We start from the raw sequence: 125,730 nt of genomic DNA on the forward strand, positions 1-125,730 counted from the left end.
GTGAAGCAGACTCCTCTTTTATCTTACCATCTTCCTGCCAGTAATTCCTGATCCTAGTATATTCTGAATACACATGGAAAGTCTTCTTTCATGGGTATACTTCTAATCGGAGTTTACTCTTCGTGTCCACTCTGTTTACTGTTTACTTTTTGTTTATCTAGGATTAATCTGGCTCCACTCTTGTAAAGTCGGAGGAAACCCAGAGTAATATCCGAAAGTAAACCCAAGGTATAGTTGGGGTTTACTTTCTGTTATGTTGGATCTGATTGGTTTTGTATGTATCATAAAATGCCGTAAGATGTTGGGATTTTTTAGCTTTTGTAACACTGACGATTTTTTTTAGAAACTATATCAAACTATGTATATGGAGTGTGAAAATAAGTTGTTGCAGCGCGTTGCCGCCGACCATTAATATTAACGTACTGATACTAAGACTTAACTTAATGTAAAAATTGGTTATGCAAATAAAAATCGTAAACTCTTATCAAAGATTTTGTGTACTAAATTCAAAATGAAAGAAATTGTCACAATCAGATCCTAGTAATTGCTGTAGTGTAAGTTATTTTTATATTTAGTGGATTTATCCCGTACTGAACCCCAGTGTTTTGATAGACTTTCTATTTTTATCCCGTATGGAGCCTCATATTTTTCAGTTTGGCATTGGTCAGCATAATAGACTCAACTTGGGTCATTCTATCCGCATTGTTAGGGCTTTATAAGGTTTGAATTTTGCAGTTCTGGACAGAGCGCACGATTTCCTCACACGGATCTGACCACATGTATTTAGTTTTGTAATTGCCTGGTAACTAAATCTCCAGACGGGGTAAGTTTGATTTTCTTCATTTCATTTTCTTTTCTGTAACTCTTAAAGCTTATAAGTGCTACTTTATTTTACTATAAATAGCGGACAAGAGTTGCCACGTGAATGTTACCTTAGCGTTGTATGTGTATCAGTGCCACGTGTATGCCACATATATCACAATATTTGCATTATAGTCTGATACTGTCATGTTTTGTTTAGATATGTAGTATATAGTGTAGTTTAACTACCTGTGCCGTTCGCTACGGTGTGTAAACATATAACTAAGTATCGAGAGTTCACTCTGTTCAAATGTATTATACGGAGACCGATTAGGGTCATTAATACATTGTACTTATGTAAGCATTATAAATAAAGGTCCCGGGTTAAGTTACGTTCTATGCATTGACGAGGCTCTGTGTATTGGTCTGAGAGGTGATGGTGACTGACGGCCTATGGTGGACGAACGGAATAGTTTTCGTAGTTGATTACCTGGAGCAGGTGAACTGGTGGACACGGTAGACACGGTGGATACAATGGACAATGATTCAGGGTAGCATGGTGATGGGCGGAGACAGGAGGATAAGAGCCTTAGGACCGTCTCGCGTCGTATCTTTCTGACTCTTTATTGTATATTTGTAATTTTTGTATATAAATATTTTATTGTACATTGTACTGTTGTTGTTACTGATCAGAGGCTCGGTCATGGTGACAAAAATACAGAATGTGAAAATCTTTCGTAATGGTTTTAAGTCAAAAATCTAATTACACTGTTTGTAAGCTGTTCAAAGATAAGCCTTAAAAAAAACTCCATACTTTTTCACAATTTAGTTTTGTTTAAACTCAGGATGTTATTCGTGCTGCAAAAAACTATAGGATTTACCTGGAGGTATACATTTCATGTGTCTTGATTGTGATGTTTACCTTTGCAAAATGTGTTATAAACAGGAAGCACAGCCCGCAGAACACTGTCGATCGCACAATATGCGAATAATGGGTTTGTTGTTCTTTTTCTTTGCAAATTTATTAGTTTTACTCTTTGAATCAGAACAGAATAGTTTTACTCCTTCTCTACTTATTTGTCAGTTTAAGCCATGACCTTGTTTTCAGTAGAAAAAAAACATTAAGAAGTTTTATAGTCTATCCCATGTTATAGCTTTCATTACATGTTGATGATTTTAATAAAAATACACTTTCCTGTGAAAGAAAGTAAGTCGATAAAAGGGAAAATATCCATTATCATTAACATATTTTCATTTTTTAATCATAAAAGTTCACAGGAACCTTACGGAAATTCATAATGGGGAATGTTTACATCATTTCACCATTCGGAGCTCACTTGGAATGCCTGGCACAATTTTTCAACGTTATCATCCGGGTTATTCTATAGCTGATGCAATGCAAAATCCCAGTAGACTATTTTCGGTTATTATTGAAGCAGGAAGCGGTAGAAGGGGCACTTCAAAACAGATAATCTGGACATGTTTCATATTAGTGGATGAACGTACTTTAAGCACAAAGGTATTAATGATTATTGAAGTATCAAGCGAAAAGTGGTGGAAGCAAAAACTCGGGACAGAGTGTAAAAGCAGTTGTCAATGATTACAGCTCAAACAAGATCTCTGATTTTGCGAATAAAAAATGATAAAAGGGTTTGAAAATTCAAAACAAAACATGATTCTCTCCCGATTTATCGTCAATAAGCAAGACATAAGATCACTTGCTTTACGTTGTTAAAGTTAGTAACCTACTTGAGAAAAATGAACAAATTTACTCATTTAAGCATTTTAACCATAATAAGTTTATACAAAAAATTAAATAAATCACTTTAATTAGTTTTTTTTTTTGTTTTTGTTTTGTTTTTGTTTTTTTATTGAACTTTCACATATTCACATACCATAGTATTAGTATTGCACATATATATATATATATATATATATATATATATATATATATATATATATATATATATATATATATATATGTTGCAATGTATACATATACATTACATTTGTAGTATTTGTTTGATAGATATAATCAATATTTTAATATAAAGTATAAATGTACATATATGTATTACTTCTCAGAATAGTTACAATATAATTTGAACAAGTTGTGGTATATAAATATATGTGAAAAATGGTTTTCTTTTTAGAAAAAAAAAAGAAAAGGAAAAATTCAAAGATACATAGCAAAAAAAAAAAAAAAAAAATATAAGAAACAGGGACATTAAGGAGAGAATATAGATGGTGATGAATGTTCCAAACGTTGAAATATATCTTTCCAATAAATATCAAACAAATGATAATTACAGTTTTGTGAAAAGAATGATTAAATTTTCCAACCTATGAATATCTCTATTATCAAATTTTCCAAAAAGGATTGAATATTTGTCAAAATTTGTTTGTAAACCAAAGATATCTGTCATCCATTTCTCCAAGTCTATCCAAATTTCCTTCACTAAATAACAGTCAATAAAAACATGTTCTATTGTCTCAGGGGTCTGTTGACAAAAGTAACACAGTGGAGAATTTACTATCCCTACTCTATGTAAATGATAATTGATTGGCAAGATCCGGTATTGAAGCCACGGTAATTTTGAATCCTTTGTGCACTTTAAGGGCAGACTATAAATTTTCCTCCATTGTTTTTGAGTTAATTTGATTTCTGACATCCATTTTTTCTGATTTTGGATAAGTTCGTTTCTTTGATATCAAGAGGTTGTATATGTCACTACAACCCTTCTTAGATCTACAAAATATTTCTACTGTATTTGGGTAACCAATTTTACAATTCTTAGTTAACAGTATATTTAATACTTTCACATAATTTTGTAATGCTTGTGTAAGACAGAGATATTGAACAAAATTTGTTTTAAGTTGAATATCTTTTTCAACTGATTATAACTAAAAATCTGATTGTCATATTCATACATATCCCCTATATATATATATATATATATATATATATATATATATATATATATATATATATATATATATATATATATATATATATATATATATATATAAAACCTATGTTAAATAACTCCTTAAAGAAAACTGATTTATTGTCGATTTTAATATCTGGATTATACCATATGTGTTCATTAAACAGTCTATCACAATTTCCTTTTTGCACATCAATAATTGTTCTCCAACATTGCAAAACATCTTTCCAAAATTTATCGTTTGAATTTTTCATAATCATATTAGTAAAATCAATACCAAATTTCATCAATGTTTGCATATTATGTCCAAAATTAGCTTTAAAAAAGTTTGTCCAACTTGAATTTGAAAATATAAGCCTTCTAATCAAAATTGATTTAAGTGATATCATAAAGTTTTCGAAATCTTTCATTTTTAATCCGGCATTCTCATATCCTTGAAAAAGAGTGCTTCTCTTAATTTTGTCTGGCTTTTCATTCCAAATAAATTTGAAAAGTTTTCTTTCAAAACTTCTAATAAATGTTAATGTTGGGTTTGGTAGTGTTAAAATTAAATGATTAATTTTTGGAACTATAAGTGTTTTAATAACTGTTATTTTGCCTATAGGTGTAAGATTTCTAGAATTCCATCTGGTTAAGAGTTTATCAATCTTTTCCATTACTGATATAAAATATATATCTATCATCTCTTCCAGATTTACTGAAAAACTTATAATTAGTTTTAACCAACAATATTACATTAACTTTTTAAAATAATTTAAAGAAAACAAAATTATACAAATTTAATTTCTAATTTGTTGTAGATGATGATGATGATGATGATGATGATGATGATGATGATGATGATGATGATGATGATGATGAAAAATGACGACAATATAATTTTGATTCGAGATTTTGAAATAAAAAAATGAAATATCATTTCTCATTTTTTGTCGATTTGCAGATATGCCTAATGGTACCTGTAAATGATAAGAGCTAGACACCGATGTGGCAAAGAGTGATGCAGATTTCACCTTGAATTTTTGTAATTTAAATCGGGAGAAATATCCTCGCATTGCACAAATAGTTTTATATAAATGGATTGCTTTTTAAATTTTATTTTATGTTACCTTTTTCTGACTTGCCCTGTGTGTAAATAAAAAAATTCAAAATTGAAGAGTAAATAATACTAGTATGGCATACTTAATCAGTAGCGTAAATCAAACTTAAGTATAGAATTATGCTTCATAACAATATCTTTGTTTCATAGGGTGTACGGGGGCTTAAATGTTTGGTAAACATAGTAAAAAATCATGTTTTAAACTGTCATTTTCAATGAAATATGAAGGATAAAAGTAACAAATTAAAGAGTTTTGTCCATTTTTAATATAAAATATATCTAGAATGCCTACAGTTTCTCCAAAAACAGCATTAAACAAGCCCTTGACATCCTTTTTAAAGGGACATGGTCACGATTTTTGCCAAAACTTATTTTTTCGACTTCAATGTGTATAATGCTTCAGTAAGGCATTTTTAATAGGCAACCCAAATTTGAGTGACATTTGTTGAGTTATGAGCGAGTTACAGAGCTTACAAATGTAAACAAAAGCTTTGTTTACATTTTGAATGTTGAAGTGAAAATACCAGTTTTAGACGTAAAATGAATGTATTAATGATAAGGAACTGTTTATTTATGTTTAAAATTAATAAGAGTTTTGACAAATCATCTTGAAAAAGATTTTTTACTGGTATATTGAACCTATGTAAACAAAAACAGGGCACGAGCCTTGTTTACATGACGAAGAATTGCGAGACCTGTATCTCGCTTAAAACTCATCGACGGCCACCAAAATTTCACTTGATCATTAGAAATGCATTCAAAAAGCATTGTAAATAATAAAAACAGGAGTATAAAATTTGACCAAAATCGTGACCATGCCCCTTTAAAATAGTGTCAAATTGAATATAGGAACAAGGGTTACTTTTCCCGTGGTTAAATATAAAATGTCAAAATATTGTTTTATTTTCTAAATAATTCCTTTAAGGTTCCTCGACACACCAAAATTTTATTTTATGGATCGATAGAGAATCTTTTTTGAAACATGATTCCTCAAAACAGAGATCAATATCGGCTTTCAGTTATTTTATACGAGTTTTTTTGTATTTTTTCAGTGAAATAGGAAAAACTGTTTTGCAGACAAACAGAATATATTAGAGCTTAAAACTTGTTGTCAATAAATGTGTAATATAATTATAAATAAATTCATGCCAAAGATCGTTTGGTCAAGTGTTTAATTTTTTAATTAAAATAATATTTCTGAAAATCAAAATTGTAATTCTTTAATATCTTTTTAATCTATGGATAAAATTTTAAAAATAACATATAGTCACATAATCTTTTTACTAAACAATGATATTTTACAAAGAAATTGAAATGAAAATGCGAAATTTTGGAAAAATTGCTATTTATCAAATTTGAACCGATCCCGATTGAAAAAAAACTGATCCCGATCAGAATTATTTTAAAATTGAAATTTTACAAATAAACTGCAGTTTTTTTCTAAGTAATTGATATGAATTATAAAGTTAGTAAATGACGAAACCATTTTTCAGCTAAACAACCTGAAATTTTTGCAAAATTCTGATTCATTCTAACTTTATGTGATTTCGTTCGGGATCAGTTTAATTACAATCGGGATCGGTTCGATTTTAAAATTTTCCATTTATACTTTAATTTCACCATTTGGTTTCAATTTCTTGTTGAGATATGATTGTACAGCAATTGTTAAATGCGAGTAACAGTTTATCTGCAGTTTGTATCCATAGATTTAAAAAATATCTACAATCCTTTTTTTTTCATTTTCATAAATATTTTTTTACAAAAATATTTCAAAGTTTATCTGGCCGTTTTTGAAATGTATTTAAAGATAATTGTATTGTGCATTAATTGATAACAAATTTTTAGCTCTAATATATCTTGTTCGCAGCTAAAACGATGTTTCCGGTTTCTATAAAAAAAAATACAAAAAAATTCATATAAAATAATCAGAGGCCGAAATAGGTGTCATTTTTTAATAATCATTTCTCAAAGAGAATTCTTCATCGATCCATCAAATAATGCATTGGTGTGTCGAGCCACCTTAAAGCCATAAAATACGGGAAAAGATTCATCAAATCAATTATGACGTCATCATGGTTCTACCACCAAAAAGACTTTTTAAAATCATTTACTAGATCTTGACCTTAAACGATTTTAAATTCCACAGAAAACAGAAGAAAAATTGGAACAAGTTGATTTATTAAAGTTTAAAAATAATGCCTATACAAAACCGAAATGACAACATGTTCTTACATCACTTTGATTTGAATCTACATCATACAGCTTATGAACTTCACAACGTTCCAAAGACGAATCAATTATTTTAAAGCACAAGATATATAATTCAAATTTAAGTAAAGCCTTTTTCTTTTGAATCAAATTAGATTGATAAAAACTTGACTAAACAGAGTCAAATGAGCACTACTGTCTCAATAATAGGCTATCAGTTTAGACAAAAGTAAATTTGAATGTTTTAATAACGCATGCGCTTAGGACGTTTTGTTGGAGGTTGTGGTCGAATCTTTTTGTCCCATCTCTGGAACTTCTTTCTTCTGTTCTTTTTCGATGAGCGCTTCCATAAGAAATAACAGCATATGCAAACAGTTGCGAGAACTGATAGAGCCAGTGCGGCTCCCACTGTTGCAGTAATGATGCCTGCAATAGCACGGTTTGTCAATATACTTAAACATACAATGTAGCTATGTCAAAAAATACCTCGATGCTTAAAAAATAAATCACACAACTTACCAAATGGCCATTTCTTCTCGCTGTTTACTTTAACGTTCTGACCTAAAAAGAAAACTTGTTAAACTTTCAAAACAGAATAAATATTTTCACTAATTTTCATTATATTTTCTTGATCTTTCTTCCCAAGTTCAACATACAGTAAAACTTACTAGTCGTGATTTTAGGTCGAACGGCATTGCCACCTCCATTCCCACCACCACTCCCACCTCCACTACCAGCATGATTACTGTGTCCACCCTGCACTCCACTCCCGCTTTGTCCACTGATTCCTCCAGGTACGATGTTAGCTACATGAGTCACGTTAATCGTGGCAGTAAGTACACTAGGAGACTGAGTAGGTTTTGATGCCGGTCCTTTATTGCCAAATACAGAATCAGTCACAGTAGGAACACCTAATGAACGCGCCGTGTGCGAAAGTGCACCTGCTCCTTGCTGACTGTTTGTTTGTCGTGAAGATTTGTTTGTGCCATATAAGGATTGTGTAACTTTGTGATTTGATACGACAATGTTCCCATTAGGACCACTTGTTTTGGTTTTCGTAGTTGTTCTAGAATTGGTAAAACCAACAGCGTTATATATTGAAGTGCTGAAAGTTGGATTTTGATTTATTGGAAGGGAAGTCTTTGCTCCGCTCTTTCCTCCATAAACCGGCTTATTTACTGTTAAAGTCATATTTTGAATACCAATTTGTAAATTTTGATGACTTGCAGAGTTTCCAGAGTTTGGTTTTGATTGACTTGATGATGCTGTCAAATGTGGCAGGAAAATCTCTGATACAAGTAAATATGTACAATTTAAAGTAAACTAATTTTAACGAATATGCGTTTATGACCGAATTTCATTTTATGTCTAATTTTATAGATACAGGTCTCTCTTTTTTTACTTACGAATATTACATATCTCCCCTGTGAACCCAGGGTTGCACTGACAAACATAGCCTCGCTGTAAATCCACACAGGTACCGCGTATACATGGATGGCTGCTACATTTTATTGCTTAAAATAATAATCAGCCATGTATTGCTAAACAAACTTTGAATGCAAAAAGATGTAACTTTGTTTCGTACAGCGTGCAATTTAACACGAAATATAATATTTTTTGGCGACTCGAGGATTTGGCGGCAAAGGGTTTCATTGAATCTACATATTATAATTGGAATTTGAATCCATATATGTTTGTAATATATTATTAAAAATTAATTAAATTCAAAAATACTGCTTTATTCGGTTCAGTTGGGATAGCAACGTATTACGCTAAATTGTTATTACCGAAAATCCTCATATCTTTTGTTATACAGCACTTATGCAATAAAAAGGGGAACGAATTTTAAAAGAAAAGAATCTAATGTGTTATGCACGTGCAAAATGAGAGCTTTTAATTCTGAAAAATTGGTATAATGTATGAAGTTTACTTACGAGTATCGCACCTTTTTCCTGAATATTTAGACGGACAATCACAGACGAAACCAGCGGCGGTGTCTTTACACACTCCACGAAGGCAAGGCGGAGGGGAGTCACTACACCTTATTACTGCAAACAACCAAGAACATGTATCCATAAACATTAATAAATAATATTTGTAAGGTAAACAATATTATGAATATAACAAATAAGCTGGCAATGCTACTAACGTGTATTGCAGTTGTCTCCCCTGTAGGAAGGGTCACATGTACATACATATCCAAGAGCGGTATCTCTGCATGAACCGTGAACACATGGACGGGAGCTGCAATTTATCACTGAAAAGACAGTTATTATATAGTATCTTAATTACTATGTAAACATTCCTACAGTTTATTAATTACAATGTATTTTTTAATTTTACATCAATTAAAGTGCGCAGATATTTATGTACATATTTTTTTATATATACACATTGTTAGAACTTTAAATTGTGATTTTTCAATTCATTAAATTAACGAGTGAGTTCTAGATATAAACTCATTCACTGGTAAATTGATTTTTAATTTGTAACCTTATTAAACACTAAACAGATATTAAATTGGATGTCTTTAAAATGATGACACTGCACAACTCTTTCGCTAGACTATAAATATTAGCCAAATGATACAAATAAGATTATGCTAGTTAGAAAGCAGTGAATACTCACGTGTATTGCACGTGTGCCCAGTGTATTTAGCGTTACAGGTACAGTAGAACCCAGATCCTCTGTCACTGCATGTTCCGTGCTCACATGGATTATTGCTACATGTTAACACTTGTGTTGAAAAAGAATAAAAAACAATAAATTAATATTTAATTGCTTATCCAATCAAAGTACCGAAGAACTGACGGGAGTTGATTTTATCGATGTTTATTTATTTTAAAATCAATGATATGTTATTTTGCATGACAAGTACAGGTAGTTTCTAATCTGTATTTAAGTTACGCACATTTTTTATCATATGAATTTTCGGACTTTTTCGACACAAGGATGTTGAAAAAAATCATTTTTAGTAATGTTTAAAGATAGAATAATTTCAATCAAACTATATATCAGTGATAGAAATATATCTAGAAAATTTATGGATCCAAGCAATATTGAACTCTCGTCTCGTTCAACCAAACGCTCGGCTATCGCCGTTAATCCCGGGCAAGCAAGAAAGAGTCTCTGCTTGTCGGAGATTTACGAAGACAGTTAAATGAGACTAAATTGAACTCTGTGGTAAGAATACATACAACTACAAAAAATATTGAAATTGTTCGTACCATTTAAAATCTGACTATTTTCAAGGTATTTATAAACATGTTTCCTCGCTTTAGCATACATTATTTCGAATTTATCAATTATTTTCAGGAATTATTCTTGTCAGCGGCGAAGATTTGTGATTTGGTCCAAACACTGTTTTACTTTCGGTTTGTTAGAATAACTGCACAGGAGTGTTGAATAATATCAACTCCCAAAAATTTCTATAGACGATTTGTTAGAAAGCGTATTTCCCTTTGTTTTTGTTATGTTTTGTATTTTTTAATTTAAGGAGATCTTTTATATTCTCTAAACGTCAGTTTTGATGTTGTTTATCATTTTTTACAAATCCGTTTTGCATTTTATTCTCCTATTTTACCTAATTCACACAAGAAATGACAAACCATTAGACTCCATTTCTTAAAGATGGGACATGAAATATGTTTTCTAAATGAGATGTTTTAAAAACTCACTTTTGTCGCATTTTTGTCCTGTATAACCACCGTCACATTGACAGACGAATGAACCGCTTCTGCTGATACATCGGCCATGCCCACAAGGATTAGACCTGCATGGTTCTGGAAAATATTACACTTTTAACTAAAATGTTGATATTTGATATTGTATATACAATAAAATATAATCTTTACTTTAAAAAAAGTCAGAAACAAATTCAACGGACACAAATCTTACAACCTGCTGTTTGGCAGTTTTTCCCTGTGTACCCCGACGAGCACCTGCACACGTATCCCCCAGATTGGTCTATACACGATCCGTGCTGGCACGGGTTGTCCCTGCATGTCGTAGCTGGTTATTGAAACAACAAAACAACTACAGACATTCGTTTCTACATTTATTTATTGGTATTATTAAATTGTCTAAACAGCCAAGGGAAAAGCTGTCAATGTGACAGCAAACTGGGTTAACTTGTCTTTTGTGTAGACAATATCCATACTCCATTTGGCAACCCTGAATTGATAAAAAATAACTTTACAGAGAAATAGGGTACTCTAGGTGCAATATTTTGCCAAAAAATAACGAAGATAAACAGGTGGTATTTTTTCATAAATCATCAAAAATAAAATCCAAGTAATATGCAAATATCTAATATGTGTACAATTAATAGGCAACAGAAGAACGTCTTGTCTTAAGAACTATTGGAGGAGTTATGTGTACAATAGGTGTTCCCTTTTGGGCAGCAATCCCCAATTTTCAACATTTCAATAACCAGATTATTTATTTGGATAACCCTGTTAAAAATTAATGGTTTTATTATGAACATTTACTCAAAAATATTCTTAATTTTTTATTGATAGTATGTTGAATAAATTCAAAGTGAATTCAATTTTCTAACAAGTTTCTCTAATGCTACAGATTATACTTTAAATTTATGGACAAATACATTAAAGGCAGTCAAATGGATGACTATTTAGCTTGGTGACATGTTACCTGTATCACAGTTCTTTCCCGAGTAGCCCGGATGACAGGAACAGGTGTACCCCTGGACGACATCACGACAGGTTCCGTGTTGACAGGGACTGCCACTGCACTGTACAGCTGGAACAAAAACCTCCCTAATTCTTTGTTACATTGACAAGGTCAGAAACTTATGATCAGACAAATACGATTTTAAATTCTGTATATCTCAAATAAATATCTTTAGACTTCACTAGAGACAGAAAATATGAATAAAAATGAAATATTTATTAGATAATGTCTTTAGATATCTATAGGATACATTGTGTTCATATTTTTACCATTAAATATAAAATTATGTTAAAATTCAAAGAGAATAATACTTACATATGTTGCATGTTTCCCCTTTGTATCCAAGGTCACACGTGCAAGAGAATCCGCGAGATGTGTCCTGGCATGTTCCATGATCGCACGGGTGACTACTGCAGTTTATCACTGATATTTATGAGAAAAATACATTATTTGTTTATTGACAACATATCATAATTGCACTCGTTAGTTAAGTCTTTTAAAATTACTTTACATTTTGGTTAATAAAGAAAATTTCATAATTTAAACATAGGTTGCTAAAGAATAGCTGCATATTTTAAGCATGCATAAATTGCCCCACATCATGTTATTATGGTTCAATATAAAGACATAATAGATTTATTCCTTAAATTCTAGTTTATCTTCAACATGCTTCATATAAACAGACGTAAAAAACACTTTAAGCACAATGTATAGATTCCCACGTTTTCCTTGCGCATAGTATCATGACGTAGGCAAAGTATGTTTATACTTTGTAGAAAATTTGTTTATCAAATCTAAAAAAAGTTTTATCTTATATTAAACTGTTTTTTTAAGAATATTTAAAAAAATGTTTGAATATGACTTACGTGTATTGCACGTGTGTCCTGTGTACTTGACGTTGCATTTACACAGAAACCCTGATGATCCCCGGTCAGTACACTGGCCGTTTAGACATGGACGATCTGAACATGTCATTTCTATAAACCAAATTATAGATATATATATATATATATATATATATATATATATATATATATATATATATATATATATATATATATATATATATAGATATATTATATTTTACAAACGTACCATAATAACGGAGAGCAAACTAACATAACAATGAAATGAATCATACTTAAATCAGTTTGTGTCTGTTTAAAGTAAGGTCCAGTGTGTACCTACTAGAATCACAGTTGCTCCCAGTGAATCCCTCGTCACAAAGACAGGTGTACCCGTTCCTTCCATCTGTACACGTGCCGTGTTGACAGGGGTGATTGCTACATGTTACCTCTGAATTAGCATATTGTAATTAAATATACTTAAATGCTCGATGTTTATTCGTTATAATATTAACAACAAAATCTTGTTTATTGATCTTTTAAAGAAGAAGACTTACGGTGGCTTATGAATCTAGTTATATTCGGCTATTATAAAAAGGCTATTAAAATTGATAAAAAGAAGCATTGACTATCATATAGTATAATGATCATTGTTTGCGATGTATGTAACAAAAAGTGCATAATTTACTTACTAGTCTGACAGTATGTCCCTGTATACATTGGCTGACAGGAGCACCTGACGCCATTATGTGTATCCGTACAGGTACCAAGATGGCACGGGTGATCACTACAAGTCACAGCTTAAAACAAATATATAATTTATCAACACGAGTAATATTTTCATGTTAACATTAAGAATATTCTTTTACTAGTTTTAATATATATCAGGATTGACAGTTTGAAACATACTAAAAATTTTACAATCCCTCTTGTATAACTCATTGTGCATTGCAAACTGTACTAACCTATGGCATACATAAGTAGTTCCTACCCGTATATTCCGGTGTACACTACAGGATAAACTGTTGTAACCACAGTCACAATTCTTCCCCATTAAACATGGTCTAAAGCTACAGTATAAAATGTACTTACCACTGTCACAGTTCTTCTTTGTATACCACAGTGTACAACTACAGTTAATTTCCACACATACCTCATTGAATACGTACTCCATATACGTTCACTATATGGCTATATTGGCCCCACCTTAAGGCTTAAGACTGTGTACCAGGGATCATGAATTTCTCAATTTAGGTAGAGGAATTTATGGACATTAGAATTATGCAATTAGATTCTGTCATATAAATATTTTTTCTTAATTTTGAATTTTTTTTTCATATTTGGCCCCGCCTATAAGTCCCCAGAGGCATGTCAAAGCTAAAAATTTCAAAGTGTCAACAGACGAAAGACGACGAACGACGACGGATGAAGACCAATTGCTATAGGTCACCTGAGTGACTCAGGTGACCTATTAAACTGCACTCTCTACTCTCCCCGTATATCCGGGTGTACAACTCCCCGGTGTACTAATACAGTATAAACTGTTACAATCATTGTCACAGTTCCTACATGTAAAGCCCTGTGTAAAACTACAGAATAAACTGTACTCACTTCTGTCATAGTTTTCCCCTATACCCCGGTGTACAACCACAGTATAAACTGCTGTACTCTTCAATTCTGACAGTTCTTCCATTTAAACGCCGGTGTACAATTACAGTATAAACTATATTTACAACTGTTACAGTTTCTTTACTGTATACCCCGCTGTACAACTACTATATAAACTGTACTCACCACTGTCACAGCTTTTCCCCGTATACCCAGGTGTACAAATACAGTTGTATCCTCCTGTGGAATCATGACATGTCCCATGCTTACATGGTGAGTCGCTGCACTTGGCGGCTAAAGCAGATTTATATCATGTTTGTGTTAAATGTTGACGTATTCAAATTAAGGTGGATCGTTAGAATATCATTTCTGAAGCAAGATTGCGTTGTTTAAAGAAGGATATATGCCCTTCATTTTTTATACTTTTTTTTGTATTTTTTACGAAAAGATGGAAAATCTGTTTTAGTTGCAAGTAACACACTGTAGAGTTTATAATTTGATGTGAATAAATGTATAATATAAATATCTAATAAACCATGACCAGTAATGTCAACAAGATGTTTTAAATTTTTTAATAAAAAATTATTTATGTAAATAAAAAACATCTTTTGTTCACATTTTACAAACCTATAGACAAAATCTTTAAAACAAATTAAAAGGCAATCATTTTTTAAAAAGAAATTTAATCAAATTGACAAAATTTAAGAAATATTGCTAATTTTCAAAATTTGGCCGATCCAGATTAGAAACAAACTGATCCCGAGCTAAATTGCAAAAAATTGAAAATCAACATAATTTCTTCATGTGCAGACAAGAAATCAATTAAATTTTTAATTGTTCTCCTAATTTACAATCCATATTACAAACAAACATCCTAGTTTTGAGTGAAATTGTTGTAAATTTTATTTTCTATCATTCAAGTCGGGATCAGTTAAATTTCGATCGGGTGTGTTTCAATTTTGAAAATTTGCCATATATCTCTAAAATTTCGCCAATTTGATTCAATTTCTTTTTTAAAAAAATTGCTTTACATTTTCTTTCTATACAACATGTTACTTTAAAAAAAGTATCCATAGGTCTGAAAAATGTTATAAAAAGAAGTTTTTTATTTTCATAAATATTTTTTTATTTAAAAAAATAATACATCTTATTGACATTAATGGACATGATTTATAAAATATTTATATAATGCACGTATTCACATCAAATTATAAACTCTAAAGTGTGTTACTTGCAACCAAAATAAATTTTCTACTTTTTCGTAAAAAATACAAAACAATTTGTATAAAAAAAATTAGGGGCATATATCATTCTTTGAACAACGCAATCTTGCTTCAGAAATGATATTCTAACGATCCATAAAAAAAATGTTGGTGTAGTATTCTCCTTAATGATTTTTTCGATGTTTATTATATTTTGCAAAACAAAACGGTTTGCTCACCCCTGTCACAGTTTGTTCCCGCGAAGCCCTGAGAGCAGGCACATCTGTAACCTGTTGTTGTGTCTTTACACACTCCATTCCGACAAGGACTGTCACTACATTTAGCGCCTTAACAGAAAATAAATCTGTTTTGAAGAACTATCGAATTGCGAACGTTAGAGGGATATATTTCGGTTTTCTTTTTAAAAAGGACTTCGAAAATTAAGCATTCTATTTTCGTTAATGCACAGTTTAATTCGGAAAAGTAAAGTTCTAGGGACCAATGTTTTTGCCTTTCTATATCCGTTTTCGTGAGGTATTCTTACTAAGATAATAATGACTAGGTATAGTCGGTCCCAGGATATTTATGCAGCACATTTGGACGATTTTGTTTATAAAAATACTTATCCCTGTGAATGAAGTGCAATTCAATTCAATTCTGCATTTGCATATGACCATTTTTCCCTCGGAAATTCGTAGGAACGAAAAAAGACTTCTTACAGAGATTAATAGTGGAAAATGCTGACATCTTTGCAGTCATTCGGCAAAATTCCTGTAGACCTTTTATTTTTAGCCGGGTATTAAAACCCGACAAGCTTGATTGGGCACATCAAAGAAGAAATCTCTTTCAAAACCTTTGAATGAACATCGTTTTAGTCATGATATATTTATAAATATCTAATGATATATGGAACCGTGCTGCATACATATCTTGGGACAGAGTATACGAGACTAAGAAACAATTTGTACTCTTCGAAACATTAACTTTAAAAATCCGTGTTTTCAAAAACCTAAGCTTACATGTATGTGTTATATTGTACATTGAATATCATATATAAAAGTAGTCTCTTAAACATAATAATGTGCAGTTACATGTACCTATAAAAAGTTTACTTCATTTTTTTTCAAAACTGATGTCCACATCGTTATTTGTGACCTATACTGGACTCAAAACCAGCTCGTTTTATTCGTGACTTTGTTTTAAATTTTCCAGAATCTTTACACAGTTTTTTCCATATCTGTGAAGCAGCTATATCGTGTTCGAGCTTTACGAGATTTACTCTGGGTTTTTTTTTTCAAATCATAACAAGATTCTTATCATTGAAAAAAGGAGACATTACTCTTGCATCAAACGACTAATGTTCACTCACCCCTGTCACAGTTTGTCCCTGCATATCCTGGAAAACACGTGCAGGTGTAGCTGGTGCCCGTGTCACGACAGGTTCCCTCCTGACAGGGACCATCACTGCACGTAGCAACTGAAATCATTAACCCCTTTGTCATTAGTTGACATGGTCAAGTTTGAAAGGCTCGTCAAATGATAAACATTCGTATGTGAAGACTTTCAGACCATATATTTATTAAACCATGTTAATATATAACTCCAGAAAAAACAAGACTTATTAAAAGCGTTAAATGTGGAATTTAAAATATTCTATCTGATTTCAGCGATGAATAGACAAATAATTAGAATTCTGGACAAAACGAAAAGTCTTAACACCAGAAGCAAAGTTTGACATAATAAAAAGCACAATTAATTATCGTTTTCTTAGTAAAGACAGTGCTCTTAACAATATAGACAATATTTTTAATGACATTACTTAATAGCTTTATTTATAGTAAACTGCATGCAGACCAAGGAATCTACACTGTTAAAGTACTTTTTCATAAAAGCATGAGCCTGTACAGGTAGCCTACTGAAATATTATCAGTGAAGAACTTATTTAAGAATTATTTTAAGAATAATAGCTAATTTTCGATGCTAAAAAGTCTACAAAACTGTAGGTTCTTTCATAAGTTACGTTAAAAATAAGATATCAAAATATAGGTGAATAAACTATCAAATAAATAGAAAAAAGAAAGGAAATGCCTGCTGAGAGTTAGGAATTCGAGAGTTCAAGCTGACCTCTATCGCAGTTTTTCCCAGCATACCCCGGAGGACAGCTACATTGGTAACCCCCCGCGGTATCCTGGCAGGTGCCCTTCTTACAAGGAGTGTCACTGCATTTGGCGGCTGAAAAACAATGCATTTTGCCGATAATGTCTTTTAACTTGTAAATAACTTTGCATTGGCAAGAAAATACCCCACTAATTCAATACCTAACTTGTAGAATTTCTATCAAGAAGACTCATGAAACATTATCTAAAATGCGATGCCAAATATTTCTTTTCTTAGGTTGCGAACTACTCGTGTGTTTATCACGTGTCATAACTGATATGATGATGTTGAAAAGTCTTTACTATAGTTGTAGTTACATGTACCAGGTGGTTTAAATAATAAGTGTCGTTTAGGAATTATTATTTTCTTATTGCCAATCTCTATATACAGTTCACAGTGCCTGTCTAACATTTATCTGTTTTCTGACTTAACGAAGATTCAATTACTTTTTCCCCAGATATTTTTTTATTAAAACTCGGGCATGAAGTTTAACCACCATATAAATCATTTTAGATTAAAACTGTATTCCTCTTCCACCCTAATTTCCTTGTCGTCGCGAAAGTTATCTATTTTCCCAAAAGAACCTAATGGGAATTCGCATGAAATCCGCACAATTCACCCTTTCATTGTTATTTCTGTATAGCTGCCCTAGATATATCTTGTTCTTTCTAATATGTGATTTCGATGTAAAAATATTAACTCAATAATTAGATTTTTTTTAAAAATTGATACCCTGGTTTGTCCAGGGGTTTTATAAAAATGTACCTCTTTCAATACCAAATCCCTCTTTACCAAAGTTGGCATGTCGCAGTTTACTTGTTAATGTAGATAATATAATATAAAAAATGAACAATATATACTAGTTGGTGCTCTTAAATCATTTCTTTTTTTAAAATGCTTACACGGAGGGTCGCTGCACTTGACGGCTAAAGCAGATTTATTTCATATTTGTGTTAAAAGTTGACGTATTTAAATTAATGGATTTTTTTCAATGTTTATTATATTAAGTGAAATACAACGGTTTGCTCACCCCTGTCACAGTTTGTTCCCGCGAAGCCCTGAGAGCAGGTACATCGGTAACCTGTTGATGTGTTTTGACACACTCCTTTCCGGCAAGGACTGTCACTACATTTGGCGGCTTAACAGAAAATAAGATTGTTTTGAAATAACAAAATATTATTGCAGTGCGAACGCTGGTGGACTACATTTCAATTTTCTTTCTAAATAGGACTTCGAAAATTAAGCATTCTTTTTTTTTTTTTGGTTAATGCACCGTATAATTCGGAAAAGTAGCGATCTAGGGAATCATTGTTTTTACCTTTCTATATCCGTACTCGTAAGGTATTCGTAATAAGATGATAACGACTATTTATAGTGCCAGGAGATTTATGCAGCACATTTAGACGATATCTATACTACTAAATTTAAATAACAGACTCGAATTTTGGGCCTTTAATACCGATAAATTGGTTACTGTCTTTTGTTTTATAATTTTTAAACATCATTGTTATATGAAAGTTACCAATTTGATTTTATTTTTCTCTCATTCATGCTTCGCTAATTAACAATCAACAAAAATCCCTAAATAAAATTCTGAAAATTATCTGGATTTTTTTTGGTTTTTACAATATTGAGCGTGCGCAATATTCACGCTAAACACGAAAGGCTCATCACGGTGTTAAAATCAGAGGAGACAAAAGTTGACATATATTTGATATTTTAATAATTTCTTTCATAAGAAATCATTAATATATATGAAAAGAATATATAGCATATTTTTATAAAAATTCACATATATTTGTATCATCTCTCTGAGTTTATCCATGCAATATTTAATGTGATACTGTGGAAACAAAGACTAAAGGCAAAGAAATGTTTGATTCAATGCAAATTACTCACATCATATTTATAAGGAAGAGTAGATAGAATGTTCTATCGTTAAAATGTTAAATAACCTAAGGACCTGCTTTATGCTTTCCTTGTATTGTCTCATTAGCAATGAAAATACCCGAGATAAGTCTTATTCGGTGCATTTACTGTGAAATATCCCGAAAGCTCCGAATGTCAATATGGTGTGTAAATAAAACGTTGGTGAAAAAGTGCTGAATTCTTCTATTATCTGGATTAACATTTTAGATGGAAGGTATTTACAGTCTCAAAAAATTTGTTATGATAAATTTAACCCATTCTGTGCTACGCCGTTACGCAACATTTTTTCAGCTAAAATTTAAAACACAATAAAAACAAAAATAAAATACCAGAATTATATCCCCATGTATTGTTTTTTTTAAAAGTGTCTCACAATATGAATGTGTCGCTGTATCTTTTTCGTAAATGTCCGATATACAATGTCAACCCGTGCATGCACGGGTAAAAGTCTAGTTTAATAAATATACATAAACCTGAATGAAGTAGAATTTAAATCATTAAAAGGGGGGATTTCCAACATGTCTATTTTGACATATGATCATTTATCTCTCGGGAAAATTCACAGGAACGAAAAAAGAGGTATCTAAAAATATCGAATGGAAGTGTGCTGCATACATATTTTTGGGCAAAGTATAATACACAAAGAAACATTATTTGTTCACCAAAACATTACCTTAAAACCTGTTTTCAAAAACATAAACTTATGTATTACACTGTACATTGGATATTGTATGAAAAAGCAATCACGTAAGTATAATAATGTACCGTTATATGTTACTACAAAAAGTTTGTTTTCTTCATTTTCGTCAAAATTGATGCCCAAATCATAATGGTTTGCCTAAACTGAATTCAAAATTTATTTGCTTTATTCGTAAATTTGTTGTTTTAGTTTTACAAGGATTTGTTTTAAATTTTCCAGAATCTTTATAAGGTTTTTTTTCCATATCTTTGAAGTATTTATATCGTATTCGAGCTTTACGAGATTTTCTCTGGGTTTTTCTTTCAAATCTTAACAAGATTCTTATCATTGAAATAAAGTGACATTACTCTTGCATCAAACGACTGATGTTCACTCACCCCTGTCACAGTTTGTCCCTGCATATCCTGGAGAACACGTGCAGTTGTAGCTGGTGCCATTGTCACGACAGGTTCCCTTCTGACAGGGGTCATCACTGCACGTAGCGACTGAAATCATAAACACCTTTATCATTGGTTGACATGGTCAAGTTTGAAAGGCTCGTAGAATGATGAATATTAGTATGTGAAGACTTTTAAAGTATTTTTTCATAAAAGCATGTACCTGTACAGGTAGTCTACTGAAATATTATCAGTGAAGAACTTATTTAAGAATGACTATAAGAATAATAGCAAATTTTCGTCGCTTAAAAGTCTACAAAACTGTCAGTTCTTTCATTAGTTACGTTAAAAATAAGATATCAAAATAAAGGTAAATAAACTATCACAAAAAAATAAAACAATGAAAGGAAATGCCTGCTGTGAGTTAGGAATTCGAGAGTTCATGCTGACCTCTATCACAGTTTTTCCCAGCATACCCCGGAGGACAGCTACATTGGTAACCCCCCACGGTATCCTGGCAGGTGCCCTTCTTACAGGGAGTGTCACTGCATTTGGCGGCTGTGAAACAACGCATTTTGCCGATAATGTCTTTTAACTTGTAAATAACTTTGCATTGGCAAGAAAATACCCCACCAATTCAATACCTAACTTGTAGAATTTCTATTAGGAAGACTTATGAAACATTATAAAAATGCGCTGCCAAATAGATGCGATTTTCTTTTTAGGTTACGAGCTTCATGTGTGTTTATCACATGTGTCTTCACTGATTTGCTGATGTTGAAAAGTCTAATTGTCAAACTCTTTGTTTTTATGATATATATACATAGTTCATATTGCTTGTTTGACAATTGTGTCTTTTGTGATTTACCAAGGCCAAGTCCAATTAATTTTCCCAAGATATTTTTATTAAAACTCGGGTATGAAGATAAAATTATTTTCAGATTAAAAAATTACTCCTTTAATACCCTTCTTTTCTTTGGATTGTATCGAAAGTTACCCGTTTTTACATAAGAACCTGATTGGAATGCGCATGAAAACCGCAAAATTTACACTTTTATCCATGTTTTTGCATGTTCTGCCCTTTATATATCGTTTTCTTTCTAATATGAGATATAGAATTTTTTTAAAAAGTAACTCAATAATTAGATTCAAGGAAACAACATTGATAACCTGGTTTGTCCAGGAGTTTTATAAAAAATTACCTTTTTAAATACCGAATCCCTCTTAATTAAAGTTGTAATACATGTATAACAAAATGAACAATTTATACTTTTTTGTCCTTTTAATCATTTCTTACATAAAATTTCTACACCACCTCAAATACACGACCGATTCGTTCACAGTAACATGTGAAACTGATGCTGTCAGTAGCCCTATTTTAAAAATTACACGGATTGCCATAAAAGCACAAATTTCAAAGCAAAACCTTACGAAAAACGTTAATTATGAATAAATACACAATGCAAAAAAACTTTTCACCTACGAGTGTATATAAAAAATGACGCAATGTCATGCACACTCGAACTGTTTACGGCCATATAAAACAAATCTCATGCTTGTCAATTATCTGAAGACCGCCCCCTGTGTCATGCATTGCATTTATCTTTGAATTTTTTAAATGTTTGTTGTATTGAAAGATTGTAATTGTATTCATGTGTTTTTTGTATATGCCCTTCTATAGTGTTATCCTTTTTATCTAATACAATGACTGAAAAAAATTTTTTTTTATTAATTTAATGTAAATTCAAATACTTAAACTGTCATTTTAGGGACAGAACAGTACATGCAAGTTTGGAATATATCGACCCTAAGTCTCCTATCATACGACTCAAGATTCATTTCAAAAATGTTTACTTAGAGTAAGCTTTTAGTTTATCAATGGTAATTCCCTTTCGCGGACCAGCAACAAAGTTATCATTTCTTACCTCTCCCGCAATTTTTCCCTGCGAACCCCGGCCGACAATCACACTGATACCCCCCTGATGTGTCTCTGCATGACCCGCTCACACAGGGGTTGTCGCTGCATTTGATAGCTAGGGAGTAACACTACCAGTTTTACACAATGACTAAAGTATATTGACGATTATATCATTTGTATGTTTATTTAGTTGTTTATCTTTTTATTTACATTGCAATGGATTTTTCTGTTGATTTTTATTGTGATTGAAAAAATCAAATTTTTGATTCCTGTGATAAAATAAATAACCTATGTGAAATGCCTTTAGGTTAAGTTTTAATCTTTTTAACTATATCATAGTCTTTTTCGGTTTGCATTCCTATTCAATCAACTTGTAAAGTAATTTTATCAATATATCAAAGCAAAAAAAAAAAAGACACAAAAATATTAGGATAAACAATAACAAATCAAATGAATGGAGTAAGCAGTTAGTACACGGGTATGTTAAGGCAACTCCGAGTTTAATGACCGTCAACATTATGATCAATTTAAAAATTGTTTATTTTTTTTATGAAAACTGAGCTGAGTATTAATACCAAGTGAATGCGTTCACCAAGATATTATTTTTCTACTTCGGAATCGACTCGATCTTTGAAGTTGTCGTGCCATGATATCACTTGACACTTAAAAATAGATCACTTTTTTTCCTTAACAAAAAAAAGTGTAACACTACCCCGAAGTTGATTTATATGTTTGCCACAATAATTCGATCGGCAATAAGTTCACGATCATGTTTTTTAGTATTACTGCTAGAATTCTATTGTTAATCGCATAAAATAAACATCGTCAATAGTCCAATCCACACTTTGAGAAAGTTTCCCTTTAAGGGGTCAACCTAAAGGTCAAAAGGGAAAAACCAAACTTTTTCCTTCTTTATGCTACCATATATTTGGGCGTCCTTTGATAAAATCTCTTTGAATTTAATTTGTATCTTCGATGTGTGGGTTGCCCCACCCTAGGGCAATCAAAATTCAAAACGGAAACAGAATTTTATTGCCAAATGACAAAGTTACAAACCTCTAAACTACAAAGACATCTGTGAGAAATCTATGGGTTTTTCCCCAAAGATAAGGGACATAACTTTTGTAAAGTGTTGATTGGTCTATATTTATCGGAAACCTTCTCAACTTCTTTTTGTTTCATTGAAAATACTACGTATTTTTCATTTACAACAACGAGGCACAGGATTCTAGTAGCACTTTTCAAGTAGTTTAGGTCATATACTGATGATATTTACCAAAGACATCTTTTATAATACCCGGGGTAGTGTTACACTTTTGCCTTTTTTGTACACACTGACAGAGGAAAGGCTGGTCAAGCCATATAAATGTCGATCTTCTTACCTTATAACCCTCGCTGATAAACAAAATATCCATGCCTGGCTTAGCCTGATTATATCCTAACCGACACTTATCTAAATCTTAGGTATCTGTATTAAATAAGTCTTATTTCGGTATTGTTTACACTACATTCTGATGAATTGTCTCCCGACATTGATCTTCTCTGTTGAACATGCTTGTGACGTCATCAATGATAACAACTAGAATATAAACTGTACTTACCACTGTCACTGTACTCACCCTTGTACCGTAGTATACAACTACAGAATATAAACTGTACTCACCCTTGTACCGTAGTATACAACTACAGAATAAAAGGTACTTACCACTGTCACAGTGTTTAACCTTGTACCGTAGTATACAACTACAGAATAAACGGAACTTACCACTGTCACAGTGCTTACCCTTGTACCGTAGTATACAACTACAGAATAAACTGTACTTACCACTGTCATAGTGCTTACCCTTGTACCGTAGTATACAACTACAGAATAAACGGTACTTACCACTGTCATAGTGCTTACCCTTGTACCGTAGTATACAACTACAGAATAAACTGTACTTACCACTGTCACAGTGATTACCCTTGTACCGTAGTAAACAACTACAGAATAAACTGTACTTACTAGTGTCACAGTGATTACCCTTGTACCGTAGTATATAACTACAGAATAAACTGTTCTTACTAGTGTCACAGTGCTTACCCTTGTACCGTAGTATACAACTACAGAATAAACTGTTCTTACTAGTGTCACAGTGCTTACCGTTGTACCGTAGTATACAACTACAGAATAAACTGTTCTTACTAGTGTCACAGTGCTTACCCTTGTACCGTAGTATACAACTACAGAATAAACGGTACTTACCACTGTCACAGTGCTTACCCTTGTACCGTAATTTACAACTACAGAATAAACTGTACTTACTAGTGTCACAGCTTTTACCTGTATACCCCGATGTACAACTACAGAATAAACTGTACTTACCACTGTCACAGTGCTTACCCTTGTTCCGTAGTATACAACTACAGAATAAACTGTTCTTACTAGTGTCACAGTGCTTACCCTTGTACCGTAGTATACAACTACATAATAAACTGTTCTTACTAGTGTCACAGTGTTACCGTTGTACCGTAGTATACAACTACAGAATAAACTGTACTTACCACTGTCACAGTGATTACCCTTGTACCGTAGTATATGTAATGGATAAATAACGAGATAGTGTTGAATAGTTTAGAGAAAGCATTCCCTCCGAGGGCCGAAGGCCCGAGGAGGGGATGTTTTCTGTAAACTATTCAACACTATCGAGTTATTTATCTTACTTAAAAAAATTCCCCCATTGAACCTCAAAGAAGCATTGACCCATTCATATATCCAACTGTGCTGTAATACAAAAGGATCTAGCTCATTTATGATTCAAATAGTACCATACACAATAGCCTAACCAAACACACCCTTTATTCATGGACGAGTGAACAGGTGCGCATTTAAAAGTAAACCATTCTGCTGTACTGAGCAGACTTAAATTTAGATGATGATTTTTTTAACGCAAAGTACATTCAATGTATATAGAGGTCTACACTACTGGGAAAGACGCGGATACCATTTGAATGATATTTTAGACTTGCAAGGAGAAAGGACAAATCAGAAATTTGACGAAAACTAACAGACGATTATTCGTTATAAATTTTGATTGGAGTCTTATGAAGCCGTAGTGCGACAATATTCCTTAAATTTGTTTAAACTAAGGAAAAGGAGTGATATGGTTCAAGGTTCAAAGAGGAAGTCTACAAGTGTTTATGAAAGTGATTTATATGTGATCCCAAATCTATCAAAATAAAGAAAAGGAGATATTTTTGCTGAAATTTCATTCGTGGCTTATCGGATATACATTTATGGATGACAGGATTCTGTGTTTATGTTGGATTTATGTTGGAAATACACGTTTCAACATTTTGTCATTTTTATTTGTTTTATGCACTGTTGGATATTTTGAATATCCAACCGATGGGCGGTTGGATATTAAAAATATCCAACTGCCAATAAGTTGGATATTTATATATCCAACGACTGTTGGTTGAATAGTAAAAATAAACGTTGACTAAATACAATGGGTGACGTCATAGAAGTTTTTTAAAACTACAGAATAAACTGTACTTACTAGTGTCACAGTGATTACCCTTGTACCGTAGTATACAACTACAGAATAAACTGTACTTACTAGTGGCACAGTGATTACCTGTATATCCCTACGTAAAACTAGAATATAAACTGTGCTCAGCAGTATCACAATTCTTTTCGTAAACCCGAGCTGATGTACAACTACAGTATAAAATGGACTAACCACTGCAACAGTTGTTTTACTGTCGCAGTTTTTCTCCATATAACTAGGTTTAAAACTACAGTATGACCTGTACTCACCACTGTCGCAGTTCTTCCCCGTATACCCAGATGTACAACTGCAGTGATATCCTCCTGTGGAATCATGACATATCCCATGCTTACATGGTGAATCACTGCATTTGGCGGCTAAGTCAAAAAATAATATTGAAGACGAAATGATTTTTGCTTGCAAAGACAATTATTTTTTTTTTTCCCAAACCAATTTCATTATTTGTTTAAAAATTGGAATCATGTCAGGTCAGAAATTAAATATCTCTCCTAATTACTTTCATCACAGTTTGTTCCTGCATATCCCAGGCTACAGTGACAGAGGTAGCCAGTTGCTGTGTCCAGACAGGTCCCGTGCATGCATGGTGTATCTTTACAGGAAGCCACTGAAAATTAATACATGTAGGCGATTAATTTCATTTATACAGTGGAAATTGATGACGATGCTATCTGACAATACACTTTAAAGCCTCTACCTCTTTCACAATTACGGCCAGCAAATCCACGAGAACAGCTACACTGGTATCCAGAGGTTGTGTCGCGACAGTTTCCGCCATTCCGACAATTTGTTTGTCCACACGTTACAACTAAAAGACAACATTTTCCTTTAGTCCTTGAAATAACCTATATCGGTTTCCTTTATACTTTGTATGTGGAATAAAGTTTGATTTGATACATGGTTATGTCCTGAGTGAAAGATATATATATATATATATATATATATATATATATATATATATATATATTATGATGCACGCTACTGTATTGATTTTTAAACATGTATCTAGTCATATCAAATTTTCCTCGGTGACTATTCTTGTTTATTTTTCTAAATACCAACATTTTCTTTACATTTGAAGTAATTTGTTTTCAAATATTTTAATAAAATGTAAACTCTGCGTAATAGTTTGTTATTTGTCATTTAATATTAACCATTTATGACAACCAGATTACATATCTTTTGTGTTTAGTCTCCATCGGTTTAAATCGTGTATTGAAAAGCACCGAACACTGTTGGAGGTCATTGTCCATGGCATAAACTCAATATTATTAAATTAAAGCAGACAGGTGTAGTTGGCATCTAGAAATATTTCTTTTGGACGTTTTGAGACATCTTTTACATCTATAAAACTAAATTCGAACACAAAGCCGTTTTGACAAGGTTTCAAAATTTAAAAAAAGACGTTTATCCTTTGGAAAAATGGTTTTGTTAAAAAGAATAAACTGTGATTCTACAAAACCAATTGTTATAGAAGTAGATGTAAATCATATCTAGGTTTTTTTCTAAATAATTCTGCGTTGGCTAGTTAAAGGCGATGTTTCAACGAATGTTTTAATTGTCAGTTTAACTTTTTGTAACTAACTAAACTGAAACATAATTTGGTATAGTAATAATTGTTTTTTAAATTTATAGAATGTAATCCCTTAAAACTTATTATGCTCTTGGTTTTAAATTACATGTGTCAATTAACTTTATCAAATCTATGTATTAAAAAGTCCTTCAATAATGGAAGGCTACATAAAATTTTTAGTTATTTCTTAATGTTACTATTAAAAATGATTTTTTTTTTAAATAATTTAGTAGAAATGAAAAAGGGAAGTTCAAAAACAAATGTATATAAACATAAATTAAAGATTTATCACTAAACTAAATTGAGCTACCTTGATTGCAGTATTGATTAGAAGTACATGTTACGTCTTCTTGGTACTGATCCATTGTGAAATGGCACATATCAACCACACATTTACTGATGTTGTTGAGTTTGATTTCTGGAGGACAACAGATGAGCTTTGTTCGTGTTTTAATCCCTGTACCACACCCATTGGAACAATCTCCCCACGGTAGCCAGGAGGCCCAGTCACAGAACTTGTATTGACCGCCCCTGCAGTTTCCTTTGGGCGGGGCTGCTAATGAACCGTGGGCCGCTATCATAAGTACGATAGTGATTCCAACAATCGAAGCACTTACCCGGATCTTCATTCCGGAACGACTTCAAATAACAAGATTATTTTTTACTAGTACCTGTACCAATTTTTTGGTTTTCGTTCAAATGAACCATTACGATTTTATCGAGTAATTTTTATCTGACACGTGATAACTTGATTCACGGGAAGAGTTTTATTGTGTACAGCATTTGAATATTATCAGTGAATATTATTTGGACATTTTTGTATTTCCATATATTCAACTTAACAATGTATAAATGTAGATATGTTATTGATTTTCAGCCAATAACTGGGTATTCTTCTGATGTCTTCATAAGACAATCAAAATGCTTTAATTGTTCGGAGCACAATTAAAATTAGTTATTTTAACTGAATATAGCCAATTATTTTATATAATTTCGGAATATTTTTAACCAAACAAATTGTTAAAACTACAAAATACTTCAAACACAGAAATAATATGGAATACCTGTAACACCAGGTTTTATTTATGATACGAGTTTTCAGATACATTGATACATTCTTTTCTTCTGTATCTTGTAAAATGCTTTGTTTCGAATTTCAAACGCATGCATCGCATTCTGTTATAGTAGCATATTCACTTTAAATTTCAATTTTCTATCAATTTTTTAAAAGAATGTCCAGATCGTTTAATTTGCATATTTTGTAACATGACCAATATGTACTCTTTAAATCCATTTCAATTTTGTAAAAAACTTACCTGGATTTAGGTTATTTTTTTTAATGATGTGCCTTTAGGGTCTGTTTTCACTTGATTCCATTTGTCGATTCTTAATACATATCTTCTTTATTTAAATCAAGTCAAATATGAAATAAATCCTTTGCTTACATTAAGATATAAAATCGCTCTATATCGATCTGTCGTTTTAATAGATCTCCATTTTATCTTCTTGTGAGTTAACAACAGGCTATGATACAGGAATTTGTTAACATTTGATGTCTCATCGCTTAAAATAGAGACAAATATGGTACATACTAGACATTCAAAGTTTTATTTTTTTTTTATGCAAAATTGACATTTTTCGAGTGGTTTTCAAATACTTTCCTAGGATTTATTAAAAATGGTTGTCAAATATTTTTTTTTTAATATTTCCGGAAAATACTGGGTGTGATCTTTTAATATTTTTTAAATACATTGGTATTCGTACAGCATACCCATGCGCTTTAGTGATATTTCGAAATATATTGCATTTACTATTGGATTGTGTAAATCCTTCTCATATACACCCGGTTGATAAAAAATGATTGAGTAGTTCTATATAACAAGATAGCATATATTATAATTAGTGTGGCAGTTATAATTTACTCTTCTATGTGTATTTCAATGACTATGATAGGAGCGTATAAAGCCTGTCAAATCCACCTCACCCAGAATGTTAAGATAACGAAAGTACATGCCTTATAAAACATCTTGCACTTAAAATTGTACATCACTACATATCAATAAAGAATTGCATTCTCTGAAGTAACATCATTCAATCATTTATACTTACCTTACCTTTTATCTTTGTTTCATCTTTAAGTTTATTTTCTATATAATACAGATTTATCCCATATGGACTCGGTGCCAGCACATGTACCTTACAGGACATATACAGTTTGGTATTTTTCCGTTATTTGTATTAATAATATATTTCACAATTATCCTTAGATATAAAGAAGTAAATAACGAAAAGATATAAAGAAGTCAATAAAGAAAATAGTCTTTTACCAAAGAATGAAGACAAGCAGAAAAAAAATTAAAGAAAGACTTTCACTATTTCAAACCCCCAGTTATCCTACGAGAGTATCTTAAAAGACTCTGCTTGTCACACTGAACTACATAGATTCACAACAAACGTAGAGAGCAACTTTTTGACAAAATTCATCAATAACGTGAGACTCTCTGTAAAAGAAATCCATCATTTTGACTTATCATGAGTCCAGACTCCTTTTGAGTAGATCATAACCATATAAAAATGTATGAAATAAAAAGTATTAATTTAATGAAAAGTGTTTTGAAGATGGAGTCTACACTCATTCCTAACAACAGTTTGCAATTTCGCGTTGTAAATGATCAAGGATTAGTCATTAAACGTCGTGGTGCAATATTTGGAATCCCACACCTTTTTATTAACGTTTACAAAATTATAGCAAGTTACTGAATTACGTCAAGACATTGTTCCAATAAACAATGTTTACATGCCAAAAAGGATGTCTTTACTGAAAATCACTTGTCTTCAATGCTCCATGTAAGGGATATCCAACGACTTATACGCCGGGGATATCCAACGACTTATGCGCCCCTGTCCTTATTTATTACTATGATTTTGTTTTATACAAATTTTGTAATATTTTGACAATAAAAGATATTCTGTGATATTTGCAGTGTAGAAATGTCAGTGACAGATTTAATACAGAGTCATTGTTTGGTCACTGGTAAAGTCGGATCTCCCATTCCTTGGTGTCCGAGAGAGCAAAGCATACCTGTCCTCGAATTCTTGCTATTATCTACATACTATTATTTCGGGTAGGGCGAATGACCATTGAAGGTAACATAATAAAATCATTTAAATATTTCTTAAACCTAAAGCTAGCGTAATATGTGGGTCTGACGATTGTAGCTCCTTCTAATTTGTGTGCATTATACTTTTGTCCTTTAGATTGACAACCTTAAAGCTGAACAAGGCTCGCTCATAAATAACTGTCATTTCCTGAAACATTGGTATACATTCATCAGACCTAAGTGCACACCTGGAATTGGTGGCCGACGTTAATGTTTCTAACGTTGTTTTAGTATTTACTCTTATTGTTTTACGTGCTTTAAAAAATTCGATTTCCGGTTCCTTCAAATGATCAAGGTCATTTTTTATCGTTTTTGGTTCACCTGAACTAAATGTTCAAGTAAACCTTTCTGATCACCTGCTGTCCGTCGTCCGTTTGTCTGTCTGTAAACGTTTTAATTGCTTTACCCATTCTCAAAAATCAACCAATTAAATCTAATCAATTTTGGTACAAAACATGGTTATGGGAAGGAGATTTTGAATTATCATAATAAATGACAAAACCATTTTGAAAAGGGAGATAATTACAGAACTGTGAAAAAAAAGGGTGTATGTCCAGTCTGATTAAAATCGTCCCACTTCCTACACTCGTCAGGGTCTGACAAGTGATAAGAGGTCATTTTCACACGACTTCAACATTTGAATTTAATCTAAAGTCTATATATACCTAATTATTGACCATTTGTCTAGAGAGAATATAACCACCTTTGTTTTAAGTGTATCTCACCTGATAGATGAGCTATTTACCTTTAAAAATTAATATCACATAAGAAAACAATAATTCATATAGAAAAATTACTATCCTACAGGAAATATTGAACATCCAATAGGATTTTCTAATCAGCCCATACGAAATGAATTTCCTACAGGAGAAAAGTATTTCCTCCGGCAATTTGATTCAGACAGCAGTTTCCCTAAAGGAAATTAAGATTTCCAATTGGATTTTAAAATCCAATGATAGTATTATTGAAATCCTATGGAAATTTATATTCTTATGGGAAGTCCAAATATCCTATAAGAAAAACTGTTTTTCTTACGGGAAAAATTATTTTCCTGTAGGAATCCATTTTTTAAAGATAAATATCTCACCTGACAGGTGAGTTATATATATTAATAATAAAGGTGCTTATAACCTCCTTAAGCAATGTTCTATCATATGGCACCTTTAAAATTTTCGATACATGCGGCTTAGACGGGTGCAAAAATGCCACCTTGGCACTTGCATAATTATCCGGCACAGTGTTCAATATTCACACAAAGGCTTTAATATGCAATGAAATTACTACATTGTTAAAACCCTGTCACCAAGATTTAAACTGGGCCCCAAAAGGGGTTCAAACTTCAAGAACATATCGGGAAAACATTTTTAAAAATATTCTCCCAAAGAACTACATTGTTACATTCTAAGAGATAATTATCCAAGCATCCTCATAAACTGTAGATTGCAAATTGTTTAAATCGTGACCCGCATGCCTTTATTGGGCCCCAAGAGGCATTTGTTTATCTCAACATATAAGGACATGTTTAAAAAATCTCATTGTTAAGATACAATACTACAATTTTTTAAGGACTCTCAAGGAAGATTTTAAACTGTTAAAACCGTGACCCCCAGGCCAATACTGGGGCACCACGAAAAGGCTATTTAACATATAGGAACAATAAAGAATCATAGGAATATAAGGAATTACAATGCTACATATTCGAATACGACAAAGAGCACACGGCGGGTGAGACCTGTCAGCAGAGGATGCTCACTCCCTCATGGCACCTGGTCCTACCTCTATCTTTTTAGAGGTCCGTGTTGCTCTGCTTTGAATTTGTATTTCGTTTTATGGATTTTCAAAATGGTTGACAGTTTGTTATTGTCATTTTTCATATAAAATATTATTTGTAAGCATCTTTATATCCTTCTATCAAGGTAATAGTGACCTTGATATACTTTTAACAATTGTTTATAGTTCATTTTCCAACTTTGTCGTCTTTGTTAAGTTGTTGCCTAGGATAACATCAAAGTACTGAAGTACCGACGGGAGTTGATTTAATCGATTATTATTCATCTTACAATCAACGATATGTTAGTTTGCTTGGCAAGTATTTTATAATCTTTTGCGACAAGATTTTCGAGAAAACCTCTTATGAATCATGTTGTGTAATATTTAAAAATATAATTGATTTCATCAAATTATGTATCGGTATTCGAAATATTTCAAAAATTGTATAGATCCAACCAATAATGAACTCTAGTCTCGTTCAATCAGATGCTCGGCTCTCTCCTTTAATCTCCGACAAGCAAGAGATACCAGGTCACGTGATAGCTTGACGTTGTGACCTCTAAATATAGACTGACTCTCTGCTTGTCGGAGATGTATGGAGACAGCCGATGGTTGAACAAGACTATATTGAACTCTGGCGTAAGAATACATACGACTGCAAAAAACTTCTAAATTGTTCGTACTATTTAAAATCTGACTATTTCCAAGGTATTTATAAATAAGTTTCCTTTAAAAAAAAATGCCTGAGCGTACATTACATCGAATTTATCGATTATTTTCAAAAACTAAGTCTTGTCAGCGGTGATGATTTGTGCTTAGGTCCAAACACTGTTTCACTTTCGGTTTGCCAGAGTAACTGCATAGGAGAGTTGATTAAAATCAACTCCCAAAAATTGGTAAGATGATGCATCTTAGATGTAAAAATGTGATTTCCTAAAAAAAATTGGCTTCTTTTCATAAAATGTTGTCATGTATTGTTTTCTTGAGCTATATAATAGAAATTTTAAGTTTTACATTTTTAGAAGAGTTTCATATCTGAAAATTTTTAAAGGAGATACAAGAACTGTTCCTCAGATAAGCAACATGCCCCATATCTTGTGAAAGTTGCTTCTGTACTTAGAATTGTGTGAATCTTGTCTGCAATAATATGCTGTATTGTCAAATAATATTGTTATACTTTGTAAAACATAATCCAGTTTATGGGGGGGGGGGGGGGGGGGGGGTTCCACTGTTACTGTGGAGTTATTTCAATTCGTGCAGGGATATTTTACGTATGATCAAGTTATATTCAATATCGTTCCGTGGAATTTGCATGTATGAACAGCGACAAATAACGGGTTTGATCATTTAGGATTTAAAAGTGGCAAGGCATTCACGAAATCCTTGAAAACGGAGACGAACACGAATTTTTATGTGAATAGTGTTTGTGTTTAAAAAGCTTCCAATTGATACCCTGGGAAATGCCAAAACATGTTTTAGAAATATGGCTAATTGTTTTGGTTTCTACATATTGTTAACTCGAGAAACACTCGATAAGAATAATGTCAACATGTTTACGATTATATTATACATGTGTATTCCATTAATAATCAAAGTACTGAAGTACTGACGGGAGTTGATTTTATCGATTATCATTTATTTCAATTTATCTTGCGTGGCAATAAGTTTCTGGTCTGTATCTAAATTACGCACTTTTTTATAATATGAATAATAAGACTTTTCAGACAAGAATTTAGAGAAACCCCATATGAATCATGTTCTGTAATATTTAAAGATAGATTTCAAACTATGTATTAGTAATCGCAACAATTCTAAAAATTGTATGGATCCAAGCACTATTGATATTGAACTCCAGTCTCGTTCAACCAGACGCTCAGCTGTCTCCGTAAATCTCCGACAAGCAAGAGAGCCTGAGACAGCCGAGCTTTTGATTGAACTAGACTATATTTAACTCTGGCGTAGGAATACATGAATCTTAATTGTTCGTATTATATAAAATCTTACTATTTTTAAAGTGTTTATACATGCAGATAAGTTTCCTTGAAAAACAATGCTTCAGCATACATTACATCGAATTTTTCTATTATATTCAAGAACTAAGACTTGTCAGCGGTGATGATTTGTGCTTAGGTCCAAACACTGTTCCACTTTCGGTTTGCCAGAGTGACTGCATAGGAGAGTTGATTAAAATCAACTCCCAAAAATGTATTTCAAAAAAAGTGTTTAACATTATTTATTCTGTATCTTTAATACTACATTTGCATGTTTATTTATTGAGAATAACATTATTTGGTGTTTTTATTTCATAAATGAACTTGCAATTACTGTAGATTCTTAATTAAACGCAAGGAATTAATATCCGCGAAGAGCGAATTTTAAAATTTCGCTTTAATTTTTCGTACAAATATAAACTAAATGGAACTATGATAAAAATTCGGCGTTCACAATTTAAATTCTTGCAATTTGATAGATAACGATTGAATCGCCCAATTAAGTACTCGCGTAAAAAAAGGAATCTACAGTATTTCAAAACTGCTGTAGTATGTTAGGAATTTTATAATTTGCTGTCATGAGCCACCTCGAAAATACACTGACTGCCATGATGGTGGGTAACGTGTACGGTATTTAAAAAAAAAGTGCTACACTTAAAACATCTAAGATTGTTTACTTAAAAGATGATATGGTGTAAATAAATACATTTAAAAGTGAAAAACACATAATTTGGAATTTTGGACTGCAGAGTTTATGAACCACTTTATTATCTGTAATTATTTATGTCTATTTCACATACGAACAAGTATTTGTCATCACAATTTTTAGCAACGTGGATCTCTTCATACAAGGCATTGAACGAAAGACATCCAGAAATGGTGAAGTCGATATTTGCATATGCTTGCAAGTTCCTCAGCTTCTGAACTGGAATGGATCCATTCCATATATCTATGGTTTTCTTTTCATGGATAAAGAGTCCTTCAACCCAAAGAAATTTCATAGGGGATACATATGGAGCTGTAAAGAATAAATGGTAAAAAATTTCAGTGAACAGACGATAGGATAGACTGTTAAAACTTCAGTGAACAGACGATAGGTTAAACTGTTAAAACTTCAAAGAACAGACAATAGGATAGACTGTTAAAACTTCAGTGAACAGACGATAGGATAGACTGTTAAAACTTCAGTGAACAGACGAAAGGATAGACTGTTAAAACTTAAGTGAACAGAGGATAGGAAAGATTGTTAAAACATTAGTAAAAATACGATAAGATAGACTGTTAAAACTTCAGTGAACAGATAATGGGATAGACTGTTAAAAATTCAGTGAACTGACGATAGGATAGACTGTTAAAACTTCAGTGAACTGACGATAGGATAGACTGTTAAAACTTCAGTGAACAGATAATGGGATAGACTGTTAAAAATTCAGTGAACTGACGATAGGATAGACTGTTAAAACTTGAGTGAACTGACGATAGGATAGACTGTTAAAACTTCAGTGAACAGACGATAGGATAGACTTTAAAACTTCAATGAACAGACGATAGGATATACTGTTAAAACTTCAGTGAACAGACGATAGGATGGACTGTTAAAACTTAATTACACTGTTATAAACGAATAAGTCCTTGGTATAGGTAACGATATAGAAAAAGGTTTTCAGTAGACGATAACACAATAAACACATATGAAATCCACTGAAGAGCCGATCAGGCGAAAGCGCTCTGTTATATATGTTATATATTATCTGATCGGGTTCGGGATCCGAACACGTGTTTAGAATAAAAGTCGCCATCTTACCACCTTGTTGTCAAGTACATAACATGGTGTCAGAAAGAGGACTATAAGCCACGTCCGTCTGTAAGAAACCTGTAAAAGAGCCAGGAAACATCGGTTAGTAAAGTCATCATGTCCTTTTCGTTCGACCAACCCTCCATGGACTGGTCCCACCCTGAAACCTACAGCGAATTTCTGCGGTTCAGACAACACGTGGACTTTGTTTTCAAGGGACCTTTGTGTAAAGCAGACAAAAAGGACAAGGCAGGATGGCTAGGTATTTGGATAGGAAAGCAAGGTCGCGAGATATATAAAACATTCGATTGGGATGACGGTGAGGAAGACGATCCCAAAAAAATATTGGACAAGTTCGATGTGTATGTCAGACCGAGAAAAAACAAGAGAGCCGCGCGATTCAAAGTCATGCAGCGTAAACAGAAAGAAGGTGAATCTTTTGATAACTTTGTAAAAGACTTACGTTTAATCCTTATGGACTGTGAGTATGCAGACACCGATGACATCTTAATTGATGCAATTATTGCAGGAGTAGGACATAAAAAAGTACAAGAACGACTACTTGATCAAGGACAGGGCTTAAATCTTGCCAAAACTCTAGATATAGGGCGCCAGTATGAAATGTCCCAATCACAACTAAAACTAATCCGAGGATCTGACGAAATACCAATTTCCAAACTTGGATCAAAACAGAAAAAGCCTGAAACAAGGAAACATGACAGTAAAATAAAGCAAAAGACTGAACAAGTAAGAAATACTTGCACACGTTGTGGATTCGACGCTAACCACAGCAAATGTCCAGCAGTCGGTACCACTTGTAACTACTGTAACAAGAGGCCCATGGGGCCACATCGCTCACCTGAGCAACAATGGGCGTTCAAAAGATATTGTGCCATATGGTCCCTCGGTAGAATAACAAAAAATAAATATTGTCAAGTATTCGAATTTTACACTTAATTTAGCATACACGTAATCTTTGACATTGCACCTTCATGAGATACTATTTTTTACCAGAATAAGGAAATCCTACGCAAGATATAAAACTAAACATTTGGTAGGTGTACACTGTTAAGTTGTTAACTTCCAATTCCCTATATATATTCGTTCTGCCCCCCCCCCCCCCCCCCCCTTGTAAAGCGATCAAAATATATGAGAGCATATAGGTACATTTTTTTCATCAACTAATTACTAGTTATTGTATTTTTTAAAAAAATATAATAGTTATTGTATTTTATTTAAAAAATACTACATGTATAGATGTGAAAAAGAAAATTGTACTTCAATGTGCTCAATTCCTCAAATTTAAAACATTCAAAAATTTAATTTGTCTTCTCCATTATAATTAAATGACTGTTATTTACCTCGCGTACAAACCAGGATAATTTTCCGCTGTGATATTTTCTTAGGAATAGCGATGATTACTTATCCCCGCAACAGAAATGTGTCAGAACTATGGAAACTGTTTTAAAGATGTCGTTTTTTATTTACTCGTGTTTGAAAAACTATCAAAATTGATGTAAATTTCACATTATTTATTGTATAAAGAGGGGGCTCCAGAGAGTAGGCATATACAGAATATCATTCTTTTATTTTGTTTTTACAAGTATTTAACATACTCTAATTCATATAGAATTTCTAATGTTCAACCAAAATTTCAGCGTCAATCGTAGAATTATAAGCAAGATACAGAGCTCACAGTTTGCCTAAGTTTGAGTCATATTTTGTTCACATGAGTTCATTACATTCAGCTTAAGATTTTTAACTTGGTATTTCCTATTTAGCATTCAAAATGGAAAAAAAAGAATTGTCTAAGATTTTCAGTTTTTTTATTCACTCAAGACCGGTTTACTGGTATTTGAGGTTCAAAATCAGTTTATACAAATGTACATAAACACAGTCAAGGATCACATGTACAGTAGGAGTAATAATGACGAAAAAAGGTTAAGTTTACAATACAATTAGTTGTTAAAGTTGGTTTCTGGAAGAACAGAGTATGAAAATGTTCTTAATAAATATTGACAAACTTTTTACTTTTTTAATCTTTAGTTTTTAAGATATGTGTACAAACATAGAATTGTGAGCAAATCTCTGTATCTTGCTTATAATTCGAAGCTTAACACTCAAATATGGTTAGTAAATAGAAATTGTAAACAATTAAACACAAGGAACATGCACTTTAACAAATAAGGAACACAATTTATTTTTTCGAAATGAATTATATATACATGTATACATGTATATACCTACATATTTCCGTCAGCGATATCAAACTCTATTTAAACTGAATAAACTCGAGAAAATGCCGAGCATCTCAACAAAACCTATTGCATTAATCTACCATTATGCAAAAGATACTGCCGAATTACCGATAGAATAAATTGTATTTCAGTACTTTTTTTATACATCAGATTTTTCTTAATTTGCGCAGGTAAACAGTTAACTGTTTGATTTACCGAAGTCTCTGTTTGATTTGATACGTAAAAATCACGGAATACATGTACAGACGATAGTTCCCAGGTTACAAAGCATAAATAATGAAAACGAAACGAAAATCAGAACAAGCTAACACCAACGTCATGTGTGAAAACTGTCAACGCATTGAAATATTTAGCCTCAATTTACTTCACAAAATCGGCATCAATATATTTTGCATGTTTCAAAAATTTCCCTTCATACGCAAACTGTTGCACAACAAGCAAATTCATCAGTCAGATCGACCCTTTTTCGTATAATGTCATGGCTGCTTTAAACAAAGAACCTCGTTTTCGAAGTATGGAATACGAGTCTTGGTAAAATGAGTATGCAAACACGGGCCGTGGCAAAATAAAAGCCGGGGCAGATCGACAATCGTCAAATCCAAATACGCATTATTTTGCACAATATTTACAGAGAATACAAATGTACTGGTCCATCAAATATCCTGAAATTTTAATGAGATTGGCAGATTAATAACTGCCAATCTTTTGTTTTGCCCAGACCAAGTCTTGCCCACCCATTTTACCGGATGCCGAACGCGCAGCTGAAACACGCCTTTCCTTTATTATTATTTTCGTAATAACTCAGACTTGAAACAGAATTAGCACTTAATTTTTGCAATTTATATTTTCCTTCCCATAAGGATAATTTATGCTAAACTACGTTGAATTTGCCTCGGTAGTTCTTGAGAAGAAGATTTTTAAAAATGCACCCCCCTTTTTCTACAGTTTCATGGTTTTCTCCGCTTTGAATACAGATCGGACTTTTATTTCTGCAATTTATATTCGCCCTCCCATAAGGATGCTTTGTGCCAAATTTGGTTGAAATTGGATAAGCGTTTTTAGAGAAGAAGTTCAAAATGTAAAAAGTTTACAGACGGACGGACGGACGGACAGACGGACGGACAGACGGACGACGGACAAAATGTGATCAGAATAGCTCACTTGAGCTTTCAGCTCAGGTGAGCTAAAAAACCAGACCATTGGAGATCAGTCTGTATGAAGCGTAATCGGGCTAAGATGTACTCATTGGAACCAGAGGACTTATCCAATTCAGATGACTGTGATGAAGATGCCATGATAGATATTCTTTCTACCAGTGATGACAGATCAGACACTCGCAAGTCAGATAAATGGCTCGTTACACTGTATGTTCATGACAGACCTCTAGAATTCCGCATAGACACAGGAGCTAAATGTAACGTAATCATCATGTCACAGTACATAAGAGCAGACTTACACGGCAATGAGCAGAAGTCTCAGAAAATACTGCGTTCATTCACAAACCACAAAATTTGTCCAGAATTCTGCGTTGACTTACCACTCACTAGTCATATTGGTGATACACCTATTACAACTAAATTTGAGGTAGTAAACGTTTCGCAGGAAAACATCATAACTGGCTCTACAGCCGAAAAGCTTAACCTCATTATGCGTGTGGACACTGTTGAATGTGATTCGGTGCAGCTAGGACAGTTTAGTGACTTCCCAGACCTAATCCGTACCACTGGAACTCTTCCAGGAGAACACAAAATTAAAATTGATGAACATGCAAAAGGTGTGATTCACCCAGTGCGCCGTCAGCCAGCATCGTTAAAGCCAAGAATCATCGAAAAGCTGAGAGAAATGGAATCAGATGGCTACATTGTACCCGTTGAAGAACCTACCGAGTGGGTAAGCTCGATGGTTGTGAGCCTTAGGAACAACAAAGTGAGAATTTGTATTGATCCTAAAGATCTTAACGAGGTCATAAAGAGAGAACACCACCCCATGAAGACAGTAGAGGAAGTGTCATCCTCTATTCCTGGTGCAAAAGTATTTTCAGTTCTTGACGCCAAATCTGGTTATATGCAAATGCGAAGTGATGTACTGGCCTGGAATGAACTCCCAGATCGAGCAGCTTGTTAAAGACTGTGAGAAGTGTGCCACGTTCCAGAACTCGCAACCACCAGAATCCTTAAAACTAACACCAGTTCCAGACCTACCGTATGCTGTAGTGGGGTGTGACTTATTCGACTTTGAGTCAAAGAAGTACCTCGTGGTAGTGGACTACTTTTCTAAGTATATTGAGTGTATGGAGCTACAGTCGCAGTCATCATTTTCTACCATTGAAACTTTGAAATGTATATTTGGAACCCATGGAATTCCAAAGGAGATCCGATCCGATAATGGACCACAATTCAGTTCATATGAATTCCGAAATTTCTGCAATGAATTGGACATCAAACATGTTACGTCTAGTCCACACTTTCAAAGCTCAAACGGCGCAGCTGAGCGCGCAGTCCAAACTGTAAAGCGTCTATGGAGAAAGTCAGTAGATAAACAGCTTGCTCTTCTTGATTATAGGACAACACCACTAGAGGAAGTGAATCTATCTCCATCACAACTTCTCATGGGAAGGAGGCCACGCAATACATTACCTGCAGCATCAGAGATTCTGCGACCAAAGAGCCAAAATCTTGGAAGTATTAAGCAGGGTCTACAGTCAGTCAAGGACAAACAGAAAGCCAGTTTCGACAACAAATGGAACAACAAGGAGCTGTTGCCGCTCTATCCAACCGACCCAGTACGAGTCAAGCCACAGCAGGGAGAGAAGGAATGGATTCCTGGAGTGATTGTACGTCATCATGAAGCGCCGCGATCATATATGGTGCAAGTTGGAAATCGACAGCTGCGTCGAAATCGGAAACACCTTAGATCCTCGACACACAAAGCAAATGAAACGATTGATGACCAACCAGATGATGGAAAGCTTCTTGTCGAAAGTACGCCCAAAGAAAGTTCACAAGAACCTACCAGTTTGACTCAAGCTACAACCAACAAAACTGAAAACTCAGACAACACTCAACAGGCCTCTACCAGCATTACTCCGAAGCCAAATACCACTAGATCAGGGAGACGTGTTATTCCACCCAAAAAGTTAGATTTGTGAAGTGAATGTGAAAGGACCATTTAACTAAGTGAATATCATTTCATATGATTATGTTTTATTTTGCATATGGGTTGGCAACCTCACTTTATGCATTCAATTTCTATTTCAGAGATAATTGACTAGTTAAACCTTGTGGACATTACTGCTAGCCAGCTACTTAGTAAAATTAACTGATACTTTCTGTTCAAGTAACATGTTAACGCATTTAAACTACAATTGTTTTCTTTCATTTTATAAGAGAAGAAAGATGTTATATATGTTATATATTATCTGATCGGGTTCGGGATCCGAACACGTGTTTAGAATAAAAGTCGCCATCTTACCACCTTGTTGTCAAGTACATAACACGCTCTGGATTAAATTTGAGGGAAATGGATTATTGTGTTATCGTCTACTGAAAACCTTTATATATATATATATATATATATATATATATATATATATATATATATATATATATATATATATATATATATATATACACACACACAACATGAAACATAATAAGTGGCCATGATAAGCAATCTTCGTGAAACATATCGTTTATCGAGGGAGGAAGACTCTATCATATCAAAGACACTGGTAAGCATGGTTGGTTAATGTTGTGAGCAGGCGAAATAAATCGAATCGGTAAAATTTGGTAGATATACTTCATAACACATATTAAAAACGTTAAAAGTATACATACATGTAATACATTTGTAAGAATAGTGATCAGCTATACAATTGGGTACATGCAGGAAGGCATGGTAAATTAACTTTAAGTTACATATATGTTATCTTTAAAAAACATACAGGAAACCCGATATAGTTACTTACGGAGGACATCTTTCAAATCTCGAACATTTTCTGCAGAATCTAAAAACATCAAATGGCTGTGCGGTGACATAGACTGACAATATGTGGTTGCATCTTTATATGATTTTGCTTTGTTGGTGAACGAATAACATCCGTACGACTTGTTGTTGTAGACGGCATCTTGGTGTTTCAAACATTCTGAAAAAGGGAGAAAATGGAAAGCATGCATTTAAACTCCGACTAGTAGTCATAAAAATATCTTCGTAATTTTACTAATGTATGCTTTTGATCTTCGGTGATACGAATATTCAGATAAAAAACAAGACAGGGACAGTGCTGCAATGTAAAATAAGACCAAATACAAAAAATTAATTTCAAAGTCAATTAGGTCGCTCCATTTATTTCCGGCATTCGTATTAAAAAAAATGTGTATCTTATATAAGTGTATTCATATAGAGTCTCCTTAAAGTCATGTCAAACGCACAAATTAAAGGTACACCGTTCAAATACAGTAGGGGTCGATTTTAAAAGTTATAAATATGGTCTCAAGACAGTAAAACATGTGCCCATGTGGATGATTTTTCGAGATAAAGAACGCTTTCTTATATTCCGATTACAAGCCTCTGTGGTGGCTGGGAATGTTGTTCAATTATTGGTTAAGACGCTGCTGAAGCTGGTTGATGTTTGGGTGGATCAGGTGAAGTCATCTTCCAAGTTCGACCCGGTTTGGATTCCAACAGAGGGTTTTTGCGCCATTTATTCTTCCTGATCTTCTGCTTGATAAAATCGTTCAATGAGAGGAGTAAGTTACAAATTTCATCAATTTGCAACAAGTTATATAAAAATGAGTTCTTCGCTTAACAGAAAACCGACCTATACCATCATGAAACCACAGTCGCTGTTTCTCATGCTTCCTCATCATTAAAAAAAACGTTCAGTTGTAAGACGGTTCAAACGTATTCTACGGACACTGATAGATGAAGCACAACTTTGAATATAAATCTGTATTTATCAAAGAAGCAAAGACAGAATAGAGAGCCTGATACCACTACAGGTGCGCCGTCACGTGAATTGATCAATCTAAAGGTTTCGTAACATTTGAATTGGTGACTTTGTGGCGCCGTTTTATACTGCGTGTATAGATAGGCACGAGAGAAATGACTCTGCAAAAACGGAGACATTAATGTCATTGATGTCATTGACGTTGGATAAAAGGTACCCTTACTGCGTAGCGCCTTTAATATAGGTTTCAGAAAATAATTGTTTAATCAAAATAAGTTTCTAGCAATATTCCTTGTTGGTTTGTTCTTTGTGAACGTCTAGTTGTAAGTTTATCAGTTAGAGAAATAGTCAAATAGTTCATCGGCTATGAGTCTGTAAACTTGGTATTCTAAATGGTCAACACCATAAACAGAGGAACCTACTTGCAGCATTCCCTGGGCCATTGGGACTTCTATTTGACGCCAGTATCGTTATGTGTGGTTCAGTATCGTTGTGTGTGGTTCGATATCGTTTATTCATTCTCGCTGTTTTGATTAGGGTTGGTTGAACCCGAAAAAACCTATGTAGTTACTTCAAATGATAAACAAAAAATAAGGATCCTATTGCAGATAAACGTTTTATGTACAAAGTTATGATTTTTTTTCCACAATCAACCACCCACTAAATATTAAAAAGTGGAGAAGGAGAGCGATCAGTTTTTTTAATAACAGAACAATGTCAACCAAACCAAATCATTATACAACACCCTTAAGCCTACTTAATACATAATGGTACATTAACTTATCTGTGAACAGCAAGTCGTTTGTGTGGTCAAGTTGATACTCACCAATCCGGCTGCACTGATGTGTGTTTGCTAGAGATCGTTGTGTTATTTTCCACAACCCACTTTGACGACACTTTACTGTGGCCATAAGAAGGGACGGGTCATTAGAACAGTAGAAGTTAACCTCCTCACCCACAGCTAGTGTACTGTTAACATCTGCCGTCCACAACCGAGAGACATTGAGAGGGCTACATTCTGTGACAGAGCATGGGAGACCGTATCAAAATTGTTTAAAGTCTTTAGAATTGAATTCATGTGTATATTAGATAAAAATATCTCTTTCTGCAATTACCCGGTTTTGCTTCATACTTAAATATATTATAATGGAATATAATTGTAGGTAAACATTTCCGAACAACAGTCATTGATACGAATACATCTCAAATACTTCGTCTACACAGTCTACTTCATGAATATAAAAGAATTAATTGGATGAATGATGAGTTTGATATAAATAACTTAACGATAAGATGGATTGATATACCTGTCGTGGTGCAGACAGTACTATTATCAAACAGAACTTGGCATCTTTCATATTCTCCACATGTAGTGTCATGACACGGCAGGATATTTACCTACAAAAGGCATCTCTAGTAGACAATAAGGTGCATTAATGATGAGCAGATAAGTTTGTCTTTGTACAAATTGTATTTCTCTATAATAAAGATTGTCTTTTGCTTTTCATACAAAAACACTTGATTGTTTTCTGTATCATATTTTAATTTCTGAACTGTATCAATGCCTTCATCTGTAATCCTATAGAATAGTGTGATACTCAATTGATTAAAACACTTAAAAATTATATGATAATTTGATTATTATACGATTATTTAAAATGTAAATATGATATTTTGTTTTACTCTAAGTACATGTATATAAAATATATTAAATGTATATTGCTTTAAATTTGAATTTTTCAAACTATCATATAGAATCAAAACCCTAGCAATATAAACTGTTCTAACTTGTTCTTCAATGAATAAAGCAGGTGCTTCTTGGTAGCCCTTCCTGCGCTTGTTTGAAGAGATAATACACTCACCATTGAGGACATTGGATACATCTGTGTCTTCTCTATATGTAACTGGCCGTCGGGTGGAATGGTAATACTCCTATGTTCTGCCAGTAAGTAGAGTAATTCACATCGGCCGCCGTCCGACTGGTAGTCTACAGAGTGACAGCTCCTCCTCAGCAGGCATTCTCTAACACAAGTGAAGGGACCCGTGTTCTGGAGCCTGCGCAGGACACCGCTTGAGTAATATCCTCCATGAAAATTGTCAGTAGAAAAGCAGTTGTTAGGATTCGAGTAGTAGAAATGTGGACAGAATACTGACCCCAGCAAAAATGTAACTACAAAATGAAAATAATGATGGAACAATTACATTTCAAATATATCTATTTGGTATGAAACAACAAGAAGAATCTCAGATAATGAACAATGGATATTTAGAGGAAATAAGTGATTTTTGCAGAAAGATGTTCAAACATTTTAGATTATTCGCCTACCTTGGAATACCTGGAGTCTCCGTCCAAGAGATCCCATCTCCTGTGGTTCGCTATTGCTGAATAAGGTTAAAGCTCACAGATCTCATATATACATTGTATCAGCATCCGGAAATATGAACCATATGCTGTTAATATCAGTTGTTTACCATGTATCGTGCTCTAATCCCTTGTATTTAATTACTTTTGATAAATTGACGAACATTTGATAAAGAGATAAGAAAAAATTGTAGAAAAAAAAAGTATTTCATGTAGTCTACAACGGACGGGCCAAAGTTTTCCCATCGTAGCAAATTCTTGGATATAGAAAAGTTTTTTTTAGTCCCTGGTAAAATTTATGTATAAACACGCAGTGAAAATGTGCGAGGGAGGTCCTTGGAACAGCCGCATTGATCTCTTAAAAATAAACATTTGAGGCAATACATATCATTTTGACTGGAACTAACACGTGAAATTGACATGGTTTTAAAACTTTTTACGGTTTGAAGTTGTATTTTCATGATCAGTGCAAGACAAATAGGTATTTCTGATCTGATAATTTACTGATGACGTTCGTGGTATATTGGAGAATAATGTCCGCGGCATCTCTTTGATCTCTGCAATAACTGTAGTAGAATTCTTAACAAATCTTTGCAAAATTTTAAGATTATAATGAATTCAGATATAACGGATTTACGGATATATCGAACTGATTTTGAGTCCCGTAGAGGTGAATAATAACGAAATTTAACACTTTCATAACGAGTTTTTACAGTTTTAAAAGGTTTTACTACCATTTAACATAATAGTTTGAATAAATTTAAGATCATATAATTTTTTCAATTCACAATCCGATTGTTAGAGGTATCAAAGTAATGTTATTTCATTTTAAGCCTCAATTTGCAAAAAAATATAGTCTTGTAAAAGAACACATGTATATAGTGAACTCGTTACAGTTAACAAATAACGGATATAACAGAGTAAATCCACTGTTCCCTAGGACTTCGCTATAACTGAGTTTTACTGTATAAGGTTTGCTTAATCTTAACTACGTTTATTGATAGATTTTTCTGTACTTTTAACCTAAACTTGGTTCTGCGTGTCAAACAGTACACTATTTGATGTACATGCATGGAGATGGATCAATGGTTGAAATATGGGTATTGTTCATGGCGTCTGCCTGCGATACCAAACACTATATTAACAGTATTTGTAAGTGACCCAGTGACTTATCTACAGTCTTTCATTGGGGTATTACAGACAGTTCACACTGCTGGTTTATGTAAATAGCCTTGCTATGAGGTCCTATACTTTATAATCTGCCAAACACCGGCAGCTCTCACGTGGCCAGCGTTTAATTAAATATCCTCCTTTTATTACAGATTTTTTATTCATTATAAATCCTTTTTCAGTGGCTGCCATAATTTTAATTAAACGTTCGTGTTATAAATTTTCACGCATGCGATGTTAACATCTGGATTTACGGGATAACCTCTAGAGATTAGAGAATTATAAAAAAATCAATTTTGAAATTCATTTTAAAGATCTGAATTTTGTAGTCTTTTTTTCTTAAAATATGGCTTCATATTTTACACGACAAAATATAAAGCAAAATGTTAAATGTATGATTGGTTGTAGCGTAGGAGTATGTGACCTTCAACATTCGCTTGATAATTGCGGTACCGTTATTTTTCAATTGTTTCTTTAAAAAAATGAATTGAAGTGGGTCTTATTAGTAAGTAAATTTAGATTTATGTTATTTAGATAATTTTTATTTTTAAAAAAACCCAATCAACTCTAAATGAGTTCCAAGCATTCAAATGTATCAAAATAAATGGTAACCGCTTGTATATATGTTTTGTTAGGAGGTTTGATGAGATGGCTTTGATTTCACACATTCGCATTTGTGACACAATTGCATATACATGTATAAAGAGTGAGTTTGTTTCCCGCACACATTTCATACACTTATACATTGCTTCACACAACACAAACTCTGGTAACGCATTAGATCAGTGGACTTCGACATAAAGATTTGAGGACACCGTTTATGAGGACACCGTTAAATCCTCCGTTTTGTCTTTTTTGTCATGGATTGTTAGAAATGACCACCTTTGTTCGGAACATTCCATTCTAAGTTTGGAAGTCTTATCATTCTTCGTCAATTTGGCCATCATGTAATTGTCGAATATTAAAAAAAATCGAAAAACATTGACTTCAAACATTTACATAATTCCCAATTACGCGATAATTAATCTAGAAGATATATCTGCGTTAAAACGAAGAAATTGAAGACATGATCATCGGTAATTTGGTGTATTGCTGTATTCTGTAGAGTTGCTTTGTTGTTGTCATTGCATGTTAACATATATAATTTCAGAAGTGTTAATTAAAATCAAATTGATAATACAATGAACATTGCTAGCCGTTGCTAACTCAAAATCTGGATTTAAATACAAAATATTAATGCAAAAAACTATGTCTTCAGAATGGTTGCATTGTTACGTGTATACCTTTTAAACTTTAAAAAAAGAAATTTCTGGATTTTTCCTTGATTTTCCGTATCAAATACATGTATCTACAAATGAAATAAAAAAAAAATGAAATACATTACAATTAGAAAGCATGATTGTGAAATAATCCAGTCAGTTGAAGATATTTACATCTAACGGGTAAGACTCTTTCTATTTTTTACAGAAACCTATTGTTAATTCATAGCTCTATAGAAACAGTCAGACTGAAATCTACAAGCCCTGTTTATCGATTGGTCGAAACTTAAAGCGACCTAAAATGAATCACGGACAGCACGAAATAATCATGATGGCGTCAGACTAAAACTCCCAAAGGAGGCGTTTTGGCTGTTTCTTTTTTAACGTACTGATGTACATTAACAGTTATTTGATTAACCTAAGTAACTTTTTACAGTCAATATATTAATCTATTAAAAGAAAGTTGTAAATATAAACAATAAAATGCTTTCTTTGACGATTCATGCGGGTGATGAAGGTAGCGATGATTGCAGGAAAAAATTACTTAATCCGCTAACGCGGGTCATGATTTATTTTGTTGGCAGTGTCGCAACCTTCGTGTCCCGCATGAATCACCAGAAAGCATTTTATTGTTTAAGTTTCTATATATTTTTTGCGTATACAGGTATATTTCTCTATACGACAAAGGGAGTTCTTGTATTCTTTACACCTTACTTTAACAACATAGAGATTGTAGATTTTGATATTGATAAACTTTTTCCATATTAGGTTTTTTTATCATGAAGTTTTAATGAATTACCAGTCAAAATAACAGATGTCCTTTGATAAAGGGTCAGTATTAGGCGCGCTGATATTGCGGTCAAAGTGAGTAATTATCGTGAGGACAGCAGATGTTGCAGAGTAATTTGTCAATCATATTTCTGAAATAAGTCAGTGTTCTGATGTAAAATGCAGTGATATTTTTAAAAGAATTATATTTTTTATTAAAAAAGTTAATACGATAGGTGTTCGAAACAGATTAGTCTTTGCCATATTTATCGGGGTTTTTGTACGTCTTAATTTTTTACATAGTTCCTCTTGTTTAGACAAGAACGTATATGTTTATTCAAAACTCAATTTTTATAAGAGTTATTAATCACGAAACAAATTTTATCAAATATTAATGCTATAGTCCTCTAAGACGTGAGTATAAATACTCCTACAGAGCACAAATCCTAGCTCCATGCATGACGTTACATGAAGTGATAATCGTTGGGAAGGCGAGCGATTTCATCAAGTTTAATTACTTCGTTATGGCAGATTTTACAACGACGGAGAGAACGACTGAGCACTATGTCTCCCACAACACTACCTCTGACTCGAACTCCACTGGAGAACGGATGTGGGAGTCGGCCATACCACCGGCCATGCAGTTTGGATTTGGAGTGATTGGGAATATCATCGCACTGGTTGTTCTGGTCATGTCCTCCAAGACACACAAATGGCGGCCGTTTTACCGTCTGGTGGCGGGTCTGGCGGTGACGGACGGGGGTGGCATTCTGCTGGTCTACCCCACCGTCATGGTTCGATATGCAACCGACTTTACGTACCTGTTTCCAAAAGCCCTCTGTAATTACAGCTCCTTCGTTTATACCTTCACGTTAATATCATCCGCCATGATTGTGTGCGCCATGTCATTAGACAGGTACGTCGCCATACTACATCCGTTTCTCTACGGCTCGGGTAAAAACGGGAGACGGGCCAACGTCACGCTGTGTATCGTGTGGACAGCAGGCGCTGTCATTTCCGGTCTTCAGCTGGTGGGACTGGGGTCAAGCTTTAACTATTATCCCAAATCTTGGTGCTTCATCAACTTCGTGGAAATGAACACGTTAGACAGGGTGAACTCGTATATCTACTCCATCACCGGGATACTGCTTCTACTAGTGACCCTGGGGGTCAACATCACGGTGATCGTCTCTGTCCTCAGGAACATGAAGTCGGGCATCAAGAGCTCCAAACGTCGCCAAAAGAACGACATCTTCATCATCTCCTTTCTCCTTGTCATCGTCCTCATCTTCAGCTCCTGTTGGGCGCCGTTAATGGTGAGAACTAGATCATATCAATACATGTATATTTATAATGCTGGTGGTTGTATTACTTTTATCTTTTGCAATGTCTCAATATTGCAATAGTTTATTTTATAAATGTTGTATAAAACATTACATTCGTGTACGTTTTCCCTAGGTTGTTATATTTGCCCATGCCTTTATACGTTTACGTTTCCCATTGGTTGTTATATTGCCCATGCCTATAAGTGTGTACGTTTTCCCTAGGTTGTGATATTTGCCCATGCCTTCTTACGTGTACGTTCCTAGGTTGTGATATTTGCCCATGCCTTTATATGTGTACGTTTTCCCTAGTTTCTTATATTTGTCCATGCTTTTATACGTGCACGTTTTCCCTAGGTTGTGATATTTGCGCATGCCTTATTAAGTGTGCGCTCCTAGGTTGTGATATTTGCCCATGCCTTTATATGTGTACGTTTTTCCTAGGTTGTGATATTTGCCCATTTCTCTATATGTGTACGTTTCCCCTAGGTTGTTATATTTGCCCATGCCTTTATATGTGTACGTTTTCTCTAGGTTGTGATATTTGTCCATGTCTCAATATGTGTACGTTTTTCCTAGGTTGTGATATTTGCCCATTTCTCTATATGTGTACGTTTCCCCTAGGTTGTTATATTTGCCCATGCCTTTATACGTTTACGCTTCCCATAGGTTGTTATATTTGCCCGTGCCTTTATATGTGTTTGTTTCCCCTAGGTTGTTATATTTGCCCATGCCTTTATACGTGTACGTTTCCGATAGGTGGTTATATTGCCCATGCCTATAAGTGTGTATGTTTTCCCTAGGTTGTGATATTTGCCCATGCCTTTATACGTGTACGTTCCTAGGTTGTGATATTTGCCCATGCCTTTATATGTGTACGTTTTCCCTAGGTTCTTATATTTGCCCATGCTTTTATACGTGCACGTTTTCCCTAGGTTGTGATATTTGCGCATGCCTTAATAAGTATGCGCTCCTAGGTTGTGATATTTGCCCATGCCTTTATGTGTGTACGTTTTCCCTAGGTTGTTATATTGCCCATGCCTTTATGTGTGTTCGTTTTCCCTAGGTTGTGATATTTGCCCATGGCTTTATATGTGTACGTTTTCCCTAGGTTGTTATATTTGCCTATGTCTTTATACGCGTATGTTTCCCCTGGGTTGTTATATTTGCCCATGCCTTTATACGTTTACGTTTCCCATAGGTTGTTATATTTGCCCATGTCTTTATACGTGTATGTTTCCCCTAGGTTGTTATATTTGCCCATGCCTTTATATGTGTACGTTTTCCCTAGGTTGTTATATTTGCCCATGCCTTTATACGTGTATGTTTCCCCTAGGTTGTTATATTTGCCCATGCCTTTATACGTTTACGTTTCCCATAGGTTGTTATATTTGCCTATGTCTTTATACGCGTATGTTTCCCCTGGGTTGTTATATTTGCCCATGCCTTTATACGTTTACGTTTCCCATAGGTTGTTATATTTGCCCATGCCTGTCGTATGGTGACCACAAACGGTTCCCTGGAACTTCTTGTTCTCAGATTGGCAGTGACCAACTCCATTATTGATCCATGGATTTACATTTTACTTCGGAAGGAGACGATAGTAGGACTGCTCAGAGTAAAAACGGCGATATCAGGTCTATGTTTCACTAAAAAGGATCAACCAAGTCCTAAGACGGGAGCTGCAGAGGAAACTCGGTCAAAATACACAGCTAAGGAGTCACGAGATGCATCAACTTCCCCAGAAATTATCGTCAAGTTCACTTGTCCTCACTCTCAAGGTACGCTTATATGTATCAGCAACATTGCGCTCAAGATCGAAGCTGCCACCCTAGCTGCTAGGTTACATAGTATGTCCTAATGAATGCACTAAATTTATTGATGCTTGACGTAGCTTTTATTATTGCTGAGCATCGTCGCAACCCACGGGTTTTGTGTACTTTCTAGTTTGTGGTAAAAGGATGGACACAAAACCCGTGGCTTCCGACGATGAATGCTGAGCTACATTTAGCATATTATTCAAATTCATAGCGGTTACTCAAGCTAAGTGGCGTGATTGTGATATTGAATGCGGCGCCGGCCTAGATAATTTGTACATATTTATTGGGTAACGTTTATATACTGGAAAAATACGCTTGGGTAACGGTGATACCTTCATATGTTATATTTTTCAAAGCTGTCGTTTCAACGTTACAAGATTAGATTTTTTGTGAATACATTTGACTCGGAAAGTAATAACGTAATTTTAATTTATGAATTAATGGAATTTCAATATATCATTAATTTTTCACACAGACTACTTTAGAAAGTCGCAGTATTTGTGTACTGACTTCATTTGCTAAACTGTTAGCTGTAAAGTAACCTTATGCCATCTTAAGCCCCAGTCACAGTTGGGATTACGTGCATTTACGTGCGGTCTGCAGTGGGCGTGTTTTGATGAAAATCTTGTTGGACAGTCGCAAGTGTTTCTTATGAATTTGAATGGACGTACGCTTCCCGTTAACACGCACGGTGGTTGGTTGACATGCATGTTAATCACCACGGTTTCCTTGTGATAGCTGAAAACGTACGGGGCAGTCGCGCCTTACCCAAGGTACACGTTATATAACGGTATGATATTATCTGCTCGACTGAGGTAATAGAATCTGCTTTGAGTTAAACGTACATTGACCGCAAGCCGCTTGTGCTCACCAGCAACATACAAATTGAAGGCACAGTAAACGTACGTCATACTTAAGTCAGGCGTACATTATTTGCTCAAGGTGCATGCAAATCCTAAACAAGATATATATTTAAAAGTTTATGAAAATAAATATCATTATTTTCTCTAATAAGCATAAAACATTTCCGAATTATTGTTTGTATTATGATTTAAGAAATAAACAGTAAGTAAAACAGTTCACCGGGACATGAACTTGATTGGTCACGTAATCAAATCCTGTGAAACCAAAAGGGCTTCTCAGAAGATTTGATCACGTACCAACCAAGTTCATATCCCGGTGAACTTTTTGACATTGCTGTTTATTTTTTATATTTACATTTGAAAATGGCAAATCGTTCAGGTTTGTTAAAATTACAAATATTTTATGTTACAATAATCCAACCGACAACCGACAAGCAGGTACTATGATCACTGTGACGTCATGAACATAATTGAGCCAATGAAAGAAGTCAGTACGATTGACTTGCAAGTGACGCGAATGTAAGTACTGATATTCGCAAGACAAACGTAGGTGCGACAAACGTAAGACGCAAGAAGGACAGGCATCGCACTCTGCCAGTGGCAACCTGTCTCCAAATAAATTCGTTCGTGACACCTATGATTGGCATGTCAAACGATCGTTTGTCTTACGTTACACTTGCAATCACTTCATTTCTCTTATCTCGACCTACGATCAGCCATGGGGCCAAGGACTGGCGAACTCCATAGCACACGCAGAATCACCGATCACGCACGACCAGTTATGACTGAGGCTCTAGTGGATCTCCAGGGGATTGCGAATTTCAGACGGACGACATTTTGACTTATACTTAACTTTTATCCATGAATGTTTTTTATGACATGATTTTTATTTTTTAGTCTATGACGGAAGTGAAGAAACCGACCCAGACCGTCCAGGAATTGATAATCCCGCCTTCTTCAAGGATGACAGTAAAACAGAGGAAATAGAGGAAACATGAATTGATCGTCGATAATTTTGTTGCTTACATGCTTTTATAAGATACTTTTCTTACCATATTATTGTATATTTACATCTCCCAAGTATTATTACCTCTTTTTCTTACGGAAACCTATAGTTAATTCATAGCTCTATAGAAACAGCCAGATTGAAATATACACGCCCCGTTTATCGATTGGTCGAAATCTACAGCTGCTGAAACTGACAAGAAACTGACAGGACTGAAAATGACACGCCCTGTTTACTGATTGGTCGAAACCTACAGCAACCTAAGAAAAATCACGGACTGCACGAAATACTCATGTTAATGTCAGACTCCAAGTCTGACAGAAGACGATTTGACTGTTTCTTTTAGCTAACGTACTTATGATTCATGCGGGTTATGAAGGTAGCGATCGTTGCAGAAAAAATTTACATAACCGCTAACATGGTTATGTTGTGGTTTTTTTTTTGCAATATTGCTACCTTCATATCCCTAATGAATCACCAAAGAATGCATTTTATTGTTTAAGTAATTAGTATTTAGAAAGCATTTGAATATAAAAAAGAAGAATAGAGACTTATACTCTGCTACTTATTGATGTCCTATTGAATGCACTGAATTAATTGATGCTAAACGTAGCTTTTCTTGCTGAACTACATGTGGCATATTATTCATATTCATAACGGCTACTTTGAGCTAAGTAGCAAATGTGATCTTGAACGCGGCCTAGATAATTTGTATATATTTATTAGCAGCAATTAAAGAACAACGGTCATTTTCATTGAGCTTTTTTTACCATTAACTTGCTTATAATGAATTTAATTTCAAGTCTAAAGATAAAAAAATCTTTATTGACGGGAAAACCAATAATTGTCCGAAAAGCTGTTGTGGGGTTTGGCACGTCATCACACAACCCGCCCACAGACCGCTCCACTGAAAAATTTTCACAGGCCAGAAAAAAGACTTAAATATTTTAAATGTGTAAAACAAACATATGCCATCTGCCCGGAGAATGATTTAGTCTCAACTGGCTGCTCCTCTCACTTTGCAGATTTGGAAGTATTGCATGCTTATTGAAAGTATTGTTGACAATGATTTTGGGTATTAATAGTAAAATAGCAATTATAGATTCAATAGTTTAATCAATAATGTTTAGGACGTTGGATCCTGCGATCATAAGTCTTTAAGTTTTTTTCTAAAGTATTTTTTAAATATCTACACACATAGCTAAACCAAAATTCAAAATAAAATATTGGGGTCTATATGCTCTTTTCGGTGGTACAGTAATTTGATATGACCTTTCTGCACTGAAAGTACAAATTGCACATAAATCGCTTTTCCCTATATAATTTTTAATCGGAATGAACCATAGCATCAAATACAAATTTATATCATTTAAAATTAGTTAAATTAAAATAATCAAAAAGAAAAAGTTTGCAATTTCCTCACCTAATTGATATTTTGACCTTTTTGCATTGATAAAAGGCTATTTTATCCATTAATGATTCAACCTGCAATGAATTATTTAAAAGTCTTAAACTGTTTCTCAAATTTTAATAGACTTGTCAAAAATATCTTACTAATTCAAAAAATGAAACCAAAAGTATGGGTCTATGATGTAAATTTTGAGATATAGCATGAAATAAGCTTATTTTGGGCAAAAGTTGGAGTTCATTTTTTTCTTGACTTTAATGAAATATTAGTTGGTAAAATATGTTTTTTGAAACAACACGAAGATAACCCAATGCATTTTGTTTGCACTGAAAATAAGGAAGCTAAAATTCAATACTCTAAAACAACCGTGTTATGAAAAATAGTCATTTTCTTCTTAAAAACCTTCCGCCGCAAAATATAGTCCCTTACTAAACTCTGTAAATATGTAAATTCCCCTTAACTATTTCATTCGAAATAGTTATTTGACATTGTAAAATAGGAATTTACAAGTAGAATTAATATATGGCACAGAATTTCCAGTCTAGAGGTGACCTAAAATGGCTACTCAAAATCAGAGGAACGAACCTCTTTAAGTGCCATGTATTGAGATAAATTTGTTTGGTTAACTGATTTTGTTCCATTATCCAAAACGTTAAGTCCTAGTAGATAAGAAATGCACCTGAGTGCACAGATTAAAAAGATTCTGATAGGTTGAAACATTGACGTAGTCTCATAACCACGATAAAATGCGGAACTAGCCCTTAGGAGCAACTGTCGATTAGATACATTCACATGTATAAACTCTCTTGGTAAATTTTTATAAAAGGCATTGCCTTAATTTGTATTTCCTAGTCAAATATTGGTTTTTAACTTTTCAATCATATGATAAACTATTTCAAATTTTGTATGTACATTTGTATTTGACATATTTATATATGGTGTTTAACATAAATATATAGAAGACACTGTATTGAATGTATAGAAACATACATATATATACTAATTAAATGTTTATGTCTGTCCTAGCTCTTTCAATCATCCAACTCTTTCCCTCTTGAATATGTTTATTGAATGTTTTATGTTGTATGTACAGTCTTCATGTTGCCCCTTGAGGGCCCTTAATTGGTTAATAAAGAAATTGAATTGAATTGAATTGAATGTATAGGCAAATTGTAGAACATCAGGATAATCAAATATTCTGCAACGGACGTGAACTGTACAGCCCCCAGCATCACGTGTTACCGCTACTCTGATCTCTGATCTGTCTGTACTTTTTACACAAATATTACAATACTTAGTCTTTTAAGGTGGAATAACACACCTGGAGAAAGTCACTCAAATTAACAGGAAATTTTTTGATAATGAAAGATATAAACTGTACAAATGTCAAATAGGCGAAACATTTGCAGTTTGGGGATAAAAAATGAATATTTTAAATAATAATGTCAGTAAGTAACAACAAAAGCCCCCACGGGATTTGAACTCGGGATGTACGGATCACAAGTCTATCCACTCGGCTATGGAGTAAGTTACATGTTACAATCAATAAAATCCTTTTAATAACACGAAATGTCGTTTCGATCAGCGGTCAGCCATTTTGTGATGATGTGTTATTTCACCTAAATGTTTCTTCACATTGTCAATCAAAATAATGAATCTAAGTTATAATAGTAATTAATATAGTACATATAGTATAGGCGTCGGAACCGGGATGGGGGGGGGGGGGTTATGGAAAGGCTTAGCCCCCCCCCCCCCCCCCCACACACACACACACACACACACTTTTTTAGACCTAACCATTAGGAACATAGCATCAGGGAGTGTTCAGGCCCCCCCCCCCCCCCTCACTTTTTCTCGCAGCAAACAAAATTGTTCTTAAGATTGAAATATTTGAAAATTGGAGTCATAGGTATACTAGCCAGCCCCCCCCCCCCCCCCCCCCCCCCACGGATTGGTAATTTTATGATTTGGGAAGTTCTTTTTTGGCAGGTAAGATTGGAGTTATAATCATAGGTATTCTAGCCCCCCCCCCTTCCCCCCCCCCCCCCCCGGGATTAGGATTCTCATTATTTTGGAAAAAAGGTTTTTTTGTCTTGTCAAGATTTCTGATGATTAGTCTAGCCCCCCCCCCCCCCTTTCAAACCAAGTTGTTCAGTATACTACTTAACAAGCTTATCTTTTTAAAAAGATTGGTGAGCTAGCGCTGTAGCAATCATAAAACACAGAAGCAGATTTCTAAAACATTAGTTTAAATTTCTGAATCGATTAATTAACAATAGGAAGGCACAGTGGTGTACTGGAATTGTGCTGGAGTGGGGTCTCAATTTAAAATTGTGAATTTAGAGTGGACGTCACATCGGCAATGGCATAGCTCATTGGCCGTGCCTTAATCATTATGTATCTACTGTAATTTCAATTTCGAGGTGAAATTTTTCAGGAACCATTGGTACTGTTTTGTAGCAATCGTATCTTCTAGGGCCTTTCCGGCAACTCGGAAAACATATCCGAAGTTGTCTTCCGAGCTTGAAGGAATTAAAGATAAAGCTAGCTACATGTTATTTATTATAATATTGAAAATAACTTTGTATTTATTTCTAAGACCGAAGCTACTGTTCCTTTTTGACATTAACGATAAAACACAGAACTTCACTTGAAGATGATAAAACGAAATTCAAATGGTACAGTTTATCTACAGTAGCACAGTATTCCCAGAATCCCCTACTATGGAGTCGAGCATGCGTATACCAGTGAAAAGGACTAACGTAGTAGCTAGCGCTCGAGAGCGCTAGCAATAATGAAATGGAGGATATTACGATGCTGGAACATCTCAACATATATAAACACTGTCAGGTTAAAATATTCTTATTCAGTTTCTTTCATGAGGGTAATCTGTAATCAAGTTGTGTATAACCGTTTCCAATTTACTGGCGATACACTGCCCAATCAAATATTCTCTAATCTGACTAACTTACTATCACTTTATTTCATAGCCGAAGCGGCCATTCCGTTTGTTCACATACAAATCTCCTGTCTGTTAACAATCATTCACAATGGTTGTAAAGAGAGAAAACCAATTTGAGATTAGTGAAGGCAGCATCGACTAGTCACTGAAATTACTACTTTACCAGTAAAACTTATGTTTAGTAATAAGCTTTATTAATAAAAATGAGGGTGGATACTTGTGTCTGTCGGTATCTGAGGGACTTGGTGTTGTGTGGTTTACATGTAGTACCGGCAAAAGATCATAAGGATGGATACACAGCCACGTCAATGAACAAAAAATCATTAAAAAACCGCAAACGTCTGAGAGCGAGCTCCATCTTTATGGATATTGACTCCGTCTTTATTACCAGAGAGAGGCCTCTATTCACCATTTATTTGCTTGTTGGGAATCGTTGAAATGGGTAAATGACATCGTTTTGTTTGGATAACAGAGCGACTTGTCCTGCTGACACGATACTCTAGAGTAATTGAGGATTAAAAAAAAACGACACAAATCTTATGTACTGAATTACAGAGCGTAGTCAACGAACCCTCTGTCAGTAAGCCTCGGGATGTTTTCTGTATATATTGTTTTAATTAAATCTCTATCGAAGAAATTACCATTTAAACGAGTAATCGAATGTTATTAGTCTTGGCTATCTTCTTCCCAAACCAAGGATTATTTACAATGAACAGGAGCAATATCTCAGCCTCGGTTTGGGAATCGCCGGTCCCTCCGGTCCTGCAGTTTGTGTTTGGGGTGCTGGGGAACTTTATGGCTCTGCTGATCCTCGTATGTAACTCCCCGTCCCACAGATGGCACCCGTTCTACAAGCTGGTGGCGGGGTTGGCGCTCACAGACGGCGGAGGAATCTTGCTTCTCTACCCTCCAATTCTGACCCGATATGCCACAAATTTCACTTTCAATCTCGGCAGCTTTTTGTGTGGTTATACATCCTTCCTTGCATCATTTACCATCCTATCTTCTGCTCTGATCGTCTGCGCGATGTCCATTGACCGGTGTGTGGCGGTATACAGGCCATTCTACTACAAGAGTGAGTACGGCGACAGGCGGCGGGTGGTGGCGGTGATTGGGGCTATCTGGGCGGTAGGTGGTCTCGTGTCCAGTCTACATCTCGCGGGACTCGGGTCTGTGTACAAGTTTTATCCCGGTTCCTGGTGTTTCTTGAACTTTATTAGCGGGACTACTCTAGAGCGCGTCAATTCTTTGATCTACTCGGGTCTGGGAATTCTCGTGCTTCTGATTACCGTGACCTTGAACTTTTCGGTGATAGTAGCGACCCTTCACAAGAAACACCGAGCTCACCTCGGCCGCCTCAGAAAGGACGTGTACAACATCGTCTTTCTCTCCGCCATTGTTCTTATATCCAGTATCTGTTGGGCGCCATTAATGGTAAGATCTCTTGGGTTCATAACGAGACTCAATAGCTGCAGCTATTTATAGTATTTTATTTTTTTTACTGCCGAAAAAACAAAAGTATAGTGATTCATGTTGAATAAAATTATTAGTTAAACAAAAAATAATGAATATAGCTTTTTTAAGCTTTAAGAGATGGATTCTTAGACTTCGCTAATAATGGGGGTTTTATAGGAGGGTATCAAGTTTTTAAATGGTAACAGATTACCAATTGTCATTAACTTATAGATAAATGTGTATATAACATAAATTGTCATAAAAATTCACAAACCTGTAAAACAAGGACAAATGAATGGTATTCAAACCTTTCGAGAAGTAACTCGATAAACAGAAGTAATTGTATGACTAAGTTAAAGGATAACGGCTGCTGTGTACCCAGGGACAGACCAATTCATCGACGCTGGAGTCTGAAGGCAATCCTGAAATGAAACAGGTCTTATCCTGCGATCCAGTCTATTAATTTTTTCTTACAGTTTTATTAATAAAAAGCTAACAGATTGAATATGTTAATCGATTAATTGTCAATAGATTTTGAGTGAAAAAATTAATAATTTTATTAAGTTTTTAAGTTCTTCATATTACTCAGATAAAATGAACCGAAGGTCTATAAAGGCACGTAGCATCAGGCCTCCCCCCCCCCAAAAAAAAAAAAATAAATAAATAAAAAATTGAAGAATCATTGAGTTGGCCCCTCATGAAAATAAGTAAATGAATAGTGAAATTAAAGTATAGATATACTAGACCAGCCACCCCCCCCCCCCCCCCACGGTTTAGGTTTTTTTTGAAGATTGTTATTTTTTATAATTCCCCTTTTTTTCCTTGTCAAGATTTTTTGGTTGAGTCTGCCCCTCCCCCCTTCAAAAACCATGCTACGTGCCTGTATAACAAATTTGGTATTCTATTTTATATTTCATCAATTAAAGATAACAATTATAGTGAATTATATCTGTTTATTATACTACCTTATTTACGTAATGGAGTTTAATTCTATTATGCTGTATTATCATACGGAAGGTTTTCTAAATCTAACATTTAATGTTATTTGGAGCATGCTAATAGATGAGTAGTCAGGGGCTTTATATGTTGATTCACTTCAAACCGACCAAAAGCCTTTGTCAATATTTAGCAGTTCAAGCAAATGGCTTACTGTATACGGCATTTCACATTTTTATTCTTCCAACCAAGCATTTTGCATGCATGAGCATAGCCACAATATTGAGAACATGTGGGTATTTTTTTTAAATTATAAATAAAAGTAGAACTAAAGTAATTGGAAAAAGTAGATTCTTAGTTGTAGAAATTGATGTTCAATAGCATTTATTAGCAATTATACATGTATATTTAATTTGTGTTATACAAAATAAGGTATATTTAGATGACAGGTAAAACGATTGCAGAGTCTACATAGCTCACCAATGAACAAATTGCCCGTGTTTAGCGACTTTGGTCAATTCTTATATTGAGGATTTATAGTTTCTCAAAACTTGAAACTACGGAGATTTTTACAACCTTTTTTACACTCATATTTATATCATGGCTTCTGTTTAGACTTTTGTTACATGTAACTCTTTGTAACTCTTTTCAGTGGAGAATCATGTCTGTGTCATGTGATCTGAGTACTCCAAACCAAGGGACAGAGCTCCTGTCCCTCCGACTGGCCGTGAGTGGCTCTATCGTGGACCCATGGGTCTACATTTTACTGCGGAAGGAGACACTAAGTTACATTCACAAAATGATAGGCGGTGTCAGAGAAACTATGACGTCAATGTACAAAGCAGTACGAGTCTCGATATGAATTCAATGTGATTAAGGGTGTATATGTAAAACATCAAAGTTTGTTTCTATGACTTATCGGAAACAAAATGTTGATTGAGCATCATTCGTAGTGGAGCGGAGTGAATCACAAACCCTTGGCTTAGATTAGCATCAGTCGTTGCAGTGGGGCGAAGAGGATCGTAAAATATTGGCTAAGATGAGCATCAGATGTTGTGGTGGGGAGGAGTGAATCGTAAACCTTTAGCTAAGATGAGCATCAGATGTTGTGGTGGGGAGGAGTGAATCGTAAACCTTTAGCTAAGATGAGCATCAGATGTTGTGGTGGGGAGGATTGAATCGTAAACCCTTAGCTCAGATGAGCAACAGTCGCATTCATTTCTAGACACGGAGCATTGGTTTTGTCATTCTGCAGCGACGTCAGATATTCAATTTGTGTCTGTGGGTCTACATTTGTATTCGGTATTGTTTTGTCATTTGAAGATTAAAGGAAAACGATTTTGTTTGATATATCATTGTGAAGTGACAAAAATGAAAACAGTGGTTTATTTCTCGAGTTTAATGGACCAGTATTATTCACGACTGAAAGTTATATTTTCTTAAGATTTTTTTACGAATTATTTCAATTCGTACTAATGACTGTAATTATTTAATAATTTTTTCGACCGGTTTAAAAATTATTACTTTAGATTGATACATTAGAACCAATCGTTTTTATGGTATTGTCTCTACACTGTCAGCACCACCTGCATAAACCTCCCTTCTTGCCTAATGCTGTATTTCTGTGTATTTATAACACAGTTCCCCTAATCCCGCGAGATTTCACTTGCCACAAGTCGTCTTTAAGTTTCTGATAAAGTGTCAACCTTAAGTATTTATTTCCGGTATTTGAAGTGGTTTCACTGTTTAAATTACCTTACAAGTGATGACCTGGTTGGCTATGAATTTCGTTTACAATCTCTGAATTGCGTTGCGTGGATGTCTTTTTAATAAAATAACTTAAGAAATAAGCTAGCTGATCTTCTGATTTTGTTGGGGCTGTATCCAAGGTTTCACGGAGTCTAAGGGCATTGGTTGATGTCAGGAGCCTTTGTTTTATCAGCTCCCGGTGCTACCTTCATGTACATGCACAATACTCGGTGTCTGGATATAAAATTATACCTGTTTACAGTTATGTGTAGCTAACTGCATGTCAACCAGGAAAACCGGTCAATTACTAAGCTAAATTTGTTGTAGTAACGATTAGATAAGAGATAAGCTTTAAGTTATTTTTAAAGCAGGTAATTCATGTAAAAGCATTCCTTTTTTCCTTTTTTTTTGGGGGGGGGGGGGATGGGTGGAGTGATATTGAAATGAAATCGTAGGCATGTGTAAACCAACTGCTAATGTAAAAAGGCTCACCCATTGATAATGAGAAGTTTAGCTCCAGAATTTTGACTTTTCGAAGTAATTTTGAAATTGAATCAACAAGGATTAATCTTGATATTGTCATTCTATTGCTCTTGGCATAAACTACACAGAATCAAGTCATCGAAGTGTTTCATTAACCAATAAGGATCGTCGGAGACAGCCAAGCTCCTCATAAGGAAAATAGGATCCATGCATGCTTCAGCCTCTAGCTCTTTGGATTTGCCGTACTGTCTGGTGTGCAATCACCGGCATCTTGCAGAATTGTAGCTTTACGGGAAAAGAGTATATTATTTAAACCCAAATAGCTGCCACAATTTGATGTTTATTTTAATTCAATTTCAATTTTACGCCTTCAACATAGCCAATCAAAGAAATATCTTCATAAAACCTTTTTTAAAGTATAACAAAGCGAAGTAGACCTAAATTTTGTCAACTTTGCTTAATATTTATCTACGTATGTCTGTGTGAATGAAAGGGTTTTGACACAAACTGTGTAAACAAATATCGTATATAATGTATAATAGGGGAGCTCCTCTATAACACTATATATAAACGATTTTTTTTTTGCACAGATTGTGTCAAAACCCTGTGGTGTGAATGTAAAGAAAATATCATTCTTTAACTTTTCCTTATTGTATGTACACAAAAGTTTAATTATGATACCGGTATTGCGTATACTGTGTACACCAATAATACTTTATTCTATAGAAATATCTTGTTACCCCCAATTTGACTTTGTATTCTGGAGATGGTTTATTTATGTTTTCAATTATTCACAATAGTTTAAGGTGACAAGTTGTTAACTTTACCAGGAATTTAATTGTATTTTTTTCATAATGTTTACATGAAAATAAGTAGGAAAAGGATTTAGGAGATTTGATGTGTTTAGAACTTTTTCTGTTCTATTAAATTTAGTTTTTGTAAATACAGATAATAAGTTAAATAGGAAATGGGATGTACTCCTGAAGTCACAGGCACATGAAGCATGTAGATCAACCATTGGTATGCAAACAAAAGCATGAAACAACATTCTGTAGAAGGTGTTCTTCGTATTGTTTTCTTACTCTGCCCTCTTTCCTAACCCCGCTGTTTTAACACGACCGTCGGTGTCGTGCCTGATTTTTTGAACAGTGCACATCAATGGAATTTGTGACAGATATGCTTTGATAACAAGGCAAGATTGCTCAAACATTGACTGCCGAGTGGTTTCTGTAGATAAAAGTCTTGTCCAATCGGCGGAGGATTTCAGATACTGTTTCGGTCGTTTAGGTAAAAACAGAATTTTGTCATCAAATTTTTATACGGCGTGTTTATTTCTCAAAGTCGCAATATCTAGTACGTATCGGGCTGTGGATCTGACCTCATTCTAAAAAGGTGGATTGGCTTGATGGTCAGTCTTTGTCAACACCTGAAAGATAGCAAACACCTTTCTCAGAGGAATTCAAATTTAAGAGACATTAATGATTTGACTGAAAGAACATCAAAACGAACAAACGGTCTTCTATCTTGAGTATTTGTTTAAGGGGAAAAAACAAGTGGCCGTGTTAGAGGATGCGGCGTAGTGTGGGCCAGGGGTCTGTACAAGGGATCGTGTCTGTTCCCTGATGGCGAGGGCTCTCAGCATGTCCTACATAGGAACCACAGAGGAGCCAGCTACAAGCTTCTCAACTTTCCTAAACTCTGGGAATTCCAATGATTCTACCGAATCAGTGTGGGAATCGAGTGTCCCTCCTGCTCTACAGTTCGCCTTTGGAGTTATCGGGAATGCCATTGCTTTGGTGGTTCTAGGTTTGTCTGCCAAAAATCACAAATGGCGGCCATTTTACCGCCTCGTGTGTGGACTGGCAATCACAGACGGTGGGGGTATTCTGCTGGTCTACCCCACAGTGATGATTCAGTACGCCGAAAACTTTACGTTCGATTTCCCAAAGGCGCTGTGTGACTACAGTTCATTTATCTACACATTTACACTGATGTCCTCCGCAATGATAATCTGTGCTATGTCTCTGGATCGCTTTTTTGCTATTCTTTATCCGTTTGTGTATAACTCTGAGAACAAAGGACGCCGCACTAACTGTATTCTGGCGACCATCTGGTTGCTGGGACTGCTTCTGTCCACGTTACATCTGATGGGTCTCGGATCCAGTTACAACTACTACCCCCGGTCCTGGTGTTTTCTGAACTTTGTGGGAGGAACAACTAAGGACCGCATCAACTCGTTCATTTATTCCATCACAGGGTTGCTCATTCTGTTGTGTACAATTGCTGTTAACGTCGTAGTGATTCTGAGCGTCTGTAGAAAGATGAGACGTAACAGCGTGAAGTCTGCTCGACGTGTCAACGTCAACATCATCGTGTTCCTCGTGGTGATCGTCATAGTGTTCACCACGTGCTGGGCCCCGCTGATGGTGAGTGCGGCTTTTTACAAATGTCGAATAAGTAAATTGAGCCAATTCGTTTCTTGAATTTTAGCTTCGTTAATCGCTTTTTCTTTTAGGTTGTTATATTTTCCCACGCCGCGAAATTGATGAAGGCGAGCGACCAAGGTGGCGACGGTCCACTAGAGCTGCTGGTTCTGAGATTCGCTGTTACAAATTCCATAGTGGATCCCTGGATCTACATTCTGCTGCGGAAGGAGACACTGGATGGATTAAAAAGGTGCAAACGCGGAGTAAAACAAAAACTGGGAATTGTTAGTGAATCTTTCCACGATAATAATGTTGGAAGAAATTCCGAACGAGCGCGCCGGAAGTGTCCAATAGAAGTGACAGAAAGTGGGGCAACAGTTCCGGTATCATTGGAGAGGTCAAGGTCATGGTTACAAAATCAAGTGTGAATTCATGATCGGGACTTCAGTCTTCTAAATGACTTCGAGTGCAGTAATGGAGAAGTTTAATTTAATGTATTGTAGGTATTATGAAATGTTTGTTTTTGATAATAGGAAGAGGTAATTGGGATTTCCAATTCCAGTTTTGAATACAAATTGTTTGGTTACCAGTAAGATAAGCCTATACGTCAGACCTCAGAACCTCTGTATACTCACCATATATGGAAAACTCGATCCGATTTTAGTGAACATGAACTGACGACATGCACGTTCAGTACGGTACAACCCATACTGTAGTACGGTACAACCCATACTGTAGTACGGTACAACCCATACTGTAGTACGGTACAACCCAAACTGTAGTGGGTTTTATTACTACCGTATGTGTTTGTATATGTTTCATGTATAAATACATTATGCAGATATTTTTATACCGAGTTTTTTTTTATTCTGTGACTATTTTGTATGCGTTTCGATCGAATATTAGAAGCTAAATGTTCGTTTACCTCTGTTTGACTCCTTCAATCTGGGCGCGCTTAAATAATTGATCGATGAAAATATTTTATAATAGAACTCAAAGTTGTGTCTGTCGTTTGGTGATCTCGCAAATAAAGGGGGGTGGGTCTTTTCCTCCGAGCAGGACGTCCCAAATGTTGAATTATATACTATAGCGATGCATAATAAAAGGTGGAGTGTAACTGGTTCATATATTTTCTGATATGGTATTCAATAGATTAGGCCATTGAATCACCTTATTTTGAGCCAATTATTATACATGTGTGTACAGCTTTTTTAATAATAGCTGCTAAATGACGAACTCCCGGTATTGTGTATTTTATGATTGTTTGAAATAGCTGCACTTCATTTATGGACAACAGCGCCGTTCAAGTACATTAAGTTCACGAATAGATAGTTTATCAAACAAAAGCTTTCAAAAGGGTCAGGTTTTGATTTGTTTATCAAAAGGGTCAGGTTTTGATTTTTAACTTTTTATAACCCTACATAGAATGAAAGAGATTATTCTTTGAACTTACAAGTTAGGACCATTTTAACAAGAGCTTGGACTTTGGGTAGTTGTGTTAAACACCAATGTGACGTAGACCTTTGAAATCAACAAGATTTGTCTGAAGTTTGAGCTAAGACTACGCAGTCGGTGCATATTTCGCTTGAAACCGCGTCATTTTAACTTGTTAAGACGCAAGAAATAGATTGCTACGTCTAACCGAAAGCCCGAGGCCTTGTTAAAATGGTTCTAATTGAAAAGTCAATATAGAACAGAACAACTGAAATATCATGATAAATCAAATTAAAAATAAGCATGAGAAAATCGTTTGACTGAATCCAGATATATTTCAAATTCCCAGAGTTGAACGTTTTTGTCAATTTTATATATATATATATATATATATATATATATATATATATATATATATATATATACGTTACTTACCGTCTCCTAATGCACTGCTAAATGTATTTATGAATAGAAGGGAGTACGAGGAAATGATCAAAACAGACCTTTTGGGAAAGATTTGGAAAGTTTATAACCATTTTAACAAGAGCTTGGACTTACAGTAGGATGTAACGATCTATTTCATGCGTCTTAACAAGTTAAAATGACGCTGGTTTCAAGCGAAATATACACCGATTGCGTAGTCTTTGCTCAAAAGCCAGACAAATCTGGTTGATTTCAAAGAGCAATGGCTGAGTGACCAGCAATGAAATAAACAGGCCTACGTCACATTGCCGTTTGATTCAACTACCCAAAGTCCAAGCTCTTGTTAAAATGGTTCTATTATAAATCCCATGCACAGAGCCGATATACTAAACTAGATGATTTTACAATGCGATATTAGATATCTTGGATCAAGAAAGATAACTAGGTTTCTACCATTCAACTGTTCCATTGATCCTAGCTGTAACCATGCTGGTGACGTAATGAGACGTTTGGGCAATTCTGATTGGCTGAACATGTATTGTCAGACATTACTGCTTGTGTTCATTGGCCAATTAAACATATTTCCAAACATTTGATTGACTTCATTTATAATTCATTTATTTTATCATTTTATAACGAGATCATTACTTTGTACAATTTTTCATCAAATCAATTTAAGAGAAACAAAATGGTAACCGAAGTCCAGTTTTAGTTACATGTAACTTTATTTGGCACATGTAGTTTGCTTCTATATCAATAGGCTGTATTTCCCGCTTTGATCGCTACCTCCATATCCCTCTGAATCTAATATTCATTGATGTCTGAAGGATTTCGAAGCCATAAGGATCTTGAATTTTGAAAATTCTTAGATTGAATTTGAGACAAACTGTTAATAACTCGCATTGGCTTTGAACCAGCTAGGAACGGGGGTGTATCCGACCAAATTTCTGACATGGTAAACAAACAAAAAATTGCGTTGAATCCCCCTCACTCACCCCCCCCCCCCTCATATATGTAGGATCATCATTTTAATCTTATGCTGATCAGAGTTTACCTATGTGTTGTTTAAATAATAAAACACCTCGACTACTCAGTAATTAAATACCGTGGCTTTCAGTTGGTATAATTAAACTATGAAACAAACTTTACCAACCCGGATATGAGAGAAATCACGTTTTTATTGCGAAATGAAGCCCGGTCTTTGTTAAATGTAAACTTACTCTCATTTACTTTGATAAATATATCAGGGAATCCCCGCTTAATGACTCAGGAGCACGATACAAAAAGGTCTGGGTCCGACTGTACCTACCTACTTAGTACAGCGAACAGGCGTTACAATGTATTTAGATCTGACAAAATACCGATAGAGTGTGGTTCCCCATTGACATGAGAAAAAATCATTGATTTTTTATTATTTATCTGTCAAAATAATGATGGTGTATTATGTTGAATTAGTCCTATGAGGCACTGCTAGGTAATCTGGCGAATTCAGGTGTGCAGACAGTGTGCAAGTCAGATTTGAATATATGTAGTGAAACTGAAAAATTAAATTCATTAAACTCATTGAGAGAAAGTTTAAAATTCTAATTTATTCAATCTGTGCACGGTAAGCTGCGGATATAAAGCTTCGGTTTATTTGAATGGTTTCTTTTGAATGCACTTGTGTTAGTTAAGTATATGGCATGAATAATTTATTCATCCCAGGGATTCCCAATCAGCCCCCGCCTGTCTGTCTGTCAGCAGGACTGTAGTCGCTATACTAGTAGACTTATGAAATAACTGACATTTTTTCACATGCATCGGACTTGTCAGCCATTGAAACTAGTTAGCAGACGTTATTCAACGTTCAAATGTTTGGATTTCTTCACGATGCCTTGTCGAGACAGACACACAGTTCAAACAAATAAATGCTTGTATTGAGCAGTGCATTCAGGTGTTAATGTGCAGGCGTATTTTATTTACGCTTCAGTGAGAAATCGATGAGAACTTGGCGAAAACCTGATCTACCGGCTCTCGGGGAAAACATGGCCGGAGTACTGCTGAAGAAGAGCGTGTATTTCCTGGGGATGTGGCGGACCAGTCGTCTGGACGAGGAGCTCGCGCGGGAAATCGCCAGGAGGGCGCCAAATGTGACCGCTCGCCACGCCCAGCTAGAAATCTGTACCGTGGGGGTGAGACTAATCACGCGGTCAGGGGCGGGAGAGAGTGTGATCCGGATGCCGTATGTCCAGGATATCGTCATAAATAGATACGAACCGACCTGTCTCCTGTGTGTGCTGAAAGAGAGCAGAAAGCTCAGCATCATTGTGTGTCGGTGTTACAACACCAGGGATCCCTCGGACATTGTGAAATCGTTTCGAGCCTCTAAACGGGACAGTCGGATCATCGAAAGCGTTACAGAACCAAAGCGTCAAATTGACACAGACACAAAGCGTCACTGGACGCCTCACTATCCGCAGGATAGAGCGAGGACGGGGCGGCAGGGGGAGATAGGCATCAGAACAAAGGGCCCAACTAGAGCCACCTACACGGAGGTGTGTCACGTGGGGATACAGACCAGTCCCCAGGACCCGGATGACGTCAGTTTATCGCTGTCCTCCATTCAGACCGGTGACCTCCGCGAGGAGTTGTCTCATCTGTCCGAGGAGGTCAAGGCCATCAAAATGTTGATTGAAAAATCCACGGGAGTAGTTGATGATAAAAAGACTGAACCCAGAACATATCACAACACTGATACTAAAGGGGATTACGTAAAAGAACCAGAACCGAAGAAACGCGAAAATCCGACGTTTGTTCGGGGAGAATTCGTTTCGGCAAAATCGCCGGGATACCTCTCCGATGATGTAGAGGAAGTTCAAGACACTCGGGAAATGTTTGGTGGCCGCCGACACAGTGGAGATGCTATCGACTCTGGGGTCCGGAGTTTTTCTGTGACAAATTCTTCCGTGCACGGTGAACCTGATGAAGCAAAGTATATCTACCATAATGGCAGCCACAGTGAACTGAAAGACATTCATATCGAGAGGGTGGATTCCGGTGAGGAGGACTTTATACCACACGAAAACCCGTCGTCATTTTCAGGCACCGCTCGTCTTACTACTTTTATAACCGCACCCCCGGGCTTTCAGTCTCTGCCAGCCCCATTGAGGGATCGGGCATACACCACACCAGGGCGGCGCTACCATCGCCAGCCCAGAAACATCTTACTTAGCTCTACAGTCCCCAAGTCTATTGAGAATGTATATCGCAGCACGCGCTCACACAGAAAAGCACACCGGTATTCCAGGCAGGCGGTTACCCCGGATGTGTTCCTATCACAGGACGGAGAGCGGCGTCCGCGCTCACACAGTGCGCATGATCCAAACAGGGGGCGCTCATTGACTAGCGAGGAGGACATGGAATTACGTAAATCTCTTTACAAACTTTATAACGAGGTTTAAACCCATTTTTCTGTCAGTTCGCATGACGTCATCAATTTTCAGGAAACTTGTTGAGAAAATATTCAAGTTTAAATCTGGCTAACAAATACATACTTATTATGTATTCTTTATTTTGTCACTGCTGGTATAATTTGTGAAGTGAATGATATTGTATTATACTTTACGATGATGCGTGGCTGTTTTATTTTCGCGTTTTTTGTTGTAATTTTTAAAGCGCTAAGCATAGCTCAGCGCTTTATTGTCGTTAGACTTCTACTTCCGGTGCAAGGAATAACCGCCCCCTATGAGCAGAAGTTTACATCATTTAAACTGGTTAGGGAGCCAGTTTCAGGAGCTGCACGGGCTGGTACGGGCTACTGTGAATTTGATGTACAGGGCTTACATACATCATTGCAGGGGCTGCCACGCAGTGATGAGGAAATATATCGCGTATACAGAAACTAAAATGTTATATACATACATGTATATCTTTTACAAACAGAAGCTGGGTTAGCGCTTTTCAGTACTATGAGTACTTTGATTTTTCTTTGGTATATGTTTTATCATTTAATATTTTTAGTCTTTGATGTTGTATTTTTTTTTGTTCATTTTTGTTTTTGCTCTTTGTGGGTCTTTTTTTGGATTGTTTGATTTTTTTGTTTTTTGTTTTGTTTTGTTTTGTTTTTTTTTTTGGGGGGGGGGGGGAGGGGGGGGGGCACTAGTAGACAAAAACGTGAGCTTGTTTTGGACCGAATAACGTTATCTATGCGCAAATTCTGTGAAAACAATTAAAACCATTAAGAAATTTACAACTGATATCATCTCTTTACTAGCCTCTGTTAGTCTTAAAGCTTTTAAACATCATCACCAGCCCAGTAAAGTGAAGTGGTGCAGTTTGTTGACATGCATGTAAAATAGCGACTTTCGATCTCGATGTAAATTTAACTTACTTGATTTTCCGATGTCGGTAGCGTGTTCCTGAGAAAGTCTGAAGCAAGTAAAGAGACGATATCGGTAGTAAAATACATGGCAAATTACATGGCATTGTTTTCACAAAATTTGCGTATAAATAATGTTTATCAGTCCAAAACTAGCGCACATTTTTGTGCGCAATAAGTACACAATTTTTTTCAATGGGTGGCACTGTAACTCCCAGGTGGTCCATCCAAATTTTTTTTCAGATCGAGATCTGCAGACCTGCAGCTAGATAATAACGTCATTGCATTATACAGTCTAAAAGTCTGCTTAAGATATTTTATTTAGAAGTTGTGTAGATATTTAGCCGGTGAAACATATCGAAATTGCGTCAATATAGAAAAACGAATTTATGAACAGATTTTGCCAATTTAACCTTTAGGTTATGTAATGAAAAAGAGGTTTTCCTTTAAATATCCTGTTTATCTGCTTATTATTCTGTATATGCTTGTTTATAATGTACTGAAGTTGATTCAAAACTTATATAGTTTAACACATTATAAAGGAATACTAAGAATTCTTTGCTTAAATCGAAACCGTGAATGGGTTCATCTTTACTATGTATATGCATAAAGTCAAGGCAATCATTATGGAACATATAATGAATATTTCTTTGTGTACCAGATATAAATGATTAGGCAAATTTAACCATTTTCCTCACAGTTCATAATTAGAAAAACTTCAATAAAAAAGCAAGACATTTATATTTGTTGCTATACGTTGGCTTGCCAAAATGTCTAAATGAATGTAATAAAAGTGGGGGGGGGGGCGACAATTAAATTGTCATGGTGACAATTTAAGTTATTTCAAACCTCTAGAATACGTAATGCAGAAAATGTATTTTCAAATTACAGACAATTAGTGTTTGGAAATGAACATAAAAATAGTTAACCATGATATCTAAATCATATTTCACAATTATTTTAAATTTTCAAAGGATTTATCAAATTTCTTCTGTCGTATATAGCGTGTGTCAACTTTTGTAAATGCTATTATATAATGTACAAAATTAAACAATAAAATGCTTTCTTTGGTGATTTATGCGGGACATGAAGGTATAGCGACATTGCAGAAAAAAACCATAACCCGCATTAGCGGGTTATGTAATAATTTTTTTTCTGCCATGATCGCTTCCTTCATAACCCAAATGATTCACCAAAGAAAGCATTTTATTGTTTATATTAACATCTTTCTTTTAGCTAATTGATAAAATGATTCTGAAAAGTAAGTAAAATTCACTAAATTACTGCTAATGTACGTAAGTACGTTAGCTAAAAGAAACAGCCAAATCGTCTCCTGTGAGACTTTGAGTCTGACATCGTCATGATTATTTTGTGCAGTCTGTGATTTTTCCTAGCTCGCTGTAGGTTTGGACCAATCGATAAACAGGGCGTGTCGATATCTGTCCTGTCAAATTTTCTTGTCAGTTTCAGTCGCTGTGGATTTCGACCAATCGATAAACGGGGCGAGCAGGTTTCAGTCTGGCTGTTTCTATAGAGCTATGAACCACAGGGGCCAAGCCCGTTTTAACATTAATTTCAATGTAACCATAAATAAAGAAAGGGGTCGAACTCTGACTCAGATAAAAAACTACCAGCTCTCTTCAAAAGCCTAATAAATCAATTATTTTTTACAACACTTGCAATATGCATGTATTTTTCAGAAAATAACTCCTACAGTATTGTTGCTTTATTTTTTTGCTTTGCCCTCAGGTCAAAACATTTCACATTTCGGATTGTCTTTTCCTTTCATTTATTTCTGCCTTTCATGTGCGGATCCATTTAAATTTTTCCAGGGGAGTGGTGGGTCGAAGGAATAATTTTGTTTTCCGGAGGGCGGGTGCCTATTTTCGAGTCTTTTCAACTGACAAATAATTGTCTGTCGAAGAACGCGATTTTTAAAAATAGTTCGCAGAGACGAATGGGCTACATTACCGATGAAATATCTTCTTCTTCTTCCAGTAATGTGCCTGGCTCATCAGCCACTCAGACTCCCATACTTGTAGTTGGTTTAAGTCTTCTTGAAGAGTGATTGTGTCCTCCTCATTAACTATCCTGCGGTACAGCAAGCAGTCATCAGCAAAGAGCCTTGCTGTTGATTTGACTCGGGATGGTAGGTCATTGATGTATACCAGGAACAGTAGTGGACCAAGCACTGTGCCCTGGGGTACTCCAGATGTTACAGGAGCAGCTGATGACATCTCTCCATCAACAACCACTTGTTGGCTTCTGTCAGATAAGAAGCTACTGATCCACTCCAGGGTCTGTCCTCTCACACCATAGTGCTCCAGTTTGAGGGCTAGTCGATGGTGGGGGACTTTATCAAAGGCTTTGCTGAAGTCAAGTAAGACTGCATCTACCTGTTGGCGTTGGTCGAGGCTACTTGCTAGATCATGGATAGTTGTTATCAGTTGACTTTCACATGATCGTCTCTTCCTAAAACCATGTTGCTGGTCTGAGAGGATGTTATTTCTCTCTAGGTGATTGATGACCGTGCATATTGAAATAGTTAAGGTATCCGATCCATATTAGGACCCAATTTTTCTAACCTTGAATATCCGCCATGTATTTAAAACTTTGATATTAATTTAAAGCATTTTAGAGTAGAAAAAGATTTACCAAGAGAGATTTTCAAAAATATTATTAACTAAGCAGTAATTGATTAATGAAGATTGCATTATGGTCTATGGGAACAAGCACATTTTTAATAAAATAAAATTATATACTTTGAATATCAATAAATGCTTTGGTGGAAAGATGTATTTTATCATTAGAAATACAAAAACTTTTGAAAATAAATTTTATATCGTATAGATTTTTTTAGAAGTAATTTTTATAGAATAAAAGCGAAGGGGAATAACTCTTCAAGAAAAGGAAAAGGTCATTAATTAGGACACATTCCACTCTTACATATTGATACTTAAATATGAAAATTAGTTTCAAGTATACTGAGTAATAAGCCAATACATATCTGCTATGCATCCAGATTCATTGAATCTGGGGCTTTTATGGATCGGATACCTTAAAAAAAAAAAAAAGCTCTGTTATAGTTCAGATCTGTTTTAACTTTCAAAACAATTAAAAGGAGGTCCATGTACTCCAAGTGTCTATGGAAAGGAAGAAAAAAAAACAATCATTCCGACCACGACGAGACTCGAACTCGCAATCTTCCGATCCGAAGTCGGACGCCTTATCCATTAGGCCACGCGGTCTTGAAACAGATGCTCTTATATAGGGTATAAAAGAAAATAAAAACAATTTAATGTGAGATATATCATAGTTAATGACAATTTTTATTGCCATTTTCTACTATTTAACGATGAAAATAAAGTAAAAAGCACTAAACACCCAGGGATTCGCTAGTTTCAATTGCTCGTTATTCATCGACCTTCACCTTGTAAAGAAACACGTTTTCGGAGTTCATTGGACTTTATTAACCGGACAACTATGGATGAGGGTCTCTTGGAAGGAGAGGCGAATTTAAAGTCCTGTCTGGAAGACTGGAGTGATTTAAACAAAGAATTCACACAGCTAGAGGTAGGAGTGGATAATTTCGTTTCGTGAAAATTAATGATGTTGCCAAACTGAATCGGCATTCGAATTTTCTCGAAAACATGTTGCAGCTGGGATCAACGTGCATCAATAAGTTGAATAACTCAGATTATGCACTGCTACTTCATTCTTATTCTGCTATGTCATACCAAAACCGAACATATTTAATCTGCACAAGTACAAATATCAAACGTACAGTAACGTTAGAACTTAGATTTCAGGATGCTTCTCACACCAAATGACACAAAATTTTCATCTGTGCACCATCTTCTTCCATACTATAGTCTGTCCAAAGTTATTGCTTCCATCACTTTATGATGATTTTTAATAAAAAAAAATACGCATACCTGTGAAAGAAGTACAGTTGAAATCGATGAAATGGAAAATATCCAAGATATCTTCATTAGGCCTAAAAAAAAAAAGTTGTGTGTTTAAGGTAACCCGACCTAACCTACAAAAATGCCCCGATCCTACCATTTTTAGATGTCTGTTTTTATCCGATTGTGATTTTTATGTTATTTCTATTAAAAACCCATTTTTAAATATGACACAAACAAACATTCTTAGGATTCATGCAGAAAAAAATGTGATAAAATTTAAAAAAAATCCCTACCTACCTAATCTAATTTTTTCATCAGTGTTACCCTAAACACACAATTTTTTTTAATAGTCCTTAACAAATTATCCCTTTTCACTCTTAAAAGTTTACAGGAACGAAAACAATTAATTTCTTTCGGAGATTTATAATGGGAAATGTTTACATCTTTTCTCCATTCGGAAGTACTCGGGACACCTTGTGTAATTTTTCAATGTTATCATCCGGGCTTATTAATGGTTGAGGCAATGCAAAATCCCCGTAGACTTTCTATTTTGGGATGTGTATTGAAACGAGCGGTAGAGGGGGCGTTTCAAAACAGATAATCTGGACATTTTTCATATTAGTGGATGAATGTAGTTTGAGCACAAAGGTATTTATTATTATCGAAATATCAAGCAAAAAGAGGTGGAAGCAAAAACTCGGTACAGAGTATAATTTAACTCTTACTAGAGCTTTAAACTTGAATAAATCTGCACCTTTGACAAAACTAAAATCTCAAATAGGGCACTGTATACAGTAAAAGGGCAAAAGAATATGGCATGCTAAAAGGTGTTTGATGGTCAGCTGACACCTGTTGTATATGTACAGCTGAGTTAAAGAACTCCAGTTATAGTGCTAAAGCAACCTAATAAAGTGATTTTACTAATGACGAAAACAGCAATGATGGTTCCAGTCCAGGATTGTCCTGGAACAAAATGAGTGGTGGTCTGGAGGTGTCTTCAGTCTGAGTGTGTGGTAGGGAGTGTATTTGGTTACATCTAATGGCCACTTAAGCATGCTTGATGCATCTGTAACTGCAGAAGATGTATATACCGGTAGTATGTTGTTGGACATTACAAACCATTTTATACCTATTTAGTACGGGCGCCTGTAAAGTGCGAAACAAAATCGAAACGAAATCGAACGAAACGAAACGAACCCAATCGAAACGAAACGAAACCAATCGAAATGAAACGAAATCAAACGAAACCAAACCAAAAATCGAAACGAAACGGAATTTAAACAAAACTAATATCAATTTTGACTACATAAAAGTGAAAATAAATTCATTGACATAAATTTTTTAACCATAAAATATAACTACCTGTATGTTTCAGATTGTCGCTGTAAATTTTTAAGCCGATTATCTAAAATTTGCAAAAATTATATAATTATGTAAATAAGTGATGTACATTCCTCTACCTTTTAATGTTTCTAATTTGTTTCATTAAATGATAAAAATTATATTCAGACGTTTTGGGAGAGAGAGAGAGAGAGAGAGAGAGAGAGATGCCTTAAAACTTATCAGCGACAACACATAGCAAAGTATATACGCAAGTTTGGGAGAGAGAGAAAGAAAGAGAGATAGAGATATGATGATGATGATGATGATGATACTGAAGGGGACAATCTAACATCAATTTTCTTTCTATTGATTTGAAATATTGTTAAAATGAAACGATCGAATACAATGTGATCTAGAGCATACTGGTTGGTTACCAGTTTCGAACATATAATAAGAATTGTTGTAAAATGTATAGCATGAATTCGGACGTCATAATTTGACAAAATTAACGTGAAATATAAAGATGATAATACTGTAAACGTATTAAAAAACTGTCTTTACCCCTTTGGCTGTGTATTCTATTTTGCAAAATCAAGTATATTGCCAAATGTAAAATATATAAGTAGATAATAAGGTAAATTCAGAAATGCGCTAAATCAAATCCATGCTAACTTGTTGAAAAATTATATTCCGCCAAATATTGTACTCCCTTAATATAGTGCGTTTACAGTATTTACGGAGACATTCCAACTACACGATTTTTTTTATATCGATATAAAAATATTGTAAAAATGATTCAAATACATTGTGCGTGCGTGTGAAAGGGAAAGAAAGAGAGGATTATGTTTGATTTAAGGTAATACACAGGTTAAAAAACCTCTTTATCTTGCACGTTAATTTTGTCAAATTACGACGTCCAAATTCATGCTATACATATTACAACAATTCTTATTATATGTTCGAAACTGGTAACCAACCAGTATGCTCTAAATAACATTGTATTCGATCGTTTCATTTTTACAATATTTCAAATCAATAGAAAGAAAATTGTTGTTAGAATGTCCCCTTCAGTATCATCATCACATCTCTATCTCTCTTTCTTTCTCTCTCTCCCAAACTTGCGTATATACTTTGCTATGTGATGTCACTGATAAGTTTTAAGGCATCTCTCTCTCTCCCTCTCTCTCTCTCTCTAAACATCTGAATATCATTTAATGAAACAAAATAGAAACATTAAAAGGTTGGGAATGTACACCACTTATTTACATAATTATATAATTTTTGCAAATTTCGGTTAATCGGCTTAAAAATTTACAGCGACAATCTGAAACATACAGGTAGTTATATTTTATGGTTAAAAAATTTATGTCAATGAATTTATTTTCACTTTTATGTAGTCAAAATTGATATTAGTTTTGTTTAAATTCCGTTTCGTTTCATTTCGATTTTTGGTTTGGTTTCGTTTGATTTCGTTTCGTTTCGATTGGTTTCGTTTCGTTTCGATTGGTTTCGTTTCGTTTCGTTCGATTTCGTTTCGTTTCGTTTCGATTTCGTTTCGCACTTTACAGGCGCCCATTTAGTACTGGCTAAGATGACAAAAGCAAGTTTATTGTCAGCCAAATCTGAGTAATTATTTTGTCAACCTTGCATGGGGAAGTGGTTGTTGTCTTGGGGGAAAATAATACTTAATTGCTGTTGTCTAAAAGGTCAGTAAACAGTTATTTTATGATGCCAAAGAAATATTTACTTGGGGTCTCTTTGTGTGTTGGTCGTGCAGTAATTATTGTAGGTAAACAAGTCATCAGACTTTGAATTTAAAAGAACACCCCTGATAACAGCAGAAGAGTTGCGAGACTAAACGCGAGGGACATCAAATATCACCTGTGAATAGCTATAATGACTATATTTACCATGGACAAATAGAACTAAAACTGTTTCATAGTTTCCATAGTGTTGTCTAGATAGAGGAACATATGACCATTCATATTGTAAGTTATTGCAGTTATGCGTTTTACATTATTTTATTTGATGAGGAGAGCTATCAACATTCTTTGTAAAAGGACTTCGACTACAAAGAAAAGTGACAAGTACTTAATAGCTAGCTTAAACAAGCATATTATTTAGATATTATTATGATTAAAATCATAAATCTGTTTGGCTGATGTCTGCTTGCATGTAGACATAAAATATCTCAAACCTTCACAATATCATTCAATTCTATACCCTGGCAGCTAACAGGTCTAACTATTTTCTGTGTTTCTGTGAAGAAGGCTGAATGAAATCATTGGTATGGTAAATGGTTGAGATCTAGATCATGTGCTGACTGATTTACCATGTCACAATATGTACTTGGTTATTCCATACGTAAATGTTTTTATTAAGTTACCTGGTTTCCTCATAGTTTTATGTAAAGCATGAATTGTAATTGTCCAACCCAGCTTCTACTCGTACAAGTTTTGAAGCTATTTAATCTTCTTCAATAATGTTCATTAAACAGACATTACAGCTTTGGACACTGCTTTCTACCAGTCAGCTATTTAGTATTTTAAAAATTAATTTCCTGAAAAAAGCATGCAATTTTAGGCTGCTCAAAATGAGGATTCATACTAAAAAGACATGATTCCACACCCTGTACATTGTTACAATGTTATGAAAGGTACATGTACCTTGTATAGGACACTTAAGCAGCGTGTTTAGCTTTATAATGATAGGCAAGACTATTCTTATGTACTCATTTCAATTCTACAGGCTACCCATGATCGTTACAAGAAAGTGCTCGAGGACTTATGGGACATACAGAAAAAATGTGTGACAGGAATAGCCCACCACCGATATCGGATGAAGCAAATCACAGAAAAAATGACCAAGTGGGGATTGTTTGACCCTTTATAAAACTAAAAAAAATTTTTTTAAATAATTATGAAAGATTTATATAAAAAAAACATTCAAGTAAAAAAAAACATTCAAGTAAAAATTCTCTAAAATGAACTATTTTAGTCTCAATTTGACTTAACAATTGTTGATAACAGAGTTTTATTGTTTGAATATTTTGTTGAGCGTTTGTTAAATGCAGACATTACCAAGTTTTTAACAGAAATAAAATCATTAAATGTTTTTTCAACTACTCTTAAATTGTTGGGCAATCTATAAAAAGAGTTAATATTTAATAAAATTTTGACATCATTAAACATTGTGAATTTATCACTTAATATTTTACACCATACATGTATGTATGTACATGTATATTAATGATGGTAATTAGAATGTTGGTTTTATTTTAATCAAGAATAAAAGAAAATTCCAAACCAGAAACTGATGAAGCTCTGAAACGGCTGAGGAGTGAGATGCAGCAGAGAAAGTCACAGTTCCGGGAGATGGAGGAGTGTTTACCGCACAAGAATGGGTAACTGTAAATTAAATATTCTCTTAATAATGGATACTGTTAACAGACTTAATTGTGTGTTAGACATGTATACCACACATGAATGGGTGACTGTTAACTAACTATTCTCTTAATAATGGATACTGTTAAAAGACTTAATTGTGTGTGAGACATGTATACCACACATGAATGGGTGACTGTTAACTAACTATTCTCTTAATAATGGATACTGTTAAAAGACTTAATTGTGTGTTAGACATGTATACCACACATGAATGGGTGACTGTTAACTAACTATTCTCTTAATAATGGATACTGTTAAAAGACTTAATTGTGTGTGAGACATGTATACCACACATGAATGGGTGACTGTTAAGTAACTATTCTCTTAATAATGGATACTGTTAACAGACTTAATTGTGTGAGAGACATGTATACCACACATGAATGGGTGACTGTTAACTAACTATTCTCTTAATAATTGATACTGTTAAAAGACTTAATTGTGTGTTAGACATGTATACCACACATGAATGGGTGACTGTTAACTAACTATTCTCTTAATAATGGATACTGTTAAAAGACTTAATTGTGTGTGAGACATGTATACCACACATGAATGGGTGACTGTTAAGTAACTATTCTATTAATAATGGATACTGTTAAAAGACTTAATTGTGTGTGAGACATATATACCACACATGAATGGGTGACTGTTAACTAACTATTCTCTTAAAAATGGATACTGTTAAAAGACTTAATTGTGTGTGAATCATGTATACCACACATTAATGGGTGACTGTTAACTATACCACACATGAATGGGTGACTGTTAAGTAACTATTCTCTTAATAATGGATACTGTTAACAGACTTAATTGTGTGAGAGACATGTATACCACACATGAATGGGTGACTGTTAACTAACTATTCTCTTAAAAATGGATACTGTTAAAAGACTTAATTGTGTGTGAATCATGTATACCACACATTAATGGGTGACTGTTAACTAACTATTCTCTTAAGGTCAGACGACACGTTCCTCGAGAATCTTTTTTGTATCTCCTCGTAATCAAGAGTTCCAATAAAAAATATTTATTTTATAATTACTTTAAAAATGATCAAAATTTACTTGAATTTGGTTATATGTGTACATGGTCGAGTGGTTAGAACCGTGGCCGCTCACCGCCAGAAGCTGGAGGTCGTGAGTTCAAAGCCCCACCACGGGGGAGATATAGTTCTAATTTAGTGAATTTCTCTGTGCTGTAGATGTTTTAATTTTTATATCAGCAATTCAAGTGTATTTTCAAGAAGATTATATAGGAAATTGCATACTCTAGTATTTTGCAGAAATGCCTGGTAAGGTACCCTAATTTTTTGCAAGAAAGTTTGTCAAAGTAGTAGTAAACCATTAACAAATTCCTGGAAAAAGTTATCTAAAATTGAGGAACGTGTCGTCTGACCTTAATAATGGATTCTGTAAAGAGATCGCACAAAAACGGTTATCTGTTAACTAATTGTTCTCTTAATTATGGTTGCTGTAAACAGACTTACAGTAACTGTGTTTTAGACATGTACAATACATAAGAATGGGTGAAAGTTAACTAACTACTTTCTAAGTTAAGGATGCTGTAATCAGACTTTATTGTGTGTGAGGCATGCTTACTCCACAAGAATGGGTGAAAGTTAACTAACTATTTATTCTCTTAATTATGGTTACTGTGGCTGTTCTATTCATTAAAAAACCCATCTGTTTGTCTTAACAGTATAAATTAAAAGGACCCTTTGCCTATTTTGACCATTTTGATTTATTTATGTTTGAAGATCCATTTACATGTACTGTATATTTAATATGTATTTTATTTTAAAAATTTGTAGGTTGTACCTCAGCATCATCCTGGGATCTGTCAGTGTATCACTCCTAAATAAGGAAGACAAGTAAGTAGTGCTTGCAGTGAACTTATAGATAACAAGGGGCTCATTAAGTGTATCGTATACAGTGTCTTTATACAGTAAAACTGCTTTAATATTAACACTGTTATATCAAAATCTCATATATAGCGAAGTTTTGTGAAGTCCCCAGAAAAATTCTTAACAAATCCTTTTGAAATTTTGCAGTTATAGCGTATTCAGATGACACAAATTTACAGATATAGGGAATTGGTTTTGAGTTCTCTAAAGGTGACAAATAAAGAATTTTAATCCTTTTATAAGGAATCTCCTTAATTTACAATCTGATTATTATAGGTTTCAAAGAATGTCTTTTCATTCTATGCCTCAATAAGCATTAATTGTAGTCTGGTGGAAAACATGTACCATTTAGCCAATTTGCTTTACCTGTTATTACGAATTTGTTATAGGGCTGTAACGAAATATAGATATACTGTATTCAGGGTTATTTTTGCCCTGTGTAATTTTCGCCTTTTACAATTGCAAACTGTTTCGCCTCGTCTTGAATTCGCCCAGATGCAGTTGTGTTAGCAGAGATATTATTTTAATATAGAGTTCGCCCAGTCTTTAATTCGCCCTCTGACAACAAGGGCGAAAGGGGCGAAAATAAAACGGGGGCCAATATTCCCCTGTATACAGTAGCAAAGTAAATGCATTGGTCCCAAGGTTATCCCTATAATCAAGTTTGACTGTATATATATTTGTGCTCATTTATATTATTATAATTCTCAATAAGGCAAGATTAGATAAATATGAATCACATGATGTTTTATAAACTTGTATCAATAAGCTTTGATTATCAGGCCAGATTATTTTTGATTCTTAGTAAAGAAACCATATGTTTTCATTAACTGGCTCTATTACATGGCATTCATCTGTTTAAGGTTTGCCTACAAATACAACTACGAGACGTTCAAAGCCACAGTAAGCTACATCAGTATGGCACTATCCCTAGTCCTACTGTTTGTATCCGATTACAGGTTAGTGATATCAAGATACATTCTCTACTGTTTGTATCCGATTACAGGTTAGTGATATCAAGATACATTCTCTACTGTTTGTATCCGATTACAGGTTAGTGATATCAAGATACATTCTCTACTGTTTGTATCCGATTACAGGTTAGTGATATCAAGATACATTTTCTACTGTATCTAATTACAGGTTAGTGATATCATGATATATTTTCTACTGTATCTAATTACAGGTTAGTGATATCATGATATATTCTCTTATGTCCGATTACAGATCAGTGATGTAATGATGCATTCTCTACTGTTTGTATCCGATTACAGATCAGTGATATCAAGATAAATTCTCTACTGTTTGTATTAAATTACCCTTAAGTGATACCGTGATATATTCTCTGGGTTTATTTGTTTATCAAACAAATTTAATTTTCACCTATGTTATACTATATAACATACCTTGGAGCATTTACATTTTAAACTCTTTGTGTTTGTATGAAGGGAAGTGTTAGGTTATAATTTAACCTGTGTCTTGATGATTGAATGATAAAACAGTGATGGTTATATATTGTTGGTTGACATTAGCCAGTGCTCACTTTAAGCATTGAATGCTTATCATTGGATGTCGTCGGTCCAATGACATACCAAGCGGAGCAGCCAAATTGAATACCACGCGTTAGCGGGGTATGATAATTGTCTGCACCGCTTGGTATGTCATAGGACCGACAACATCCAAAAAAAGCTTTCAATGCTTATATTTATATTTTCATTCTGATGTCTTTTTGTATGAAATGTTGTGTATCACTGCTAATAAGCCATTATTTGGGCTCTTAGTCAGGGATATGAAACATACATGGAACAGCCATATAAACATGTTACATACAATGTAGTTAGCTTCCGCGACAAAAAATATAGTGCCAGAAACTGTGGAGAAAAATCTTTTTGATTAAGGAGTAGATATATATATTTATGATTGTTTTTCAAAAGTACATATCAAATTGGTTATGTAAAATTGAAAGTTTCATTTATTCATAGAAAAATGAACGTGACAGATTTTCAATGCAACCATAAGGGGAAATATACACTGAATGTAAATATATAGCTATGTTTATTATGGATGACGTCAGTGCTGACTCTTTGTTTATTATGGATGACCTCAGTGCTGACTCTTTGTTTATTATGGATGACATCAGTGCTGACTCTTTGTTTATTATGGATGACATCAGTGCTGACTCTTTGTTTATTATGGATGACCTCAGTGCTGACTCTTTGTTTATTATGGATGACCTCAGTGCTGACTCTTTGTTTATTATGGATGACCTCAGTGCTGACTCTTTGTTTATTATGGATGACCTCAGAGCTGACTCTTTGTTTATTATGGATGACCTCAGTGCTGAATCTTTGTTTATTGTGATGACCTCAGTGCTGAATCTTTGTTTATTATGGATGACCTCAGTGCTGAATCTTTGTTTATTATGGATGACATCAGAGCTGACTCTTTGTTTATTATGGATGACCTCAGTGCTGACTCTTTGTTTATTATGGATGACATCAGAGCTGACTCTTTGTTTATTATGGATGACCTCAGTGCTGACTCTTTGTTTATTATGGATGACCTCAGTGCTGACTCTATGTATATTATGGATGACCTCAGTGCTGACTCTCTGTTTATTATGGATGACCTCAGTGCTGACTCTTTGTTTATTGTGATGACCTCAGTGCTGAATCTTTGTTTATTATGGATGACCTCAGTGCTGAATCTTTGTTTATTATGGATGACCTCAGAGCTGACTCTCTGTTTATTATGGATGACCTCAGTGCTGACTCTTTGTTTATTGTGATGACCTCAGTGCTGAATCTTTGTTTATTATGGATGACCTCAGTGCTGAATCTTTGTTTATTATGGATGACATCAGAGCTGACTCTTTGTTTATTATGGATGACCTCAGTGCTGAATCTTTGTTTATTATGGATGACATCAGAGCTGACTCTTTGTTTATTATGGATGACCTCAGAGCTGACTCTTTGTTTATTATGGATGACCTCAGTGCTGACTCTATGTATATTATGGATGACCTCAGTGCTGACTCTTTGTTTATTATGGATGACATCAGTGCTGACTCTCTGTTTATTATGGATGACCTCAGTGCTGACTCTTTGTTTATTATGGATGACCTCAGTGCTGACTCTTTGTTTATTATGGATGACCTCAGAGCTGACTCTTTGTTTATTATGGATGACATCAGTGCTGACTCTTTGTTTATTATGGATGACCTCAGTGCTGAATCTTTGTTTATTGTGATGACCTCAGTGCTGACTCTTTGTTTATTATGGATGACCTCAGTGCTGACTCTTTGTTTATTATGGATGACATCAGAGCTGACTCTTTGTTTATCACGGATGACCTCAGTGCTGACTCTTTGATTATTATGGATGACCTCAGTGCTGACTCTTTGTTTATTATGGATGACATCAGTGCTGACTCTTTGTTTATTATTATGGATGACATCAGTGCTGACTCTTTGTTTATTATGGATGACCTCAGTGCTGACTCTTTGTTTATTATGGATGACCTCAGAGCTGACTCTTTGTTTATTATGGAAGACATCAGTGCTGACTCTTTGTTTATTACTATGGATGACCTCAGTGCTGACTCTTTGTTTATTATGGATGACCTCAGAGCTGACTCTTTGTTTATTATGGATGACCTCAGTGCTGACTCTTTGTTTATTATGGATGACCTCAGTGCTGACTCTATGTTTATTATGGATGAACTCAGAGCTGACTCTTTGTTTATTATGGATGACCTCAGTGCTGACTCTTTGTTTATTATGGAAGACCTCAGTGCTGACTCTTTGTTTATTATGGATGACCTCAGTGTTGACTCTATGTTTATTATGGATGACGTCAGTGCTGACTCTTTGTTTATTATGGATGACCTCAGTGCTGACTCTCTGTTTATTATGGATGACCTCAGTGCTGACTCTTTGTTTATTGTGATGACCTCAGTGCTGAATCTTTGTTTATTATGGATGACCTCAGTGCTGAATCTTTGTTTATTATGGATGACCTCAGAGCTGACTCTCTGTTTATTATGGATGACCTCAGTGCTGACTCTTTGTTTATTGTGATGACCTCAGTGCTGAATCTTTGTTTATTATGGATGACCTCAGTGCTGAATCTTTGTTTATTATGGATGACATCAGAGCTGACTCTTTGTTTATTATGGATGACCTCAGTGCTGAATCTTTGTTTATTATGGATGACATCAGAGCTGACTCTTTGTTTATTATGGATGACCTCAGAGCTGACTCTTTGTTTATTATGGATGACCTCAGTGCTGACTCTATGTATATTATGGATGACCTCAGTGCTGACTCTTTGTTTATTATGGATGACATCAGTGCTGACTCTCTGTTTATTATGGATGACCTCAGTGCTGACTCTTTGTTTATTATGGATGACCTCAGTGCTGACTCTTTGTTTATTATGGATGACCTCAGAGCTGACTCTTTGTTTATTATGGATGACATCAGTGCTGACTCTTTGTTTATTATGGATGACCTCAGTGCTGAATCTTTGTTTATTGTGATGACCTCAGTGCTGACTCTTTGTTTATTATGGATGACCTCAGTGCTGACTCTTTGTTTATTATGGATGACATCAGAGCTGACTCTTTGTTTATCACGGATGACCTCAGTGCTGACTCTTTGATTATTATGGATGACCTCAGTGCTGACTCTTTGTTTATTATGGATGACATCAGTGCTGACTCTTTGTTTATTATTATGGATGACATCAGTGCTGACTCTTTGTTTATTATGGATGACCTCAGTGCTGACTCTTTGTTTATTATGGATGACCTCAGAGCTGACTCTTTGTTTATTATGGAAGACATCAGTGCTGACTCTTTGTTTATTACTATGGATGACCTCAGTGCTGACTCTTTGTTTATTATGGATGACCTCAGAGCTGACTCTTTGTTTACTATGGATGACCTCAGTGCTGACTCTTTGTTTATTATGGATGACCTCAGTGCTGACTCTATGTTTATTATGGATGAACTCAGAGCTGACTCTTTGTTTATTATGGATGACCTCAGTGCTGACTCTTTGTTTATTATGGAAGACCTCAGTGCTGACTCTTTGTTTATTATGGATGACCTCAGTGTTGACTCTATGTTTATTATGGATGACGTCAGTGCTGACTCTTTGTTTATTATGGATGACCTCAGTGCTGACTCTTTGTTTCAACCTTTAGGTGGCTGGATGCAGTGCTTCACTTCCTGTTGGTCTGGTATTACTGTACGTTGACCATCAGAGAGAATATCCTCATGGTGAATGGGTCCAGGTAGGAATCAGCCATTGACTGGCCAGTATTCTATAGTTTTCCTTTCTGATTTGATTGTGGTTGAAATTACAGTAATTAAAAATTTATTTCATTGATCATGATTATTGTGATCAGATGTTAAATATTGTTATGAAATAATGGAGAAACATGCTTTCTTCTCAAGAGATAGAAACAGAACTGATTCTGTTTATATATAGAGTGCAGTATTAAATACAACAAGGTGCTTATTCATCAAATCCCTTGCTTAGAAATGTTTCACACATACAAGAAATACAAAAATATGTCCATTTTCTAAAGCCAGAACATTGATATTCTTATGATAAACTAAATAGTGTTTAATTTGATATTACATGTGTCTAGATCTCTTGTATTTACAGCATTGTTAATGCATGTATATTGTTCTGAAGTTGTTGTTTTCTGATTTTCAGAATCAAGGGTTGGTGGGTCACTCATCACTTTATATCCACGGTGTGTGCAGCACTCACACTTATCTGGTAAACACATCATTCCTTAAACAACCAAATCATGTTTCACAAGTTGTGATACTTTAATGATCTTTCAAATAAAATTTTGGTGTAGCATTCCACTTTTATAAACTAACACTGTTTAATTTTGTGGTTACAGGCCGGACAGTTATACCTACAAATACTTTAGGGGCCAGTATTCCTTGTTTTGCTGTTATCTAAGTGAGTCTCATACAAACAGAAGCCTTAAAAATTAATTAGTTTACTTTTAGGATTTTTTAAGGCAGTTTTTTCTATTAAATGTTAAAACCTAACTACTGTTTTATCTGAGTTTGGTAATTAATTGTTGTCATCATTATTATGTATAAATGATCTTGATATTTCTGTGTTTCAGGTTTCCTTTACATTGTTCAGTTTTTCTACCAGAAGGGGGCGCTGTACCGGCTCCGAGCCCTGGGTCAGCGTCATGAAATGGACATCACAGTGGGTAAGACTGACAGGGACAATTTAATGTTCACAACTGAGCAGGACCAATATGTGCACTGGGTTAACAGATGTGTGACTGTCAGTCAATATATCAGGTCTCTGAAGTGGTTAGAGCATTTGCACAGTTCATCATTAAGTTCATCGCTTAAGATTTGCCTATTCATAAACTATTACTCACACATCAACCTAGAATGATGTACATGAATTTGTTATACAGAAGATGCCTGGTCTACTTTTAACACTTTAAAACTTAAACATGCATCAAACTGACTTTTCTCTTTCAGAGGGCTTCATGTCCTGGATGTGGAAGGGGATTTCCTTTTTGCTGCCGTTCCTGTTCGCTGGTTATGTAAGAACATCATCGTTTATATTTATCTGCAGGTCTTCCTGCAAGTTTTTGTGTCTATTTTATTTCCACAAACCACAATGGACACAAAACCCACTATGGAAATTGAATGACACAAATTCATGGCTTGCTGCGATGGTCTTCTTGAGACACGTTAAATGTCTGTTCTTTATTTTTCTTCTTCTTTCACTCCAATCATGGTCATAAGATACTGAAACTTTGTGCTTATGAAATAATATTTAATGAGTGAATTATGAGCTAGTAAGAGCAAAATTAATGAATTGAGTCAGACACTATCACGTTGATTATTTTCCTGATGAATGTTGTTTTTGTTGAGACCCATTGAATTTCTTGATTTCAAATCTGTGAGGAGTGAAATCAAGAAACCCTTTTGGTTCTGACAGCATCATTGCAGTTTATGACTTATTTCAGTTTTGTAGTCTGTCAATAGAATATCAGTATGCTATTTACTTTTATCCTTTTGTTGATTTACAGTTCTTCCAATTGTATAACGATTACGTACCTTTTGTTGATTTACAGTTCTTCCAATTGTATAACGCCTACGTACTGTACAGACTGTCCCAGGATCCACAATGTAAAGAATGGCAGGTAGGTCATCATTACCAAACACTGAATTATACAATCTTACGATTGGGGGGTAATAAACCTATTTCTCTAAAAGCATGAATTCATGATAAATATTAATTATACTCCACGTGACCAGCCAGTATGTCAGTCCTGGTTTTTGTAAGCACAACTCTTAAACCGCTGCACAGAACTTCCTTAACCTTTGTAGGTAAATAGGGCACAATGTGTAGATGTGCATACTGTAGAAGCAGAAATATTCGTTGAGGATTTAATTTCGTTATTTTTGTTGGCAGAATAAATCAACAAAATTAAATCCATGACGAATTTCTAACCCAAGTATTGATAAATACAGAGTTGATATGCAATACACTTTAGGAATTACAAAATGACGAAATTAAATGCGAACATAATTGTATTTGGTTTAAAAACAACGAAATTTTAACCCAACGAAAATATGTGCTTCTACAGCATTACATGTTCCAGGAAATACAATTCCATTATTTTGTTGATATCTAAGTGATTACTTATTTGATAACAAAGTGATTACTGATTGTGTGATATCTATAGAAGCTGATTTCTCTATATCTAAGTGATGATATAACAAAGTGATTACTGATTGTTGATATCTATAGATGCTGACTTTTCTATATCTAAGTGATGACTTACTAGTATTTGATAACAAAGTGATTACTGATTGTTGATATCTATAGATGCTGACTTTTCTATATCTAAGTGATGACTTACTAGTATTTGATAACAAAGTGATTACTGATTGTTGATATCTACAGTTGGAGACTTTTCTTTATCTAAGTGATGACTTACTAGTATTTGATAACTAAGTGGTGACTTTTATATATACTGTTGATATCCTAGTAATGATAGTTGATATCTAAGTAATGACTGTTTATATCTAAGTGATGACTTACTAGTATTTGATAACTAAGTGATTACTGATTGTTGATATCTACAGTTGGAGACTTTTCTTTATCTAAGTGATGACTTACTAGTATTTGATAACTAAGTGGTGACTTTTATATATACTGTTGATATCCTAGTAATGATAGTTGATATCTAAGTAATGACTGTTTATATCTAAGTGATGACTTACTAGTATTTGATAACTAAGTGATTACTGATTGTTGATATCTACAGTTGGAGACTTTTCTTTATCTAAGTGATGACTTACTAGTATTTGATAACTAAGTGGTGACTTTTATATATACTGTTGATATCCTAGTAATGATAGTTGATATCTAAGTAATGACTGTTTATATCTAAGTGATGACTTACTAGTATTTGATAACTAAGTGATTACTGATTGTTGATATCTACAGTTGGAGACTTTTCTTTATCTAAGTGATGACTTACTAGTATTTGATAACTAAGTGGTGACTTTTATATATACTGTTGATATCCTAGTAATGATAGTTGATATCTAAGTAATGACTGTTTATATCTAAGTGATGACTTACTAGTATTTGATAACTAAGTGATTACTGATTGTTGATATCTACAGTTGGAGACTTTTCTTTATCTAAGTGATGACTTACTAGTATTTGATAACTAAGTGGTGACTTTTATATATACTGTTGATATCCTAGTAATGATAGTTGATATCTAAGTAATGACTGTTTATATCTAAGTGATGACTTACTAGTATTTGATAACTAAGTGATTACTGATTGTTGATATCTACAGTTGGAGACTTTTCTTTATCTAAGTGATGACTTACTAGTATTTGATAACTAAGTGGTGACTTTTATATATACTGTTGATATCCTAGTAATGATAGTTGATATCTAAGTAATGACTGTTTATATCTAAGTGATGACTTACTAGTATTTGATAACTAAGTGATTACTGATTGTTGATATCTACAGTTGGAGACTTTTCTTTATCTAAGTGATGACTTACTAGTATTTGATAACTAAGTGGTGACTTTTATATATACTGTTGATATCCTAGTAATGATAGTTGATATCTAAGTAATGACTGTTTATATCTAAGTGATTACTTATTTGATAACAAAGTGATTACTGATTGTGTGATATCTATAGAAGCTGATTTCTCTATATCTAAGTGATGACTTACTAGTATTTGATAAATAATGGAGACTTTTATATATACTGTTGATATCCAAGTAATGATAGTTGATATCTAAGTAATGACTTTATATCTAAGCAATGGCTGTTAATATCTATTAAGCAATAACTTTTGATATCTAAGTGATGACTGTTGATATCTAAGTGATGACTGTTGATATCTAAGTGTAACCGAGCAGTCAAAAAAAATGAAAATGGTGACTGTGCATCTGATAATATTGTTTGTAGAATTAAATAATGGGCATTGTCCTACAAAATAATGCATTGTATGAGAAAATTGACAAAATAAAGAAAAGACATAAGCTATAAGTCACCACACTTACATGAAATGTTTCATGGAAACTCATTTGCAATTTGTATTAGTAAAGCAAGTAAATCTTTGAACTTGACAGTCTAAGTGTTGCAACTTCAGCTGCAAAGTACACCTTAGTAGACAATGCAATAAAATAAAACCAGAGACTAAACATTTACACTAATAAGCAAAACATCAGTTGATATGAAATTTACAATCAATAAGATGCTACAGTTATTGGCTGGATACTAATTTATGGAAGTGGTATACTGCTCTAATTAAATTAGAATTACAAGTAACTTATATATACATATAGCTTCAATACTATTGGTTTATATGAGCCAGTGAAATAAGAGATAGGAAAGAACTCAATCAACTTGTGCAGTAAAACTTGGACTAATATAAATTTCTGATCCTGTTAAAGAGAACAAAAAGTAGAAAAATAAAAAGAAATTCAAATAAATACACAGACATAATAATCTTAGTACCACATAAATAATGATTATCTAAGTGATGACTTGATATCTGAGTGATGACTATTGATATCCAAGCGACGACTGATATCTAGGTGATATCTGTCTGTAGGTATCCTTCCTGGCCATCATACACCTGATTCTGTCGGTCGGTAACATCACCACCACGTTGAAGGTCGTAGTGGACAAGCTGAGGACGGATCGCAGGCAGCAACTGACCACCAAGTACCGCTTCAACTCCCACGAGAAGAAGGACAGCTAGCCTCTACACAGTCATGGATGCTACAAGCAGTCATCCCAACTTCTCTGTTGCCATGTAAAACTGTCAAGTGTTCACCTCCAGATAGTGAAGAACTGAGTGATTGAGAGGGTGATTGTACACACTATAGATGCATGTTACTACTGTTTGTGGAGAATGGTTTATTTGTTAAGTTCCGTCTCTCATGTACTCTATTTGGAATTTATTTATAAAAAAAAAGTCAAATTGTAATAAACCTATAATTTATATAAATTTAATTTATATAAATTTAATTGCAGTGATTGGGAAGGCCAAAAATGTCAATGGGACTATGGCCCCGCAGTTATTAATTTTAATGGGCCATTTTCATAATGAAAGGGCCATCTATTTATTCATTGGGGCCATTTTGTAAAACTGATGCAATTTTTTGCTTAATGATAATTAAATCAGTCTCTGTACTTCTGTGTTTTTTTGGGGGTATTAGTCAAACCCTTTGACCCAATTATTACCGTTTTGTAGAGAATTTTTCAAACTTTGAAGGTAACTGTTCTAGGGAAACATTTTTTTTTTAATTATTTAGACATTAATTTTGCGAGTTATTAACTAATTACAAGTAACAACTAATTGTAGTATCGACACTTAAATAAACATCGGTTGTAATTTTCAATGCACAGTGTGGTTGCATCACCCGTATTTATAACCCCAATAATAGTAATTTCTATTTTACCAAACACGACCAATGAAATTTGATGTTTTAAAACGAATGTATTAAAAGACGATTAGGTAAGTCGTACAGAGTAAATTTCCAGCGGACATCGCTACAACTTTTATAACCGATGAGAAATTTGAATGCGCACTTCGGCGCTTAGAGTAATTGATTTAATGCGCCATTTTTCTCTTAAATGCGACTATGGCGCGTGGCGCAGGTCCTTCCCAATCACTGTTAAATTGCATAATTTAGAACATAATGTGATAATTTTTGTGATTTTTATTTAAGTAGTTATAAAGCTATTTATGTGTATTGGACCATTTTATTGGAATTTTCTTTGTAAGGTCATTGAAATGATTTGTCATTGAAGTACAATGTTCATGTATAAAGTGATGGAGAATAGATCAATAGAGGGGTGGAGAATAGTTCAGTAGGGGGTATTGTGAACAGTTGTAGCGAAGCTCCTGTAAAATTATCAAGGTTAAAGGGAAAAGTTTATTGTATGAATTTAAAATGAAAATGATCACAGTGGTTTGTTAATATGAACTGAATGAGTTACAGCTGTTTTCCTTTTTCTCTTTTTCATTCAGTTTCTGATATTTTGGCTTTTGTAATTCTTTCCAGTTTAAAAAAAATAGACACTGTATTTAAAGTGACACTTTTTTATTTCATTATTAAAATCACATGATAATCAAAATACATTTACAATATGATGAGATGACAACCAGGGAGTATAAATAAGTCTGTTGACTAGTCTTATCAATTAAGTGAAATAAAACCTCTATTAAAAATGAATGAATGAAATAGATTAGAGGAGATGAATTGGTAAATGGTGTGTATTCCCCCGCTGTGGCACCTAAGCTTGTCAGAGATGCAGGGAGACAAGTCTGTCATGACTGGGTCACTTTGGTGCTAACATAATTGCTGTTACATTAATTCTGTTGTTCTTACATTGTTTTTGTTTATTGGTTTTTATTTTACATAGGGATTTACTCAATAAAATTGTTGAGAAGACTTAAACAGGCTGTAGCTTTTTGTTATGTAGGTCACCTAATTTCCTAGTGACCTGTTATAGGCAGGGGCTCTCTATAGAAGCCTGACCTTGACCTCTCTATCTGACCATGACCTCTCTATCAGACCATGACCTCTCAATCTGACCATGCCAGTCTTTGCTTCAGACTGGAAACAAAGGTAAAGAATCTAAACTGCTGCATGATTGATAGAATAACCCATGATTTGTGATGTGATTTTGATTCAGCTCATGATAATTTTTGTTTTCTATCACCGGAGTTAAGACAAAGCGTCATTAATCATGACCAACCATTTGATATGTATTAAACAAAAAAACAGCTCAGAAATAGAGGAATTTGTTCATATTATATCAATGATATATAATTACATATTACAAAAAGGATATCAATCAATGATATTCAATTGCATATTATCAATCAATGATAGATAATTACATAGTAAAAAAAGAGATTATCAATTAATGATTTCAACAACTGTCTACAATTAAGTAGTGTCACTTAGTGATAAACATAAACCAACACAATGTGTACATTATTTAACACAATGTGTACATTATTTAACAATGTGTACATTATTTAACACAATGTGTACATTATTTAACACAATGTGTACATTATTTAACAAAATATGTAGTGTATACAATACTTCTTTGAAATACTTTGTGATGCACTGTAAACAGTTATAAATAACAACACAGTTTGATACATCTTATAAAAATGAGTATTTTCTCGGTAACAAACACCCTATATGGGTTATCGATTGGTCTGGGAATAACTGTCCAATGAATGGCCTCAGTGTCTAGGACTGGATGTCCACACACAAAGCTGGGTCATGTGACCTCCCAGATTTGAGGTCACATAACAAGTCGGTCTTACATTTTCCTGTACAAGAAGGAGGAGTGGCCATTTTGTAGTAATGTCTGGAAAAGAAATCCCAGGGCCATGATATTACAGGAAATATTGAATAGAGCTATAACTCCACAACTCAGTGATGTAATGAGGATTAGGAAATATTGTTATTTTGAACAAAACTACCTGTTAAATTTATGTTTTAACTTTAACTTAAATTTCTAGATCTGTTCATATCTTTTGACAGTGGGTAGTGAAATGCAACCCTAGCCTCTACAGACAGAATTAGTTCTTAATTTTATAATAGAGATGGCATCAGTTTACATTTACCTGTGGAAAGTCTGGAAGAGCGTGTCATTTGCTTTCATCCGATAAATGAGTTCACTCCAGTCCTCGGGAAACAGAGTCTTCAGACCGTAGGTTTCCTGCCAATAATCAGTGGGCAATTTAATTTTCTTATGCATTACTCATTTCTTTAATGGTTTCTACATTGCCATTAAAATGGTAACTTTGTGATATAGCCTTGCTGTTAGCTAATTCTCTGTGTGTTACCATAACCTAGACCTAACTGACTTTATCATTGTCTAACATGACCTTAACCTAAATAACTCAGGTCAGTGAAACTCTTAATAAAATTCTGTGAGTGTGAAACATTCTGTGGAACACTGCACAAAAACTGATTTTATCAGTGTGAAACATTAACATTTTAAACAAAATCCCATCAAGAATGGCATTGTCAATCAAAATGTAATCTTGGCTTAATACTGTTAAAATTCACCATTAAATATTTCTGTCAATGAGAAATTACCTTATCTGACTGATTTTATAAATGACAAGTGACCTTCACTTGAATTATTCTCTCATTGACATATCCTTGACCTGACTGACATTGACCCGACTGACATTGACCCAATTTACATTGACCTGACTGACATTGACTTGACTGACATTGGCTTGACTGACATTGACTTGATTGACTTGACTGAAATTTACCTGGCTGAAATTGACCTGACTAACATTGATTTGACTGACATTGGCTTGTTTGACATTGACTTGTTTGACATTGACTTGACAGACATTGACCTGACTTGACATTGACCTGAATGACATTGAACTGACTGATATTGGCTTGATTGACATTGGCTTGACTGACAGTGATCTAACTGACTTGACTTGACTTGACTTGACATTGACCTGGCTGACATTGACCTGACTGACATTGGCTTGATTGACATTGACTTGATTGACATGACTGACATTGATCTGACTGATACTGACATGACTAACATTGACTTGATTGGATTGACTTGACTGACATTGGCTTGATTGACATTGACCTGACTGGCATTGACACGACTGACATTGACATGACTTGACATCACTGATGTGACTGACATTGTCTTAACTGACATTGACTTAATTGACTTTACTCACATTGACCTGATTGACATTTACCTGACAGACATTGACCTGGCTGACATAGACCTGACTAACATTGACCCAACTGACATTGCCTGACTAACATTAACCTTACATTACCTTAGCACTGTATTCTTTCTGCCACACAGGTTTATTACTGCGGTTCACTTCAGTGAGGTTAAGGTAGTAATTGGTAAAATCCAAAGTTGTCTGTTTAAAAAATCATAGAGATGAACATAATTATATAAAACATCAAGCTTAGGTCATAAATATGAAGAGTAAAATTTTGTTTAAAATGAAATATCTGTTTCATTTAATTGAAGTTAGAGTTTGTGTATCACAACTAATTGTGTCAGATTTGGAGAAAAATGATAGACTTGCCCAGGAGCTGTTTTGATACATGCCGTCGTTCTCGTAGATTCTGAAGCCAGGGTTAAGGCTGGTGAAGGTCGTGACACTCCCAGGAATGTACAGAACACTGGTCGGTCTCTTGAACGTGACATCATCGTAAAAAACCTCGTACCAGTCTGTGTGACTGTGCCCAAAGTACTGACCAGCTATGGTGGATTCATACCTATCAGTGAAATAATTTTAATACACTATAACAATTTAACAACTCCCAACATGTATTAATTGTTCAGATCAACTGAAGGAGATGAGCTGACCATTCAAGCTGCTAAAACTACTGTAGTAGTTCAAATACTCTAATAGAGTTTCGTAGTACATTTTCCTTCACAGTTGCTGCCTGTTAACCAATATGTAATCTGTAATAGTTACTTCAACTGTTATAAGATATCTGACCTGTTTAAAAAAAACAATCCTGTTATTTCCATTTACTGTATGACTATCTCTATCCTGTTAAAAATGATGTTAACGATTCTGTAATATCTCCTTTTATACTGTAATACTGTCTCTGATCTGTTAACAATCCTATATAATAGTTCCTTTTACTGTAATACTATATCTGACCTGTTAACAATTCTGTAATAGTTTCTTTTACTGTAATACTGTCTCTGACCTGTTAACAGTCATGTAATAGCTTCTGTTTTTGTAAAACTATCTCTGACCTGTTAACAGTCAGGTAATAGTTTTTTTTGGTGATAATATCTCTGACCTGTTAACAATCCTGTAATAGTTTCTTTTAATGTAATACTGTCTCTGGCCTGTTAACAATTGTGTAATAGTTTCTTTTACTGTAATACTGTCTCTGACCTGTTAACAGTCATGTAATAGCTTCTGTTTTTGTAATACTTTCTCTGACCTGTTGACAATCCTGTAATAGTTCCAGCTCCAGGCCTTCAGACAACTTCCTCCCCCCGGGTGAATGTGACCAATGATGTGGACCTGTGTAAAGATAAAATGCATTGGATGTAATGGTATGGCATTATTTCTTGTAATTGGTTTAAGTATTTTTGTCAGTGATTTAATCAACTATTGTAAGTAGTTGGATTATATTTGTCTATGGGTCTAGAAATTATGGTCAGTAATTCATGTCAGTTTAATTTTTCCTTGTCAGTGGTTCAATCAATTATTTTAGTAGTCAAAATATTTTTTGTAATTGGTTCAAATAAATGTCACAAGTTGAAGCTTGTTGTGAGTTGTTCAGGCACTTGTTGTCTGTGGAATTGGTAACTGATGTACCTTTACATTGATGGAGAGTATCAGTTTATTATTATGTACCTTCTCCTTGCTGTCCTCGGACTGCTGGAGGGTATCAACAAGCCACTGGAGCTGTCCTGTAGGGTCTGTAGTGTTGATCAACAGCCACCTAAACAAAAGGTCCGGCTCAAATACAGGATGATTTCTAATGTAACCCCAACAATGAGGTACACATATCTTGTTAACATGAATCCACTTACCAGTTCATATTGTTGCAGTAGTTCATGTTCAATGAGATCAATCTGAACTTGTCTCCCAGCTTTACAGTGTAAAATCCTCCACTGTAAAACAAGACAGCTCTTCATTATAAAATCATTCCCTGTAATATGGGATAGCTTAATGGTATAAAATCACTTCCTGTTAAATATGCTACTAAAGTATATGAATTATCCCTTCTAAAATATGCTGGCCTTACAAATGAAATCATCCTCTGTATAATATGCTAGCTTTTTAGTTATTTACTGTATCAAATCATCCCTGATAGAATATGACAGCTTCACAGTGTAAAATCTTCTCCTATTATAATATTCTTTTATGTCCTATCAATGAACACATTTCCTCTCTCTCTCTCTCTCTCTCTCTCTCTCTCTCTCTCTCTCTCTCTCTCTCTCTCTCTCTCTCACCTTTTTATGGTAGGCATGGTTTCCTGTGGCAGCCAGTTCTTCCAGGAGTCGGCTACTGCTTCATACAGCCAGCTGATGGAGTCTTTGTCATTAATGTATGGAGGAGGAAAGCTTCAAATACAAGTAAATCAGTACCTACACAGTCAAATATATTGGGTTAGGGTTAGGGTTAATGAACCCAGATTTAAAAGTTGGCATAATTACCTATTAACAGGGGCACTTTCATGATTACCCAGAGTGCAGTAGATGGGTTTCTTTGGCAGGTACTTTAGACTGAGGTCAGTGAATTGTTGAAGTGCACTTATCTGGTCCCCTTTAGACTGGTTCCAGACATTGTGTGGGGGTATATCTCCAGTGAAGTAAACCACATCAAACTAAACAAACAATGTACACTTTATAGACTAACAGGATATTGATGTCCTTTGTTATGTTGTGAATGTAGATCATATTTCTGTAACATATAGAAGACAGATATCTCGTAATATTTACAAAACTATCTCTCAAGCAAAAAAAACATGTACAGATCTTTGTCGGATGAATTAGACTGGTTTCATAAGATTCATCGTTACAATGCTTTATCTGACCTGATTTTGACAGTGGGACTCAGTACTGACCTGATTTTATATGGGGCTCAGTACAGACCTGATCTTGACATTGGGGCACAGTACTATCCTAACAGTGTATGGGGCTCAGTACTCTTACCTGATCTTGAAAATGGGGCTCAGTACTGACCTGATCTTGAAAATGGGGCTCAGTACTGACCTGATCCTGTATGGGGCTGGGTACAGACCTGATCTTGACACTGGGGCACAGTACTGACCAGATCTTGACAATGGGGCTCTATACTGACCTGATCTTGATAATGGGGCTCAGTACTGACCTGATCTTAATAGTGGGGCTCAGTACTGACCTGATCTTGACAGTGGGGCTCTATACTGACCTGATCTTGATAATGGGGCTCAGTACTGACCTGATCTTGACAATGGGGCTCAGTACTGACCTGGTCTTGACAGTGGGGCTCAGTACAGACATGATCTTGTACAGGGCTCAGTAGTGACCTTTCCTGTATGAGGATCGGTAACAATCTGATCTTGAGAGTGGGGCACAGTACTGACCTGATCTTGACAGTGGGGCTCAGTACAGACCTGATTTTGACAGTAGGGCTTAGTACTGACCTGGTCCTGTATCGAGCTGAGGTGTTTGAATAAGCTGTCGACCAGGCTGAATGGGACATCACAGGCGTCCACTGTTCCCCACAAACCCGCACCTGCCTCTCCCGGGGCTGAAAAGGGGGAAAAACTCTTAATTAATGTGTTTTCTGTATGAATACTACTACATGACATGTTATTCTTATGACAAAACTTGTATTTAAAGACTTGGTAAATACTGATATACATAGTGTTTCATCTAGCAATATTGGTTAGAATCAAACAGAAATTTTTGGAAAAGGAATTATCCTGTGTTTATTTTTACCTGCTTTTCCATCTCCTTGACGACAACAGAGAGGCTCACCACACTTGACCTTTGACCCGACTTCATAGCCCGGGTCAATGTGGATGTCTGACACATGGAGGATGCGAAGCTTGGGGGAGCCAGCCTAATGTACCACATGATATAATTACAATATTACATGTAATTCATGAATGTAATAAAAAACTCAAAGCAATCTTAACGGTCTTGAACCTCTGATTAGTTAATAAATCATTCAATCAATCAACTAATCAATAAAGAAAGCAATGGGTCAATGGTCATTAAAACAATCACATTATCAATAAATCAAGCAGTCATTTAATAAAGCAATCAGTCAATATATTAGCTAATCAATTTATCAATATATTGAATCGTTTATTTATGTAGTCAATCAACCAGTAACACAATCCTAAACCAAACAGATAAGTCAACTAGTCATTGATTCTGCTGGAATGTAAGATTCCATTATCTTACTTGATATTTTTAATTGTACAATTGTTGAAAATTATATAAATATAAGTAATAAGGAATCATTCTTTGAGTATTATGAGGTGATAATTTTGATCGAGGCATGATTTAATTTTATGATAGATTTGCATGATCACGCCCCTACCAAAATTATTACCTCATATGATACTCAAAGAATGATTCCTTTTTACTTATATTTATATAATTTTCAACAATTGTACAATTAAAAACTTAAAATATAAAGTATACATCATTTGAATTAATTGGACTGTAAAGTACAAAATTGAATTGTAGTGTTATCACAGACATGTAAATATATATAATTTTATTTTTTTTGGACTCAGTATATCTCTACACAAACCAGTGATTGTAAGATACAAAGATACTAGATATTTACCTTGGGTAGTACCCTGGGGGTCAGTGGAGGTTTGGGGGTTGAAGGTAAGGTCACATTCCAAAGGTCATTGGGGTCATAGGGCGTACCACAGTTGTTACCAAGGAGAATTCCACAGACCTCTTCAGGGCTCAAAACAAGGCGCAGGGCAACCCCAATAAACTCATCCTGAGAAATGTTATCAAATGTTTGTACATATAGCTCCTACTTTAAACTCATCCTGAGAAATGTACTCAAATGTTTCTACATATAACTCTTACTTTAAACTCATCCTGATAAATGTATTCAAATGTTTGTACATATAACTCCTACTTTAAACTCATCCTGATAAATGTAATCAAATGTTTGTACAACTTAAGCTCCTACTGTAAACTCATCCTGATAAATGTTATCAAATGTTTGTACATAGCTCCTTCTGTAAACTCATCCTGATAAATGTAATCAAATGTTTGTACATAGCTCAATCCTACTGAAAACTAATTCTGATAAATGTAATCAAATGTTTTTACATAGCTCTTACTGAAAACTCATCCTGATAAATGTAATCAAATATTTGTACATAGCTCCTACTGTAAAGTCATCCTGATTAACGTAATCAAATATTTTTACATAGCTCCTACTGTAAAGTCATCCTGAAAAATGTAATCAAATGTTTGTACATAGCTCCTACTATAAAGTCATCCTAATAAATGTAATCAAATGTTTGTACATACATGGAGCTCGATCCTACTGTAAACTCGTCCTGATAAATGTAATCAAATGTTTGTACATAGCTCCCACTGTAAACTCATCCTGATAAATGTACTAATCAAATGTTTGTACATAGCTCGATCCTACTGTAAACTAATTCTGATAAATGTAATCAAATGTTTTTACATAGCTCCTACTGTAAACTCATCCTGATAAATGTAATTAAAAGTTTGTACATAGCTCCTACTGTAAACTCGTCCTGATAAATGTAATAAAATGTTTGTACATAGCTCCCACTGTAAACTCATCCTGATAAATGTAATCAAATATTTGGACATACATGTAGCTCGATCCTACTGTAAACTCATCCTGATAAATGTAATCAAATGTTCTCCTCAGAGCTAATTTTTAATGTTGTATAACCTGACTTTAAATTAATATTATCTTTTCTATCTTAGGTAACCTCACCCTCATAAATGTGTCAAAAGGGGTGAGAGTTGCTCTTATGTAGTTAATTCATGCTAATATTTAAGTTAACAAATAATACAATAAACTTAGGAATGCATACAATATAAATTGTCATTGAATCATCTGATAAAACCATTCAGTGTTAACCCGAAAGCATCAAAATGCACTATAGGCTTCAATTAAGCATAACTATTTAACTCCTATCTGTATTAATAAAAGACTTTAATACTGAACATGTACAACAATGTTATAAAATCAATTCATCTAAAGAGCATACGTCAAATCTTTAATTGTTAATACAGTGTATCATAATGATTACGGAGGCGAGTGCACTATGTATCAAACCCTGACTACTATTTAGGCATAGTACATGCACAACACAACACTATTGTTATTATTATGCCGACTGTTGAATATACTGACGTGCTTTGCTATATTTAAGTAGCTGTGACATTCGAGTGTTGACAAGTCCCTATAAATTATCACTGGAAAAGCAAGCTTTTGTTTGTTTTTTTCAAATTAATCAAATGATTTGATTGTTTATTTAATCAACAAGTTGTTGTACAAGAAAAAGTCAACAAAGGTTTATGTTCTTTTCAAGAAATGAGAGACGTTTGGCCTTACCGAGAATACTCGAAATGTTAAGCAGACGAAATCTCATTGAATTTTTTTCTTGTACATTCTTTATCAAGCGTCATTTTAAAAAGCTTTTTTGTGATTCTCATGTAGAATTTCTTTGAAAAATGTTCAATCAATTTGTTCAAAAGTTTATAAGAAACTTTAACTTTAAAATTACCGTCAATAATGAAGTGTTTTTGGAAAAATGAATAATTTTAATTGCTTGATGTCAGTCGTATATATCTACGTTATATATATATAAATACCATTATTTTTAATAACGGCTAATTTAGCGTAGCGGTAACGTGTTGGGCTTCAAGCTTGAATGATTTTAGCGTCGTGAGTTCGAATCCCGCTGTCGGCACTTGAAAAATTTTCGTTGAAAACATTTGCCGTGCTCTATTTCGGCATAATATGCTTACACTATATAAATCCTTTAATACTATGCGAAAATAGATGAGTATTGAATATATAGAGACAAACTGACAGAAGGCATAATAATTATATAATATGTATAATATGTAACATTCTCTATATTAAATATAATGTACATGAGTTTCATAAAACTTACTTTGTATTCCTTGATAATGTTGTCACACACTTTGTCATCCTCTATGTCGAACTTTTTACAGATGAGCGTCATAAATGTGACAATATCTTCCTCAGTACTCTGTTTTTCCACTAAGTCTTTCAGTCCCTCCACAGCTAACTTACACACCTCACAGCCGATAAAGCTTAGATCCGCCAACGTGCCACATTCCGTCTTGTATCGGGAAGTCTTGAACTTGGGGTTCCGTGCGGTAGCGCTGGGTATGCGGGGGTGGTCATTGGAGTGAGACAGGGAGGAGTATATTAAAGGCGAAGATGAGGCGAGCAGAACAATGGCAAGCAGTGAGAGCATCAGGGCGAGCGGTCCGTCCATTTTACAGAAACATGTGACTATCGTATGTTTACGTACGATGCGCCACGCGGAACAAAAGTACAGAGAGAGAGAAAGAGAGAGAGAGAGAGAGAGATCTATATATGAGATGTGATGGAATGTAATCTCATTAATCAGTTAGTGAAGTATACATTTAAAGGTAACGCATAAAATGATCTGGGACACTTTAATTTAGGTTTACTGTTATATGACGATTTGGACCAGTTGTGTAAAACATCTGGCAACTTTCTTCGTGTTGAAGGGGGCACCCCCCAACTCCGCCCTAAAATTGCAAAAAGAAAGTTATTATACTCCTTCTTTAAAAAAAAAATATAGCAAAGAAAATTATCAACTTGTGAGTCTTAATTATCAACTTTTTAGAAACTCATGGGATTTCTTCTGTATATAATGCACAGTGCATGTTTAATTTCCAGTGTATATTAAATTAATCAAACACAAAACTCTCTCTCTCTCTCTCTCTCTCTCATATTTTCCGAAGATTCATCATCAGTACGTTTAACCACCCCTCCTTTTCTTTATTCTTTAAAATCTGGATTAGGTTACATTCCTTATTAATATTCAGAAAATTGCCTGGTTGTAATTGATTAGTCTACATTTTTAAGTTTGTGTTTTGATATTTTCAAGTTTAATCATGGTGTTTTTTCTGAAATTTTTTTAGGAAGAAACACTTTGATTTAAAAAAAACCCCTAAGATGCTCAATTAATCATATAAGGCTTAATTAATTCTATTTCCCTGTTTATGCACAGCCTAGCCAGTGCTCAATTAATCCAACGGATATATTTATATGAGATGATAAAATAACGTAGATTTATAAAACGCCAAGTTTACGGGTACGTCCAGGAGCCCAAGATACTGACCATTTGAAGACATTCTCTCCCCAGAGGGCGTGCTACACAAGCCTCAATTTTGTGTTGGCGAAGCTTCTGTAGCACCCTCTCTGGTGATAGAATGGACCAAAAACTAATGACAGTGTCAGACCTATGTGTTCGTATAACTAACGATGTTCCGCGAGACTAACAGAACCACAGGCTTTATGATAATTAATGTACATGATATTGATATTTGAAAAATGATAGTATCCGTATATCCGTTTGTTAAAGATTCAGTTTCTTTAATTTTTGCTCGAGCAAACATAAATTAATAATCTTAATTCATACTAGCTATAGCTTCCATAAAGCGTTTATTTATTGAACATCTACATGTTTTCCGGGCTTGAAGTGAGCTAGAGTACATGTAAATATGTCACCACATGGAAGTAATGCAAGTAATATCCAGAAAATGAAATGTAGATGACATGGATCAATACTATAGTTGATTTAATGTTCAGCATTTACTAACAACATACTTAAGCCAGGCACAAACAGGCACACATAAAACACAGTCATTAAATAGTTTTCACGCAAGGAAGTAGTTACTGAACAACAGTTTAACAACAGTTGAATCTCTCTCTCTCTCTCTCTCTCTCTCTCTCTCTCTCTCTCTCTCTCTCTCTCTCTCTCTCTTATATTGATCACTGGCCATTCTGAGTCGGAATGACTAATTACTGAGATATTAACAAGAGGCGTGGGGGGCTACATCGCTCACCCAACCAACCCTAACCGAGCTCGCTGATTTTACCGATTTACAATCCAGACTTACGCTGACCCCAGGGGTCACACTCGATCTATATGATCAGATGGGGACTTGAAATTAGTATTTGTTTATTTTCACTACTTACAGCCTCTATTTTCTTTCTTTAATTTCTTTTTCTTTAACTTTCTTGCTATATATATACATTATGTAGAATTGGGCCATCTCTTACACCTTCTGGTCTCTCTATACTCTATGACCGGGGTAAGAGAACTATATGACAGACGCCAGACAAAGCTCACCCAGCTCAGCAGCCGGTGAGTAAAAAAGGAGTGTCAGACAGAATATGATGCATCTGAAGCGTATCGGTATTACATTGTACATAACCTATCGATCTAATGCATTCATACTGTAATGTGAATGTTATCTTGTATTTACCGGGTGAGTGTAAATTACTCAAGATTTACAATACGTCAAAAGTTGTTTTTATATAAATATTGCCTGTTTGGGAGGGTAACAGTTGAAATTGACACCCCAAGGAAACCATTGTCAACCGACGCGAAGGGCATTCATTATCATTTGTACATTGTACTAAGCTATCAGTTGAAAAGGATATCAAGTACACAAATATACAATAAGGTTAACCATGCATTAAGTCTCGTTATGAAACCTAGCTTTAATTCATATACTTCGTTAGGCTTTACCCTGGAGCAGGTGCCCTCGGGGTCGCTCTGTGGGGCGGGGTCCGTGGGGTCGCTCTGTGGGGCGGGGTGCGTGGTGGGCCTTTATGATTAATGCTAACTGCATGCAATGATGCGTCTTCTTATTTATGAAGCTGAAAGAAACACATATATGTAATGTTGTCAAATTGAAATATACCCTGTTTTAGATCCAAAGAACCTCTCTTTAGACAAGGAAAAGAGTTAAATAACTAAATAAATGGATAACTAAATAAATAAACTTACCGTCCATGCACAATGAAGCAGATTGAAGATTACATAAACTAATACCCCCCTCCCTTTTAACCCATAAAATTTGGGATCTATCATCATTATCATAGAAAAATCTAGCAACTGATTTCATTTATGAGATTAATTTGAGTCATGTCATGATCAGGATTTAGGAAATAAAAGTAGTTACTCATGATCATTTGATATAACGAAGTATAGTTTTCAAGAATGGACTCGAATAATCTTGGGGAGTATTCTCATTCTTGTGAATGAATATGTTCAGTACCGTCCTATTGGCCCAAATAGACACGTTATGATTTATCTTTAATTCGATAATTTTAGAAGGAGGATATTGCCCCCTAAAAATCTGCTAATGTACCCACCGGGCTTGATGGGGTATCATAAACAGCTTTGAGTTTTCTCAGAAACTTCGCCTGCCGATCGTTTGAAATTCCCGCGGTCTGCTTGTAACATGTCAATTCCATCGGCGAACAGGGAAATCTAATTTTAGAACAAAGCACATTATATTCTGACACGGCATATCAAGGAGTCTGTGAATGTCGGCATGGCCAAGAAGTTGGAGTCGTTACTGGGGGCCCATATACTCCGTCAGGCCGGGGATAGCCTGGAGCAGGTGCCCGTGGGGTCGCTCTGTGGGGCGGGGCGCGTGGTGGGCCTTTATTTCTCGGCACACTGGTGTCCCCCGTGCAGGAACTTTACCCCGCTGTTGATCGATTTTTATAAAAACCGGAAAAAATCTGGCGACAATTTGGAGATAGTGTTTGTCAGCTGGGACAAAGATGAGGCCAGTTTCAAGGAATATTTCTCCTCCATGCCCTGGACGGCTGTGCCATTTGATCCAAAGAAAAAGGTAAGGCGGATCAAACAATTGTGGTGCCATGTTTATGTGATGTAGTGTATTGTCAGATGGACGGAGTGAGGGGTTTAAAGAAACAATGTGGATTGTTCATTTTATCATATATTTTATAACAAAAGACATGTAGCTGGCGTCAGATTATGCACAGATGATGTGATGTTGGTTTAACTTATCACAGCCTCTCATTTATTCATATTTTACATTGATCTGAAAAGATGTCTTCAAAATCGTTCATCCCGTAATCAGATTTGCAAACCTTGCAGAGCTCTGCACAAATCTTTAGTGGAGATAAATCTACATTTAAACTACCATTGAAGAATTCAATCAAAGGTAGGATCAGAATTCTTGTTGAAATAGAATCCCCCATAACATCGTTTAATCTGTGAGCAACTGTTGCCTTGTGCAAGTTCAGAGCATTCTATGAGGGTTTTTTGTCAAGAATTTAAATAGGTTTTTAATAAGATATTATGAGAGAGAGAGAGAGAGAGAGAGAAAAAAAAAAGGAGAGAGAGAGAGAGAGAGAGATTAATCTCAGATAAACATTGAAATATTTTCATAATTATAATTTTGTGTTTAATTCATATACACTGGAAGTGGTCGTCCCCTCACAATGTCAGGGCCTTGTCCTGTGTCCACCCATGGCAGTGCCTTGTGGGTGCAGCTTGTGGGAATATGGGCCGGCACCAGGAAATACAGGACCCTGACATTGTGATGAGCTGACTAAAGCGATTACACAGTGTGTAGATTAACAATATGTCATTGAAGATGTGCCTTATTTTGTAGACATACCTAAAGCATGTAAGTGATTTTGTAATAAAATTGATTTTATTTCACAGGCTAAATTGACCAAAAAGTACCGAGTTCAGGGGATTCCAAAGTTAGTGTTAATTGATGGAGACACTGGAAAGCTTATAACCTGTGAAGGGTACTCCTGTGTGATAAATGATAAAGATGGACAGGAGTTTCCATGGAGACCCAAAAAGGTGCAGGAAGTGATTCAGGGGAAGCTACTGCGCAGTGACAGGACAGAGGTCGACGCCATGGAAAGTCTGAAGGGGAAAACCGTGTGTCTGTACTTCTCAGCTCACTGGGTAAGCTGGTCCTCCATTATGTGTAGCTCTGACAACATTTCTATAACCTTATCCATTCAATGGCTCAAGTATGAGAAAAATCCTTTTCTTATTGTAAATATTTATGAACATGCATGTAATTACCTTTTTTTACCAATCTTTAAAAAAAAAATGGTTATTTCTTACTGAAGCTGTTCCATCAAAATGGGGAAAGGAGGTTAAATATTATTTGCTACAAAAGAATGTGTGCCGTCAGTTTGCATTAGATTTCAGATATTTGTTGGAAAATGATGCAAAATTTCACTCAAATTGCATTTGTTTTTTAATGTATTTGCATTATGATAATCTACTGTTTAATCAGTATCTTTGAATTATCTCAGGAAACTTTTAAATTCGGTGAATTTTTCAAACAGTGGGTTTTACTACCTTTACATATGTTTCAGCAGCAACACAATACATTGGGTCCCAGCGCCAGGCCTCTATTGCGCTGTACCCCCCAATATTGTGTTCCTTGCTCACTGCCCCAGATTTTGTGATTTATGTAGTGTAAGATATTATTTGACATGAGGCATTTCCATCAGCCTACTTTTTGGGCAATTTAGTTAAGTGTCAATTACAAAATGAAAATGCTTGGAATGGAATGAGCACACAGTTAATTGGTAGTTTAGGTTACTGTTATATATCAGTCAGAATTCCCTAGGGACAGGGATTGTTTTGGGGGGGGGGGGGGTTAGAGCGACACAGTCACTTTACATATGACTCCACCAAACCCTGACAGCCTGATGAAGGGCAGACCACTCCCTACCTCATCTCTGAAGTTTTGAAACATTAACAGCTCATTTAGTGCATGATGCATAACATACAAAACAGATGCTGTTTATCTTGTGCATCTCCAGTTTGGAAGACAATATATCTTCATCATTTAATAGGAAATTCTTTGCTTTCTCTTAATAAAATTAACATTGAAAACAACAACTGTTTCAAGCCATCTTTGAAGAAATGGCAGACCTCTTTACTTGTGGCTGCCAGTCAGTGCAAACCAAAACATGGAGTTACAGTTCTAAACTAATTTACCATCTGCAGGAATAAAAATACAGGTCTGCTTTAAATGTAAGAGCATTAGAGAGACATAAATGTCACAATCTGGGAGTCTTACATGTTAACCCTGTGTTAGTTAATTCCACAACTCTGTATATACTCTGTTTTTGCGACTGTGTATATGTGTAAATTAAAAGATTAAATTATCAAAATGATCACCTATTTAAACATAACACATCTGATTCAGAATCCAAACTATATATATATAACGTGCACTTTTCCTGTCTGTAACATATTATACAAGGTTTATTGTCGATGGTAAGTTCTGACTTACTAACTTCCCCCATAGAATCATGATACCTGTCTGTCTGTGTGTGAGGTCATTGACCAAGGTCAATGTCACAACATCACAAATGTCGCATTATTTAAAAGTAACCATTCAGGGGGCATTTTTTCTTCTTAGAATGTTCTAGATTTATAACATACTGACAAAGTAACAGCCATTGTGGGGGGACAGACATGTTCTGATGTAACAGTCATTGTGGGGGGACAGACATGTTCTGATGTAACAGCCATTGTGGGGGGACAGACATGTTCTGATGTGTGAGTTCTGTGTGGATCTGACACAAGGTTACAGTTAGTGGGTGATCTACAATGTAAACACAGAATTACTGCCCTATGATCCAAGCGGGGAGTTAATGAGGGGCTAATGTCCATTGCTCTCTGGGTAATGATGGTGGTAGTTAAGAGGGAGAACCTTCAGGTCACAGAGAGGTGAAAAAATTATAACGAAGCAAAATATACTTACTGTATTTTTTGTCATATTCAATTCAATTCAATTTTATTGTCCTTGGGCTTTATAACTCATCGGAATACAAATTATAATACATATAAAATTATATATACAAATTTGCAATGTGCATGGTAGGTAAGTGGACATATTAAGACAGTATAATTCATGTACATATCTTAAAACATGAATGGACATGAATATATGATAAGTAGCTTAATCTGTAGTACATGTATTATTACAATGCTGCGCTCTCATTTTGAAAGCGCTAGACAAATATTTACCTAAATTATTGAGTTCCTTTGTATTGTTAACACTTAAAGTTTAACTAACTTAAAAACTCCTGTTTTTTTTGTAATAAAAACTCTTTATCATAAAAACTCTGCTACAGTCCATGAAGGACTTATATACTTATGTTATTATAAGAATATGATTGTTTACAAATGTAGGATTTATAAAGATTGCCTGCTGAATTTTTTAGCTCACCTGTGCCAAAGTGATCAAACTAATTTGAAAGAGTGAAATAGAATTGGGTGTGTTTAAAAATCTTCTTATTCATAATGATATAATGAGATAATATATTAATAAATAGACCCAAAATGCCTGTTACCATCCAAACTTCAACATCAGCTTTATGATAAATGGTATATTTGAATTAGTCCCCCCCAACCCCCCAACTGCCCCTTGTGTCAAGTTTTTGCTGTTTTGCAGTGTCCCCCTTATCCTATCTTTTAGAACCATTTTATCAAGGGCTTAGATTTTGGGAGTTGTGTCGGCTTAGATTTTGGGAGTTGTGTCAAACAGCATTGTGACGTAGGCCTGTTTTATTCATTGCTGGCCATTCAGCCTTGGCTCTTTGAAATCAGCAAGATTTGTCTGGCTTTTGAACTAATACTAGCAATCGGTGTAATTATTTCGCTTAAAACCAGTGTAATTTTTTACTTTTTTGACCCAGGAAATAGATAGTTATGTCCTACTGAAAGTTTAAGGCCGTGTTAAAATAGTTCTATTCACTGATGGTGTCAGATGTTTTGCAGTGCCCCCCTTGTCGTGCCTTCACCCCGATGCTGGCCAAGTTATACAAAAAGCTTACAGAGGACAAGAAGAATGTGGAGGTTGTGTTTGTGTCCTCGGACCGCTCCGAGGAGTCGTTTGGTCAGTATCTTGACACCATGCCATGGCTGGCTGTTCCATTTGGAGACCCCAGGATTGACCAGATCAAGAACCTGTTTGCCATCGATGGTATACATATCTCTGTCACAAAGTTATTAAGATATCATCATGTTTGTTCAATTCCTCAGTTTATTAGTATCTTGTATTTTTATTACACATCTAACCTTGGTACTCGTCACCACTATGATGGATTTACACAACATGTAATGGCTGTTGTCATTTTCAGATTTTTTCACAAACACAATCATTGTAGGTATTCCTATGCTAGTTGTGCTTGATGATAAAGGAGATGTCATTACTCTGAATGGAAGAGGAGCAGCCATGTTGGATGAGGAGGGATTGGTGAGTTCAAACAGATCGGATGTTTTAACATGTCAACACAATGAGGAAACGGGTTAGATGGGAATTAGTGATTATCCCACCTGGAGTGGACAGAGTCTGGGGAGGGAGGGGGGGGGGGGGCTCAGAGAAATTCTGCATGTTACCACCATTTACCTGATGTTTTAAAAATTTAATAGCAACATAGTAATGTCCAATTATTTAAGATGCATCATTGGAAGGATAATAACAATCTTGCAACATGCAAAATAGCATGGGGGAGAGAAAGAGAGAGAGAGAGAGAGAGAGAGAGAGAGAGAGAGAGAGAGAGAGAGAGAGAGAGAGAGAGAGAGAGAGAGAGAGGGCATTTATTCAATAAAGATTCAATTTAGATGGTGTAACTATCTTAATGTATTACTTGGATTTACTACATTATGTTCTTATGTCTGAACAAGACAACCATCAGGATTAATTAAAAAAAAAAAATTAATGCAAATACACGATTGTTAAGTCAGCTTCAATTTTCTGTTTGTAAAAGTTACAATAGTGAATTACAGTATTGACTAATTGTTTTATGCATACCTTATGACTCAGTCTTTTATCAGTATTAACCTGTGATCTCCCATATCTCTCTCCACAAACCATAATGTTTTTGTTGTTTATTTTAATTTCTGTCATTCATGATGAAGAGATAACATATGCTGTCACTGTAACAAATACCCCCCCCCCCAAAAAAAAAATGTAAAATAGTTACTGCCAGCATCTGTAACCTACACATTTCTAATGTTAATCCTTGATAATGATGGATACAAGATTTATTTGTTTCTTCTTTCTGTTTGGGGGGGGGGGGGGGATTCGGGGGATGATGGTTTAGTTGGAGGGTTATAGTTTTATAGCTGATAGCATTGTGTGAAGTGAGCTATTGCGTTACTGTAATAAACATCATCTCAGGAAAGGCTGTATTATAGATTTATCATCTGTCAGATCGCTCAGATGTGATAACAGAATTCTCTGCTGAAGAAGAAACATATGCACAGATTGATTTTGACATATCACTTCACGTTTGAAGAATTCTGTCTGTTTCTGAGTTATAGGAACTAAAAACATGGTCCCGGTGCCGTGAAACAATTACCTCAAGGTTTTTTGTGGCAATCTGCGAAAAGATGGCAAGCAAACAGACAGGAGGGTTACATTCATATCTTAAAGGGTTTCCAATTAAATATTTACCATTGAATTGACAGAACAAGATGTTATAAGTTTGTAATAAAGTTCCAAGTTACTGGGTATCAGTGTAGTACCATTGTATAGACAGTAAATGTAATGAGAGATCTGAATATACTCTTACTTCATATTTCTTGTCATGGAGATATGTAATCATGCAACTGTAGGTCAATCTCAAATATAAAATAGGTATACCTATCTAAATAGAAAGGTCATTAAATTTTGTGTCTTTATCTCGTCTTAATTAGATGCTAATATTTTTGCATATCTATGATGTGTACCAGTTCATTTTTCATGGTGTTACTTTTAATCATTTATTTACCATTCACCGGTACATATGTACTTAAAATGCCATAACTCAACCTCTGTTTGATAAAAATTAACAGCGCACTGATAGACCTTCTTGGGTAATCATTAAAAACTCAGAATGGTAATAGAATTTGAGGTCATTGAACAAAGGTCAAGGTCACATAAGTATTCTCTCCATTACTTTACATTAAATTGTCATTCTGTATAAAAAAAAACCCTATTTAGTAATTAAGGACCTCCATGCATTTATTGTTTTTGCACATACAATGCAATGATGACATTTTTGTTGGAGGTTGCGCATGATAAAAAACCATTTCCCTTAACCACTGATTAGCAATCCCCTGAGTCAACATTTCAGATAACTATGGTCCCAATTTGTGTTATGCTGTCCTTATATTTACTGTACGTGCGTTGATTGTTGTTTTTATATAATATTGATGATATCCAGTAAGGGCAAAATGTTGTTTGTTTTAATTGTCAACAAATATATGTATGGGTCACAATGTCTGGATTTGTTTATGATAAGAACCAATGTAATCTGGTCACCCTGTTTTATATTGTACTAGTACCTAATGCATTTGTTTTTTCATCAGATTAAAGTTATATTCATTTGATAATTTTACACATTTTCCTTTATTTCATATTTTTGTACCAGGAGTTTCCATGGCACCCAAAGCCAGTGAATGAGCTTACAGGGAATGCTGCCATCCAGCTCAATGAGTCTGCTTGTCTGGTCCTCTTCACAGGTAACCAGTTTATTAGTTCAGATGCTGAAGTGACCTTTTCTGATCACATTTTGCATAGTGTTCATTTGTCAGGCTGTCATTTTGTCAATCTGTCTAAAACTTTTTACATACAGTTACTTAACCTTTTCTCCCAAACTACCAGTGAACCAATTTAGCACACAGCATCATTGGGAGAGGGGCTTTTAAGTTTGTTCTAATTAAGGGGGTAAGGTAGAGAATATAGGGAAATAATGAAAATGGGATGCGTGTTTTAAATGTTAATCTCAAGAACCAACTTGCTAGATATATAAAACTTTTATTTTGGCTTCCTTGTATATGAAGAATTCAAGTTTGTTCCAAATATGACCCTCTTGAATTGAATTGAATAAAGAGACTGTAAATTAGTTTATTGTGGAAATGAGCTTAAATATAGAAGTTTCAACTTTGTTTTTACCAGTGGGTCAAAAATTTGTTTGAAGATGAGGACAACTGAGGTCCTGACCCTGAGTTTTCTATCTTATTGTTTACATTTGTGTATGGTATTTTGTTATTTATACACTATCAGAGAGAGAAGATGAGGACATAAAGAGGACAACTGAGGTCCTGACCCTGAGTTTTCTAATTATGCCCCCCTTCGAAGAAGGGAGGGCATATTGCTTTGCTGCTGTCTGTCGGTCTGTCGGTCCGTCCACCAACAGTTTCTGTTCATTTTCTTTGCAAAGGATAAACATATTGAAATGAAATTTGGTATACAGGTTTTTCATGATAATATCTAGGTCAAGTTCGATATTGGGTACGATCTAGCAATTTTCGACAGAGTTATGGCCCTTGGACTTAAAAAAATTCGAGTTATTTGCAGTTTCCGCTCATTTTCTTCGCAAAGGATAAAAATATTGAAATGAAATTTAGTATACAGATTTATCTTGATAATATCTAGGTCAAGTTCAATATTGGGTTCGATCGAGCAATTTTCGACAAAGTTATGGCCCTTGGACTTAGAAAATTTGAGTTATTTGCAGTTTCCGCTCATTTTTTTTTTGCAGAGGATAAAGATATTGTAATGAAATTTGGTATACATGTTTATCATGATAATATCTAGGTCAAGTTTGATATTGGGTACAATCGAGCAATTTCCGACAAAGTTATGCCCCTTGGACTCAGAAAAATTCCAAATATTTGCAGTTTACGTTCATTTTCTTTGTGGATATTTCCAAGGGAGGGGGGCATAAGTGTTTCACAAACATCTCTTGTTTATTTTTTTAATTTGTGTATGGTGTTTTGTTGTTTATACAGAAGGAGAAGATGAGAACATAGAGAGGGCAACTTAGGGCATGACCCTGAGTTTTATATTTGTTGTTTTGTTTGTGTTTTTTGTTTGTGTTTAATTGTTTATGTTGTTATGTTGTTTACAGAAGGAGAAGATGAGGAAATAGAGTGGCGACTGAGGTCTTGACATTGAGTTAATTGTTTGTTGTTTACAGAAGGAGAAGATGAGGACATAGAGTGGGCGACCGAGGTCCTGACATTGAGTTAATTGTTTGTTGTTTTGTTGTTTGCAGAAGGAGAAGATGAGGACATAGAGTGGGCGACAAAGGTCCTGACATTGAGTTAATTGTTTGTTGTTTGCAGAAGGAGAAGATGAGGACATAGAGTGGGCGACTGAGGTCCTGACATTGAGTTAATTGTTTGTTTTTATGTTGTTTACAGAAGGAGAAGATGAGGACATAGAGTGGGCGACTGAGGTCCTGACATTGAGTTAATTGTTTGTTTTTATGTTGTTTACAGAAGGAGAAGATGAGGACATAGAGTGGGCGACCGAGGTCCTGACATTGAGTTAATTGTTTGTTTTTATGTTGTTTACAGAAGAAGAAGATGAGGACATAGAGTGGGCGACTGAGGTCCTGACATTGAGTTAATTGTTTGTTTTTATGTTGTTTACAGAAGGAGAAGATTGGGACATAGAGTGGGCGACAGAGGTCCTGACATTGAGTTAATTGTTTGTTGTTTTGTTTGTGTTTTTTGTTTGTGTTTATAATTGTTTATGTTGTTATGTTGTTTACAGAAGGAGAAGATGAGGACATAGAGTGGGCGACTGAGGTCCTGACATTGAGTTAATTGTTTGTTTTTATGTTGTTTACAGAAGGAGAAGATGAGGACATAGAGTGGGCGACCGAGGTCCTTACAGAGGCTGCCACTGTGGAACACAACAAGCATGAGGACCAGGAACTGTTCTTCTTCTTTGGCGGTGACGTAAGTCCTCAGACCTCTAGTTGTTACTCAGATAAAGCATTCTATGCCATAAAATTTAACAAACCACTGTAGAGAAAACATCTGATCAAATATTCCCCCCTCCCCCCCCCCCCCCCCCCCAAAAAAAAAGACTTGTGGCACAATCTAATCAAAGTTAGCACTTGTTTTGACCGAGATACCAATCTATGTGGGCAACTTATACCATGTATGAATTGAAAATCAAGCAAACAGTCACACTTTTGGAGATCTCTTGTCATTATTTAAATGTACTTATTACATATCTGGATTATAATTGGTCATATGAATTTAAGTGCTGACAGATTTTATGGATATGTAAATCAAAATTTATAAAAAAAAAAATGGGATATTTGTATCTTAAAAGGTCATGTTTTAAAATTCTCATTATATGTAGTTCAGATTAATTAACACTGTTATTCTGGGACATTAAGTTACCTAATGTCATGAACTATGTATTGTATATGAGATATAAATGTCTTCCATGGATAAATATTTTTAACATGAGCCAGGGATGTACATGTAACGCTTTTCATGTTTCAGGATGAGATTTGTGATTCGGTGAGGAATTTTGCCAAACTGCCTGATACGTGCCCCCTGCTAGTGATTCTTGATTTCCCTGAACAGAAAGTGTACAAGTGTGCGGAGAAGACAATCACTAGTGAGGTGGTAAAGGACTTTGTGAGGGGTTATCTCGGTGAAACCTTGGAGCCACTCCTACTCCGAGGCCCTGAATAGACACAGGAAGTCGCTATGGCAACCAAAGATCTACTGAGGCCGTGATGAAGCATTGCTAGAATTGAACCAGGACGTCGCCCCTAAGGGGTGCCTTTTATTTGTGTCGATCAGTATTTAACGTTTCAGTACCTTGTTCTCTGTGTATGTTCATTTAATGAACTTTTTTTATCAGCATTGGCATATATTTTTGTGTCACAGCAACCCCTCTTGTCTTTGTTTTTTGAGGCATTGTTTAGATGATTTTTTATTGGCATTTATATATTAGATAGAAGGGTACAACGGCTCCGGCATGACATGGCATTATTTGTTATATGTAATACATTGATGTACCTGACTACCTGTTTGGGGAGGACAACAGCCTTTATACAGTCTAAATTTTATTTATCTAACTTTCATTAGCTACATTGGTGTATAAAATCCCATCAACTCAACAATATACTTGAACCCGCCATTACAAGATGCTACACTGTTTAAGAGGACATACTTAAGCTGCTTACACCCAAACCTTCATCCTTTTATCACACATCCCAGACTCTTTTTAATAAGATTATCAATGTACATGTGAAATATGTGTTAGATATGTAAATACTTATAAGATATGTAATACTAGATAATATGGATCAGTTTCTGAATAGTTTTATGTTCATAGTGTAAAGTGATGTGTAGCATTTGTTCGTATCTCTCTGCACAATATATGCGTCTATGACTTAATTATAAAGTGATACTCAAAATTATGATTGGGAACTGCATCTTTTCAAACAAGTTATCAAAATACACTCAATAGTACTCATAGAAACTGAACACTTTTACTACAGATTTTGTCTTTTCCTCCAGTTTGAGCTAGTTTGGAAACAGAACTTAAAACTCGTAACAGGGCTATGCTGATAACAAAGACTTGGGAAAGTCATATATAGACACCAGTGTCACTTTATTGTCCCACTTGTTAATGATCTGAAGGCTTTATTTTTGTTGTGAAGCTTCTGCCTTGTTTTGTAACTTATTTTGTATTACATATCGTCGATGTACATGTGTAATTTCAGTAAAACTTGTCTGATCCACATACCACTTAATCCAAAGAAATTGTCCAGACTAGACCATGTTTCAGATTACCAGGGTAGTCAACATTTTAGCAATGATATTTAACATCCTATTGCTCTAGATGTCATAATACACAGTATTTGGAACAGACAAGTTTCACTGTAGTTACAGTTGTAGAACTTGACAAACTTTGTGACGCTAAGTGTTGTGATGTGACCTTGTTTTTTTGTTGCTGTTTTAATGGCATTTGTCAACAGCAATGGGGCATTTACTTAATTCCCAACATGACTCTGTGACTTATTGCATGGATAAGCCTATGATTTTAGCCTACTTGATATTAGAATTACATTTAACTAGGTTTTATGTTTGGAAATGTTTTGACGTTGCTTTTCTGCACTGACTGTGTTAGTTTTCTGTAAACATTGTAATGTGTCTGTACACATTGTGATGTATCTGTTCCCATTGTGATGTATCTGTACACATTGTGATGTATCTGTACACATTGTAATGTGTCTGTCACATCGTGATGTATCTGTACACATTGTAATGTGTCTGTACACATTGTAATGTGTCTGTACACATTGTAATGTGTCTGTACACGTTGTAATGTATCTGTACACATTGTTATGTATCTGTACACATTGTGATGTATCTGTATACACACTGTAATGTGTCTGTACACATTGTAATGTGTCTGTACACATTGTAATGTATCTGTACACATTGTGATGTATCTGTATACACACTGTAATGTGTCTGTACACATTGTAATGTGTCTGTACACAATGTGATGTATATGTATACACATTGTAATGTATCTGTACACATTGTAATGTATCTGTACACATTGTAATGTGTCTGTACACATTGTAATGTGTCTGTACACATTGTGATGTATCTGTATACACACTGTAATGTGTCTGTATACATTGTAATGTGTCTGTACACAATGTGATGTATATGTATACACATTGTAATGTGTCTGTACACATTGAAATGTATCTGTACACATTGTAATGTGTCTGTACACATTGTAATATATCTGTACACATTGTAATGTGTCTGTACACATTGTAATGTGTCTGTACACATTGTAATGTATCTGTACACATTGTAATGTATTTGTACACATTGTAATTTATCTGTACACATTGAAATGTATTTGTACACATTGTAATGTATCTGTACACATTGTGATGTACAGACACATTGTAATGTATCTGTACACATTGTAATGTGTCTGTACATATTGTAATGTATCTGTACACATCGTGATGTAAACATTGTGAATTTTGACCACTCTATAAGATGTGCAATGAAGTTCTCTCTCTGAACCTTGTCTCCATTGTTTATGGTTTCATCCAAGATGAATTAATAAACAGTTTTATGATTTATCCATCTTTACATTCATTTAGTGTTTTTACCACTACTAGTACGGTATTTTCAGTGCCCAAGAATCAGAAATATAAACAGTGTCATGTTCAAACATATACATATACTGTAGAAGGTACTTCCTGAGTTGCCTTTCAATGATATGATCAAAGTCTGTACAGAAATGTAGAAAATTGCCATCAGAACTTGTTTCCCATCAGTCTATAATTTTCTTTAGGGTTAATGGTTAAACTCTTTTCTTACAATTAGGGAAGGGAATCAATTGCTAATTGGTTAATCGCAATTTGTTCCAAATGATTAACCGGTTTCTTGCATCAAAATTTGCAGATTTCTGACATTTTGTTATTGTTTTGAAATAATTGTTATGAATTACACAAAAGCATGATAGGAATATTCTCCTTAATGTGTAAATTGAAATATGCTATAAAAATTATATCTCATGATAATTATTCAAAAAGAAATCATGAACAACCAGAAAACCATCATGAAATACCAGTAGTTTCTCTGATCACATCACAATTTTGCAGTTGGACTTCTCTAAACAAACTCAGCCTTAATAAGTTATTGATTTCCGTGTAAAATAAATGTCCTTTTGAATTGTAGTAGCATGTATGTATCTGTTTTAGGCAATTGCATTTTTTATGTAATAAATTGATGTTGTGTTAAAGGGAAAAATTAAGTAGAATAAACACATTGAACATAGGTATTATAGTAACGATAATTGTAACGATGATATTAGTATCATTCAAAACTGAACAGAAAAGGCAGTGACATGTTGTGATAACAGTCATTATGATGAACACCTGCTCCTCCAAGAGCTCAGCCCTGGGGTCTCCAATTTAATTTGATTCAGTAAAAGACTTGAAAGGCAAAAATTTAAATTTATTTTAAATTTTCGTTAGGATATATGTTTTTATTTTATACGACTAACCCAGTACTGATTTTGTAACCAGTTGCCATGGTTTTGACCAAGTTGTCCATTAACCGGTTAGAGATTGCTCTTCCTACTTACAATACATATTGAATCTTGTCCTCCTTAAAGTCGCGTCACCAGGAATACATGCTTAAAATTGAAGTCAACAATTGGTTTTGTAATATTGCCCTCTTCATGAGGGCTGCCACTGTAGAGTAAGCCTGCTTATGGGTTGGATAGACACTGTAGGACAATTAACTTACTTTGGGTTGGATAGACACTGTATGACAATAAGTCAACTTGTGGGTTTGATAGACACTGTAGGACAAAAAGCATACTTTTTGGGTTGGAGAGGCACTCATATAAGACAATAAGCCTACTTATGGGTTGGATAGACACAGTGGGACAATAAGCCTACTTATGGGTTGGAAAGCCACTGTAGGACAATAAGACTACTTATGGGTTTGATAGACACTGTAGGACAATAGGCCTAGTATTCGTTGAGAGACACACATGTAGTACAATTATTATACTTATGGGTTGGATAGACACTGTAAGACAATAAGCCTACTTATGGTTTGGATAGGCATGTTTGTAGGTCAATAGGTCTACTTATGAGTTGGATAAACACTGTAGGACAATAAGTCAAATTATTGGTTTGATAGACACTGTAGGACATTCAGCCTAGTCATGGGTTGGATAGACACTGTAGGACAAAATGCCTACTTATGGGTTGGATAGACATTCATGTAGGACATTAATTATACTTATGGGTTTGATAGACATTGTAGGACAATAAGCCTACTCATGGGTTGGATAGACACTGTAGGACAAAAAGCCTTCTTATGGGTTTGATAGACACTGCGGGACAATATGCCTTCTCATGGGTTGGTTAGACACTGTAGGACAATAAGCCTACTCATGGGTTGGATAGACACTGTAGGACAAAAAGCCTTCTTATTGGTTTGATAGACATTGTAGGACAATAAGCCTACTTATTGGTTGGATAGACACTGTGATTATAAGCCTTTTTATAGCCTAGGTTGAGACTGTAGGACACCAAGCCTACTTATTGGTTGAATAGACACTGTAGGACAATAAGCTTACTAATGGGTTGGATAAACACTGTATGACAATAAGCATACTTATGAGTTGGATTAACACTGTAGGACAATAAGTCAATTTATGGGTTGGCAAGACACTCATGTAGGATAATATGCCTACTTTTTGGTTGAATAGACACTGTAGGACAATAAGCCTAATTATGGGTTGGATAGACAGTGTATGACAATAAGTCAACTTATGGGTTGGCAAGACACTCATGTGGGATAATATGCCTACTTTTTGGTTGAATAGACACTGTAGGACAATAAACCAAATTATGGGTTGGATAGACAGTGTAGGACAATAAGTCAACTTATGTGTTTGATAGACACTTAAGGACAATAAGCTAACTTAGGGGTTGGATAGACACTGTTGGACAAAAAGTCAACTTATGGGTTTGATAGACACTGTAGGCAACAAGCATAATTATGGGTTGGAAAGACACTCATGTAGGACAATAAGCCTACTTATGGGTTTGATAAACATTCATGTAGGACAATAATTATACTTATGGGTTTGATAGACATTGTAGGACAATAAGCCTACTCATGGGTTGGATAGACACTGTAGGACAAAAGACTTCTTATGGGTTTGATAGACACTGTAGGACAATAAGCCTTCTCATGGGTTGGATAGACACTGTAGAACAAAAAGACTTCTTATGGGTTTGATAGACATTGTAGGACAATAAGCCTACTTATTGGTTGGATCGACACTGTGTGATTATAAGCCTTTTTATAGCCTAGGTTGAGACTGTAGGACAAAAAGCCTTCTTATGGGTTTGATAGACACTGCGGGACAATATGCCTTCTCATGGGTTTGATAGACATTGTAGGACAATAAGCCTACTTATTGGTTGGATAGACACTGTGTGATTATAAGCCTTTTTATAGCTTAGGTTGAGACTGTAGGACACCATGCCTACTTACTGGTTGAATAGACACTGTAGGACAATAAGCTTACTAATGGGTTGGATAAACACTGTATGACAATAAGTCAACTTATGGGTTGGCAAGACACTCATGTAGGATAATATGCCTACTTTTTGGTTGAATAGACACCGTAGGACAATAAGCCTAATTATGGGTTGGATAGACACTGTGATTATAAGCCTTTTCATAGCCTAGGTTGAGACTGTAGGACAACAAGCCTACTTATTGGTTGAATTGACACTGTAGAACAATAAATCAACTTATGGTTTGGAAAGACACTTAAGGACAATAAGCTTATTTATTGTTTGCACAGACACTAGAATTATAAGCTAACTTATAGATTGATCGAATGAACAGTTTTCAAAGCAAGGCAAGCTACTGACAAACAAGTTGATAAAACAGGACTATCAACAGTCTCGTTTGAAGTCATCTTTTCGTAAGTTCACTGGTCGATACAGCGACCTTGTCAGCAAATACAATCTTCCGCTGGGTCGCATGCTGACTGACGTTATTCATACAAATTGTTACACCATAATTAATCATCTAATTGTCGACGGACTTTTCTGTTTTTTCTCCGATTACGACAAAAAGCACACGGCGGGTGTGATTGGTCAGCAGAGCATTCTCTATCCTCCTAGGCACCTGATCCTACCTCTATCTTTTTAGAGGTTCGTGTTGCTGTACTTCGTTTTATGGATTTTTGAGATAGTTAACAGTTTTTTATTGTCATTTTTTTCATTGGATAAACACAGTAGACCTATAAACCCATTTATATCTTAGGTTAACACTGCAGGAAAATAAGCCTACGTTAGTTAATTGGGTTGACACTGTAGGACAATAAATCTACTTATTGGTTGGATAGACTCTGTAGGACAATAAGCTTACTTATGGGTTGGATAGACACTTTAGGACAATAAACCAGAACCTGGGTTGGATAGACACTGGGGGACTGTCACAATAAACCAGCAAATGGTTTTGGTTGATAATGAGGACAATAAACTAGCTTACTGTTTTGGTTGATACTGTAGGACAATAAGTCTACTTATGGTTTTGGTTGACATTGTAGGACAGTAAACTAGCTAATGGTTTTGGTTGAAACTGTAGGGCAATAAACCAGCTAATGATTTTGGTTGACACTGTCGGACAATAAGTCTACTTATGGTTTTGGTTGACATTGTAGGACAGTAAACTAGCTAATGGTTTTGGTTGAAACTGTAGGACAATAAACCAGCTAATGGTTTTGGTTGACACTATTTGACATTAAACCAGCTAATGGTTTTGGTTGACACTGTAGGACAATAACCTACTTATGGTTTTGTTTGAAACTGTAGGACAATAAACCAGCTATTAGTTTTGGTTGACACTGTAGGACAATAAACTAGCTAATGGTTTTGGTTGAAACTGTAGGACAATAAACCAGCTAATGGTTTTGGTTGACACTGTAGGACAATAACCTACTTATTGTTTTGGTTGACACTGTAGGAAAATAAACGAGCTAATGGTTTTGGTTGACACTGTAGGACAATAAACCAGCTAATGATTTTGGTTGACACTGTAAGACAATAAACCAGCTAATGGTTTTGGTTGACACCGTAGGACAATAAACGAGCTAATGGTTTTGGTTGACACTGTAGGACAATAAACCAGCTAGTGGTTTTGGTTGACACTGTAGGACAATAACCTACTTATTGTTTTGGTTGACACTGTAGGAAAATAAACGAGCTAATGGTTTTGGTTGACACTGTAGGACAATAAACCAGCTAATGATTTTGGTTGACACTGTAAGACAATAAACCAGCTAATGGTTTTGGTTGACACCGTAGGACAATAAACGAGCTAATGGTTTTGGTTGACACTGTAGGACAATAAACCAGCTAGTGGTTTTGGTTGACACTGTAGGACAATAAACGAGCTAATGGTTTTGGTTGATTCTGTAGGACAATAAACCAGCTAATGGTTTTGGTTGACACTGTAGGACAATAAACCAGCTAATGGTTTTGGTTGACACTGTAGGACAATAAACCAGCTAATGGTTTTGGTTGACACTGTAGGACAATAAACCAGCTAATGGTTTTGGTTGACACTGTTTGACAATAAACCAGCTAATGGTTTTGGTTGACACTATTTGACATTAAACCAGCTTATAGTTTTGGTTGACACTGTTTGACAATAAACCAGCTAATGGTTTTGGTTGACACTATTTGACAATAAACCAGCTAATGGTTTTGGTTGACACTATTTGACATTAAACCAGCTTATGGTTTTGGTTGACACTGTAGGACAATAAACCAGCTTATAGTTTTGGTTGACACTGTAGGACAATAAACCAGCTAATGGTTTTGGTTGACACTATTTGACATTAAACCAGCTTATAGTTTTGGTTGACACTGTAGGACAATAACCAGCTAATGGTTTTGGTTGACACTATTTGACATTAAACCAGCTAATGGTTTTGGTTGAAACTGTAGGGCAATAAACCAGCTAATGGTTTTGGTTGACACTGTTTGACAATAAACCAGCTAATGGTTTTGGTTGACACTGTAGGACAATAAACCAGCTAATGGTTTTGGTTGACACTGTTTGACAATAAACCAGCTAATGGTTTTGGTTGATTCTGTAGGACAATAAACCAGCTAATGGTTTTGGTTGATTCTGTAGGACAATAAACCAGCTAATGGTTTTGGTTGACACTGTTTGACAATAAACCAGCTAATGGTTTTGGTTGACACTGTAGGACAATAACCTACTTATGGTTTTGGTTGTTTCTGTAGGACAATAAACCAGCTAATGGTTTTGGTTGACACTGTAGGACAATAAACCAGCTAATGGTTTTGGTTGACACTGTTTGACATTAAACCAGCTAATGGTTTTGGTTGATTCTGTAGGACAATAAACCAGCTAATGGTTTTGGTTGACACTATTTGACATTAAACCAGCTTATGGTTTTGGTTGACACTGTAGGACAATAAACCAGCTTATAGTTTTGGTTGACACTGTAGGACAATAAACCAGCTAATGGTTTTGGTTGACACTATTTGACAATAAACCAGCTAATGGTTTTGGTTGACACTGTAGGACAATAAACCAGCTAATGGTTTTGGTTGACACTATTTGACAATAAACCAGCTAATGGTTTTGGTTGACACTGTAGGACAATAAAACAGCTAATGGTTTTGGTTGACACTGTTTGACATTAAACCAGCTAATGGTTTTGGTTGACACTGTAGGACAATAAGCATACTTATAGGTTGAGTTGAGTTGAGGTCCTTCATCTCAGAGATTGTTGTACATCTGACCCTAGGGTCAAACCCCTTTAGTGATAAGTGGATTGTCTACTTTTAGATGGACAGAATAAAAGTAACAGTT

At 34.9% G+C, this 125,730-nt stretch overlaps 9 protein-coding genes, 1 long non-coding RNA gene and 1 other non-coding gene across 13 annotated transcripts; 6 read left to right on the forward strand and 5 right to left on the reverse strand.

Annotated features, from left to right (window-relative positions):
* Window positions 1-7,034: 7,034 nt before the first annotated feature.
* LOC136274194 (uncharacterized) lies at window positions 7,035-8,645 on the reverse strand. Its single transcript, XR_010712520.1, has 4 exons — window positions 8,463-8,645; window positions 7,725-8,345; window positions 7,576-7,617; window positions 7,035-7,482 (listed from the first exon to the last, which is right to left on the reverse strand). It is a non-coding gene; the product is annotated as an uncharacterized lncRNA (long non-coding RNA).
* Window positions 8,646-10,622: 1,977 nt separating this feature from the next.
* On the reverse strand, window positions 10,623-28,312 carry LOC109618180 (fibropellin-1). The gene is made up of 20 exons (XM_066077926.1): window positions 27,919-28,312; window positions 26,733-26,843; window positions 26,535-26,642; window positions 26,287-26,394; window positions 22,492-22,599; window positions 21,017-21,124; window positions 20,567-20,674; window positions 18,591-18,698; window positions 17,528-17,635; window positions 16,773-16,880; window positions 15,643-15,750; window positions 14,388-14,495; window positions 13,286-13,393; window positions 12,937-13,044; window positions 12,615-12,725; window positions 12,064-12,171; window positions 11,710-11,817; window positions 10,957-11,067; window positions 10,734-10,838; window positions 10,623-10,639 (listed from the first exon to the last, which is right to left on the reverse strand). Exons 1-20 carry the CDS (start codon window positions 28,235-28,237, stop codon window positions 10,623-10,625), a joined length of 2,286 nt encoding a protein of 761 aa, XP_065933998.1. The 5' UTR covers window positions 28,238-28,312.
* A 6,595-nt stretch (window positions 28,313-34,907) lies between these two features.
* Window positions 34,908-45,902, reverse strand: LOC105326872 (uncharacterized). Its single transcript, XM_034482845.2, has 6 exons — window positions 45,858-45,902; window positions 45,394-45,701; window positions 44,839-44,929; window positions 44,358-44,549; window positions 42,551-42,727; window positions 34,908-35,548 (listed from the first exon to the last, which is right to left on the reverse strand). The coding sequence occupies exons 1-6, from the start codon at window positions 45,892-45,894 to the stop codon at window positions 35,298-35,300; spliced, it is 1,056 nt and encodes a 351-aa protein (XP_034338736.2). The 5' UTR covers window positions 45,895-45,902; the 3' UTR covers window positions 34,908-35,297.
* Window positions 45,903-49,629: 3,727 nt separating this feature from the next.
* Window positions 49,630-56,440, forward strand: LOC105339657 (prostaglandin E2 receptor EP4 subtype). Its single transcript, XM_011445301.4, has 3 exons — window positions 49,630-50,406; window positions 51,884-52,193; window positions 53,993-56,440. Exons 1-3 carry the CDS (start codon window positions 49,702-49,704, stop codon window positions 54,091-54,093), a joined length of 1,116 nt encoding a protein of 371 aa, XP_011443603.3. The 5' UTR covers window positions 49,630-49,701; the 3' UTR covers window positions 54,094-56,440.
* A 2,017-nt stretch (window positions 56,441-58,457) lies between these two features.
* Window positions 58,458-62,993, forward strand: LOC105321049 (prostacyclin receptor). Its single transcript, XM_011419230.4, has 2 exons — window positions 58,458-59,905; window positions 61,515-62,993. The coding sequence occupies exons 1-2, from the start codon at window positions 59,132-59,134 to the stop codon at window positions 61,722-61,724; spliced, it is 984 nt and encodes a 327-aa protein (XP_011417532.4). The 5' UTR covers window positions 58,458-59,131; the 3' UTR covers window positions 61,725-62,993.
* A 720-nt stretch (window positions 62,994-63,713) lies between these two features.
* LOC105321048 (prostaglandin E2 receptor EP4 subtype) lies at window positions 63,714-66,372 on the forward strand. Its single transcript, XM_011419229.4, has 2 exons — window positions 63,714-65,520; window positions 65,610-66,372. Exons 1-2 carry the CDS (start codon window positions 64,717-64,719, stop codon window positions 65,946-65,948), a joined length of 1,143 nt encoding a protein of 380 aa, XP_011417531.3. The 5' UTR covers window positions 63,714-64,716; the 3' UTR covers window positions 65,949-66,372.
* Window positions 66,373-68,619: 2,247 nt separating this feature from the next.
* Window positions 68,620-71,410, forward strand: LOC136274195 (uncharacterized). Its single transcript, XM_066080689.1, has one exon. The coding sequence runs from the start codon at window positions 69,357-69,359 to the stop codon at window positions 70,815-70,817; it is 1,461 nt and encodes a 486-aa protein (XP_065936761.1). The 5' UTR covers window positions 68,620-69,356; the 3' UTR covers window positions 70,818-71,410.
* Window positions 71,411-74,909: 3,499 nt separating this feature from the next.
* Window positions 74,910-74,982, reverse strand: Trnar-ucg (transfer RNA arginine (anticodon UCG)). The gene has a single exon. It is a non-coding gene; the product is annotated as a tRNA-Arg (tRNA).
* Window positions 74,983-75,146: 164 nt separating this feature from the next.
* LOC105348183 (ion channel TACAN) lies at window positions 75,147-92,895 on the forward strand. Of its 2 annotated transcripts, none has more exons than XM_066080690.1 (12): window positions 75,147-75,307; window positions 79,714-79,832; window positions 80,252-80,368; window positions 82,225-82,284; window positions 83,181-83,276; window positions 87,525-87,614; window positions 88,043-88,108; window positions 88,239-88,300; window positions 88,473-88,565; window positions 88,849-88,913; window positions 89,406-89,519; window positions 92,478-92,895. In XM_066080690.1, the coding sequence occupies exons 1-12, from the start codon at window positions 75,218-75,220 to the stop codon at window positions 92,625-92,627; spliced, it is 1,122 nt and encodes a 373-aa protein (XP_065936762.1). In that variant the 5' UTR covers window positions 75,147-75,217; the 3' UTR covers window positions 92,628-92,895. The 2 variants fall into 2 exon arrangements, with proteins under 2 accessions (XP_065936762.1, XP_011455812.1); XM_011457510.4 differs by having other exon boundaries at window positions 89,451-89,519.
* Window positions 92,896-94,905: 2,010 nt separating this feature from the next.
* On the reverse strand, window positions 94,906-103,958 carry LOC105348190 (sphingomyelin phosphodiesterase). Its single transcript, XM_034482846.2, has 13 exons — window positions 103,573-103,958; window positions 101,229-101,393; window positions 100,367-100,490; window positions 100,069-100,175; window positions 99,098-99,267; window positions 98,894-99,004; window positions 98,471-98,551; window positions 98,292-98,379; window positions 97,873-97,955; window positions 96,993-97,185; window positions 96,732-96,821; window positions 95,523-95,617; window positions 94,906-95,263 (listed from the first exon to the last, which is right to left on the reverse strand). The coding sequence occupies exons 1-13, from the start codon at window positions 103,921-103,923 to the stop codon at window positions 95,143-95,145; spliced, it is 1,779 nt and encodes a 592-aa protein (XP_034338737.2). The 5' UTR covers window positions 103,924-103,958; the 3' UTR covers window positions 94,906-95,142.
* Window positions 103,959-106,950: 2,992 nt separating this feature from the next.
* On the forward strand, window positions 106,951-119,427 carry LOC105335133 (nucleoredoxin). 2 transcript variants are annotated; one of them, XM_034482848.2, is made up of 7 exons: window positions 106,954-107,332; window positions 108,175-108,429; window positions 111,274-111,478; window positions 111,663-111,751; window positions 113,913-114,003; window positions 116,123-116,232; window positions 116,791-119,427. In XM_034482848.2, the coding sequence occupies exons 1-7, from the start codon at window positions 107,027-107,029 to the stop codon at window positions 116,983-116,985; spliced, it is 1,251 nt and encodes a 416-aa protein (XP_034338739.1). In that variant the 5' UTR covers window positions 106,954-107,026; the 3' UTR covers window positions 116,986-119,427. The 2 variants fall into 2 exon arrangements, with proteins under 2 accessions (XP_065936763.1, XP_034338739.1); XM_066080691.1 differs by lacking the exons at window positions 116,123-116,232; window positions 116,791-119,427 and adding an exon at window positions 115,464-115,531 and having other exon boundaries at window positions 106,951-107,332.
* The last annotated feature ends 6,303 nt before the right edge of the window (window positions 119,428-125,730 follow it).

The sequence above is a fragment of the Magallana gigas genome, chromosome 3, assembly GCF_963853765.1.
Source record: "Magallana gigas chromosome 3, xbMagGiga1.1, whole genome shotgun sequence".
In the NCBI taxonomy this organism is placed as follows: domain Eukaryota; kingdom Metazoa; phylum Mollusca; class Bivalvia; order Ostreida; family Ostreidae; genus Magallana; species Magallana gigas.

Coding starts and splice junctions, on each gene's coding strand:
- LOC109618180 (XM_066077926.1), bottom strand. CDS start 28,237: ATGAAGATCCGGGTAAGTGCTTCGATTGTTGGAATCACTATCGTACTT. Junction 22,600..26,286: donor GGGGAAGAACTGCGACAGTG/GTGAGTACAGGT, acceptor GTTACTCCCTAG/CTATCAAATGCAGCGACAAC. Junction 16,881..17,527: donor TGGGAAAAACTGCGATAGAG/GTCAGCTTGAAC, acceptor TAATGATTTCAG/TTGCTACGTGCAGTGATGGT.
- LOC105326872 (XM_034482845.2), bottom strand. CDS start 45,894: ATGGGATCTCTTGGACGGAGACTCCAGGTATTCCAAG. Junction 45,702..45,857: donor GAGACTCCAGGTATTCCAAG/GTAGGCGAATAA, acceptor TTCATTTTGTAG/TTACATTTTTGCTGGGGTCA. Junction 42,728..44,357: donor ACATCAGTGCAGCCGGATTG/GTGAGTATCAAC, acceptor TCCCTTTTTCAG/AATGTTTGAAACACCAAGAT.
- LOC105339657 (XM_011445301.4), top strand. CDS start 49,702: ATGTGGGAGTCGGCCATACCACCGGCCATGCAGTTTGGATTTGGAGTG. Junction 50,407..51,883: donor CCTGTTGGGCGCCGTTAATG/GTGAGAACTAGA, acceptor CGTTTCCCATAG/GTTGTTATATTTGCCCATGC. Junction 52,194..53,992: donor CACTTGTCCTCACTCTCAAG/GTACGCTTATAT, acceptor TTTATTTTTTAG/TCTATGACGGAAGTGAAGAA.
- LOC105321049 (XM_011419230.4), top strand. CDS start 59,132: ATGTTATTAGTCTTGGCTATCTTCTTCCCAAACCAAGGATTATTTACA. Junction 59,906..61,514: donor TCTGTTGGGCGCCATTAATG/GTAAGATCTCTT, acceptor AACTCTTTTCAG/TGGAGAATCATGTCTGTGTC.
- LOC105321048 (XM_011419229.4), top strand. CDS start 64,717: ATGGCGAGGGCTCTCAGCATGTCCTACATAGGAACCACAGAGGAGCCA. Junction 65,521..65,609: donor CGTGCTGGGCCCCGCTGATG/GTGAGTGCGGCT, acceptor TTTTTCTTTTAG/GTTGTTATATTTTCCCACGC.
- LOC136274195 (XM_066080689.1), top strand. CDS start 69,357: ATGAGAACTTGGCGAAAACCTGATCTACCGGCTCTCGGGGAAAACATG.
- LOC105348183 (XM_066080690.1), top strand. CDS start 75,218: ATGGATGAGGGTCTCTTGGAAGGAGAGGCGAATTTAAAGTCCTGTCTG. Junction 82,285..83,180: donor CTCCTAAATAAGGAAGACAA/GTAAGTAGTGCT, acceptor CATCTGTTTAAG/GTTTGCCTACAAATACAACT. Junction 87,615..88,042: donor CTCATGGTGAATGGGTCCAG/GTAGGAATCAGC, acceptor TCTGATTTTCAG/AATCAAGGGTTGGTGGGTCA.
- LOC105348190 (XM_034482846.2), bottom strand. CDS start 103,923: ATGGACGGACCGCTCGCCCTGATGCTCTCACTGCTTGCCATTGTTCTG. Junction 101,394..103,572: donor ACATTATCAAGGAATACAAA/GTAAGTTTTATG, acceptor AACATTTCTCAG/GATGAGTTTATTGGGGTTGC. Junction 100,176..100,366: donor TCAAGGAGATGGAAAAGCAG/GTAAAAATAAAC, acceptor CCCCCTTTTCAG/CCCCGGGAGAGGCAGGTGCG.
- LOC105335133 (XM_034482848.2), top strand. CDS start 107,027: ATGGCCAAGAAGTTGGAGTCGTTACTGGGGGCCCATATACTCCGTCAG. Junction 107,333..108,174: donor CATTTGATCCAAAGAAAAAG/GTAAGGCGGATC, acceptor TTTATTTCACAG/GCTAAATTGACCAAAAAGTA. Junction 108,430..111,273: donor TGTACTTCTCAGCTCACTGG/GTAAGCTGGTCC, acceptor GATGTTTTGCAG/TGCCCCCCTTGTCGTGCCTT.